Genomic DNA, 123,909 nt, shown 5'->3' with positions numbered 1-123,909 from the left:
ACATGAGCTTCAAGCTTGACCTCAATTGTGGTGTTGGACAGAGATCCAAGAAGGGCCATACTCAGTATTCAGTGTGTCAACACCTACCAACTGAAAAAACTCTAGATGTCTCTGGCCTCCCAACAGAGTCCTGAAATTGAACCCTTTACTACTCCAAGGGGGCTGGAAGTACAGAGAAGGGTAAAAGTGGCTGTGGAAGAGGAGGCTCACAGAGAGGGGCCTAGGGAACTGCAGGCACCCAGTTTTCACTGGAACATACCAGAGTTGCTCCCCTGATCAGGAGTTCCCCAGGATGATGGTCAGCGTGGTTGTGACAAAGACAGGCTGACTTGCTGGTTCCACCACTGAGCTTGGCCTGGTGATAGAGGCCTATCTCCAGGTCCTCTGTAGACAGAAACATTTGGGAATGGATCTTGTTGATTCCTGTTACAGGTGGGCCTTTTAAGGCTTCTATGCATCAATGACAGAGGAGATGGCCCATGGCAGGGCTGGTTCTCAGTAGAACAGAGGCTGTGACCTAATAAAGCTCCGAGGTAATGGATAGGCCTAAGTTTATTGCAAAGACTGGCAGAGCCAGAGGGGCACTTGAACTCCTAATGCCCAAAGGCCAGATCTCCTGCTACCAAGTTGTTTGTGGGGCCTAAGCTCCCCCAAATTGCTGGCATTTCTGTTGGTCTATGCACCCCAAAGTACTCACTGAAGTTCAACTCCTTGCCTAGTCTCTCTTTGACTGAGCTGACTTTGAGACAATGCCTGCATTGGGGGTGGGGAGCAGCAAGCATCCTTGGTTTCCCTCTGCCATCCATGCATGCAGACCAGGATCAGGCAAGGGGTGTGAAAAGAAGGACTTGGGCTGCTGGCCCTAGCAGCCTGTTTGAGCAGGGAAAGGATCAAGTCACCTTCTGCAGTCCTCTCCTTCCCTCAGTTCTGTGGGCAATCCGGTCTGCATAAAGAGCTGATACATAGGAATTGGTTCCCTCAATAGGGTTATTGCATGGCTAAGCATGTTGGCTGGTGCTCAGAGGCCTCATCTCTGGACCTTTTCCTGTTTGTCTGGTCAGCTAGAAGAAGTCAGGAGCCAGTCCAATCATCACCTAATAGGCAGGGTCAGACTGATGCAGTCATGGATTTAAATCATCTGTTTCTGTGAGTCTCTGATCAGGTGGCCAGGATTCCCACTGTTCATTGAATTTTCCTGGGAGGACATGAATATCATTTCTTTACCCCAGATAAGGCATTGGTAGTGACCAAAGAAACAACATCATCTCTCTTGCTTAGTGCATCAGTGAGTTACTGGGGTTACTCACAGGAGTGGGGGTTACTCAAAAGCAACTATATCACTGAGAACCCCATCTCAGTATGGGCCACAACTTATTAATACTGCATTCTTGAAGCTCAGTTTGCAGGCAGGTGCTGGTTTTTCCTGACAGTTTTGTCCCACTGCTGTGCCAGCCCCAAATAACACACAGAGAAGCTGTATTAGATAAAATGCTGTTGGCCTGTTACTAGTTTCTTATTGGCTAGCCCTGTCTTAAATATTAACCTATTTCTATTAATCTAAGTATTTGCACGTGGTCTTATCTTACCGGAGAGAGGGCCCAGACCTCTGTTCTCTCAAGTCTCCTTGACTTGACTCCTCCCTACTCCTTCCTCGAATCCTCCTTGTCTCCTAGTCCCGCCTATCTTGCTTTCGTATTGGCCAACAGTACTTTATTTATTAACCAATAAGAGAAACATATTTACAGAATGACATCTCCCATCATCTCCTCTTTTCTGTCTAAAATAAAAAGGGTTTAAACCTTAACACAGCAAAATATATAATTAAACAGTTATCAAATAAGAACCACAGTTAACAATATTTAGTCCATTAACATTTAGCAAGATTTAAAGAAAATATTCATCATCTTTGTGAGTCTAAAGTTCTATATGTAATTTATCTTTAATCCTAACTAAGGAAAACTATAACCTTAACTATCTGTTTTCAACTCCTTCACAAACCACAGAGGGATAGTATATAAACTCTAGAAATGACAGAGACAACTTGCCTGTTCTTCTGTAATGTTCCATCTTCAGCCTAGAGGCCATAGTGTGTCTGGTATACTCCTCAGCAAAGCAGGAATCCTGTAGCATTATCCATCTTGAATCAGCAGTCACTTTTCTGTGGGTCCTGAATGTCCAGGTTATACAGCATAAAGTCAAACAATCCAGACAAGAGCAGTATCTTGCCCAAATGGCTAGTCTTGCCATATTGAAAGCAAACTTCATAATGCGTTTTTTTCGCTGTCCATCTTCCTTTCTGATGCAGGTGTTTTGTATATAGTTTTTGTATCAAGCCTAAATCTTTTCTTTAGACTAAAAGGGAAATTGTAGTGAGATATTCACTTTGTCAGAGCCTGTGGCACAGACCACACCCATTGGGGGTGGGGACAGGGGCAGACATTACCTGGGTGAACTAAGTCTGAGGAAGGGGTCGGGAGCTCTCTTGCTTGTACAGCACAGGGGCAAGAGAACATCCAGAGGCATCCTTAGGACCAGGAACCTGCTGGTGTCCATCTGTCTATGTTGTAAGTTATTTCTCCCTGAATAAACATCTATAAGGCCTATCTGTTTCTCCTGATCCTTATTAAACCTCAATAGAGAGCCTCACTCCAGTCAGCAATTAAGTTTGTATACCTTTGGAAGGCATTTTGTGAATCCTTCTGAGGATTGTTTCAGGAGCCTCCTGAGTCCTGTGAGTTTTGTTTACTTTTGAGCCTTGTCAATTTCCTGTCCTCAAATCTTCCAGAGCTCCCTCCAAGAAGGGTTGTTTTAATTTGGAGGAAAATAGCTATGGGCACTCAATCCAGTGCTCACCATCCACAGATTGGAGATTTTTCAAAACTATGAGGAAGGCACAGTTCTGATACTGTGCTTCCTCTGGGGGCATCTTGACACTGAGATAAGAGGTTTTTTTTTTGAAGGAGTTGGTGTCTAAGCTGTGGTAGTATAAACAAGGGGTGGTTCACTTTCACTTTGTAGCTGTTTCACTTTGTAGCAGCCTAACCAGGTGTTTCCCTTTTGATGCTGAGGAAACCAAGGCTTGGGTGCCAAGTGATTGAGATGAGAACCAGGGTTGTTTCTATCTACCTGTCATCTTCTAACTCCCTGTTCAACTGCTCCCCTTTTTGGTGGCAGCCACCTCTCCATACACCTCCCTGAGCCCTTAGGAGTTTCCTATTGGTAACAGACTCTCCTTCAGCAGAGCTTCTGTTCATGGTATCTATCCTCCCTCAGAGTGTGTCTACGGTGTGTGGTCTGTCCTGTGTCTATAGCCTGAGCCACTGAGGCAGAGACAGTGTCAATATTGATCAGTTAAACAGAGTCTGTGTGACCAGGTCTTGGGCATTTTGGAAGTTTGTTGGGCTCAGGTTCCAGTCAGCTTACTTCTCTCAGAAGATAGGAGCTAGAGTCTCTCACCTTCCAAACCCCTCACTGGCTTCTTGCCAGTGATCTATTGTCTATCCTAAACCACAGTCTCTCCATCTGAATGTCTCCTTCTCTTCCTTCCCCGGATGCCTGGAGGACACAGAGGGGTCAATATGCCCAGAGGGTCTCCTTTTTTATTGATTTGGCAGCTACCAGACATTCTTTTAGGGAAGTCCTGCTTCTCTGAATTACTCAAACTATAAAAAACAGGAGAGGAAAAAGATTTTGAACTTCCCTGTGAGTTCCAGTCCAGCCTGGTCTACAGAGCTAGTTCCAGAACAGGCTACAAAGCAACACAGAGAAACTCTGTCTCAAACTCCCCCCCCCAAAAAAAAAAGAAGACTTGAACTTCTAGGCTAAGTGGGCCACTGCTCAGGTCCCCTAGGAGACTCTGGTTCCCCCTCTTGAGCTTCAGGATTTCTTGACCTGACCCAGCAACAGCCTGGGCGAAAGGCTCCTAGACAGCAACTCAGTTTCTTCTGTGCCTTGTCCTCTGCCTGGATAGTCATGACCCCATTTCCTCCCCTGGGCTGTGTCAGCAGAGCAGAAGGTAAGAACAGAAAGAAAGACACTGAGGTTTCTTTGTTTTGTATGAACTAAACCAATTTAAAGTTTTAGTTTAAAGAGGCAGAGCTCCTCTCATCATTGCAGTATATAACAACTATGTTTAAATGTCTTTTTGTGAACTGTTTGCTATTAAATTATTATCTCATTGATTTAAAATCAGGCAGCTCTGTGTTTGCTTCTAAAGTTTAAGGTGTGATGGCCACTTGTTCATTCCACTCCACTTTCTACTGATCATGCTTAAAAAAAAAAAAAAAAAAAAAACAATAACAACAACAACAAAAAACCTTACAGGTATGTTCTTCAAAATGGACTGAAAAGTGAACCATTAAACTCCAGTAGGAAGTGGGGTGAGGAGAGTGGGATTAGGGACGGGATGGGAGGGGGAATGGAAAAGGAGAGAGGGAGAAGAGAACCATCATATCTGCAAACTTTCAGAGTTTAATCCATGTCATATACAAAACTTGCAAGTCTCCCTGCTTCAGGCCTGCCCATAGCTCTACAGTGCTGGCAGATGGGCTTCAGGACCAGCTACCTCCTTCCCCAAGAAGCTCTCCATGACTTCAATATGTTTGGCTAGGTTAGGAATGAGTGCACCTTATCTGACAACCTATGAGTTAACTTCCCTGGTCTGGGGGAGGTGGTAGGTCAGCTCTAAGCTGTAATATGTGTGTGTCCCTGGAACCTGCCTGAGTCCAGGAGAAAGGAATGCAAAAGTAGATACCAGCAGGTGCTTTCAGTAGGAATGAATGAAAGAAGGGATGCCTGTTTGGTGGGCTGTTGGCTGACTCATCCAGATGATGCAGGAGGTTGGTTTGGTCAGTGAGGAAGCACAGATGGCTGCCCCTTCCAGCCATGTAACTGCTGCCCTCCCCTGAGCTTTCTGCCTCCTTAACTCTTCATCATTAGGTTTCAGTTTTAACAATGCTTGTTACTAGTTGTGTGGCCTCAGGCAAGACTTCCAGCCTCTCTGAACCACAGAGTTAACATTTGATGACTCCATAACTGCCTGGAGTAGTGGGCGTGACACAGTCTGGTAGATACTATCACTTGCATTTCTGAGAACTGGAGAGTCAGAGAGATTAGGTCACCTGGTCAAGGTTACCTGACTCCTATATGGCCTCTGGTGTCTAAAGGATCTCTGGAACAGTTAGCTAAGTGTATAAAATGCGGACTATAATGTTGTTGTGGACCTACTAGCCATAAATTCTTTCTGGAGTCTGCTTCCAGCCACAGCTCTGCGGAAATATGGACTGGAGGCCAGGTGGGTTTGCATAACTTTATAACCCTCTCTTGCTACCCTGGTAGTGGAGTTCAAAGCCAGAGTGAGTGAGGTGGATGGCTAAGGCCAGCTGAGCCCTGTGTAAAGATCAGGAATGGGGATTCAGAAATTCTGAACCTGGGAAAAGCATTGAGTGACCAAGAAGGCAGGTCCTTTCTCCTCCAGTCCAGGACTAGGCTCTCTCACTCTTCCCAGGAATAGATGCTTAGAGGCAGCCCAGAGAAGATACTCAGGAGACACACTATGTGCTCTCTGAGCTCCAGTGAATCCCTGGACCAGTCAAAACCACTGTGGTCACTACTGGGAGAGAGCACTGTCACTCCAGGCCTGTGTGACTCAGCCACCTTTGCTACCCAGTCTCCCATCATACCTTGGCCATTCCTGTCCTTGAAGCTCCAAAGTCCCACCCTGGGGTCTCTGTGAAACCCCGTCACACCCTGCCATCAACACCCTAGGGATCTGGAGCTCTGTCCTGTCTTAAGGCATACTACCTTCTCAGGAGAGTCTGTCCCTCAGTTTGATCATCTTGGTCAAATGGCAGGGAAAGGCCTGTTTCACAAAAGGCTTTCAAGAGTGGGAAATCTTTCTGACTTGATGGCCAGCTGCAGTGTCCCTGAACTTCTCTCCTGTCCACTCTGAATAGGGCATGCTATTCATAGGGGCATAAGGGGTGCATTTAGTACCTTGCTGTGATAAAATATTCTGAAAAAAAAAAAAAAAAAAAGCAACTTTAGGGAGAAAGGGTTCATTTTTGTCTCACAGTTCCAGGGTACAAGCTGTTGTGGCAGGGAAGTCAAGGCAGCAGGTTCAGTCTGCAGGTCGCAGCACATCCAGTCAGTTTGGTACAGAGGAATGAATGCTCGTGCTCAGCTCAATTCTCCCCAGGGGAATTGACAACTGAGATTAACTGTGACAGTGGGAAATTGGGGGTATTTCGGGAGGTTTGCAAATGGGGATCCTGAGGTCCATGACCTCAGCTTTTGGGCGGGACAAAAGTATGGTATAATTGGTAGGACAGTGGCATTTGGAAGAAATTCATGTGTAAATTCTTCTCTGCGACAAAACGCGTGGTCGGGCCCATCTTCTAAGAGTCTGTTACGCATTAGGAGGTGATCCAATTTTAGGGTTGTTCCTTTAGTGCTTAATTTAAACTGATCATCTTTTATAAAATTGAGAAGTGGAGAATGCGGGCATCGATCCCGCTACCTCTCACATGCTAAGCGAGCGCTCTACCATTTGAGCTAATTCCCCAACCAGAGTTAACTTCCGCCATAGGTATTGTTGTGACTCACGTCATCACCGGTTTCTCCCCCCCACCCCCCGCGGCCGTTGCCCCACTGCCTGTTGTGCTACCCCATTGGTTCCCTCGCATCTAAAGCTACACAGCCGGGATTGGTTTGGCTCATTTGTTTTAAAAAGCATTGACTACGCGGATTGGTGTTTCGAAGAGTCCGTCACACGAGGCACTGCTGTTGCTAAGGCGTAGAGGGACCCAGCCCAAGCTTCTCCCAATTTCTGACTTGTTTCTCAGACCCCGGGGTCCTAGAGGTTCCGGATCCGTCAAAATCATGGGAAAAAGAATGCACCTCTCGCGTTTGACTGACAAGAGGCGAGAGCCAATCGGAGTGGAGGAGAGGGAGCCGCTGGGAGGTCCAATAGATTGTGGGGGGCGGGAGAGGCAGGCCAATTATCTTCGGGAAGGGGGCGGTGTCTTTCCCGTGATTGGCTGCGAGGCGTCCGGAGGGAGGGCGGGGGTAACTCAAGGCCTGCTTGATACGTCCGCCATTTTGGGCGCTTCGCTGATGGTGTCGGTGAGCCCTTTTCCCGCCTGAGCGTGACTAGCTGCGGGTCGTGGGCGCCTCCAGGTAACTTGGGGGAGGGGGTGGTGGCGCGGGGTGCGCGGGCCGCGCGGATGGGCGGTCGACCGACGGGGGCGGTGGTCGGGTCCGGGCGGCGTGGGGAGGGAGCGTCCCGGCCCCTCTCCCCTCCCCCCCGGAATCGGCTGCTTTGGCGGCCCGGGAGGCGGCGTCCAGTCCTGGCTGGGACCGAATCGCCGGCTCCTGTCAGCCCTGGTCGCGCGTTGGCAGCCAGCCCAGCCGGCGGCGAACTTTGGACGCCGAGGTGACTCTCCGTGTTTGGCTAGGCGGGAGCCCGGGCGAGGCGAGGAGCGCAGCCAAGTCGGGGGTCCGGAACGAGCTCTCTTGCTCCCGCGCCAGGGCCTCCCCAGCGACTTTTCGGGTTCTCCCGGAGCTTGTCAACTCGTCGGGAGACCTTCGCGAAGGCCATTGTTGCACTCTCGTCTTCCGAGGAACAAGTTTTGTGGGTTTCTGGGCATTAGCCGCAGAGTCATCGGAATACCAGTTCCGAGTTTCCCGGGGCCATCGCGGTAACCTCAGTCTCTGCCATAGATTCTCTTAAATGCAGACCGGGGCACTCGAGACTCCTTGGTGTTTTGGAACTGGGGTGAGGGCTTATCTTTGTGGCTCCAAGTACCTGCATGTTAAAGAAGCTCGGTTCACTGCTAACTTGGAAGTTTTTTCTTTCCAGTCTCGTTGCCTTTTCTTAGAACTTGGACTTAAAGTTGTAGGTGGGACAGAATGAGTACTCCGATTAGCTCCAAGCCTGGACTTCTCTATGGCATGACCTACTGTCATTTCCCCCTACCTGATATAGTCTTTCTAGGTTGGTTCAGAGCTTTGTTTATGTTTTGCTTTCCGGGGAGGGGAGGGAGCATTTAGACGGGTTTCCTTCCATCAGAGCACTTGTTAATATGGATACTGTTTCACTTTCTTATTAAGTGAAGTTTGCTTGGTTTTTGTCCTCAAGGTCATGTTGCAGATGAGGCAGCCAGTGAGAAAGTGACTTCAGATTTCCTACCGCTAAAATGTGCCAAGGTGCAAGTCCCCTGGATAGTCAGTGGTGGTTGAACTTTCTTTTGGGTCACTTGAAAATTAAATCTTGCTTTGCCACTTTCTAGCCCTGTGACCTTGGGCAAATTACTTATCTTTGCTGCCCCTGTGACCCGGGAAAACAACTCTGTTCCATAAATTTGTCCCAACAAATGTACATGTTAGACCTGTAACTGAGTATATATGTAAATAAGTTAACACAAAGCACGTAGAACCATGCTTGGCACATGGAATCAGTTCAGTGTTGACCATAATTACCAAATTCAACTTGATCTTTTTAGTTATTTTTGAGGTAGGTCTCACCTTGTGGCCAGAGCTTCTGCCTTATAGAATTAAAGTCATGCACCACTATACCTGACTCATTACTTATTTATTGTTTGTTTGAGATGATAGGGTCTCCTGTAGCTTAAGAAATTCTTGACCTTTCTATTCAGCTAAGATGGCCTTAAATTCTTGATCTTCCTGCATCTTTCTCACAAGCACAATGAGTAGAGGTATGTATTGCCACACCTATTTTAAAATTAAAATGTTTAGGTACAAATAGGAAGGCCATGTGTTTAAGAATCAGGTGGGCTGGAAAAAAAGATGAACTGGAAATGAGGTTGAAAATTCACTAAATTACCTACATGTACTAGAACAATGAGTCATGACACTTAAGAGTGTTTTGTCTAATTTGGTCATTTCTTGGGTTTGTCTTGCTTGTTACTGCCATTGAAAGACTGCAGTCTTGAGAGTTTCAGCAAAGGTGTGGGTTAAACTTACTTAACATTTAAACAATGTGAAACCTGATGGCTTTTCAGCATCAAACTTACAGTTTGTGTAGCAGTTTGCTTTAGGGATGCAAAGCTGGTAAAGTTTGTGTCAACACTCCAAAATCCGAAACTGAAATTGTAGTCCCAATCACTGTTGTGTGTGGGTGCTTTGGGACCTATTCTGCACCTTACTGTTTGGCCAGAGAGTCTAGAATATTTAACAAAGTGTCTTTCACTCTCGGTCAGTCAGTCATACATGAAATCAGCCTTTCAATGTGCCCTTCTCCATGGTACTTGAAAGTAGGCTTGTCTTCTTGGTGGTATTTGCTTGTGACTTGGATTGGCTTATGCAGTGGGGAAGAGTGCTTTGATAAACTCCATCTTAAGTAGACTTGAGTACACAGCTTGCTTTAAAATGCTTAAGCTTTTGTGTATAGTATATTGATCCCCTCCCCAACTGCACTTACTAAAAAGCAACCAGCTATAACCCACATAAACAAAAGGAGTTTACTAGTTTTCATTAACTTAAGAGTAGTCTATAGTTGTTCAGAAAATGGATGGCACTGAAAGGAGGACTTCAGGTGGGGATTGCTTAGCTGCTTTAGGATGAATCTTTGTCAGTTTCCTCTAGAAAAATGTGCTGTTACAAACAAGCATGTCACTGGGTGTTGGTGGCGCATGCCTTTAGTTCCAGCATTCGGAAGGCAGAGGCAAGTGGATCTCTGAGTTCCAGGCAAGCCTGGTCTACAGAGCAAATTCCAGGACAAACTCTGAAGCAATACTGAGAAACCCTGTCTCAAAAAACAAACAAACAAACAAACAAACAAACAAGCATGCCTTCCTTAGAACAGTTTTTGCCAGGGCTGATACTCAGTTTGCCTCTCTGATTCACTTGGATCTTGTAGTTTGTAGTATAGATAAGAAATCTCAGATGTTACTGGTTAGTGTTGATCTATATTTTTGCAGTTTACTATACTTCAGAAGAGCAAATTATAAGAAGTCCTTCCAACTGTCTGTTCAGGGATTCTGGTCTGGGTCCTGTGCCTCAAAATCTGAGCTGCAGTAGAGGCTGAGAAGCTGTTTTTCTTAGAATGTGCTTCAAAATACCAACCAGGCCTCTTGACCTTTCAGCAGCTTTGTGTTCACTCTCAAGATTTCAATTGACTTTCTTTATAGATAGATGCTGGATTGGTGAAATCAGGGTAATTGAAGCATATTTCTTTGCCTCAAAGATTGCCTTGGAGAGTCTAGCTCTGTAAGGCACTTGCCTAGGATGCATGAGGCTTTGGCATCTATCCATAGTACCACAAAAGAGATGAATAATTAATAAAGCTGGACATGGTAGCACATACCTATAATCCAGCAGTTGGGAGGCAGAGGCAGGAGGAGCTGGAGCTCAGGGCCATTGTTCTGACTATAATGAGACCCTATTTCAATGAAACAATTCTCCTTCACAAAGAGAAAAATTGGTAAAGTGGTTTTTTGTTTTTGTTATTTTTTTTTTCCTTCTAGTTGCTTGTGGTACTGGGAATTGGACCTGTAGCCTCACTTATTTTAGGCAAGTAGTTTGCACTTAGTTTCATCCCCTACCTGGTTTTAAAATTTATTCTAGGTGAGGGTCTTTCAACTATTTATCCTCTTAGGAAGCATTCCTTTTGTTACACCTCCAGTATGTTGTAGAGGTCAAAGCTCCTGTTAAGCTTCCTATGGGGCACAGATTGTAAACTGTTCCCCTACTACCACCATTCAGCTCTAAATATCAGTGGTGCTGACATGATAGATTAACGTACATAATAATCATTTTGGATATTTTAAAACCATGGATGTTGGACTTCACCACTGGAAATTTGTGGTGGAATTAAGACTAATTTCTTATTTGAATTTTGTTTTTTCAAGACAGAGTTTCTCTGTGTAGCTGTGGCTGTCCTGGAACTGGCTCTGTAGACTAGGCTGGCCTCAAATTCACAGAGATCTGCCTGCCTCTGCTTCCCAGGTACTATAATTAAAGATGTACACCATCACTGCTGGTATGAGACTGATTTTTCAAAAATTTTGTTGTGTATCAGTGAGCTCTCGTGTATAATTGTAGCTGTACATGTACTGCAGCACACATACAGGTGCCAGAGGCCAGCTTATGCAAGCCAGTTCTTTCCTTCCATCATGCAGGTCCCAGGGATCAAACTCAGGCCATCAGGCTTTTGGCAAGTACCCTTAACCACTGAGCCATCTTGCAAGCTCAAGAATGTATTGTCAATAAACGTTTCTAGACAGTACTGGAGTGCCACTGTTTTTTAGAACCTACACTGTTTTAGAGTGCAGATTCAAGGGCTAAGTTCCAGGACCTTTGTGGGCTGGGAGCTGTGTCTACAGTATATGATCCTGCCTTGGAGGTTATATAGTGGCAGGAAGACAAGGTGTGTATGTATCATGTCAGAAGCCTGGATTTAGCCTTAAAATAATAATATATTTTGCAAATGCAACTTTGAAACTTTCCTCCTTTACCTCATGAAAATACATTGTCATATTGAGCTTGAAATTCAGCCAGTTAGGATTTGCCCCAATGCCAAATAACATACCATTTTGAGTTTTATTATCATTAAAAAAAAAAATCTTTTGCCATCATCTTATTAACTGTCAGTTTTTAGATCTCCACCCCCCTTCCTCTATTTAAAACAAAAACCTTTCCCCAGAGAGTTAGCCCTGGATCAGTTTGAGGGTAAAGTGGAGGGAGCATATGGTATGCTGCTTTTAGTGCCCATGCTCAGTTGGAAAGGAGTTGTCTATGTCCTAGACTCTGATGCAGGCAGAGGAATGTCTTTCTTCCTAGAAAGATGTGTTATGGTAATAGAGGTAGGAACAGAGGTCCTTGCCTGTACTTAAAGTTGGTGTGATGTGAGTGATTAAATTGAGGAATGTTAGGAAAACTATTAATTCAGCACTAAATGGCATTGTCTGCATACATTATAAGACAGGAGTCATGGAGATGCTTTCTGACTTCTGTCCTGAACCTTACCCCTTACCCTGTGTTTGTGCTGAGGACTGCAGTCACCCTACCCACATCACTAACAACCATTATATTGTTCCCATCATCTATTACTACCACCCCCCCCACCCCTCCCCAGGTTTAGAAACAGGCTCTTGCCATGTAGCCCAGGCTAGCATTGAACATACCATTCTCCCTGTTTCTACCTTCCAAGTGCTGAGATTATAGTCAGGAGCCACCATGCCCACCTCCATCTACTTCTGATCTTCCTAAATAATTTTTGGGTTCATTTTCTGCATGAATGTTTGCCAGCATGTATGTGTACCATGTACATGCTATGCCCACAGAAGCCATTGGATCCCTTAGAACTGCAGTTACAGACATTTGTGAGCAACTATATAAGTGTTGGGAACTAAACCCAGGTCATCTACAAGAGTAGCAAGTGCTCTTAACCATTGAGCCATTTCTCTAACCCCCAAGTCTTCATGATCAGCATGCTGTACTAATTGAAACTGTTCTTTGTCAGAAATGTATTAGGGATTCATTGATGAACAGCCCTTAAGGACTTGAAATCTAGAGTTGGCAATTACAAAGTCAGTTAACAAAGCGTGTTAGTATTACATACTCAGCCCTCTATATCCTTGGGCTCCACATCTGTGGATTCACACAGCATGGATTAAATGTATTAAATTCCAGAAAGTTCATGGGTTGGGCAGTGGTGGCACATGCCTTTAATCCCAGCACTTGGGAGGCAGAGGCGGGTGGATCTCTGTGAGTCCGAGGCCAGCAGTTCTAGGACAGTTAGGGCTGTTTCACAAAGAAACCATGTCTTGAAAAACCAATAATAATAATAATAATAATAATAATAATAATAATAATAATTCCAGAAATTTCTAAAAAGCCAAATTTGAATTTGCCACACATATGCAGCACTTCACTGAGTTCCTGTAATAAATATGAATGTAGACAGGCCCTGCTGTGGCCAGTTTACTGCTTGAAACCTCCACCCCACCCCCTGCTTCCAGGCTCATCAAGTCTTCCCCTAGATTCTGTATGTTTTTTCCCTTTCTGTCTTTTATTTCTCTGTTCTTAAACTCACCTGCACCCCAATTTTGATACAGGGTCTTGTGCTGTGGCCCAGATTAGCCCTTAAGTTGAGATAAAGTTAAAGGCTCCTTCCTCAGCTTGCCAAATTCCTGTAGGTTCTTGCTAAACACTTAGAGCATGGTCCTTGTAATGAGTAGTGCTACAAGTGTGGGGACCTAGACTGACACCTTAGGGATCCTGTTAGGTGGCTCTGTAAAAGCACTTCCTGACAAGCCTCACCCTGAGTTTACTCTTCAGGACTCACATAGTGGAAGGACAACTCTTATCTCTAAACATATTCCTTGGCACTGTGGTTGTCTCTCTCCCTTACACAACAAAGAAATAAATGTAATATGAGGTTTTGTTTTGTTTTTTAAATACTTTTTGGGGGTGGATTAGGGAGACTGGATTTCTCTGTGTAGCTTTGGCTGTTCTGAAACTCATTCTGTACAGTTTAAAATACTTTCATTGATCTAAAATAATTGCCCAAAACTAGGTGAAGGAACAACTTTACTTAAGCTTGATACGCTTTTTAACTCTAGCACAAATGCCAGATAGTTCACCACTATACAATTGGTACTCATGAACCTAGCCACATCTTCGAATTTTGCCTCTTCTTAACTTTTCCCTATTTACTGTGGGATTTTTGTTCATTTTCTTTTTTCCTAGGTTTAAGTCCCCTATTTTTAGCAATCTGGTAGGTAATGGCTGTCTTTTTATATTTTGATTGTTGAGATCCTTTTCTTCAGCATTGTTCTCAGTTTTTTGCCTTTTATTTCCTTATAGTATTAGTGCAGCTCATCAGAATCAGATTAACAGCAGGAGCAGAAGTTTGTGAAACAGTCTTTGGCTAGGTTTTAGTTATTTTTGCTTTTGGATCCAGTTCTTTGTTTACAGCAACTTCCTTGACTATGAGTTGTGATAGATTTCAGAGGACAGTTTTTGCAAGTGTCAGGTTGATCCACAACTGATAGATTGTTCATATTTCTGTAGGTAACAAGCCTTTCAATGACAAGATGTCCACTTACAGGGACTCTCCTGGCTTTCAAAATCAAATAAAAACTAATATTGAAGCAGTAGTTCAAGTAGAGATTTTACTTAGTCATCAGTTATCAGTTTCCTTTTCGAAGATTGAATGATCTCTTTCTCCACAACTGTTACAACGGCTCTAACATATCCTTTACTTCTGTCAACTTGACTTTCAGGTCTTATGTCAGCTCCAAGAGCTCTAGTAATTCTTTTCTCAACATTTTTAGCTTCTCTTTCACCAAGACTTTAGTCAAGTCTTTTATGACCTAAGTCTCAGTTTCATTTACCTGGGGCACCAGTTTTACAAAGGCTTCCATCCACGTAACTCCAAAATAATTATCTTGCAGGATTTGGGCCACATGCTGCTGAATTACCTCTTTTCTCTTCAACTTTGCTGACTCTGATGGCCTCAGGATCTGGAGCCATAGTCTGGAAATATGGAATGCTCCAAAGGGGCCAGAATGGTTACTGTATTGTTCCAGTTTTGGTATGTGTGCTGCCAAAGCAAGCACCTTTGGTTAGTTTTTAAGAAAGTTCTTTTCCCCTTTACTGGAACAGTGATCAGTTTATTTCAGGTTTTGAAAGCTCGGAGACTGATATCTGGATACCAGTTGAAATGGCAATTAAGAGGGCAATTGGTGCTGGGTGGTGGAGGTGCACACCTTTGATCCCAGCACTCAGGAGACAGAGGCAGGCTGTGAGTTCAAGACCAGCCTGGTCTACAAGAGCTAGTTCCAGAACAGCCTCTAAAGCCACAGAGACACCCTGTCTGCAAAAATAAAAAACAAACAAACAACCCAAAAAATAAAAGAAAAACAAAACAAAACAAACAAAAAAAAAAACAACAAAAAAAAGGAGGCAATTGGTTAAACTTAAGCTTGTAGAGGCTTCTTTCTTCTTTTATCTGTACATCATGAGCTTGGTAGAGCTGAATTTGCCCCAGTGGGGGCTTTTGATTACTTATACCTTACAGTTACCTGATGCTGACTTTGTTTTAGAGTGCTTAATGCACTTGGTCTTGGCCAGAAGGTCAAGTAGCAATTAAATGTTTTCTTGAAGATAACATATTCTGGACTAAAATACTTTTTATTTATTTAGGCAGGATCTTGCTATGAAGCTCATGCTGGCCTCGAACTTATAACACTCTTGCCTTAGCCTCCTAAGTAGCTGAGTTATAGTTCTTTCTGATTAATGTAACTTTCGGGTGGGTTCAGCACCTATGCATTTGGCACCTGCTATGTGTTATAATACTTGGTTTCTCATGCAGGGCTTGACATTTGTCCTCAGTTCAGAATGTATTGTGGTCAAGGATGCATAAACCTTGTGTTCTGGCATGTGCAGTTTTCCAGCTGTGAATCTAGTACTGGTCTTTTTCTCTGCTCTTTTGTCCCCTACCTGTGAGTGAATAGTGTTGGCTTCAGTACAGTGCCTGCCTGAGTATAGTCATACTTGCCATTCTGGTCACTCTTCTTTGTTCTGACAGTAGAACTGTGTACAGAAGCAGCTTGTCAAGGCCATCGTGACCCCTGAAGGAACATGTGTGCTCTTGTCTACCAGAGACTCTGCAGAAATTCTGACTGGTGGGGATTTTGTTGAGGGAAATTTTGGAGTATTTATTTGTAAGTTTTTTTCCCTTTAAACTATGATTACATTACATGTTTTTTTACATGTAGATAAACATACATATAAATGTAATATCCTTTCTCTAGCTTAAGTAGAGAGCATAAATTTGAGGGTTTGAAGTATGATTTCTTTCCCCCATACTCCTTAGGGTTTTTCTGTGTAGCCTTGGCTGTAGATTAAGCAGGGCCTCTTATAGAGATCTGCCTGCCTCTGCCTCCCAAGTACTGGGATTAAAGGTGTGAACCACCACCACCTGACTTGAAGTATGATTTCTAAAACATTTATCTTTAAAATCTATTTCGGGTCTGGAGGGATGGCTCATAGTCAAGGGCATGTACTGTTCTTCCAGAGGACTGGAATTCTATTTCCAGCACCTGTAAGCAGGCAGCTCACTCCCAATTCCAGGAGATTGTGACACCTGCTTCTGATCTCTGTAGGCACTTTACTCATATGCATACACTACACACTGACACACACAAATAAATAAAATTGAAAATCTCTTTCTTGTCAGGCAGTCGTGGCGCATACCTTTAATCCCAGCCAAGGTAGGTGGATCTCTGTGAGTTCGAGATCAGCCTGGGCTACAAGAGCTAGTTCCAGGACAGGCTCTAAAGCTACACAGAAAAACCCTGTCTCAAAAAACAAACAAAAGGAAGGAAGGAAGAAAGAAAATCTCTTTCTTACTGGCTCTCAGAACCATATAAATAAATACAGCTCTATATGTTTTTCTTTTTCTTTTTTTCTAAGATAGGGTTTCTCTGTGTAGCCCTGGCTGTTCTGGAACTTGCTCTGTAGACCAGGCTGGCCTCGAACTAAGAGATCTGCCTGTGAGCTACCACCGCCTGGCTGAGCTATATGCTTTTCAACATGCTGTGGATAAGCACATGTGCCTTGAAGGATTAGTCCATGTTGGGAGGTGATGGATGCAGTCTTTGGTTTTTCTTCAACATACAAGCTTGTCCATAGAGTCTTGCTTCCTAGAATTTTTGGATTTGTAGGAAAAGTTGACTCTAACATGAGGATGTGTACATTTTTTATTTTTCTCAAAATTATTCCTCCAAAGCCTCTATACAGGAGCAAACTAGTTATACATTCATCAAGCAGTCTTTGGTTTTTACACTCATTTTCACAAATTTTACATTATGATTTCATAGTTCTATTAAGATAGGTCAATATTTTCTATAAAGGGTCATTTGGCAAGTTATTTTAGTCTCTACAGCTCCTCAGCTATTGTGTGTGAAAATAGCCACAGTCAGAATGTGGCTAGCAAAGGTGGTTGTGTGCCTTCAGAGTTTTGCTTTGAAAGTAAGTGGTGGGCTGGGATCACTTTCGTGCTGTAGCCTGCAATACCCATTCACATCTAGTTTTTAAGTCTAAGGAGTTCTTATAGAAAGTATGTATCGTGATGGTACAAATAAGAAAAATTAGAACTGAAAGTAAAACTGTTAGTAGCCAGTTTCAGAAATCCTGTAAGAACTACCTGACCACTTTCTTCTCTCTGACCTCAAGGCATTTTATTCCTTTACTTATATGTTAAAATCTGTGAATCTCCTTAAACAATGTGATTTAATTTTTGCTTGTCACTAAATTGTATAAATTGAATCTTTATTCTGTGACATCTCTCTTTTAATATTGTTCTCAATATCTATTTTGTTTTCCAAATGCTTAGTAATGAGCAGAGCACAATTTTAGTGTCAGGAAGGCAGTTACAGATAGTAAACTGCATAGTAGCCATCTGGATACTGATAAGAGCTAGCAGAAGAGAAAGTGGTGGGTTGTTTTTGAACTGAAAGACAGTATTCAGATGAGGCCTACCTGAGAAGGGCTCTTTACCTAGAAGATGAAAGAAAGGTCAAGGCAAGAGGCCATGGGTATGTGGGGGCATCATTGTATATAGGTAGAGAGTCGAGCATGCATGAGGTGCTATCAAGTAGGATATGCCTGTTGTGTTTTGAGGGAAGAGCTGTAGGGGCAGTGGTAAGATAGGTCTTTTTGAGCCAGAAATATAATATGATTTGGTTTCTCAAAGGTCCTATGCAGATAAGTTAAGAATAGTTGCCCCTGTGCAGCTGGCAGGAGGTGTTTAGAAGTCTATGACAGTGATCCAGCAAAGTAGTCATGGCAGCTTGGGCTAAAGGGAACCAGGAGTGGTATTGAGAAGTGGTTGGACTCTGGATCTTTCTTAGAGTGAAGCAGACAAGGCTAGCTGGATATGGATGTAAGAGAGGTAAAGGATGAAAGTAGGTACTTTTGCTTGCTACAGGAAGAGGAAGACTGCAGAAGCAGGTTGTAAAGGCCACAACAGGAGGTGGATTTGGGCTTGTTGAGTCAGGACACTTTAAGAGAGCACACAGCATTTAGAATTTAGAGAAGAGAAAACCTGGGCTTCATATCAGTGTGAGTCCTCTGTGTTTAGATGGCATTGAGGGCATGTTGAGCAAGTGCACTGATGGAAGGAGGGAGGAACCAGGCAAGGGTGGTGACTGAAGGCAAGGGAAAGTGCTGTGAGAACCTTCCTTGAATGCTGTGGCTTTTTGATGGGAGATGTCATTCTGTAAACGTGTTTCTCGTATTGGTTAATGAATAAAGCACTGTTGGCCAATAGGAAAGCAAGATAGGTGGGACTAGGAGACTAGGAGGAGAGAGGAAGAAGTACAAACAATGCAAAATACATTATCTAAAGTATATAATATTGATATATTATAGAATTGCGTAATAATCACCAGTCTAAATTAAGAGTATTTTCATTATCTACTATGTGGTCTGGACATTTATGTGAGTAGTTGTACATAATCTTTTGTGACTGGCTTCTTCATTTAGCATATTTCAAGGTTTTCCCATGTTTTAGTATGTATCAGAACCAATACTCTGTGTGTGTGGTGTGTGTGTGTGTGTGTGTGTGTGTGTGTGTGTGTGTGTGTGTGTGTAGGTCAAAGGTTGGCTTTGGATGTCTTCCTTAATTGCTTCCCCACCTTATATTGTGAGACAATCTTTCCACTGAATCTGTACTGACTGGCCCAGCAATCCCAGGCATCTTCCTACTTCTTCCTCTCTAGCTGTGGGATAATAGGCATTTGCTGGGTATTTGAACTTGGTTCCTAGTGCTTGTTTGGTAAACAGTTCATTATTTGAGCCATCTCCCAGTCCTGTATTTCCTTTGATCTTTTATCGAGTCTGTTGTATGGGGCTGTTGTTAGGACTACTACTTCTACTGGTCAGTGGAACTTGACTTTTTGTGATTGAGACAGGTCTCCTTGTATAGTTTAAAATAGACTAAAGCTGGATCCTCCTTCCTCAGCCTTCCCAGTAATGGAATTGCAGGCTCCTGCCAAAACTGCTGTTCACCCTATACCAACATGTTCAGTTTTCCATGCTCTCTCATATTTTCTGTGTTTTTATCTGTGTCATCATTTGGTTATTTTTTTCATTCAGTTCTATCTTTGTTCTTAATGATCCAACTTTGTACATTCTGAATTTCATTCATTGTCTGACTTTAATTTCTTTCTGTCTTTTTCTTTTTCTTTTTAATTTTCCTAGACAGGGTTTCTATGTGTAGCCCTGGCTGACCTGGGGCTCGTCTGTAGGCCAGGCTGAGCTGTAACTCAGAGATGTACCTGCCTCTGCCTCCTGAGTGCTGGGAGTAAAGGCATGCAACACCATGCCCTGCAAAACTTTATTTTTGGGACTGACTTGAGATTTTCTACCCCTCCTGCCCCCTGTACTGGAGAATAATAGCATGGGTCCTCACACACTAAGTGGGCACTCTCTAGAACTGAGCTGTCTCCCCAACTTTCATCATGGTTTTTAATAAGTACTGTTCTTTTCAAGTCTGCGGATTCTTTATTGGGAATCTTCTTCCCCTAAGTGTAGTTCTGTAATATGTTTCAGCAGTGTCTTCATGTGCCACATATTTGGGTCTTTACTGGACTCTCAGCACTACCACTGAGTGGCTGTAGGCAAGCAAGCCTGAAGGGCATTTCCTTCCTTTTTTCTTGAGACATGATTTTTTTTTGGCTTGGATCTTGCCAAGTAGGCTAAACTGGCTAGCCAGTGACCCACAGAGATCCCTGTCTCCACTTTAGTTTATAGGTACATGCCACCACATCGAGCTCTTATGATACGTAAATTTTGGATGTCAAACTCAGCCTCATGCTTTATGTAGCAAGCACTTTACCAGCAGATTGGTTTTTTAAATTAAGTTTTGTGATTGCTATACAAAATCATATTTATTTCTTTCCATTAAAAGATCTTTTTCCCTCTCCCTCCTTGACTAACATTTTAAAAAGATGATCTGGAACAAGAGTGGTACCAGAGACAGTGATGTGATGGAGTTTATATATGACATTGCAGTGGCAGGTTCTATGAATTCTAGAGCTGGCGGCCTCTTTCCACCACTACTTTTCCAGGCTTTCATACTAGCAGGAGCAGTGCTGTGACTCACAGATGGCAGGAGGAGTAACCACTTGATCCTGTCCTGGTCATTTTCTTATCCTTCTGTCTTCACTTAACAGAATGCGAGGAGGTGTGCAGTACCTTGCCTAGCTGGTGTTTCTTTTAAGTGTTTTTGTTTTTTGAGACATGGTTTCTCTGTGTAGTCCTGGACAGAGATCCACCTGCCTCTGCTTCTTGAGTGCTGGGATTAAAGGTGTGTGCCACCACTGCTGGCTCTTTTTAGTTTTCAGAGTTTCTTTTCTCCTGCTGACATTTCTTTCTGCTCATGGATGCTGTCTATCATTTTCTACTAAATACCTGAAATTAATCATGGACTTAACATTTTTCTGGTCTTATAATTTCTTCATTCTTTCATGTTTTACTCTATTTCTGAGGCATGTTCAGTCCTGTGGATTTTTTCTTTCTTTCTTCGTAGTGTGCTCTGTGATTGTTTTTTGTTGAAAGGTAGAGAGAGAGAGAATGTGATGATGTGCAGGGTAAAGGAAGCTTGATGAATGAATCTTGGGCTGTATTAGTGTAAATTATAGGGACTGAACCTCAATATATAGTCCTTGGGACTAGGTCTTAAGTTTATTGGTTAGTCTGTACCCCTAAAAATACATTTCAGATGGCTCTCATCACAGGGACCCTCCTGGAGTTTTTAATCCTCACAGTTGTGCATTCCAGGCCCTCATAGTTTATATAGTGTTCATACTTGTTTACCTTTCTCTGCTGGTTAGTTGTGATCCTTTGTATCTGCTTTACTGCCTTCCCACTTTTCTGGGGAGCAGCAGTTGGCTCTGTGACCTAAGTTTTCTTATAGATGTAGGAGGAATTGTTTTCAGTTTCTTCAGCTCTTCACTTACTGCTAAGAGGTGTTTGCAACCATCAACACCATACAGCTCCATAAGTGTCACCTTTCCAGTGTGAAGCTCAGTGTTTATTGGGCTGCCTATTTTCTCCACTGCCGCTGGCAGCAGCTGTGAATGCCACATGTTAGTGCAATACAGTCGTGCTTTGTGACTGGCTTGAAGCCTCATGTCATCATGGTTCATTTACAGTGTAGCTTATCTCAAAATTGATTTCCTTTTAAAGTCTGTTATATCCTATTATATGTTTCTATACCACATTTGTTCATCCACTTATCCCTAATGAACAACACTTCATGAGTGAGTGTCCTGTTCAGATCTTCAGAACATTAGTAGGTTTCTGTGTGGCTGGTTTCCACTGAGTGGTTGTGAAAGCTTAGGAATGATCCTCTGAGGCAAGTGAGATGGCTCAGTAGATAACCCCATGCACTATGCCTGACAACTTGAGTCTTATCATTAGATAGGAGAGAGCAAGCACCTGCAGGTTATCCTCTGAACTCTTTGTGCGTATACATACACACCCCAAAATATAAAATAAATGAATGTTTACAGAGATGCTCTAAGTTTGCTGGCCAGCTTGCTGTGAAAGTATCCCTTGTTTTTGTCTGTGTTTTATTCTGACTCCTCTGTTGTATTTTATTCTTCTCCCATTCTTTTGCTAAGAACACATTATAACCAGACCCCCAAAACAAATCCTGTGTCATACACATTTATTACACTGTTGAGGTTGAGTTAGTTCATTTCTTACAGTGTTGTCTTCAACTATAAATGATTCATGGAAAATATTAATAAATGAGGTTTATTCCTTAAGTCAAGGGTCAGGCATGAGAAAGTATAAGAGCTGCTTGCACATACCAGGTCCTGTAGTGTTTAAAACAGTAGCTGCCATGGTAGCTTCTCATGGAGTGTAAGCTTTGGTTCTGATGAGCTGGAAAGCAGCAGCATGCATGAAGGCAGTGGCATTCTGAATGCTGGCCTAGTGGCTTCCTAACTGTAACACTGGGTTAGTTAGTACTGTGTGAAAATTGAAAAACATAACTAGATTGTTGTGAAGCCCAAATGAAAATGTTTGGGTATGTTTGATAAATAAAGCATGGTAAATGCCAGGTGTGGAGGCACATGGTTTTAATTCCATTACTCTGGGCAGATCTCTGTGAGTTCCAGGCCAGTCAAGGCTTCGCAGTGAAACCTTGTCTCAACAAACAAGAGCATGTGCAGATGATAAATCTCTTCAAAGCAGTGCTGGCAGATACAGACTTAGACTTATGTAAAGCATGTTCTTTTCAGTTTGAGTGCATTCATGGAGTTGAGCATCTATGGTACACCTATAAAATCTTATGTTCTGAAGCACCCCTTCCCCCGTCTTGATGCAACCATTGATAGCTGTGTCATATAATAGTTTATTTTTTAAATTTATTTTTGTGTGCTTACGTGCTTGTGCACATGGGCATCTTCATTGTGTGGGTACTGTCAGTGATGAGGAGATATTGATTTACTGGAATTAGATTTACAGATAGTTGTTTGTCACCCTTTATGGGTATTAGGAATTGAACTCAGTCTCAGGTCCTGTGGAAGAGAAGCAACTGCTCTCAACCACTGATCCATCATCTCTTTAGCCCCATAAGGAAGTTTAAATTGCACAAGTGAGGTCAAGCCTTTTTTGAGTGTGAACACTTGGAGGCCAGAGGAAAACTTTAGGTATCATTTCTGCAGACAGTATCTACTCCTCCCTTGCCCTCCCCCCCCCCCCCCCCCCCGTTTTTGTTTGTTTGTTTTGAGGCAGTCTTTCTCTTTGTAACAGCCCTGGCTGTCTTGAAACTCACTTTGTAGACCAGACTAGAAAGATCTGCCTCTGCCTCCCATGCCTGGGATTAAAGGCATGGGCCGCCACTGTCCAGCTATTTTCTTATTTCTTAAAAATATAGGAATTAATTGTTAGATTGAGAAGTAATGATTTAGTTTCAAGACCTCCCATTTTGTGAGTAAGACAAATACAAAGAGAAGAAATGATTTGTTCAGAACTGAGTATGTGTGTCACCTTAGGTTCAGATCTGCCTGTTGGGCTTTAAAGGAATGGGCTTTGATTACACTGCTTCTGCTCTAATAAGGAATATCAATTTATGAACTGCATTAGTGCATTTAAATGGGACATATTGGTGCATGCCTGTAATCCCAGCACTTGGGAAGGCAGAGGCAGGAGGATGGCAGCAAATTGGAGGCCAGACTGATACATGTAATGAGTTCAGGTTAATCTGGGCTACAAAGTGTGAGACTATCTTAAAAAAGAAAAGAAAGAAATTTGCTCTCCTACAGTTTTAATACTTGGTTGCTCATATGCTGTATAAAAAGTTTTGGTGACATTGAGGAAGAATCAGCTTGAGAGTACCTTGGTTGGGTTGGTGAGGTGTAGCCTGACCATTGTGTTGTATAGTAATTACTTAACCTACTGTGGCTGTAACAGGCATAGGTGCTCATCTGGTCTTTGGATGGTAGTTTACTAATTTATCACTTGTCTATATTTTCATAGTAGGTTAGACTGAACTGACGTGATGTGAGTGCTGCTAGTGAGCATAGCCAGACAGTGATGTAATCCAGTCAGATGCCAAGGTCTTTGCTTAAACTGCATCACCTGCTGACATGGCCTTTCTAAGATGGTAGGGAGAGCTTACTGTGGGTGGCCTGTACTTTATAGGGTAGTCTTATATTCTTGGTGTGGTGATTTTGGTTAATGGCTTTGAAGTGTTTGTATCCTTTGCTGGGCTTAGTGGTGTTTTTGAAGTTACCTGATAGAATTACAGGTAGGTATATATTGTTGGGAGATATTTCTGAAGATGTAGAGGTTTTAAGTTTTATGTTTCTCCCAATTATTGATGTTCTTGTTGTGCAGCTTAAGTTGACATAAACTTATTGTGTAGCCATGTAGCCAAGACTGGCTTTGAGCTTCTGTTTCAGCCTCTTTAGTGCTGGAATTGTATGTGTGTCAGCACAGTGTTTATGATGTTTCAAAACTTAATAAATGAGTTTACAGTGCCTGACATTGATGGCAAAGTGATAACAAGCCTTTGTGTAGATTGATAATCTCATTGTTTTCAGTCCACTCTAATTTGAATGTTTTGAAGTATGCACAGTAGGATCATTGAACTACATTAAAATGGTCAAGGTGGTGGCCTGAGGATTTTTTTGATGTAGCAGGAGGTGGAGTCTTGCTTTGTGTGTGTAGACACTAGGCTATCACTTGTCTGTAGTGTGGGCATAGTTTTGTTTTACCCAATACTGTACACAAAGACAGTATTTACTTGGATGTTATGGAATGGCTTTCTCCTGTGACTTGGCATCAGTAGGGTATAGTCTGCATTTATTTGAGTACAGACTGCAAGTAAATAATTTTGATTTCCATAGTTTTTGATGTTCATAAAAAGGCAGATTAGGATGATCCCTTTCCTATTCTCTTTAAGATAAGGGGTTGTGCTGGGCAGTGGTGGTGCATGCCTTTAATCCCAGCACTTGGGAGGCCGAGGCAGGAGGATCTCTCTGAATTCGAGGTCAACCTGGTCTATAGAGCGAGCTCCAGGGCAGGATCCAAAGCTACAGAGAAACCCTGTCTCAAACAAACAAAAAGATAAGTTGTGAGTGGTGAGGGCTCATCCTATTTCCTTAGACTTTGTGGTTAAGGAGATACATTTAGGTGCTGTTCAGTTGAGAGATTCTGTTATGTCTTAGGCTAAATCAGTCTTCTATGGGGTGTAAGGTGTCTTTGAGATTTAACCTAAGACTTTTAATTCTAAGCATGCTAATCATGCACATCTATTTCTGAACTATATCTGCAGCACTTTAGCTGACCTTTTTTTTTTGTTTGTTTGTTTTTCAAGTAAGTAGTGTCCATTGCTTCTCATGAATGGAAAAATGGAGAATTAGCTCTTTCTAGCCCCCTTGTTGAATCTCGATTTTTCCATCCAGTGTTCCTCATTCTTCCAGTGTAGACCCTTATTTTGTTTTTTGTTTTTGACCCCCTTATTTTGTTGTTAAATCAGTGTTTAGCATTGTCATTGTGCTGTTCTTGACATAAGCTAGAGTTATCTGGGAAGAAGGAACATCAGTTGAAAAATTGCCATCACACTGACCTGTAAGCAATCTGAATGACATTTTTTGGGCAGTACCATATTTGGTCATGTGGCCTTGGGTGGTATAAGAAAGCAGGCTGAGCTGAGCCGTGGCAGCTCCACACCCTCTGCTTCAGTTCTAGCCTCCAGGTTCATGATAGACTGTACGATAAAATACACCCTTCTTCCCCAAGTTGCTTTTGGTCATGGTGTTTATCACAGCAGTAGAAACCTAAGTAGGACAATTGTTATTGCTGTCATATTATTTATAATTGTTAAGTGGTATATTATGTACTTTTCCCTCTTAAATGACCATTACAAATTCCATGGAAATGGGTCTTTTTAATGCATGTGTCAGTGATTTGGCATTAGATTCTGTTGTGGGCTCAGGTTCCCCTCCATCTGTCTTTCTGAGGAATTTCTCATCCTGTAGTTTAGACAGACCTCTTTTCCTTGCTTGTGCACTGAGGTCTTGCTGTTGCTCTTCTCCCCTAACCTAGAAGATTTTTTTGGGGGGGGGTCTTTCATGGGTGGCTATGTCTCTGGAGTCTGTGTTGTCTCTTGTTGCTCCCTCTCCTTTTGAGAAGCAATTTGCAGCTGTTTTTCTGAAAGCAAGCAAACCTTTTGAAATTTTATTTATCTAGCTATTTATTTATTTATTTTGCTATGTACTCTCTCCCCTCCTCCCCCCAATGGTCCAGTTCAGTCTGGAGTATTATAGATGCCTCTGGCTGAATTCTCCCTCATAGCTTACAATGAAACCCTTATCCTGAGCCATACCTAGGAGTGGCCATGTTCTCATTTTTATTCAAAGATATGCTTCTAGGCCCTGCTTCATTATCTTTTTCCCCCCTTAAAATATAGTAAAGTGCATATAACAAAAAATACCATCTACTGCTCCCACATCCCCCTTTAAGATAGGATGTCACTATAGCCATAGCTGCCCTGGAACTCAGACTAGGCTGGCATTAAATTCAAAAGAGTTTACATCTCCACAGCTGGCTGTCTTAGCCTGTTTATAAGTGTACTATTGATTGCATTCATAATGTGCGACTATCATTGCTGGCCATCTGTGGCCAAGTTCTAAGATTAAGGCGTGTACCACCATGCCCCCCCCCCATTTAGTTTTATGTGTGTGGTTGTTTTTTTCTGCATGAATATCTGTATACCAGGTGCACTCCTGGTGCCAGTAGAATCCAGAAGAGGGCATGCGATTCTCTGGAACTGGAGTTACAGACAATTGGAAGCTGCAACTTAGGTGCTTGGCACTGAGCCTGGGTCCTCTGGAAGAGCAGCCAGTGCTCTTAACTGCTGAACCATATCTCTAGCCCCTTTCTATTCTTTTGCAGCTGAATGTGTGTGTGTGTGTGTGTGTGTGTGTGTGTGTGTGTGTGTGTGTGTGTGTGTGTGTATGTATATATGTATGTATTTGATTGTTGGTGGGCACTTCATTTGCACTACATGTTAGCTGTTGGGGATAACATGGCTGTGAACCTGGCTATACAGATGTACCATTGAGACTGTGTCAGAGCTCCCTTTTTCTTTTATTTTTATGTGTGGGTATTTTTCTAGCCTGTACATCCCGTGTACCATGTACAGGCTGATGCTTCAGAATGTCAGAAGAGGGCATTATATCCTTTGGTACTGAGTTACATACAGATGGTTTTGAGCTACTGAGGGTATTCTGAGTTCTTTGGAAGAACAGTTAAGTGTTCTTGACTGATGGACCATCTCTCTAGCCCCTCCTTTTTGATTTTTGTTTTTTTTTTGCTTGTTTGTTTTGCTTTTTTTTTTTTTTTTTTAAGTAGAGGCACTCATTAAACTAGGCTGGCCTCCTGTGTAGCTGAGGATGGTCAGCAACTTTTCTCTTAAGTGATGATATTGCAGGAAGGCATCAACACTGTTTATGCAATACTAGAGATCAACTAAGGGCATTGTGGTGTTAGGCAAGCACTCTGTTAACTGAGTTAATCCCCAGCCCTGTCTTAGCATTCTTTTGTATAGAACCTGAAGTGGCAGTGCTGGGACATCTTTGAATTCTCTTCTTGTGTGGTTTTTAAGTCTTTTTGTTTTGTTTTGTTTTGTTTTTTGAGACATGGTTTCTCTCTGTAGTCTTGGCTGTCCAGGCTGGCCTTGAACTCAACAGAGATCAGGTGCTCTCACCCCCCCCCCATTAAAGGTGTGTGTCATCACTGCCCATCTTATGAGTCTATTTTTAATTACTTTGAGGAACCAGCAGACTTTTCCGAAATCCCTATAGTGTTTTCCATTTCTCTCTGCAGTGCATGAAGGTTTGAATTTCTCCACATCTTCAGACTCTTTTTTAAACTGTACCTATCCTAATGTGTCTGGGGTGAGTATTTTGGGGGCTGCTTTGGATTGAATAGAGGTACCTAACAAGTGCTTCTCACTAAGCTCACTCCCTCTCCTCCTTCACCCAACTTCTCACAGTTCTTTAGCTTTCTAGTATGACTTTGAGAAACGCAAAGCTTCTTATCTTTTTGACTTTTTGTGAAAGCCCCAGGCTACCCTTTCTGGCTGGTTTATGAACTTTCAGTGACACTTCTTATGCAAGTCTCCTTCAGGAACTCTCTAGTTTCTTTCCTTGTTTTCTGTTCTTTTTATCTTAAAACGTTTCTATTCAGTTTTTAATTTTTGCTCTTGAGTATTTAAATGTTTAAGGTCTCCCCCCACCTTTTCAGTGGTACTTGGTGTTTAGTGACATTATCTTGATCTTTCTGGAAGTAGCAATGACTTTTTAAATGAGTATTGCATATTTGTACTGTCTTTCAGTTTTCTTTTGCACTTTACTGTTTACTGTCTTCATGCTAGGCCTTCTGTAGAAGTCTGGTAATCTTTGGCTTTGCTCATGTGTAAAAGTGGAGAGTTATTCCTAGGAACTGCCATTCTTTGTAAGTTTCTACACTGAAAGAGCAGAGGGAGTGACACCATCTATTATCTGTGAACTTCTTAACTTTTCACTTCCAAATATCTTCCACTTATCAGAATCAGGGCTTCTTAGAGAAATGTCAGATTCTAAAGTTGGAGCAGTAAAGGAATTATATGAACCAGGAACATGCTGTGATAGGAATTAAAGTGCTTAGAAAACACAATAAAATCTCGGACAGCTCACATGGTCAAATGTAGGGCATTGTGAAGATGGTGCGAACAAGAGTCTATGAGTTCATACTAATAATGGATTTGGGAAAGAGTGAGCTGGGAGACAGGAACATACATACCCTACTGAAATTAGAAAGTCAGCTAGTGTTGTAGTATCGCACCTGGGAAGCACAACTGAAGTGGGAAGATCACGAGTTCAACATCATCCTCTGCTGTATAGTGAATTTGAGACCAGCCTGGACTATGTGAGACACTGTTCCAAATAAAAATACATGTAAGTATCATAGTGTCACTTTCTAGTGAGTAATAAAACTCTCAAGTGAACGTTCTTAGATCATCATTTATATATGCCTTCTTGCAGATCACTTACTGATGAGTCACCAAAGAAAATGATTACAGTGAAAAAAATCTGTTACTGTCATCTTAACTGTAGTTGACCTCGTTTCTTTATCATTATTACTTCCAGAAGTCTATACCTAGCATTTAAAAGTAAAAAGAAAGACAAATGCTAATTTTAAATTTTAAAAATGTATTTAGGTGATGTGAAATAAAGGAGACCTGGTTTCAGTTGTGTGACCCTGATTTGAAGCATCACCATTGAGGTGTGCTATTGAGCAGCTATGGTTCAGCAGTTCCTCACCTGGGTGTGTTCAGTGTTGTGCAAGAGAATAAATGTAGCAGTTTCTGAAGGAGTTAAGGAGAGTCTGGACGGTCACCTCTGGTAGAAATTGTGTGTGAAATGCTTGAGGCCTGGGTTTCATCTTCAGAAGCATACCTGAATACATGTGTAGGGAACTAATTCATTGTTTCTAAGTTTCTTTAACTGCTTAAATGGAACTTATTACTAAAAATTTTATTTTACATTTGCTTACATATGTGTGTGGGAGTATTTAGGTATGTGCCCATGAGTGTAAGTGCCCTTAGAGGACAGAAGTAGTTGTCAGATCATCTGGAGCTAGAGTTAAAGGCAGTTGGGAGCTAATTAACATGGATATTGGGAACCAATAACCTTGAGGACCCCACCCCTGGAGCACCAAACCCTGAACTTTTAATGTTAACAGGTGAGAGTGGCTGATGGGCAGCTCTATTGTTAGGCAAGGCTTATTGGCTTGGGCATTATAGCAGGTCACTAACTCCAGTTAGTGAACTGCAGTGAAATTTCAAGTTGGGTTATCCCCCCACCTCATTCCTCCCCCCAAAAAATTAAGGTCATTCACCTCACTTATAAGAGAATTTCACTTTTCAGTCTGAAATGTAAAGGTCTTGCTTGCTGGCCAGGAAAGGAAGAACCAAAGAAGGGATCCTAGTTAGGGTGGGATATGACCTTGCATTGTTTCTGTAGCTCTTTTAATTTTCAGTGTGGCTGGGGTGGGCTGCCCCAGTTCAAAGAGCTGTCTTTTAGCTCTTGGGCATCTGCTAGTATTTCAGGAACAGGTGAGATTTAGGATCTAAGCATACCATCATTTGACCAATATTCTGTTTCTTTCTAGCACTCCTGTGTTTGCTTGTAGATTGTACTTTGGGGAGTAGACATGAACAAAAACAAAAGCATTGTTTTACTGTTGTTTTGTAGATCTATTTTCAGTGCATATTGGTTGTTCTCTTTGTACAGCAGTCTCAGTATTTACTGTACTGAGTTCTGTACACAGTTCTGTTTTTCTGGATCTGATTTCCTACTATTCTAACATTTTAAAATATACATATTTTCTTGGTATTAAACTCACATCCAGAGTTTCCCTTAATCAGTCTGTGATGGTCTATGTAAACTATCATCTAGACAGGATCTAGAGTCACCTGGGAAACAGGCCTCTGGGTATGCCTGTGGAGCAGGAGGAAGGGGGAAAATACCCACCTACTGTGGGTGGCACCATTCCCTGGCTGGGGTCCTGGACTGTGTAAGTGGAGAGAGCAGAGGCAGCAGCATTCATCACTCTCTGCTTCCTGATTGAGGATCCCATGTGACCAGCTGCTTCAAGCTCCTGTTGTCTTGACTCTCAGTGTTGGACTGTGTGCTTGATCTGTGTGCTGTAGTAAGCCCTTTCTCCTCTGAGTTGCTTTGTTCAGGGTTTTGTATTTTTTAAATCACAGCAACAGGAAATGAAACAAAGACACTGTCTAAGTGAAAATCCATAGGCCCTTGAACAAAAGTTCTTTCTCTAAAGGGTAGGTGGATGATACCCTAGCACCCTTAGACAGTTTAGCTCAGTCTGAACTCACAATGTGTAGACCCAACTGACAACAGTTGTTTGCTTTTGGCATTTAAATAGGACTACAGGCACTGTGTTGATGATGTTGGTGGGAGACTGTAAGAGTGGATTGAACCTGGTATTTTGCTTGGCAATGGGCAGAATAAGTGGCTATTGGTGGTATTTAGACTTGAATGCAGATCCCTTGAGGGACCTGGAACTATACAAATTTAATGCTAATGTGTGTATGTCTTCACTTAGATTATGTTTGAGACAGCATCTCAGGTATCTTGAACTCAACATTTAGACTAGACTGGCCATAAAGTCACTCAGCTCTATTTGCCTCTGCCTTCAGAGTACTGGGATTAAAGGGGTATGCCACTACACCCAGCAAAGGGCTATCTGGAACCTTAAACAAGAATGATGGCTGGAACTGGACTTAACCTTTAGTAATGATAAGTCCCATGGCTGTGTATGTAAGTGTACACACTCACAGTGCTGGAGATTGATCCTAGGGTATTTCATATATGCTAGGCAAGAATTGTACTGAGCTACACCTCAAGCAGTAATGCAATTTTTATACTACCATGTTAAGTTTGGCCTGAGGACTCTAGCAGTGCATAGTCACACATAAGAAATCAAATGATCAGTAATAATTATTCTGAGTGTGTGTTCAAAAGGCATTTAAATAGTGAAATGCTTTGTTTTTAGCATTACCCCCCCCCCCCAATAGGGTTTTTCTGTGTTGCTTTGAAGCCTGTCTTGGCAACATGCTCAATAAACCAGGCTGGCCTCAAACTCGTGAGTACTGGGACTATAAAGGCATACGCCACTACCTCCCAACCCTTTTCATTTTTTTTTTTTTTTTTTAAAACTTGGGTTTGTTAATATTTTTGTCAATTCATTTTGTTTTAAAACACATTCAGCATAATTTCCATTTGTCTTGAAAAGGAAATATTGCTCACAATGTGGTGTGAGGTTAACTGAAGTAAGGCACTAGGCGAGGAACATTTTTTTGTAAAAGCCTTATAGACTGTATTCTGAGAGCTTCCTAATAAGTATAGTGTCCCCAGGATGAATCTTTTTCTGCAGTATTAGGTAACAAGTTGTATAGTTGATGTTCATTTTTTTGTAGTTTGGTTAGTTGACAGAGACTGTGGCTTGGCAGACACATCAGTGATAATGCTCTACACAGAATCCTGATGATTCCTCATTTAAACATTACCAAGGGCATGTGAAGGAGACTCTTCTAACTTGTGCTTAGTATCTTTTACATACACAGACACATGCATACACACACTTTTATGTGTATGAGTATTTGTCAGTATGTATACACCGTGTGTGGTGTCTGAAAAGTCCAAAAGAGGTCAGCAGATCCCCTAGAATCGGAGTTACAGTCCGATGTGTCACCATGTGGGTGTTGGGGATTGAACCTGGGTCCTCTGTAAGAGCAGTCAGTGCTCTAAACCACTGAGCCATCTTCCTAGCCCTTTGCTTAGTATCTTAAAGTGCAGTGCTTTTGTAGTTAGCCTTCTGTTGATGAGAATGCCAGTTCATAGATAATAAGGACATGGTTCTTTACTCACAGTGCTATTGTGGCATCTCTGTTTATTTCCTGGTTATTCTTTAGTGTGGAATAAAAACTGGAGCTTTTTAATTCTTGTAGGTGTAGTTCTGTGGGAATCAAGACCCCAAGCCAGTATTTTAAATGGCAGCTGTCATCAGACCAAAACACAACATGTGTGATTATCTGTTTTGTTTTTGTTTTTACAGGAACACTTCTGTTTCATACAATATCGTCTCTTATTCCTGCTAATCTGCTAATGCAGTAATTTGGAAGATAGCTGTCACCAGGATAACCTGTAATGGGCAAGGAGCCACAGAGAAGAAAACATTTCTTTTAGTTTTAAACCTTGGTTTGAAAGGTAAGACTGTTAAGATCACCAAGTGTTTCCTTCCTGTAATTCTTGCACATGGGAAAGTAGTTATATATTCTCTCTTGACTACAGTAGAGCCAGGGAAGCAGGTCTGGGCAACCCATCTGTACTGGAGACTGCAGTACTGTGGTGTCTTTTTGGAAGTTAAACAGTGCTCCTGGCTATGGTTTATCTAGGAATCTACAGAACTCAGTGGGTTCCCTGTTCCCAGTGGGAATTGAGCTGGCCACCAAGGAGCATCCAGGCCTTGCAAGCTGGAGTGGTATTCAGAGGAAGAACATGAGACCTTAAGCCCACACTGTCTGACTGGGGGGAGGGGTGAGAGTGTGTACATTTTGTACCAGTGACTTTTAGCCAGACACCTTGAAGTTTGTGCCATAACTCTTTACTGGACCCTTTGATTGAAGGTCAAAGGTTGACTTTGTATGCGTGACTTTGGCTCAGTTGGCATTTAATAGGAAATTCCACAGGGAACCATTGTATCTCAGTGAAACTGACCTGCTCATCTACATTTCTGATTTTCTGCTGGCTCTAGGATTAACTATTCTTTGATGGCATCTTCTGATTGGCATTGTCTCCTGGGCCTTTTAACTTTTGGTACTTACTATTGCCCCATTCATCTCTATTATAGCTGTGGAGCTGTAATGCCCTTTGATTCTGATTGCCAGCTGATTGATCCCAAACATATAGACTGATGCTTTACCTATGGCCTGCCCAAACCCCCAAGAAAGATGTGGCCCCTACACTTCCATGTGATGATTTTTTTCTCAGCCATATATCACTGTGATTTTCTCTAATTGTGTCTATATGTCACTGTCCTGTGATTCTGTGTGGGCACTTCCTCCATGGATTCCTTGATCCTCTCTCCTCTCTTTGTTTTGTTTTTGTTTTTTGAGACAGGGTTCTCTGTGTAGCTTTGGAGCCTGCCCTGGAACTAGCTCGTTTAGACCAGGCTGGTTGGTCTTGAACTCAGAGATCCGCCTGCCTCTGCCTCCTGAGTGCTGTGATTAAAGGCTTGTGCCACTACTGCCCAGCACCTCTCTCTTCTCTCTCTTCTCTTTACCTAATGCACTTTTCTTTTTCTTTTTCTTTTTTGAGACAAGGTCTCCCTCTGTGGTGCAGGTCTCAAATTCGTAGCTATCATCCTGCTTCAGTCTCCCATGTGCTGGGACTCTGCTCACTGCTTTGTGAATTCTTAAGAGTATTTCATTACATTAGTGTAATAATGTTTGCTTGTTTTTTAAAACTGGATTTTAAGTATTTTCTGAGTAAGGAGTTGTAAATTCTGTTTTATATGGTTTGTACTTCTTAAAAATTATTTTAAAAATATGCATGTTTTGCAAGCATGTGTGTCTGTGAACTATATGTGTACATGGTGTTGTAGAAGATCAAAAGAAGGCATTGGATCAACTGGAAATTTACAGATGATTGTGAACTGGGAACTGAACCTGGATCCCCTGGAAGAGCAGACAGTACTCTTAATCACTGAGCCATCTCTCCAGCCCCTACTTAGTACTTTTTGACTAATAAAATTCATTAATATTTTGTGCTAGGCTCTAATATTTCAGAAGTATTTCTGAGATTATTTCTGATAATTCTTTCATTGTCTTCTGTTTTTCTTTGTTGACAGAGGGCCTTAGCTTTTGCAGTAAGTACATAGAATGATCTCTTTCCTTTTGTTCGTCTTCTTTATCATTTCTGCTCACCAGCTTGCTGTCCTTTACTAGGATGAGGAAACATAAGGAAAGCAGGGCAAGCTCCAAAGCAATACAAAGAAACCCTGTCTCAAAAGACAAAGAAACAAAAGATGTTGATCAGTGACAACATTATAGATTTATCTTTGAAATGCATGTGTGTGCATATGCACATGATGTAGTGTCAGGGATAATAGAACAGATTTAGATTTAGGAAGCTAGTTTGTGTCCTTCCACCTATGGGTCCTGGAGATAGAACTCAGCTATTAGCTTGGTGGTAAGTGCCGTCAGCATCTCATGGCCTCAGAGTGTCCTTTTACATGGACAAGTGCTGCTGCAGCCGACTTCAGTTGAGTGTGCTAAGGATTTGGTTGGTGTGTGTTGAGTTTTGTTAAATCTTTTTTGACGCTGTCAAGTTGTTACATAGTAAATTCCCATCTGAAGGCTAAAGTGAGAGCTTCTCACCTTAACAGTCAAATGGCTTTTCAAAAGTGAATGAAAGTTTTCTTTGCCCTTGTGGTGGGTTCTAAAAATCACTACTTCATTGTGATTTGAGCTTAGAAAATTAATCTATTGTGTTTTTGTGTGGCAAACACATTTCCCATGTAATTTGTGATATCACAGGAAGGGCTAGAACAGTTTAACTTTCCCTGTGATCAAAGTAGCTGTGTGAATGACTGTAGTTCTAGGTGCTTGGGTTGCTTTCTATGCAGTTGTGGGTTGAATACAGCAGGGAACACATCACCATGTCACCAGCAGCTGTCATAATTTCCATAGCCATTTATTGTTCAATAACTGCACAAGAACTATTCTTGTTCAGAAAAATTCAGTCTTGCCCTAAGCTTAAAATTCAAAATAAAACCTTATTACCAGTAAGTCATTAAGCTACTTTGTGGCAGAACAAGTCATGAACTAATGACATATGCCTACAAGAAATGCATACAAGAGGAATCTCACTGTGAAAACATTTTATGTCATGGTGTGACAGCTTAAACATTTCCCAGTGCCTGCTGATGAATAGTAGGAGAATGGTTTACATTAACTTACAGTGTTAGAAGCTGGATAATTTTGTCCTGCTAAACCTCTTCTAGATCTCAGTTATCATTTTGTCTTGTGTTTTTGTTAATTTGTTTGTTTTTTGTTTTGTTTTTTGAGGTAGGGTTTTGTTGTTTTCCTGGGCTGTCCTAGAACTAGCTCTGTAGACTCACAGAGATCCTCCTGCCTCCCTCTGCCTTCTTGAGTGCTGGTATCAAAGGCATGCTCTACCACTGACCGGCCTTATTTTGTATTTTAAGCTGTAGATACAACTCTACCATGTTGAGTTGTTGCATGTTACAGCAGATTCTGTTTTAGATTGTCTTAGCTGATTTGAAAATTTTTGCCTGTGGCTGTTTCACGAAGACTGTTCTCAGAGAGGCCAAATCCTCAAAGAGTTGGATTTGTAGCAAAAATAGTAGAAGTCTTTTTTTCACTTTTCTCATTCCCTGCAGACTTTGACCTGCTTAGTGCTTCTGTGTACATATTTTCTAGTCTATTCCACTTTGGCTATGAAGAGAGGTTGGATCTGTTGTATGCATAACTCCTTCCCCCTTCTTCATCTAACAGTTAAACCACACCTTTAAACTGAGATCAGTATTAAATGTAGGTATACTTTGGGTAATTATTCCTTAAAGCTCTGACCTATTTTGTCATAGTCAGATACATTCAGCAACATGTTTGCCCTTCTCATTGGGGTAAATACTGTCTGGAACCCCATGCCTCTTGCCCTCATCTGGATGTGTTCCTCTTGACCTTTTCCATAGCTGCTGTGCCTTACTTTTGCTAGGCATCTTGGCTTCTGGTTTACTATGTGTTTGTCTTGCTTTGTGAAACACAGTTTGAGGGGCTGCTTGAAAAAGGGTAGGAATCTGCAGAACTTCTCTTTTTAAAGTGTCCTTTACTAGATGAGGCTGGTGTCATTTTATTTTCTTGTTCTGTGTTGCTTCTGTGGGTTTCTCTCCACTAGACAGATTTCAAGACTATCTTTGCAGATATGGAATTTCATGAACATCCAAGAGATTTTGTTTCACCAATGTTTGGGGTGGCCTGTGCAGGTAGGTTTCTAAAGACAGCTCTATTTGATTAATTCTGGAAAATACCATTTTACTTTTTGTGTTCACCATCAAGGTAGTAGATTATAGTGTGGTTGTGACAGTGCACACCTATCAGCTAAGTGCTGTGGATTTCAAGTTTGAGCCAAACCTTGCCTACATGGTGAGTTTTAAAATGTAGGACCATTGACTGGAGAGGTAGTTTAACAGTTATGAACCCTGCTGCGCTTGCAAATGACCCATGGTCACTTTCAAGGTCTCAGCTTCAGTGTGTTCACTCCCATTCATGAGTGTTTCTGGAAGTCAGAAAAGTACTTTGTGTGGTCCCTACTGTCAGTGATGAGATGTCTGTTTTTCTCAGTTAAAATTTATTGATCTCTGGTTCTGCAGCAAACCTGATGGTGATGTGCATTCATGTTAAGCCTTACAAGGTCTGGCCTGGCATTGCCCTTTCCCTTTTGACCTTCTGGTTCTGGTAGCCTTCTTTCCTGCTGTGAGGTTGCAGAAGTCTGGTGAGTCTCCTACTTTTGCTTAGATCTGGAGCACCTCCACTAGATACTCACTATCCTCTTTCCTCCCTTTCCTTTCTTCTTCCTGAGGCAGAGTCTCATCTGTATTCTAGGTTGTCCTTGAACTTGAACCTTGACCTCCTGAGTGTGGGGTTATAGGCCTGTATCACCATGCTTGGCCCCACTCCTTTGAGACTTATAATGGAGTCCAGTGACAGGCTGTCCTCCACAGACTGCTCTTGCTGTGGAGCAAATGTGGAGGCTTTGTTTCCTTTTTCTGTTAAGGCTTTCTCTGTGTCTTGTATTTTCAAGCAGTTGGCAACATTTGTATTATTCCTGCATTATTGACGCAATGCAAATTAGCATTAAAATGTTTCATGGGGGGGGGGGTTGGGAGTGGAGCATGCTTTTAATCCCAGTACTTGGAAGGCAGAGGCAGGTGGATCTCTGTGAGTTCAAGGCCATCCTGGTCTACAAAGTGAGTTCCAGGAGGTCTGTTACATACACGGAGGAACCCTGTCTTGGGGTGGGGTGGGGGTGTTTCATGGATTTAGTTCCTTTATTCCTTTTTCAAAGAAAAGTAGGATTATCAACAATGTTCTGGGATACCTGGATATGACAAAGCTGCTTTTTTCTTTTGTCTTTTTTTTTTTTGACAAGTCTGAAGAAACCATGTTGGGGCCAGTAAAAGCAATAGGCTTTGAGTTTGCTCTGCTTTCTCCAAGGAATTGCCTTCTGCCACTTCCCTGTAATCTGGGCACTCAGTAGGTGAAAGTAGGCCAGTGTAGAGTAGAGTTTGAAGTTAGACTCCCTATGTCTCCATAGACTCTGTAGGTCTCACAAACAAACAGAACACCATTGTGTTGGAGTGGGAGAGGTGGCGCTAGTATCATGTAGCTGAGATTGCTAATCCCACTGTCTCTATCTTCTAGTGCTGGGATTACAGATGTGCCTTACTGTGCCTTGCCTCCATTTTCCTTTATGTTGGAAAAAGTTGTTAATGACTAACTTTGGCTGTGCAAAGATTGTAGGGACTATTTCAGTACTACAAAAGGATTTTTGGTTAGTCACTGTAACACCCTTTTTTGTTTGTTTATTTTTTAGTGTTTTGAGACAGGGTTTCACTGTGTTGTGTATGCAGACCAGGCTGCCCTTAAAACTGAGAGATCCTCCTATCTCTGCCTCCTGAGTGTTGGGATTAAAGGTGTGCACCACCACCTCCCAGCAACTGCAACAATTTTAAATGAGGAAGGGCCTCATTGTTGCATACTATAGCAGGATAGGTGAGACATAAGAACTTCAAATTGAGTAGCCCACATTTTATGTACTGTAGGTGTAAAATATACATTGGATTTCCATAGGCTTTTCACTTGATTGATTTGTGTATATGCATATGTGTGTTTGTATGAGGACAACTTGTATGTCATTCCCCAGGAACCACTTGTTTTGAGACAGGATCTCTTGCTGCTCTGATTCTAATGGATTGTGCTAGGTTGGCTAGCTGGCCCATGGATTCACCTTTCCTGGCCTCTCAGTGCTGGGATTGTAAGAATGTACCACTGGGCTCTTTTATTTGGGTTCTGTGGAGCCAACTCAGGTTTTCATGCTTGTATAACAAGCAAACTATTGATTGAACTGTCCCCTCAGCCCTCTCTTACCTTTCTGATGTGCTACTGAAAAATTTTTACTTTGATATAGCTCACATGGTGTTTACATTAAGTAGGTGTCACTTGGAATCTAGGAGCCTCCTGGGAGGGTTGAAAGGAGGCTTGGGATATATAGGAATGAGTTTGAAATTGGGGCAGTGTGTGCTTCCATGCTTTTGAATACATATGCAAGAGTATAATTAATTAGTGGTTTAAAAATATTTCCTTAAAACAAAACAAAATAGACCTAGTTTCAACTCTTGGCCAGTTGTGTTTTATGTAAACTTTCACTCATTCCCTGCTCATATGAATTAGAAGAAATCCCGGACATCCTGTTGTTTTCCGCATCAGCATTTCAGTTTGTGTTCCTAAGAGAAATAAATCTATATTTAAAATGTAGTACTTGGATGTCACCATGATACATAAAAACAAATAAAATTACTCAGTATGAAAAAAATTTCTTTTATAACACTCTTTAAATAATATTAAAAGTTTCAGACACATTTTGTCCATGTGTTACTTGGACAGAAGCAGCTGCTCCTATTTCTGTTCTGTTTGTTGTGCTCCACATGTTTAGGTAACTACAACCACTGATGTGGGAGTTGTCTTGGCAATATTTACTGCAAGCCTGGTTTTTTGCTCTCATGTTCCCTTTGAACTTAGAATTGTGTGGGGCTAGTTCTGAAATGATACAGATTTGACTGGGCTAGCATAGTACTGTGTTGTAGGCAGAGTTTTCCTATCCTGTCAGCACTCCCAGAAACTTAATATTAATTGTAAATGCTCAGCAGATAGCTCAGGCTTATCACTAGGTCTTGTAACTTAAATTAACCCATTTCTATGGCATTTACCTCTCCAGCATGTCTTGCTTATCTGGCTGGCTGCTGACTCCTCTGGATCTCCTCCCTTCTTCCCAGAATTCTCCTAGTCTGATTCTCCTGCCCAATCTTTTCTGCCCAACTAGAGGCTAGTCAGCTGTTTATTAACCAAAGAGAGTGAGACATATTTACAGTATACAAAGATTGTTCCTCAGCACTGTGTACTATCACAGTACCTTGTGCCTCAGGGCTTCCTTTAATGTTCCACTGTTGGTAGTCTGAAATCCCTTACCATCTTGAGTTATTTTTGGAGTCTGAGCATTTTCTTTTCTTTTCTTTTCTTTTCTTTTTTTTTTTTTTTTTTTTTTTTTTTTGTCTTGCACCCAACCAGTCTTGGGTATAGTTGTCAAACAGGGCATGGTATGGACTGAACCCACTTCTTTCTGCAGAGAGGAGTTAGTTGAAACAGAGCTCTTTGAATGATGGTGTGGTTCTGAATTTGATGCTGTTATGGCTCTTGTTATTCCTGCAGTGCACAGTTCATTCTAGGGCAACCATCAGCAGTTTCTCTTTTCAGAGAAACCAGTAGCTCCTGGTATTTACGTCTTTTTTAGCATTTGTTGTCATTGTTCAGGGAGTCATATGGTATGTTGCTCTTGTGTCCTCTTGGGACTGAGAACACAGTCTTATGTTTACATTAGTATACTTTTCATTGTTATATAATCAAACGGATTTACTACAGTTTTTGAAAATATAGGCTAAATGAATCCTTAGTTGTTCCCTTGAATAACAATTAATTAGCACTAGCTTATACTTTCGGTGTCATGTAGATAATGTAGAGCCTTGGACTGGAGCAGTTCTCTCCTGAATCAGAAATCAGGATGCATTTTAACAAGACTCCCAGGTGACTCCTTGCCCATGAAAGCTTGAGGAACACTGCTCTAAGCTCACAGGTGTCATTTTGGCATGTTACTGAATAGTAGCTTCGGTTTGCAGTAGGTTGCAGCTGCTCAACTCCCACCCCACCCCCAAATCAGTTAATGTTGTGAGCTGCTAAGGCTTAAAGTGCTGAGATGAGGTCTCAGGACTGCAAGCTCCAGCAGTCCTGCAGCTGGCAATAGAATCCGGGGCTCTTTGGATACTTAGTTGCACTGGAGAGATTCCAAAAATATTTTAGTTAGGAATACTGCTTCTGTGACAAAACACTATGACCAAAAAGCATGGAGGAAAGGGTTTATTTGGTTTACACTTCATATCCCTATTCACTATCAAAGGAAATCGGCAGGAACCTGGAGTCAGGAACTGATGCTGACTGCTTATGGAATCTAGGATCACCAGCCCAGGGACGACATCACCCACAATGGGTTGCATTCCCCTCTTCCCCCCATCAACCACCAATTAAAATTCCTTACAGCTATGGGACATTTTCTCAGTTGAGGTTCCCTCCTTTCACATAAATCTAGTTTGTGTATCAGGTTGACATAAAACTTGCTAGCACAAGGGGTAATGTTGTTACTTGATGGAAACAAGTACATTATGCATGCTTAAGTTCCTTGGGTGTACTGGTCTTCTGTGAACAGGACTTTTTGATAGGTTCTACAGACTAGTGAGTGTTCTTATCACACCTCTTGCAGATAGTTCCTCACACCTGTCTAAAGCAAAGGAGCATCCTTCTTGCAGACACAGTCAGTGCTGACACACTTTGAAATAAAGGGCTCATGTCCAATATTGCCTTCCAGGGTCAACTTGATAGTATCAAATTAAAAAATAATCCTAATGGATCTGTAGTTGAAGCCTTCGTAGGAGGTAAATATATTCCAGAGATGATAGGTCCTTTGGCCGTATTTTGTGTAATAGATGACAGTTTTCACTGTAGGATGATGAAGACCAGCAGAAACCATCTATTGTGAGGTCAGGTGATTCCCTAATGACCTACTTGCTTAAAATGTCTGTTACTTTCATGGGGAAAAACATCTTCAAACTTCTTAGTTCAATTTGTAAAAGAATCCCAGGATCTTGATAAAGGGAGGGAGGTATCCTGGTTTCTCACCAAATCTGTCATATTGCTGGCCAGCTTCTTAGGGGATATTGAATTCCTGCTTATCCACAAGTTAAGTGTCACTTGGCTGAAATGTGGATTTTAAATATATTTATGTCTACTGCAAATCATTTTATAATAAATGCTAAAAAAATTTTTCCCCAGTGTTAAAGTTCATATTTAAAATAGCTTACGTTTTAGATAAATACTTCAAAACACAGGTCTGGGTTAAGAGATTAGAAAACCTGGGCTGTAGTTATTGTTTTTAAGCCTTAACTCTTTGGAGGCCTGTCACCCAACTCCCAAATAAATACATGGGATCTTTTTTTATATTTTTTTAAAAAAATTATTTATTGTTTTTGTTTAAAAAATTTTAAAATTTTACATATTGTTCCCAATTTCCTCTCCCTCCCCCCCAACATCTCCCCATGCCATTCCTCATCCACTCCCCAGGGATTCAAGTCATTTGGGGTAGGGCTTAGGCCCTCCCTCATGTCTTTAGGCTAAGAGAGTATCCCTCCATGGGGAATGTGCTCCCAAAGTCCTTTCCTGCACCTAGTTCCACTGTTAGAGGTCCCATAGACTGCCCAGGGCTTCTAACTGAAACCTATGTTTTATGGGGTCTGGGTCGGTCCTATGCTGGTTACCCAGCTATCAGTCAGGGGGCCATGAGCTTCCCCTTGTTCAGGTCAGCTGTCTCTGTGGGTTTCTGTAGCCTGGCTTTGACCCCTTTGCTCATCACTTCTCCCTCTCTGTAACTGGATTCCATTCTTACTTATGAATGTCTGGCCTTCACTTGGCTTGTTTCTAGCCAGCTTTTCTTAAATTGCCTTTTGCCTCTGGGCTTTTACTACCTTTCTCTATTTCTGTATATCTTTTCTTCTTTCATGTCTGGCTGTATAGCTGGCCCCCAGCATCCTCCTCTGAAGGCAGAGTTTCTGTCCCATCAGGTCCCACAGCTCTTTACTCCCAAATAAATACACAGAAGCTTATATTAATTATGAACTGTTTAGCTGATGGCTTAGGCTTCTTACTGGCTAGCTCTCTCTTAATTATTAACTCATAACTGTGGAAATGTGTATTTCCACATGGTCTTATCTTACCAGAGAATGCCCGGGTATCCTACCTTCCCAGTAGTTACATGGTCCGGGTCTCTCTCCCACTCCCTCTCCCTCTCCCTCTCCCTCCCCTCCCCCTCCCCCACCCTCCCTCTCCCTCTCCCTCTTCCCAGCATTCCTAGTCTGCTTGCCCCATCTATACTTCCTGCCTGAGTACTGACCAATCAACATTTATTCATCAACCAATAAGAAAAACATACATTCATAGCATACAGAAGTCCTCACCTCTATTTCTTGCTCTTCCCTCTTCTCTTTTTTCTCCTATTTATTCTCTCTGCCTGGCAGCCTCTCCTAACCCTCTGCTGCCTAGGTTATTTGCCATTCGCTCTTTATTAGACCAATCAGGTGTTTTAGGCAGGCAGAGTAACATAGCTCCACAATGTTAAACAAATGCAACATAAAAGAATGCAACACATCTTTGCATCATTAAACAAATATTCCACAGCATAAACTAATGTAACATTTTCAACTAATAGTTTGCAACACTTGGCCAATAGGAAGGCCATTCTGCTATACACATATACCTGATGGACACTATCACTGGGTATATTGTTTTGAGTGGATTGTAACAATCTTGGCAAGGCATAGGTCTCTAGGTAGCTTCCTTGTGTCAATTTGAAACTCAAAATTTTTTTCTTAACACTTCCATCATCTTTTAGGGCTGTTTTGGTGGTTAGCAACTAGCTAAATGTAACAGGGGCAGAATGTAGGTTTTGTGATCAATTGCACAATATAGCAAAGTTTCTCATCTACCCAATACCTACCTGTGTATACAGCTGGATGCCATTCCATGCATAGGGTGTACCTAGGAAGGCAGAGCAAGCTAACTGCACATCTGCAGGGCAGCTTGCAGCCTTTGTAGACAATGCCTGGATGAATTCAGGAGGTAAGAGAAGACAACTCCAGGAGGAACTTCTTGTAGGTCAAAAGACACTGTGCTTTCTGTGAATGGCCAGATAGTAAATAGTTTAGATTTTGTGGGCTACAGATAAACTCTGTCACATCCCTTCCTCCAACTCAAACTTAACCCCATAAAAAAATAAAAACCATTCTTACCAGGCAGATGGTTGGGTTGGGTTGGGTGTGTTTGCCAACCCTTGTTCTTGTTTCATCGTGACTAATCGGTCTTTTTGCAAATCCTGTATTTGATAGATTTCCTGCATAAAAATAAGATTTGGGTAGTTTCACTTGGAGTGGGTAAATCACTTGATTCATAATTGAGAGCTGTAACTGCAGTTTGTAGGCATCTTGGGCAGCCCCATAGGACCTTGATTCTTTCCATAACTCTGGAGTAGTGAGGCTGTAAAAAATAACAGTTTTAAAAAAGTTTGTGATTTTTAAAGATTTTACAAATAAATGAGCAGCCACTACTTTAGTAGAAGTTTGTAGATAACACTGATGGTGTGACTTTATGCCCCTAAACAAGAGACAGCCTTTCCCCTTTGTCTTCGGGAATTTAAAAAGAAAAATTGCTCTTGTTTCCTTTACTTTTTTTTGACATTATCTTCTGGTACTGTTTGTGCTTGTCAGCTGATTAGGATAAAATGACATGGGTTTTGTTTTGTTATTGGCCGTTTTCCCCCAATCTGAAAACCAAAGCAATGTGTATGTCTTAATCAAGGTTTCCTTCTACTGACTTTTCTGGACTGGTTTTCTGTTGCTTTTTTGCCATCTTTGCCTTGACTTCCTAATCAGAACTTGCTCAGCATTGTATTTAAATCAAGCAGCTGCTTTAATACCTTTAGCTTACTACCAGGGGGCTTCTATAAGTATCTTTTTTCCTCTCATCATAGATGAAAAAGGTTACTTATTTGTGTGACTGTTTTAGGAGTTGCATTTCTCTAGCTTGTCTTATTCATATTGTGTACATAGGAAAAGGCTGTGCTGCACTGGAAACCTCTGCCTTAGTTTTTTTTTTTTTTTTTTTTTTTTTTTTTTAAAGTGGAGCCATATCGTTGGTCTGTCTGTCTGTGTGTGTGTCATCCCCGACCCCTACCCCTCTCAAGTGAGGTGTGTGAATTTGGGTCATGTACACTGAACAGCTGTTTGTCCTTCCTTGGCTCTCAGTCTTCTTGCTGCTCAAGATTGTGAACAGATTGTCATGTGTCCTTGAGAGCATGTAAAGGCATTATAAACTGAGGCAATGACTTTGATAACACTTGATACTTGATAGCATTGCTTTCTGAAATGTGTTCCCTAAAAATTCTTGATCTTTCTTAATGAGGTTGCATGCTGAGCAGTCAGGCTCAGTGCTGAGCAGTACTGAGCATCTGATCTGTTATGGGAAATGGAAACTCCTCTGAAGAACCTACTATGCCCAGCATGCTTTTTAGCTTCTTATTCTTGGATCAGTCACTTTGACTAAGAGTGTGAGTAAAGTTTGTCTCTATAATTTCTCTATTTTTATTTTATTATTTGATTTTGGTTTTTCTAGACAAGATTTCTCTATGTGGTTCTGGTTGCCCTAGAACTCACTTTGTAGACCAGGCTGGCCTCAAACTTAGAGGTCTGCCTGCCTCTGTCTCCTGAGTGCTAGGATTAAAGACATGTGTTACCATGCCTAGCTAAGTTTTCTACTTTTAAAGAAGTAATTTTGAGGTAAATGTTCAGGAGAGCTTTGGATATGGGTGAATTTAACAAAACACCTAACTAAAAAAGTAAATCTGCTTTACATAAATAGGACCTTCTTTCCCTTTCCTGTTTGTTGGTAAGAACATAGAGATATTGGTGAGCTTTTCTGGTGGTAACCTTAAGAGGATGCACTTAGCTGAGTGGGTATCAAAGCTATAGGTGGTCAATAGCTTTTGTTTGAGAACATTCAACCTTGTGCCTCACCACTCCCAAGGAAGTTTCTGCCAGCCTTCTGAGGCTAGCAGACTTTGAGTGATTCTGTTGCTGCTGACAAATAAATGTGCTGAATGACTGTATCTTGTTATTACCTACTGACTAGAAGTGGCCTTTGAGACCTCTGTCACATTCCATGTCTAACAAATGCCTTTGGCTTTGTGACTTAAAGAAGAAGCATTTCATGGTTGTGGGCATGAAGACCAAGTTGAAGAAAGACTGAAAGTGAAATGTTGTGGGAGGTCGACTGTCCGTTGTTTCCCATAGTGACTTAGGATAGTAAGATTGTCTAATCTTCAATAATTAAGTTCTAAAGTTTAGTTCTTTCTTGCATTATATGACCTTAGACTTTTAGCTATTAATGAACTCACTGGCTGCTTTACAGCAGGTTTTCACTCCTTCACTAGAAGAATTATGGCTAGGCTTCATTAATTGTTATTTGTTGCTGAAGATGGTGGTTCTATGGAGATTATGGTCTTCATTTTCAAAAGAGTTGCTTTCTGCCATTTCCAGGTTTTTGTTCTTGTTTTTTTTTTTTTTTTTTTTTTTTTTTTGAGATAGTTTTGCTAGTCAAGATTGGTTACAAGCATGCAGTAATCTTATTGCCTCAACTTGCCAAGTGCTATTTTTAGGAATGAAATTTTTTTGCTTAAAAAGTTTTAAAAATTAATGGGTAGCATACTTATGGAGGTCAGAAGATAACTTAAGCTGGTTCTTTCCACCCTGTGAATCTTGGGGGATCAAACTCTGGTCTTTAGGCTTATCAGCAAAAACCTTTACCTGCTGTGCCACCTTGCATTGTGTTTGTTTGTTTTTCTGAGACAGGGTTTTTCTGTGTAGACTTGGTTGTCCTGGAACTCACTTGTTTTGTATTTAGGTAGGGCCTCTTTATGTAATCCTGGTGATAGCTGTGTAGACTAGGCTAGTCTTGAACACACTGTGCCTCTGCCTCTGGAGTGATGGGATCAAAGGTGCAGGCCACCATACCCAGCCAACATTAAATTCTCAAAGCGTGAATGAATTACTTCCTGCCTCACTAGAATTATGGGTTCTTGCCAGCCAGCCTGGCTTGGATGAGTTATTTTTGCAGGTTAAATATCATTTTTAGTTTTTTCATTTAGCAGTTTTAGCATTTTAACCAGCTAAAAATATTTTCTGTGATGGACAGGGAGCTCACAGGTTAAGAGTTAATTTTGAATTCCAGTTCCTACTTGATGACTCACACATAACCCATATCTCTAGTACTAAAGTATCTAACCCCCTCTTTTGGCTTCCATGGATAATCCATGAAGGTCATGCACATATAAAATAAAAATAAGTACATTTTTTAAAAAAAAAGTCAGTAGAAAGTCTAAAATGAAAGCTAATAAATTTGTAAAAAAAAAAAAAAATTCTGAGAAGGGGAACAAAAATCTTCTTGGTGTTACTAAGAAATCACTTTGTGCTGGGCAGTACTAGTGCACTTCTTTAATCCCAGATCTTGGGAGGCAGAGAGGCAGGTGAGTTCAAAGTCCACCTGATCTACAAAGCAAGTTCTAGCACAGCCGGGGCTTGTTACAGAGGGAAATCCTGGCTGGAAAAAAAATATCAAAAAGAAAAATCATTTTGTAAACTGTGCTAGTAGTGGCACACAATTTTAATCTCAGCACTTGGGAGTCAGAGGGAGAAAGATCTTTGTGAGTTCAATGATAGTATTGGTTGGTTTACAGAACTAGTTCGAGGACAGCCAAAGTTACACAAAGATACCATGTCTCAAAACAAGAAATCATTTTGTAGGTTCATCATGAAACTGCTTTAATTTTATGTTAATGCCAATGTGGCATTGTAGACCAAAACTGAACAAACCGAACTGAAATTTGTTTTACAGAAAATTAATAAATAAAGCTGAAATTTTATGAACTACTTTCTGTTTCATTTAGACCAGCATGTTTTGGAAATTTGATCTTCACTCATCATCCCACATAGACACACTTCTAGAGAGAGAAGATGTAACACTGAAGGAGCTAATGGATGAGGAGGACGTCTTACAAGAGTGTAAAGCACAGAACCGCAAGCTCATAGAGTTTCTTTTAAAAGCAGAATGTCTCGAAGACTTAGTCTCATTCATTATAGAAGAGCCACCTCAAGACATGGATGAGAAGATCAGATACAAGTAAGAAAATAGCATCTTTGCCTTAGGCTGGAGTAGAAAATGATTACTCTTGTTGTCTAAGAATTCCCTAGAGCCACTGTGGCCATTCAGGTTAACATGGTCAAGAGCTACAGGTTTAATAGGACACACAATCCATTCTAGAGCCAACTCCAGTGAATCACAGGCATGTCATTTATTCTCAGCCAGAGTACAACATGCTTTATAAGTGACAAGCCAACTTCTCATATTAGTAAGACATTCAAGTAAGTATTTTCTTCACTTTCCAGATAGGAAGTCAGAAGTCTCTTACTAACCAGGGTTACTAGGGGCCTAGTAAGAACTTGGGTTTCAAGAGTGCTACTTTTATAGTAAGGTCAGCCTTTCATTGCCTGAGCATTAAGTGTGGATCTTGGTGAATAGCAGTGAAGCTGTATTTAATCAGGGAGTGCCCTAATAAATTAAATAGAGGGCATGTATCTACTCATGGCTAGTTTAATTGAATCTGTATAAACAGCACAGTAAATGAGATCCTTTATTGCTGCCATTTGTAACACTTCTTTACACACCTCTGGGAACATCTTCATGGGCATTTTAGTATTAGAGTTGCAGTTATTTCTCAATATCCAACATTGTTGAAGTAGTCAGCATCTCCCACACTAAAGATGAGTCCCTTCAGAAGTAAATGTATGTAGTGATTCATTGAACAGACATTAGCCTTCCTGCCTCGGATGATTTTCTTTAGATATCTTTTTCTTCTGAGAGAAAATTAAGCTGTCAGCAAAATAATACTTGATACCTTTAAAGTTATTGGTGGTTTGTGTTCTCAAGGAGGCCCTTTTTTCTGCCAGCCTTTAAGATTGACACTTAGCTATCAGTGAAGACCACAGCCTTCAGTGGAGACTGGTTTCTTAAAGAGGAAGAAAAGTATGTACAGCATAAAAATACTAGTGTATTTCTGTTCCCAAACACCTTGCTGCTAACATGTTAGTTAGATGGCACTTATCCAGATCAGAGGTGGAGGTGATGTGGTAATAGGTCCAGGATAATAGGCCTTCAATCAAGCCATTTGGAGTGGTGTGACCCTCTGTTATTGGAAGCTGTAAGTACACAAGCAGTTTTCCTTCTTAGGTCTGTCCTCATATTCAGATGAAGTTATTCGTTCTAATGCCATAATCTTTATGAATTGCTTACTTACTGAAAGGAAAGTCCCCATGCAGTCTCTGCTGCTTAGATATGAAAGCTTGGCAGTGATGCTGCTTATTTGTGTTGCTATGCTGCCTTTGAAGATCTAAGAGCAGGCAGCCTCTCACACACAGCCTCCTACATGTACTAGATGGTGCCATTTGGAGGATGAGGAGTTGAGTTAGGTGGGAGCAGTACTCTTATCTACTGTGCCTCTGGCCCAAAGCCACCGTTAGTGTAAAATGTACCTTAGGAGACTTGAACACCTGTATTAGCATGGAGAGCCTTTTGGAAGGAATCTGAAACTTGTTTCAGGAATAAGATTGATTGTTATGGTCAGGGAAAGCCAGAGTAAGAAGTGAAACCATAGCTTGTCAGAGAAGTCCTTTGGAGAAGAAAGCAGGCTAGGACAGAATAGCTGATGGTAGAGGGATTCTAAAGGCAGCTTTGTTTGGAGCCAAGCAGAACTGAAGACATTGTCATTGCAAGTGCTTGACAAGGTTCAGCTAGACTTAAAAGTCTTGAAACCTAATGTGCGTGGATGTTTGGTGTACCTTAAGAACAAGGCAGCCTCATGAATGGAGGTGAGTAGAAAGAGAGAAGGCCTGGGGTGAGTTCAGAGCACCCTCCAAAACAAGCTACCAAAGGTTTTGAGCAGTGAGTGATAGGTGTTGCCTGACAGTTGTCTTGGCCTGCTAGTACTGCCCACTCTGGGGCTCTGGGCACTAGGGTACTGGAATAGAAAGGTAAGGTCAGTTAAGCTAGTAGCAATCAGCAGTGAAAGATCTCAGTAGCCTTTTGGGGGAGCTTGGTTTATAATTTAGACATATAAAATGAAGTTAGAACTAGAAAAGCCTCCTTGGTGTGAGGTGGAGAGGGAAGGATTAGGAAGGAAGGAGTATTAACAGTATTACCCCAGGTAGGCAATAGTGGAATACTATAACATTGAAGGTAGATGTCAAGGGAAGATCAGTCATTGACTTCAGCCTTGTCAAGTTTGAGGTGCCTGGCTGGTATGGAGTAGAAACAGAATCGCAGCAGGTGGATGGGTGCCATATGATGGCATGAAGCTGGCTGAAGTCACCTGTGGAGCTGATGGGAGGCAGACTCAGAAACTGATGAAGGAGGCTATTAACTGGACTGAGGAGTAGCCAGGGCAAGAAGAAAACAGGTAGAGGCTGCCACCTGGAAAGCTGCTGAAGACTGGCTTAAAGGAGGAAAGAGGAACCATGATCAGAGACTGCTGCTATAGAGATTCCCCAAGTTTGCAGTGTGGCAGTATCAACTCCATTGATTCAGGATCTGAGAACCTGGCTGAAATGGCTCTGAAGAAGATTGGAACATAAGCCAAGACATCTCTGTGAGGTTACTTTTTAGCAATGAGGGAGCACATGGTAGCTGAAGGCAGATCTGGAGTCGGGAGGTATAGTTGTTTTGTGCGCTTCCTAAAGAGAAGAAATAATAGAATGGTGCAGTAAAGAGGAAGCCATATCAGCCAAAGGAGTGGGCTGTCTAGTAGTGCCTTGTACTACAGCAGGTGGGAGAAATTAGTAAAGTTTCTGCAGTTTATCCTAGAATGGTGGTTCTCAGCTTGTGGGTCATGACCCCTTTGGAGGTTGAACAGGGGTTTAAGATCATTGGAAAACATAGATATTTATGTTATGTTATAGTAGCAAAGTTATAATTATGAAGTAACGACAAAAAATAATTTTATGGTTGGAGGGCTCACAGTACATGAGGAACTATATTAAAGGGTCACAGCATTAGGAAGGTTGAGAATCACTGTCCTAGAAAATACAGGGTAATGCAAGTTGCTGATACTCATTAACCACATTTTCAATGTCAGCTCCTTATCATGTTTCAAGCCTGCAGCCCATAGTCTTTCCTTCTATCAATCTCTCATATAGTCACTATGGTTGTTTTGTCTCCTGCTTGACTTGAGCAGCCTTTAAACTTGCCATTGCTGTGACTAGCTGGCATTCTCCTGACTAGCTCCTGGCTGGTTGATAGAAGAATGTGTTTCAGTAGAGAAAAGGGAACTGTGGTTAAATCTAGTGTTGTCTGATAAGTCTCTGTTAGTCTCCTGTGGCCATTGGAAAGAAGTAGCTGGCAGTTCATAGCATGAAGAACATAGGTCTACTGCCTGGTTTTCAAAGTAAGTGGTCTGTTTGTCAGAGACGAACATGGTTGAGGTTGCAGGTTTTTCTAAACCCGTGAGGAAATAAATGCAGAGCAGATACCAGCTGCTTCCTGTGGGCCTGTGGCCTACTGAGTGAGATCATAGTGAAGAATGACAGGGGGCTGTTTTCTTGCCTGTTCCTTGCTGCGTCCAACGGGGCAGTCAACGACGAACTGGGAGACACCTAGGGGAATTGAAGGGTAAGGGAGGAGAAGAAGAACAGCAAGTCCATATTCTGATGAAGCTGTCAAACTTTATTTTCTCAGGGGAGGCTTATGTAGGACCATGGGCAGGATGTGAACGGGGTTTTGCAAGTGGGCAGGGTGAAAGGGTCATAGAAGGAAGGCCCTGAACTAATCTTTAACTGGCTGTAAAACTGCAGCAGGAGGAATATCCTGAGCTATTCTTTAACTGGTTGTAAAACCGCAAGCCTGTATCTAAGAATGCTCTCCTAAACATTCTGCTTGCTTGCTTCTTAAGAGGCAATAATTTTCTATCTCAGAGTACTGAGGTATTGAGGATGGTGATGGTCCCCAACAGTTCCTAGCCTCCCAAAACTCTGGAAGATTCTTGTGGAAAGCATAGGTTTGCATAATGTTCTATACTCATCCCCCAGTACCTCAGGCTGGTGTCCTGTTTGTCCATTCAGTATATCATCATAGGTGTTTTCCTTAGATGGGCTGGAGACTGAACATTTGATAGCTTATCAGAACTTTATCATCCCACTTGTAACCCACCTGAGCTGAGCACTGACCTGCCCGTGTATCTGCAGTCATTGCCATGGCTGTGTGTAAAACAGTTTCCTTGAAACCAGCAACCCCTAACTTGTCTCTCATGAGTTTGCTTCTTTGCCCATATGGGCTCTGATAGTTGTCAGGACACTGTACCCTCACTGAGAAATTTGTATTGTTACAGTGTGACATCCTTGGCTCTTGAGTCCTATGCATGCACCATAGTTGTGATGCAACAGAAATGTATCTTATTAAAACTTGGTTTAGCTGGGCGTTAGTGGTGCAGGCCTTTAATCCCAGCACTCCAGATCTCTTGAGTTTGAGGCCAGCCTGGCCTACAGAGCTAGTTCCAGGACAGGCTCCAAAGCAATACAGAGAAACCGTCTTCGAAAGACAACAAACAAACAAAAACTTGGTTTAAAGGCATTTTTTTAGACAAATTAGAAAATTCATTTTAATTTATGAGGTTAAATGGTTTGAAGGTGTTTTAAATCCTAGTAGATGATTTTGATGTTTTCACAGATTTAGGAGACCTTTCTGATGTGTCCTGTGCTTGATGTGATAAACTGTTGCTATTAGATGATAATGCAATGTCCTATTTTCTAGGTATCCAAATATATCTTGTGAGTTGCTCACTTCTGATGTCTCCCAGATGAATGATAGACTGGGGGAAGATGAGTCCTTGCTATTGAAATTGTATAGCTTCCTCCTAAATGAGTCCCCCCTGAACCCACTACTTGCCAGTTTCTTCAGCAAGGTGCTAAGTATTCTTATCAGCAGAAAACCAGAACAGGTAAATACTGTTTTACAAAGGTAAGTATCTGAGCTGTGCATCTCTGAGGCGAGGGACTTTGCTGTAGTTTCTGCACTTGCCTGAGGTCTAGTTTCAACAAGAGGATGTCTTTTAGGTTGTCAGTAGTTTAAGCAACCCTGGTTTACACATTTTCTTTTGACATACCCTTTTAAGGATTTGTTAGTAGCTGTTAGCATACTTTGATTTCTTCTCTGGACAATTAATCAGAAGCATCTTTGTGAGGGTAGTAGGTTGAATCTGAGTATATAGCTGATGGCCCCCTAGGTTTAACAGTTGCTTTGCTTTGTTGTTCCCTGAAAATGAATCTGATCAGTGCTTTGTACACAGTGGTCATTTATTTTACTTAGATATCTGGATGCCTAGCCAGCCTATAGCATTGGGTAAAGGCACATACCTCACTTTTCGTATAGATACTTCCCCTTGACCCTTCTGGTTTTTTCCTCCCAATTCAGATGTATGTGTGGAAATGTCAGGAGTGGCTCCCCAAGTGTTGCCTTTGGGTCACTGTTCATTTGTTCCCTCCCTCCCTCCCTCCCTCCCTCCCTTGTTCTTGATTCCTACCCCTGCTTTGTAGAATTAGGTGGAATCTGACAGGGAAGGCTTTTGGCATATCATACAGTTCACACTGATGCTTGCCGGAATTGGAGGATCATTGCCGTTGTTGTGAAGGCCCAAGAGCTCTCTTCCAAGAAATAGCTAGACCCACAGATGCTGAGTGCAAGCTAACAGATTATCAGTTGCAGCAAGCAAGGGTGAATGTGGTCAAGCTGGTGAGACTTGGCATTCTTCATGGTAGACAACAGCTGATATTGCTATTAGCATATATGAAAGGACTGAAATTATTTTTGACCCACTATGTTCTGTGCTCTGCTAAGGATGGGTCCATGTTTTATTTTAGAAGGATGGAGTATTTTTGTTGTTGTTCAAATATAGTTCTTATTTGAATAGAGCAACTTTTCCAATTATGTTGGAGGAAAATCCTTTGCCTTGGGTCACAGCCCCTAAGGCATGGTCTGAATAGTGTATAGATTGTCTCCTATTTTGCCCTTTCCACATAGAAGTCAAAGTATCACTGGAAGTTGTAGATTGCAAGCTGTCACATCACCCTGGCACAGTTAGTTCAGAGATGGCTACTTAACATTATTAAGACATGCTTCATTATGTTTTTCTCCTCATGTCTGTTATTGGGACCCTGGCTGATGAGCTAGGGCTTTGGTGTTTATAAGATAAAGGTTAAAATATGTGAAAGGCTTTCTGAGACTCTACATATTGACACTAGGGCTCAGTTCTGTTATTTGTCTGGCAGTAATAGTGTGTACCAGTTGAACCCCTGGGTGAAGAGTCCCATCACCTGCTTGCTCCTTGTTTCTCCAGCTAGGATTTCTTGGATGATAATGAGGCTATAGCAACATTGCTTGTATAGCTGCCAAAAAAAAGTCACACTTGAATTATGTTTCCTGTTGCTTGATAGAGTTAAGACTAAGACACTGTAGGGATAACAAATGGTCATATTTGTGTGGCTTTACCAGAAGGAGACTCTTTAGCTTCTAGAGCAGATTGTCCAACTGTTGGCAATGTTGAATGGTTTAGCCTTCAACAACAATGTCTATAAAGTACAGGCTGTGTAGTGGTCCTTGCTGTACTGTTCTCAGCACCAGGACCAGTTTTTTTGGTCACTTGTAACTTTTATAGGATTCAGCTGTTAGTGGCATGACTGCCACTCCTTGAAGAAATGCAGTGACTCATTTTGAAATTACTTGTGGTTGTAGTCCTACCTGTTCTGGCTGTTAAGCTTCTTCATGCAGGTTAGTAGAAGGCCTGTGACTCTTTCAGCTTACAGATTTGAGTTTAAATTCCAGGGCAGCCACCTTTTAGTTCTAGGAAATACGTAATAATGTCTTTGAGCTTAGGCTTTCTCATCTAGAACAATTAATTTCCACCTTCTAGGACTTAGTAAAAAAACTGCCACTCTGTGAAACTCTCCTAGGATATGTGGTAGGGTTTTAATGGATGCTGTGGGCCCACAGACAAAAAGAAGGTAACACAGGAAGCTATAGAACAGAATCATCATTTCTATTCCTAATTCATTTTCTCTCAGCACTGCCCCCTCTTCTCAATCTCCTGTTGTTAGTCACACATGTGGCAGTGCAACCTAAATCACCTCTGGACCAAGCAAGTTAGCTAGTTGGAATCAGAAATGTTAGCTTTTAATCTCTCTCGTTAGAATAGTTTTTAATATTCTGCATTTTGATTTTAAGTTCAGTGAGGTTGCTTTATATATATAAATTATAAAGGTTTTTTTTTGGGGGGGTTGTTTTCTCTACATGCATGTGTACTGTGTGTATGCCTAGTGCCCACAGTGACCAGAAAAGGGTGTTGGATCCTTTGGAACTGGAGTCACAGGTGGCTGTGAGCTACCATGTGTGTGCTGGGAAATCCGGGTCTTTTGGAAGAGCAGCCAGTACTTTCAAGTAGTGTGTATATATGTGTGTGTGTGTATATATACATATACATATACATATACATATTTACTATTTGTCAATTTGTGGGGTTTTTAAATGCCTCTTTTGGGGGGGCAATGAACAGTGAAAATGAAGATAAGACAAAGGTTCTATTGGCTGTATTTGTAGTGAGAATGCATGCTGATTTGGGGAGGTAATTTTATTTAAGGGTTTTGAATATTGTAATTGTCAGCCAGTCTCCCCATTTGACATCTATTTGCTAATTCAGTGCCTACCTGTCCTTAAGCTAACTGGTAGGATTTGGGGGAATGTTCGTCATTCTATGTTGTATGCTTCAAGTTATGCATCTTTCAGTTTGATTTGTTTTTCTCTAGATTGTGGATTTCTTGAAAAAGAAACGTGATTTTGTGGACCTCATTATAAAGCACATAGGAACTTCTGCTATCATGGATTTGTTGCTCAGGCTCTTGACATGTATTGAGCCTCCACAGCCCAGGCAAGATGTTTTGAATGTGAGTAGAGATCTGAGCAGCTGGAGTCTGGGGTTGGGGATGCTGTTATGTAGGCCACTGGGCTGTTGTATGCTGAGGAAATCCTATAGGCTGAGGAGGCATAGAGATATGAGGCAGGGAGGGAGTTTCACAACACAAAAAGATTCTGATTTTTATCTTACTGTTTTGAGACTGGCTATCTTGGAATTCATTATATAGAACAGGCTGGCCTCAAACTCACAGAGATCAGCCTATCTCTGCCTCCTGAAGTGCTGCTGAGATTCAGATCTTACAAGTTCAGGGCTCAGGATGCAAAGATACCCCCTAGGTGTGTCAGATACAGTGTTATTTGCCCTTTAATGGTTTGTTATGTGGACGGTGAGTGTGTTGAGGATTTATTATAAAGCTGGGTCTAAATGTAAACATGACAAGGCTTTCTAAGAGTATGACAGACTTTCCTCATACAGGAGGGTCAAACAAGGAGAATGGGGGTACATGGAAAGGGCCCATTTTTAATTTAATTTAATTTAAATTCAGAAAGGTAGTAATTTTAGGATATGTGCATCTTGAGTAGTTAGATGTCTTAAGTGAAACAAACTCAAGGGAGGTTTTAATAATCTGAAAATAATGTTTTTGCTGGGCTCTTGACTATTCCTTTCCTCAATTTTCTTTGCCTCCTGGAATTGTTCCTTATGGATCCCAGTCAGGTGTGGTTGTGCATGCTTATAATGCCAGCACTCTGTAGTATGAAGCAGGGTTTTAAGTTCTAGCCTGCCTAGGCCAAAAGAAATAAATAGCTGTACCCCGTTAAAAATGAGTTTCTTTGAAAATTCTAATTTTAAAGACCTAAGGGAACAAATAGACTGAAGGGTCTGTGAAAGGAAGGTCTACCGGGGGTTGTCCATTACAGGGCGCACACTGCAAAGATGCCCAAGCATGTTTGCTTTATTTGGTAGGTGGGAGCTGGATCTGGCAAGGTGACCCAGTTGAGTATTGCAAGCAGGTTCCCAGGGACGTGGAGGACAAGGCTTCATATGAAGGCACCTTACTCCTTCTGTGTATTTCTGTAGGATCTGGGTCTTTTCTCAAAAGTGGGTCAAAATTCTAGGAAAGACTGTTAGAGCCGGGGGATAATGGTCATTTTATGTATGGCTTAGTACAGGGGGAGGTTTATCAAGTGTGGTTTGCTCTAATGGATCTATTCCTCAGGCTACTACTGAGTTGAAATTTTTAGGCCCTTTTTCCAAAGAGGTATGCTTTTGGGGAAAGTGTGTGGTCAGTAAGGGGAGAGCAGGTTAGGGGGAAATTCCTTAAAGTCTTGAAGGTCCAGAAGTGGGCTTGGAGTACAGTTACTTGTGAATAGCTATGGAGAGAACAGATGTTCAAGACTGAGTGTACATACACCAATGTCCCAGCCTTTCTTGTGGTCAGGAGCACATACTTTAGGGTATTGCTATCAGAATGTGGCTCCAGGTAATACTGTGGGAAGTTTTTTTTTTTTTTTTTTTTTTTTTTTTTTTTGTTTGTTTGTTTGTTTGTTTTTTTTAAATCACATACCTACTAATTTCTGGGAGATTTGTAAAATTAGATCTTAGATTTATGAAAATCTGAAATGTATTAAATCTTATTTGTGAAATAGATCTTAAGGGCCATCAAGATGGCTCAGTGGATAAAGGCACCTGCTGCCAAACCTGACAATTTGTGTTCTATCCCCAGAACCCATATGTTGGAGGAAGAAAACCCACTCTGACCTCCATATATGTGTAATAGCACACACATGAAACAAAATATAGCTGTTGGGCTTCTGTTATAAACCTTCCCATTAGTACTTGTTTGTATTATCCTTTGATATGTTCCCTGTGAGGAGCCAGAGACAGCAACAGGAGTTTGTCTCTGTGCTTTTAGCAAATTGTATTTAGTTTCTTGCCCTCAACCCCATTCTCTGTCATCTTCAATCTTTGGAGGTCAAGTGGCCTTTCTCAATGCTAAACCTCTTTATATTTTGTGGTATTCTGTTCCCTTAGTGTGGGTCCGTCTGTCTGTCCGTCCGTCCGTCCATCCATCCATCCATCCGTCCATCCATCCATCCATCCTTTATTTTCTGCTCTGATTCCTTCTGTAGCTTCATTCACTGAATCTTATGTAGAGGTTACAAAGAGATTGTTATGGTTCTAACAGTTCTACCTGTGAGATAGGCAAATGACCTTCTCTTTGTAGGGTGCCCCAACCAGGCCCTAGTTTTTCCTGCAGTGGGTTTGGTTTGAGTTTCTAAAAGCACCTTTTCATCCTGTAGGAAGCTTTCATGTTGGATTATCTTTGAACTGCTAGCTGCAAAAAATGGCCCAGAGACTTACTAGTTATGAAAAGCTTGGCCTTAGCTTAGGCTTTTCCCCAACTAGCTCTTACAACTTAACCCATATTTTAAAAATCTATGTTCTTCCATGTCCTGTTACCTCTTCTTAGTATGGTAACTCAGAGCAAGCATATCTGACTTGCTCTGAGTCTGCTGGTGAAATCCGAGCCTAGATTCCTTCTCCCAATTTCTCTCACTCTGCCTGGAAGTCTTGCCTATTTTATCCTGCCTAGATATTGGCCATTAACTCTTTATTAAACAAATCAGAAAGGTGCCTTAGGCAGAGATATCTTTACAGTGTAAACAAATATTCTGCAACAGTTCTCTTAACCTAGATCCTTGGCACTAAGTGTTGTTTTTCATTCATCTGAAGTTGAGAGCTGACAGTCTCTTAGAGATAGTGTGTAGCCCATTTGCTCAAGTCTCCCAGTAGCCAAAGTACAGCCATGTAAATCCTGAAAATATCTAGTTGACACCATTGGGACTTGGGACTTGGTGCTTGCAGTCACTCTTAAAATAATGTATTCACTACATTTTCCTTGGGGGACTTTTTAAATTTTCTGTAGTGTTCAAAGTCCAGAGAAACCTGTAAATTCCACTTAAAGTGTGATGGCTATTTCCAGTATGTTTATCTTCACTGGGGCTTGAGCAGGAGCCACTGGTTGCTATGATCACTTCTACAATGTGTTTTGCAGTGGCTAAATGAGGAGAGAATTATCCAGAGGCTTGTGGAAATAGTTCACCCATCGCAAGAAGAAGATGTAAGTTCTCTTATGAATTATTTTTTCATATAAAAACTGTTATTGGCCACATAATATACACATATATTTGTGAAGGGGATCAGAGGGAATGGTGTTTCCTACATTGTGAGGAGCAGGAGAGCACTATCTCCTAAGAGCTAGGGTCATGCTAAACCTACTTTGTGATAAATCTCCATCCGCACTTATTTTTCTTTTGTACCTGCTTTTAGCTTAGGTGATGGGGCCACATCTGCATCTTGAGAGGTCTGGCTAGAGCTTTGCAAGCATCACAACAAGGTCTGGGTCACCACTGAGCCTAACTGTGATTTTGTAGTCCTGGTCCTGACCTTGAAGCCTCAAATAGGCTCAATCTGAGTGTGGAGGCTAAAGATAGACATTGTGACTGTGTCTGCCCCTATCTCTTCACCATCTCCCCTGGTGCTGGAGATCAGACACAGATATGGCAGTGGTTATGAAGCTTGAATTGGTGTTAACACATTAAATCCTGTCTTGAGTGGTCAGGGTATGTTTCCCTGAGGTTTGCAGCATTAGTCCTCAAGTATCATGCTAAACTGTGTGAGATTGGTATCCAAAGTCAACCATGAACTATAGGCAGGATAGCTCTGTATAGTTTAACCTCGTGTCTATGGAAGAGTTGGATTTAGGGGGTCCAGAGTGTGTTTGAGGCCTTAAGTCCTCATCACATGCTTCTAGATTGCTGGTTAGAATGGCGAATGAGCAGCATGAATGAGCAGGGCAGAAGGAGCTGGGTTTTTAACCAGAGGTTATTTAATGATAGATTTTTCTGTAGGGGTGAATTTACCCTCTTCTCTAAATAGTCTGCTTAAAATTTTTTTTATATATCTGGAGCAGTAATACAGTGTTTCAGAGCACTTGTTGCTTTTGCTGAAAACCTGGCTTCAGTTCCTAGCACCCACATGACAACTCATAACTAACTCAGTTCCAAAGGGTCCACACCATCTTGTTTCTACAAGCACCAGGCACATAAATGGTGCACATGAAGTAAAAGTGAATCTAAAAATGTTTTTCATGCCTAGAGTATATCTAGGATGTATTCTTCACATCTCTGCCATCCCCTCTTGGGATTGTGGGGTGCATGTTCCCTTGCAGTAGTTGCTATTGTTACTAGAGTTGATAGTCTTCATGCATCCCGGGGCTTGTGTATGTCAGGTGCTAAGGAAGAACTCTGGTGCAAGATCTATCTAGAAAAAGGGCACTAATTTCTTTTTGTCTAGGTAGGAGCTCAGTAGTTCCAGAAGGTCAGTTCCCATGTTCTAGGATCATGGCCAGTTGTAGGGTGTCTTTCCATAAATAGGCTTATTCCTCACTGTATTCTTGATCAGAACTTTGTCTTACAGGGCTTTACATTTGTCTGTAGAGTCCAACAGAAACTGTAAAGGAGAAACTGGGTTCTTGAAAATTTTAATTTAATTTTTTGTGTATGGGTGTTTTGCCACCATGTTTTATTTCTTTGGAAAAACAGCCCCATTGCTACTCATTTGTTAAATACGTGTTTAGTTTTGTAAGAAACCATTCTTGGTTGCTACACTCTGGTTTTCTGCTCCAATATGCTTTACCTGAAACTTTTTTTAAAAGTAATATGTTTAGATTTATTTCTTTTTATGCTATATGTGTGATTATTTTACCTGCATGTATGTATGTGTACTGCAGGCATAACTGGTGCCCACAGAGGCCTGAAGAGTGTGTCCAACCCTCTAGAATTGGAGTTAGCAATGGTTGTGAGCTACCATGTGGATGCTGGGAATCAAACCCAGGTCCTCTGGAAGAGCAGCTAGTGCTCTTAACTATTGAGCCTTTTCTCCAGCCTATAGCATGGCTTTTTAGAAGGACAAAGCATGACTAGCTTGGTGACTCTTGCCTAGAATCCCAGCAAATGGAAGATTAAAGCAGGAGAGTTGCACAAGTTGGATGCCAGCCTGTGCTACGTCTTGAGACCTTGTCTCAAAAAACAATACACATGGGGGTGGGGGGAGGCGCCTAATAACAATTTTTAAAAGTGTTACGTTACTGATTTTAGTCTGTGGGTATGGACATATCATCTTTACAGAATGTAGTCTTCTGGAATGTTACCATTTCCCACAGAATATGAATGCTGAGGCTAGAGCTTCCCAGAAAGGTAGATGGACACTTTACCTTATGTCTTCTACAAAGCTCTATTAGTTTTGGGTTTTTTGTTGTGTTGCTTTTCCCCAATATTTGAACTAGTGTGTATCTGTCTAATAAAGGTTTTTGCGGGATAACTTTTTTCATATATTTAGCCAAAGATATTTGTCCATGTCATTCCTTACTCACACCTCTGTACACATGGTGATCTACACTGCAGTTGTGGAAGGGAAGCTCATCAGCCCAGCAGTCGAATGCTTCATCCTTTTCTTTGGGGCTACACATACATGCTCATTGAAGCTAATAGATGGTTTTAACTCAAGCAATTTCTCCCTTCACTTTTTACTATAAAATTAACTTCTAACAAGTTCTATAGCTAAAATTGTACCTTTTTCCTTTAGCGACATTCAAATGCCTCACAATCACTTTGTGAAATTGTTCGCCTGAGCAGAGACCAGATGTTACAAGTTCAGAACAGTACAGAACCAGATCCCCTGCTTGCCACTCTAGAAAAGTATGTTTACCACTTGGTTCTTACTTTCCTCATTGATGCTGTTTGATGTGTTAACATTGTGAGTGACTGGTAAGTGAAATGCTCCTTCGTGGGCATTGTGTTATGAAAACCCTATGCAAAGCAGGAAAGCCTGCTTTTCTTCTTCAACCGTTTGTGACACAGTAGAGAATGAAAGAGCAAGAAGGGGACCAGGGGCATGTGTACTTGGACTTGCAACTTCTCTATGCCCACCAGGCTGAGTTTTACAGAGCCATCCTGCCATGAAACAGTCACATCATGACTTGAAGGGTTTTTGTTTTTGGTTTTGTTTTGTTTTCTTTTCTTTTTTTAAATAGTCTTCTGTATGTATGTCTTTGACCCAAATAAATTGTTAATTTCTTCTGAGTATCTCCCTCAGGCCACTGTGTCTTTTCTGCTTACTCAGGCTGCCTGAGTAGTTACCTTGTTTAAGCTCATGTTGAGGGGAAAGTCCCTCAGGGACTGGCTGCTATTTGGATTTCCAGGATTCTCACATTTTCACAAAAAATGTGGTTGTTAGCATGGGTATGTCCTTGACTTATGTCCATACTGCTAATGTGGTATTATAGAAAAGCAGGCTCTCCTGTGGGAGGAGTATGTGGAATGAGAGCACAGGTAGCATTAGATACAGTAGTGGTCTTTGGTCTTCTGCTCTTGGCTTGTCTATCATGGTGTTTTGTGTTCTTTCGCAGTCCTGTGATGCAGAGAGGCACTTCTGCATCCTTTGCCAAAGTGTCTGTAAGATAGAAGGGCCAAACCAGAGACAAAACAGTTTGCTGTTAACTGTCTGTGAGAAAGCTGATTTGTATTCCAAGATTTGTTGCCAAAGGAGAGAATGACACACGTACACTGCCCACCCCAGTAGTAGTTCTTAGTGTTATATTGTAGTGATCATCAGACTGAGCTGTATAAAACTACCATTTGAGTAGGTTAAAAGTTCTGAGTGTTTGGCTGGGTGTGGCATCATGTGCCCTTAAAACTAGCACTTGGCCATAGGCCAATTTTTTGAGCTCCAGGGCACAGAGCTACATAGTGAGACCCTGTCTCAAACAAACAACCCCCCCAAAAAAATTCCCTTTTTATCAGCAATTTCATGTGTTTTACAATGCTGTTGGCAACACAGCAAAAGCATTACATAATTTTAATGATTTTTTAGCTATGGAGTCTTGAAACCTGGCATTTACAGTTAGAACATGTCAGAGTCAGTGAGCTATATTCTAACTGTTAGTTGGTGGCCACATGTAGTGAGTAGCCAATGCTGCAGAATAGGGCCACCAGAGCCATGTATATGTTTGCTTCTAACCTTCAAGCTGTGACTTTAGTTCTCGCTAACTTAAGTATATACTCATAATTTATATCAATACTCTTTAGAGTGAATTCCTTCAGATACATGAACCAGGTGAGATAGTGGCCTGTGGTATCACTCTGTCCTTCTAAAACCTAACATATATAATGGTGGGTTCTTTCTCCTTCTCTCCCTCTCCCATCCTCTTTCCTCTTTTCTCTCTTAAGGAATGAAGAATTTAATTTGGATAATAGTTTGAAAGTAAAGTCCATCATGGAGGCATGAAGTATGAGGTAGTTGTTATTTTACATATACCAGGAAGCAGAGGGAGACGAGTGCTGACACTCCCCCACCCCCTGTAATTTTATTCTTTAACAGTTTTGTGATGCTGGTTCTTTTATTGTTTATGGATTGAGAAAATACAGTAATAGATGACTACTGTGAGCTTAGAAATTATCCATTAACTATAGTCTCCTACTTCACATATTTGATCAATATATTTGATAACAGTATATAAAAGTATATTGTCTTAGCCAGTGTTGTAATGCTGTGAAGTGACACCATGGCCATGGCAATTCTTACAAAAGAGAGCATCTAATTGAGGCTTGCTTACAGTTTCAGAGGTTTAGTCCATTCTCCTCATGGCAGGGAACATGGGAGCATGTAGACAGATATGGTAGCTGAGAGTTCTGTATCCAGATAGACAGGCAGCAGGAAGAGAGAGTGAGCCTCTGGACCTGGCATGGGCTTCTGAAACCTCAATACCCACCCCCAGTGAAATACTCAATAAGGCTATACCTCTTAATCCCTTTCAGATAGTGCCACTCTATGAGCCGATGGGGGCCCATTTTCATTCAAACCACCACACTTTCTATATTTAATGACCAAATAGTGCAGTTACACTAATAGTGATATCAGTGAGCCAGTCTTTGGTGAAGCATACAAAAAAAGTCCTAAATGCTAAGTAACCCAGTGTTTGATATCACTGTACATGTATATCACAAGTAAAAAGTGTACAAGGATGAGTTTGAGTGGGCCTAAGTTGGGGCATCTTTGAGAGAAGTACCACCAAGAAAGAAATCCTGAGTTAAGGGGCATGAAGTTAAGGAGGAAGTTTGGGGCCTAAATTAATAGCATTCTGGCTAGTATCTCTGAAAATTTTGAAATTGAAAATGTTAGTGTTTAAAATAGTTCTATTGGGCTAGACTATATATCTTAAATATGGTTAGCAATGAACTCAGAAGTTTTGCTTAATTTGTGTTAGTTAGTTTTATGGATGTAAGTCTTTCTGTGGCCACTCATGGAAACTGCAGAGTGAGTACGAGCCTTTGTTCCAAAGATGTGGATTAATGATCTAGAAGGCTCCACATAGCATGAGTTTTACTGATGTTGGCTAAATCACTCCTGTGTTTGAAAATGGGAAAATGACTGTCAGAAAGCACCTTCTAATTTAGAGACTGAAAGGCGTCCCCTCATCCTGTGTGGCAGGTTCTGTCCTATGCCTGATGATGGTATCTGAGTGATTGATAGTTGTGTCTGGATATTGCACCAATACTGTGTTGTTAAATTACAAGTTTTTGCTGGTTATTACATTGTATTTGTCCATCAGAATTTGCCTTATGTGACAGAACACCAAGTTGATATAGCCATGAGATGTTTGGGACCTGTTTGCCATTGCCTTCGAATAGATGTCAGTGGTTCTAAAAGTAACTTTCTTGTGAAAGCCCTGCATTGTCTGTTCATGATAGAGACAGGTATCAGTGCTATTCCATCTGTGGAGCCACCATTGAAGAACATAGTTGCCAGAAGCAAAGCTCCAAACCTCTAGTGCAGAGACTGTCAACCTGATGCCTTGGGGGGTGGGGATCTAATGACACAGGGATTGCATACCAAATGCTTACATTATGATTTGTAATAGTAGCAAAATTACAGTTATGGGGTAGTAATGAAAATAATTTTATGGTTGAGGGTCACCACAACATGAGGAACTGTATTAAAGGATTGCAACATTAAGTAGGTTGAGAACCACTGCTCTAGTCTATCCTTAGGCTGCTGTGACTCCACTAATTGGTATTTCAGAGACTTTTAGTGCTGTTTCTATTAACTTACAATTTGAGAAATGTAAAATAAAAGTCATTGGTTAATGATCTGTTTTACCTGTTTGGATCTTTGGTAATCACACAGCAGCCATACCTGTGTGGAAAAACATGGGTGGGTTCTAATTTGCCATTTGGAAAACTTTCCCTTCTTTTGTGGAAGTGGTAAGTTCTAAGTCTTTCCTCTCATCACCATCGCCACCACCCTGCTTTGAGTAGATCACACCTAGCCTTGAAATATGTTTTGCTTCTCAGCAAGGTTGGCAAAGGCAAACAGGGCCTCCATTATCCTCTTGAAGGGGATACACTTCATGCATAGGAAGAATTGTTATAGTAGTGATATTTGAAGTGGAAAGCCAACATGTGTGGATCAGTGTTCAAAGGGATTGTGTTGCATTTTTTAGTTGTTACTGTTAAATGGCACTGCAATCAGTGTTTGACTATTTATTTCTCTCCCCAGGCAAGAAATTATAGAGCAGCTTCTATCAAATATTTTTCACAAGGAGAAGAATGAATCAGCCATAGTCAGTGCAATCCAGATTTTACTGACTTTACTTGAGACTCGACGGCCAACGTAAGCTTGTCTTTTATCTCACAAAGCCATTCATCTTGTTTTTATTTTAGATGTTATAAAAACTAAGAATTAAATTCTTGCCAGGTGAGCTACAGAAGCATGCCTTTGAAGATCAGGTGCTGAATCTTACTGCTGTAGAGACACTAATGTTATTTATGTGAGTGCCCCCTATTCAGAGATTTAGTTCAACAGTATGGTTTGATCAACAGGTTTTTGGCACAGCTTTGTGTTTGCTTTTGTTAATATGCCAGCCAAAATGGATGTGAGGTGAGCAAGCCCCAAACATGGACAGTGGCTCAGACAACTGTCTGCCTGTGTGCTTATGAAGATGGAGGTGGGGTGTGCTGTTTGGTAGAGGCTAATGTGGGGTGCTCTTTGATTTCCAGATTCCCTGCCTCATACTAACTTCTGTTGTTTTATTTTTTTTTCATATTTCTGAATATGTTAAGTTTTTCAATAAGCCACTGGATTAGGTGTTGTAGGAATATGCAGAGATTGCATTGTTTTGCCTGTTATTATTGGACCTATCCAGTAAAGCAGATACGTGGAGATGTGACTGGTTATCCTCAGTTAGCTGAGGCTTCTGTTTTTCCTCTTAGTGACGAAATGTAGGTCCCTGGGGTGATAGTGAAGGCTGCCTTACCAGCCCTACTTTCCAAATGTCTGGCCCCTGCCAGTGGTCTGCTTAATCTCAGTAATAATGAACGGCAGTTTGGCAGTAATGCTTTCGAGTCTGTTGTAGTTTAGGGAATCTGAAATTTGCCTTTCTCTTTCTTCCCCAGAAATGCATATTTTAAATCATGTAAGCAGCATAGTAAGGTATTTCTCAGTTGTGCCCTGCTGTCTTTCAGCTCACACCTCAGGGCCCTCTTACTTTTTCTTTGGCTTTTCTGAGTGGTACTGTGAGGTTTATAGGATGACTCTGACATGAGAAAGAAAGAAACCCGAGGAATAGTAGACATGGCATTTTTTTTTTTTTTTTTTTTTTAAAGCAGATCTAAGGAGGAAAAACAGTACCATGATGGCAGTAAGAGGAGTAACAAAGTTTCTGTGAAGGAGCTTTCATCTTTGAACATTCAGCAAGATAAATTACAGTTAGATCTTGGGTTTTCACTTGATTTTCATGACATTTCTGCATCCTGGGGGGAGGGGGGAAGGTTAAGTCTTAGAATTATCTGGCTAAGAAGAAAGCATTACCTGTGAAGAGCATCAGATTGCCAGGCAATTCATCTGTAAAGGCAGGGTCTGAGATAAAGACTTATGGGTTATGAGGGAAGAGGAAGAATGGTGCTTTACCATGTGTTGTCCTGTCACCAAGGCCCAAGAAGTACAAGTGAAGATCCATGGTGAGAAGCCTGCTGCTATGTTACAGCCAAGAAAGGGAGTGATGTGAAAATTCACATGCCTTAAACTGGAGTAGATTTCAGGTTGTTTTAATAGAGCTCAAAAAAATAAGGTGAAAGGAAGTGTACACTACAGTTCTTAAGCTATCTATCTTAGCTGCGTCTTCTCTGAGTTTCCTCATGTTGACACAGTAGTTCATTTATGTTTTTGGTGTGTGTGTGTTGCCAAATCATGCATGTGTGGAGGTCAGGGGACAACTTTAGGAGTTGCTTCTCTTCTACTATTGCGTGATCTCTCCAGCCTATAAAACCTTTTAAAAATTAAGCTCATGTAGAAGAGAAATAATGAAACTAAAGAGTAGAAATCAGTGGTATCAAGAAGAAGAAGAAAAAAAAAAAAATACAGAAAAACCAATGAAACCAAAAGCTGATTCTTTGAAATGACCAATAAAATGAATAAACCATTAGGCAGATTGTGGAAATGAAAAGTAGAAAAGATACAGATCAGAAAGGGGGTTGGTGTTGGAAAAGAAGTTAGTACTCTTTTTTGTTGACATTAAAAGAATATAGGAATGTCACAGATAACTCACTAAAAGTATTCAAGAGTTGAAGGGATTTAACTTCCTAAGGGAAAAACCTACAAAGAATTACTCAAGAAGAAATAATTCCATTTTATAAGCCATTGAAGAAACCAAGTTCATGTTAAACCCTTCAGAAAGAATATTCCTTTCCTGTAGAGTTAGGTGCAGCAGATGAATTCTGAGTTGAGATGTATCAGTGTGCAGAAGGAACACATTGCAAACCTTTGTTAAAAAGCCAGCATTATTTTGAAACTAACTGAAGTAGATGTGAGCAAACCATTACATATAACAAGAACACATGCGAGCTAGGTGAAAATGCCTTAAAATAGTAGTTGACCAAATATATCCGTTAGTCCTGGTGATGGCTTAGTGAGTGTCCTGTATCCCTAGTGGACAGAGACAAGAGATTCAGTGCAGCTTCTTGCTGGCTCCCAGCATAGCTCCAGGGCAGTGAGAGACCATGGTCTCAAGGAATGTGAATAGTGATAGAGCAGGGCACCAGACACCCTCTGTTCTCCGTGCTCATGTAGAGGCACAGAGCCACACACATGCTTGTACAATCCCCTAAAACAAAGTATGTGACACAGTGAAGTGACTGTAAGGCTCATTTATCTCTCAAAAACCACCATATAAAGAGACCAAGAAAAAAAATCATCATACCATAATTTCTTTAAAGTCCTTTACGTACATCAGCAAATCTTTGCAAGGATTATAGCCAATATAGTAAGGCAGATGAAGAAAGTGGCATCTATATAGGAAAGAGTAATATAAACTGTCAGGCTATAGGATTGTCTTTGAGCAAATCTCAAATGATACATCAAGTCTCTGTAGAGACCCTGCTTTAGGTCTGGTCTGCCTGCCTCCCAGCCTTTCCCTTCTTCCCTCCCTCTCTCCCTTCTTTCTTCTTTTTTTTTTGTTTTCCAAGACAGGGTTTCTCTGTGTAGCTCTGGCTATCTTGGAACTCACCTTGTAGACCATGCTGGCCTCAACTCACTGAGATCTGCCTGCCTCTGCCTCAGGAATGATAGGATTAAAGGGAAGGGGGACACACACATGCACACACTTACTTTAAAAAAGCAAAAAGAAACTTTGTAACTAATAAGTAAATGTAGCAAGGGTCCAGGATAAAAAAATCAGTATAATACTCAAAATTTAATGCCATTTTTATGTACTGGTATTAGAATTTGAATAAAAAGCTATTATAGAAAAGGAATTGTTTATGCATAAATCTATGAAAATACAAAGGTTTACTGACCTAAATCAATGTAAATACTTTAGTATTGTCAGTGCTCCCCAAACCAACTTATAGATGCAGACAGCACTACTCAAAATCTAAACAAAAGTTAGAATAAAAATCAAATGAATTCTAAACTTTGTGGAAATTCCAAAGCAGAGACAACAGTGAAAACATTCATTTCAAAGAAATGCAATTGAACAACTCATATTATGATTTCAGGACTTGCTACAAAACCACAGCCAACGGTATAAAAAGAGTAAGCGCCCAGATCCCTGGAACAGAGGTGTGTGTGTGTGTGTGTGTGTGTGTGTGTGTGTGTGTGTGTGTGTGTCAAGTTCTGATAGGGATGTGGATGTGGAGGCAGTGTAGTTGAGAAAGGGTAAAGTTTCAAAAGTGGGGTAGTATATGTGACATTATGCAAAAAAAAAAAAAAAAAAATTTATAGAAAAAGTTACCCAAAATATATTATGGAGCCAGAAATTAATCCTAAAACTGTTGATGTTCCAGAAGAATGTCTTTGACTCGGGCATTTTTCTTAGGCATGTCACCAAATCATAATCCTTGTGTTCTAGTTTGAATTCTGTTGCTGTAACAAATGATGTGACCAACCAACTTGGGGAGGAAAGGGTTTCTTTCATTTTACAGGTTACAGTCTTGTTATTGAGGGGAGCCAAGGCAGGAGCTCAGGCTCCCACTATTGCATACTCTGCCTTCCGAGTACTAGGATTAAAGGTATACACCACCACCATCTGGCATAAGTGTTCACTTAATGGTTTGTTTGTTTGTTTTTAATGAACCTCATCATAAACTTCAACACCAGTTTTAAAAACAAACATTCTAACATTATGTGACCTGATCATTTACTAATTTGGTATTATCATGTTGAATTTATTCTAATTAAACTGTTGTATTTGTCTAAGAGCAGGAAACTGCACAATAAAACACTGCAGCAGACAATAGCCTCAAATCTGAACCAAGGTGTGTGATGGTCCCCATTGGGAGTGGCACTTTTATGAGGTGTGGCTTTGTTGGAGGAAGTATGTCACTCTGGGGGCAGGCTTTGAAGTCTCCAAAGCTCAAGCTTTGCTTAGTGTGGGACACAGTTCTTTCTGGTACCTGTGGATCAAGATGTGGAACTCTTAGCTCCTTCTCTAGCACCATATCTGTCTGAGATTTTAATGGACTAAAGCTCTAAAACTTTAAGCTAGCCCCAATGAAATGTTTCCTTATAAGAGTTGCCATGCCGGTTGGTGGTGGCGCATGCCTTTAATCCCAGCAATCGGGAAGCAGAGGCATGTGGATCTCTGAGTTTGAGGCCCGTCCTGATCTACAGAGCAGGTCCCAGGACAGGCTCCAGAGCTACACAGAGCTGTCTCAAACAACAAAAACAAAAGTTTGCCATGGTCATGGAGTCTCTTCACAGCAATAAAAACCCAAACTAAGCCGTGGTATTTCAGTGGCCTTTATTGGCATTGTATGGTGTGATGGCATTTGCACGTGTTATATGTCTAGAGCCCAGGCAGCCAGGAAGTCACATGATGCAATACAAGTGAGTCCTGTAAGAAACACCTTAGATTTGTTGCATGTTTGATTTTGAATGTCTTTGCCTGTTGTGTACATTCAGAAGTCTTTTATTGTTGTCAAATGTTTTTCCATTCCTCCTTCCCCCATAGTCAATTATATTACCTTATATTGGGTTGCAGTCTACTGGTTCAGGAGCTGGGTACTAGAGCAACAGGTCCTCAATGCCAGATTTTGAAGATTGCAGTGCTCCATTCCCAGAGAGGCACAGGGAGATAATGGTTCCCTGCCTCTTCAGTTTCTACTGACATTTGGCAACTCTGTGACCTGTGGCCACTGTTTCATTTGCCCTCTCCTCATTCTCTCTCTCTCTCTCTCTCTCTCTCTCTCCCCCTCCCTCTCTCTCTCTCCCCCCCTCTCTCCCTCCCTCCCTCCCTCTCTCTCTCTCTCTCTCTCTCTCTCTCTCTCTCTCTCTCTCTCTCTCTCTCTCTCTGTGTGTGTGTGTGTGTGTGTGTGTGTGTTCTCTTCTTTAAGTACCCTTGTGATAGCACTGTGGGTTTATCTGCACAGTTCAGGTTAATCTTTCATCTCAAATTATACCTTCAGAGGTCTTTTCCCCAAATAGTTTCCATAGGCAGTAAGGATTAAGGTGGCATTTCTCTGGAGGAGCTAGCACTCAGTCACAGGGATCACTTTTCTCCTTTCTTCAGGAATTGGTTTTCTGAAAGCTGCCTTCAGACCTAGATGGAGCTAACTAAGCATAAGTAGTGTCCCAGAATATAAATCCTCAAGTGTTTCTTTTGTTAATGATCAGTAATTAACTGATAATTGAACAGGTCAGATTTTGGTCCATGAAATCTCACTGTAACAGTCATTATAGCACTTACAATTTGAATTTCATACCTCTATTTCGGATTGGTCTAGGTCTTCCTTGCCTTCCTGGGCCTATCCTTTCCCCCCCCACTTATGAATTACTGTCCTCTTGTAGTCACAGTGTTAGCTGAAATTGCAAATCTCACTCTATCATTCTAAACTTTTTACTGATTCTTTGTGGCTTTCACATTATGCATCCTGATCCCACTCATCTCCCAGACCCCTTTCTTCCGCCCTCTGTCCATGCAACTTACCCCCAAAAACAAACTTTAAGAGTAAAACTAAAAAAACAAAAAACAAAACTGTAGTGTGGCTCAGTGAGTCATGCAGTATACCCTTTAGTCCATTTGTATTTACTTGTAAGTATTCATTGCATTGTGTTACTGGTCTGGTTCAAGGCCTCTGACTTCTGCTATACCCTTGCTATGGAGCCCTCATTAGGACTCTTCTTGGATATCCTATTCTTGCCTTGTGTCATGGAGATCCTGTAATTTTGGATTTGTAGGTTCATCCCCTTCACATGCTCTAGCAGTTTATAGATGACGTGGGAAAGTATTGGGATGGGCTCCCTCATAGTCCTGTTTCTGGGCCTGGATAGTAGCTGGATTGGTCATCCTGCCTGTTTCCCCTTATCATCACCATCCCTACAAAGCTCTCCAGTACCGTTCCTGCTAGCTCTGCCAATGTAGCACACTGCAAGGAGCCAGGGCTAGTTCTGTTCTCACACCCTCATCACACCACCCAGAATAGCTTTACTGTTTATCCCAGAGGAAGTTCAGGACCTGATCTCTGGATAGCTCTACTCCATGAGGTTCAGAATCTGCACTTCAGTTCTCATGCCCTTGAGGTTGGCTCTCCTGCCTGTCACAGCGGCAAGGGTTAGAAGGGAGGGCATTTCCTTTACCCTTGCCATATTGTGGTATACCAGGGAGGGTCTAGGAGCAACTCTCCTGTTACACCCATGGGCTCAGCTTACCTGTGTCCCAGCCATCAGGGGTCAACTCTAGTGTGCTACCCATGTGAGATGCTGTGCCCACTCTCCATATGCTGTAGCTGGTGCGCTGCAGGGCCAGTTCTCCCACCCTTATGGCCCTGCGGCCAGTTCTCTCTTACCTGCTGCAGGTGGGAAGGAATAAAGGAAAGAGGGGTCTTTTTTCATTACCCATACTACCACATGGCTGATAAGGGATGGGCAGGGTCAGTCTTGTTCCTGTGACCCCCAGGCTTGCTCACCTGCATCCCAGCCAATAGGATCATGTCTATTGTGCTGCCCAGGAGAAATGCAGGTCCTGATCTCCTTAGTGCTGCCGCCAGTGAGTGGGGCAGTAGTGTAGTTCTCCAACTCCCATGACCTCAGGGCCAGCTCTCTCACCCACTCCACCACATCAGAGATGAAGAATGGGGCCATCCATATCTCCCACAGGCATTCTCCTTGCCCATAAAGTCAGTTCTATGGACCCAATGGCATTGTGGCCCTCAAAACCTCATACCCCCACATGTCTCCACGTGTGGACCCAGATTCTGGGTATCAGTATGGCCCTTGGAGGCCATACTCCTTAGAGCTGCTGCCAGTGAGTGTGGCAACATGGCCCCCAAAAGCAAACATTTTCCCCAGATGGCAGCCCAGAGCCTAGTATCCACTCAGCCTTCAATGGTTACAGGAGCCATGGACATTGACAGAGACCCTGGCTGTGGTATGGCTACAGGTCTCTATGGCCGTGGTATCAGCTTGACCCTCTAAGACCAACATTGCCTAGGGTAAGCCCAGTCTGCAGGCCTCTGCATATGGTAATAGGAGCCATGGACACTGTTGTGTGATATTTTGATCATGTTATGACAAATAAAGCTTGCCTGGAGTCAGAGGAGTTGGCCACTAGCCGACCAAAATTAACCACAGAGGTTTTGGAAGAGTAAAGATAGATAGGACAGAAGTAGTAAGGTGGGGCAGAGAGGGATCTGCTCTCTGTTTGGAGGAAGGAATGGAGCAAATAGGGAAGACTAATGGTTTCTTTGCTTTGAATCTTTCTGGCAAACTTTATTTGTCAGAATACAATCAAAATACAGCCTCCAGCAGCAGTCTGGGCCAGATGTCACCATGGTCCTGGGTATAAGAATCCTGGATCATGGCCCCTGTGAGTGTACATCTCTTGAACATCAGCTTGGGCACAGGTACTGGCCCAGACTCTGGGTGTCCAAAGGGTCCTCTGTGGTAAGAGTAGCCACGGATATCAACATGACACACACAGCTGTATCAGGGTCATGAAACAAGTCATAGCCCTGGGTAGCAAGCAGGAAGTCTACCTCAGCCTGTTCCCTATTGCCCTCATCTCTTTAGATCTGCCTAACCCCAGCACATGAATTGTGATCTCTCTTTCTTCTCCCCCTCTCTCTTCCTTCCCTCCCATTTTGCCACCCTATACTCACTCACCATAATGGTACCTGATTATCTATCCAGTGCCAGGGGCTCTTTGAAATTCTTGTTTTAAATCTAGAGACCTAGGCCTGCCTGCCCGCCCGCCTTCTCTTTTGCTCCTTCCCTCTCTCTTTCCCTCCCTCCCTTCCTTCGTGTGAGTTGTAATGGTTGAAGACTACATTTTACATAGAATAAATTAAACTCTTTAAATAGAAATCAGTGTTGTTTATCCAAAAATATTCTAGAGGATAAGTAGGGTCTCACTTAAGCTAGCAGGTAATGCAGTATGTTCTGTGACTTGGGGCAGTCCTCCATTTGATTCCACATTTTCTGCTCAGTTAGAGACCTGCTTTCAGTATGGTATTTACAAGAGAGAGATGGTTCAGGGGAATCTGGAGATGCAACATAGTATCTCACCCCTATACTTAACCCCTGTAGGTTCTCAGGGCATGGTTGCCAATCTCATGAGTCTTATTACCCTGTTTCTTGGCCTCTTTTTTGACTTTACCATAATATAGGCACAGATTCATGAAGTGAATGCCCGCAGAGTTGACATGGAGAACTTGAGTGGATTATTCCAAATGATAGTTGTTACCTCAATTTGTTTTCCAGATTTGAAGGCCATATTGAAATCTGCCCACCAGGCATGGGTCACTCAGCTTGTTCAGTTAACAAGAGTGTTCTAGAAGCCATCCGAGGAAGACTTGGATCTTTCCATGAACTCCTGCTTGAGCCACCTAAGGTAGGCTTGCTGTCATAAATATTTCTGGCAGCCCTGTTTGGTTTAGTCAGTCACTAGATTGTCTGAGAACCTTGGAAGTAATAAATAGACTCACCATAATTAGTATTACATAGGTGTTTTTAAAAAGTATGTGTGTGCACACACCAGTTATAGCCTTCCTTTTGACTTTATGGGTTCTGGAGATAGAACACAGAAGCTAGGAGGGAAGTGCTTCACCCACCTGCATAATATTTTTAAAGATAAACTACTAGTTTTTGCTACCTCTGAGCAAAGTGATTGGTTTGTTTTGTTTTTCTAGACACAGTCTTGCTATATATTCTAGGCTGGCCTTGAACTCACTGTCATTCTGCCTGAGCCTTATAAGTAGTGAGATTACAAACATGTACCAATGTGCCTCCTGTAAACTAGTTTTTAAATTGACTTTTATCCATATACATTGTCTAAATTAGTAAATGAGAGAGAATTCAATTAAAAATACCTAGGTAGTAAACTCAGGTTTTTGTTTTATAAATCCTTGAGTACATATCAGTAAAATAAACATTTCTTATTTGTAACATACTTTTTTTAGGCCTTTGAGGTTAAGTTAACCTTTTGTGGTCTGATTTTTGAAATTGCATTTTCATATGAGCTTGAGGACAGTATGGGCAGATAATGGTTTAGTGAAAATACAGTCTGTTAAGGTCTTAGTGTACAACCTGGAAATGACCTGGCACAGGGTGTTGCTTTCACATGAGGAACACCTGTGTACAGAACTGAACTCAGTGGAGCTTGGGGAGACCTGCCAGAGTGACACTGGGGATCACTGCTTTAGTGGTGGGTCTTCCATTGCCTTTTCTTTTGGATTTAGATCCTGTGCATTTGGATCCAGTGTCGTCTGTAGTGTATACCTTGGTATAATTCATTGAGAATTAGTATATAAATTTTCACTTCTATATGAAAAGATACCATGACCAAGGCAACTCTTATAAAAAGGAAGTGTTTAATTGGGTCTTGCTTACAGCTTTAGAGTCTTAGTCCATTATCATTATGGGGGTAAGGGCCATGGAGCTGGAGCAGAGAGGCAGAGAGGGAGAGACTGGGCCCTGGCATGTACTTTTGAAACCTCCAAGCTCATCCCCAGTGACACACTTCTTCCAACAAGGCCATACTTTCTAATCCTGGTGACCACTCGATAGGAGCCAAAAATTCAAATGTATGACTCCAAGGGGACCATTCTTGTTTACTTGACCACGTTTAATCTTTTGGGAGGCAGGACAGCAGAATACCCTAAGTCCAGATCCCAAATTTAGCTTCCAAATTTTTGTCAGATACACAATGATGTTGTGAGTGACTAGCAGTTCTCTGTGCTCAGGGTCCTGCTGGGTCCATTCTAGCCAGAGATCTGTATCTTCATTCAGGTCTTTCACCCTAGGAAACCATTTTCCGTGTTTAGCAGCTAAATAGCCAGTGGCATCCTTTTTGCCAGTCCTTGGAGTAAGAAAAAGGGTAGTCATTCCTAAGTATCATGAAGCCTTTTAGAAAGTCTTCAAGTTCCGTGGAGTAGAACTGTAAGGGTTGGGCCAGAAGAGGAGAGTGGACAAGTATAAACCTTGGTTTAGGCAGTCTGAGAAGCTTGGAAACAAGAGACTGACCCTAATTAGCATTGCATACTATGTTTTGGTGTTTTGGTTTTTTCTAGAAAAAGTTTGTATAGGTTAGAGGACAACTTGTAGTAGGAGCAGGTTATTGCCTTCCATTCTACTATGTGGGTTCTGGAGATAAGTGAGTGGGAGGGGCTTGTGTAGGACCTTCAGAGAGGGCATTTTAGTTTGTTACTCTTTCCTGTCAGAATGTGTAAAATGTTGCATTATCTACTTCTGTCTTTTGATTTCAGATTTTTGAAACTCCTTTTGTAGATAAGAACAGGCCATCTGTCATGTTTCTCAGGGCAAACACTCACCTTTTACCATATGTAGTTGTTTTTGGCCTGTAAAGATTTTTGGCTGCAAGTTTAGGTTTCTCTCAGGTGTAAATGGTATGGTGTTAGCTGACTTTCTGTGTCACCACATGGACTTTTTGTTTATTCATTTAACTGAATTTAATTTGAAAGCTTTTTCTTCCTCAGAAAAGTGTGATGAAGACTACATGGGGTATACTGGACCCTCCTGTTGGGAACACTCGGTTGAATGTGATTAGGTTGATATCCAGTCTGCTCCAAACCAATACCAGCAGTATAAATGGAGACCTGATGGAACTGAACAGCATTGGTGTCATATTGGTGAGATTCTGCCTCACAGACATTTGAAGTCTCCCCTTGATAGTTCCTAAGTCTTATAAGTTGACATAAGTGTAGTCTGAACTTACTGTCCAGTACTGTCACCCTGAAGGCTGAAACTGCTTTGAACTTAGTCTGACTTGTCCCAAGCCTGCATGTGATGTGAGGTGCTAGAGGTGTCAGCTTACTTTTGACACCTATCCACCCAGTAAAGGGAACGAGCTCATTCCCTCCACAGTCCCCTCCACACCTCTGAGAAGCAATGTTTGGGGGATACTAGGAGTCTAGAAAGTACTAGAACAAAATAAAACTGGCAGAGGCACACACATCGTGAGGCACTGGCTCCCTGCTCAGGACCACATCTGTGACAGGTTAATAATTGTCCTGTATTCTTCACACTCAGGGTCTTTGAGTAGGAAGCCCAGTTTTACGCAGGAATGAGAAATTTAACAAGTAACTATCTACAAATCGACATTCTGCTGACAGTGGAGTCCATGACGACACTGCTAGGTTACCCTAGATCTTCTTTTTTCAATAAAAGTAATGCTCTGTATCACATTTTTTCATTTAAAAATGAGCTCTAATTGTGCAATTCAAGAAAGTGCAAAGCAAAGCCCACTGCATGCTTGGTGGACTGAAGAAACAATGGTAATTTTCCCTGAAATCACAAAGTGAAGAGCATGGAAATGGACTAAACTGGATATTTGCATCACTTTACAAACTTTCTCTTTGAGGTTATACCCATCTTTTTTATTTTTATTTCTTTCCCCTAAAACTTTAATAATATTCTACGCAAATTCAAGCACTTTGACTGTGAAGTAGTGTTTTAAACCTCCCCTTTAAATATTAAACTTTGGTTCCTGTTAATGTGCATGCATACATGTCTGTGTGCATACATGCATATATAGGCATCATAAATCCCATGTTGATGTCAGACTACGTGCTTTGGAAGTCAATTCTCTCCTTTCATCATTTGAGTTCTCAGAATCAAACTCAGGGAATCAATCTTGTGCAAGCACCCTTACCTACTAAGCCAACTTGCTAGCCTTCTACCTTGTCTTTCAGACCCATTGACTCTGAAGCTCATCAATCTGTTAGGCTAGGCTGGTTGATCAGTTAGCTATGCTGGTCTTCACTTCCCCAGCACTGGATTGCAGACCATGCCCAGCTTTTAAGTAGGTGCTAGGGATCCAGAGTCAGCTTCTCCATTTACTCAGCAACTACTTTACAACCTGAGCATCTCCCCAGCCTGAAACATATTCTTCAGTTACTACTGTGTGGATGGTTAAAGTGGTGGCTTCAGCATTGAGCTAACTGAAGAGATTGCACTTTTATTTTGTAGGACATGTTCTTCAAATACACGTGGAATAACTTCTTACATACACAAGTGGAAATTTGTATTGCACTCATTCTTGCCAGTCCTTTTGAGAATGCAGAAAATGGCACCATTACTGATCAAGACTCTGCTGGTGACAATTTGTTATTGAAGCATGTAAGCATTATTTGTGGTTATTGTGTTTTCCAGAGTGTGGAATCAATTACACTTGAAGAACAGATTGAGTAGCTTCCATGTCTTAAGATTTAACTGCTACATGTTCATTGCACTTTGAACAGTGATTCTGTTTATCACATTCTGTACATAACATTTCTGGATTAACTGTAAGCCCACTTTCCTGGTAAATTATAAGAAGTTTGAACACACCTTGAGGGAGTTAAATGAACCATAGATAATTAAGTACTACTGAGAATGCTTTTATAGTGCTTTGGCACAGCAGAATTTAATTTCTGGTGCTGAATGGGCACCTAAAAGTTGGCAAAATGAGTTTTGGTCAATATTGAGTGATGTTTTTAAGGTCTGTCTTGTGAACAAGGGGCATAGGGATCTTGCTGTGTAGACCATACTGGTCTTGGACTCATGAATTTTCTGCCTCAAGCTTCCAAGAGATGGGTTACAAGCATGTCCAGTGTGATACCTGGCTGCGGGGGGTGGGGCTCTTTTCTGTAAAATATGAAGTGATTTTTTTTGGGTCAGTCTTCAGAGTTCTACATTCCTATGGTTTTATCTAATCCTCTAGTTCTTGTGCAGTTTACTCCTAGACCTGGAAGGCAGAAAGGCTGGCCTGAGTAGACAAGTGCCATTGCTCATTGAAGTTTGCAGCCCAAGGCTGCTTCTGTTTGACTGCTAGAGTTTTGATCGAACACAAGTTCTCAGTATTATACAAGTGTTAGGGTATGTTCAAGTCATGTTGCTCATATTTAAAGATGAAGTAAACAGGTGTGGTTCTGCATGCTTATAATTAGCACCTTGGAAGTTGAGACAAAAATCAGTGAGTTTAAGACCAACTCGCCCTACATGAGGTCCTGTCTTAACCCCCCCCCCCCCCCAATTCCCTAGTGAAATAAAGCAAACAAAAGAAAAATAGAGCATTGTGTAAGAGCTGTGCTAAATTTGTCAGAGCATACAATTCTTCTGGCTGGGCCCTGTGCTTCTGACCAGCTTTTTCTAGTTAACTTATCCTAGCTCTGCTTCAAGTTGCCTAGTGTAGTGCTGCTCTGTGTGGCCAGGGTCCTGATGGAACTAGTAAATGGCATCATGTTGTATTAGGGTGGACCAGTAACTAAGAATCACATGCAGTTTTATGTAAAGTTGTTTTGTTTTTAAAGACACTAGACCAGACTGGCCTTGAACTCACAAAGATCTGCCTACCTCTACCTCCAGAATGTTGAGCCACTAAGCTTGGTTTGCTTTAGTATTTTAATGCTTTAACCATTGTGTGAATAATTGGAGTAATTGGAGTGTTCTTTCTTATTTAGCTCTTCCAAAAATGTCAGTTAATAGAGCGAATCCTTGAAGCCTGGGACACAAATGAGAAGAAACAGTAAGTAACTTGTTTCTGAAAGTAGTTCAATTTGATTTATAATTTACAGGATATCTTACACCTCCTCTTTGCTAGTTAGAAGAGTGAAAATACACTTACATCATAACATACTTTTCTGACCTTTGGTCACGTCTTAGAACACTGTTGTTTTGGAAAGCTTTCTGAGAATAGTATTGAGTTGAATAGAAACAGTCAAAAGTTGACTCTTCACCTGGTGTGCAGTGATTACCATTTCAGGGCAGAACATTCCATGCACATGCTCTCAGAGTAAAACATCAATGCATATATACACCTAAAGGGGAACAATGCTGGTGGTGGCAGCAGCAATAGCAGGCACTCTTTTCGATACTCTGGGAGCTTTTACATCACCCCCAGATTCTGAGACAGTATATGTACTTTCAGGGTATGCTGCTATGTGAGGCTGAGTGTGTTTGTATGAGTGACACCTAGCTTATGTATGTCATTAGTAAGTGGTGGTTTATATTCGTGCTAGTGTAGGAAGAGGGAGTTCTGATCGTTAGCATTGTTGGTTTGTGCTGGAACCCTCATACTCTTCTTTTGATAATTTGAGGGATCTAGGTAAACATCCTGTCATGCTGTACGATGCTGGGACTTAATTACTGGGAGAGGTTGGAACTCACTGTTCATCCTATACCCTCCTCCCCTGCCAGCCTCTAGTGACCACTGTTATTCTCATTGCTTGTATGAAGTCACTGTCTTAGTTTCCATGTGAGCAAGAACATACTGTCTTCTCATTGTGGTTACCTCTCCTAATAGTGTTCTCCAGTTCTATAAATGATGCCACAAATGGCAGAATTTTGTTTTTATGTCTGACTACCCCATTTTTTTTGGGGGGGGGGAGGAGTCATATCATTTCTGAACAATCATCTCATCTGGGCCTTACGATTTTGTATTGTGTGTTCCTGTTAATTAGTGACACTGTGCATCTTTTTGTGTATCTCTGGGTCATTTGTCTGTCTTCTCTTGAGTTTTGTTATCTTTTAATGGCTCCTATAAGTGTTTTCTTTTTTTTAAGCAAATATCTCTTGAGTCTCTGCCCTCCTCTCACCAACAAAAATCTTTTATTTTGTAAGTTATGAACATTAAAAAAGATAGTCTTAATGTAAAAATGAATGTGATTGGAAAGGTAGATCTTAGCAAAAGAAAGCATTGAGAACTAAGTTCACTGGCCTTTGAGTGTTCTCCAACAAGTATAAAGGGCACTGCCTTTCTTAACTTAGCCAAGTTTTTAGATAAGCAACTATCTCAAGTTGAGAATTGTCATTAGTAGTTAAAATGTATGTCTGTTAATTAGCCAAAAAAAAAAAAAAACAAAAACAAAAAAAAACAACAACAAAAAAATCCTTGATGCCTTTTGGGGGGAGGGCAACAAAATTCTGACTTCAGTTTCTTATAATCTGATTAAAGTCTGAAACTTAGAGTTTTATAAAAATGTAAAGGAAAATTCTAGTGGCATAGGGCATTAATAAATGTTTACTTTGGATACTGCAGTGATTGTTGCTGACATTGATGATCTGTCTTGTTACTAAGCTGTCATTCCTTGTGTTAAGTTTATGTACTCTCCATTTGAGAATTTGCTAAGTGTCCTACCAGTCTGAATATTTGTTCTTTCCCCTTGTCAGGGCTGAGGGAGGACGACGGCATGGTTATATGGGACACCTTACAAGGATAGCAAATTGTATTGTGCACAGCACTGACAAAGGTCCGAACAGTTTGTTAGTACAGCAACTTATCAAAGGTAAGTCATTTAAACAATTCTCATTGTATTTATGTGGAATCAGAACAGGTAAGGAGTTACTTTATGTTTTAGAGATGTTTGCTATCTCACTGTGGCTCTTGAAAATGTTTGAATCATGTGGTTCTCAGCTTATACTGCTGCTCAAATTTCTGCTGTTCATTTGGAAACCAAGAGGCATGCTGGAGTCATTTCCTGTTACAGATCACTGTGTATAGCCTGTTTTTTTTTTTTTTTTTTTTTTTTTTTTTTTTTGTTTTTTGTTTTTTGTTTTTGTTTTTTTTTTTTAAGATTCATCTATTCGCCATCCATAATAGTACATGCCTTTAATACCAGCACTTAGGAGGCAGAGGCAGGCAGATCCCTGTGAGTTTAGGGCCTGCCAAGTCTGTGCAGTGAATTCCCAAATAGCCAGCGCTACATAGTGAGACCCTGTCTTGGGTGGGGGATTATTTATTTCATGTGTATGGGCATTTTTGCCTCTGTGTGTGTGTGTGTGTGTGTGTGTGTGTGTGTGTGTACCATGTGCATTCAATGTCTGTGGAGGTGTGAAAAGAATGTCAGATCCCTCTGGAACTGAAGTTACAGATGATTGTGAGTTGCCTAGGATAAAACCCAGATTTTCTAGAAGAATAGCCAATGCTCTTAACTCCTGAGCTGTCTCTGTAGCCTCTGACCTAGTTCTTTGTTTTTGTGTTAGAGTAGAACCACTCCAGCTGTGGTGGCTTTTGCTTTTTCTTCTGAAGCTTGCCCGCCCACCCCGAGTATATCAGTGTTTTGCCTATTTTATTTGCATGTATATACACCATGTTCATACCTGGTCAGAAGAAGGTGTTGGATTCTCTGCAACTTGCTTTATGGGTGGTTGTAAGTCACCATATGGGTTCTCTGAACAGAACCTAAGTTTCCTGGAAAAATAACAAATACTCGTAAGCACTGAGCCATCTCTCTAATGTCTGGAATCTAGCCCATCCTCCCTCCTATTGTTACCTGTGGATTAAATCCCTTACTTGAGATGCTAAAGCACTGTTAGCATTTTTTCCATGTCTCTGTTATTAAAATGAGAGACTTTAGCTCTTAGAGGATTCTTTTTATACTAGCATTTAAATTAATCAGCCCAAGGTGACTTGTGTGTCTTCTGTATAGGGCTCAGAGCACAAGTCCATTTCTGCCAGAATGAGTGTACCAAAATGCCCTGACCTGTAGGCCTCTGTCCAAGTGGTCATAGCTAGTTCTGAGACTTCCTTTAATGTGAGAAACTGATAATCTTGGTAAGAAGTGGTGCTCTGTTGAGTGTGCACTAGTTCTTACTCAGTGACAGAAAAAATGAGGCTGGTCCACCTATAAGTTTGCTTCTTGAGATATGTAAGCCTCTTCCTCAAGCCACTCCTCGAAGGCCTTTGTTCTTGTTCCTTCCTGGAAGTTCCCTGTGTACATGTGCACCTGTGTATAGTTGCTTAAACCAGAATTGTCATGTACCACCTTTTTATAAGTAGGCTTCATTTTCTCATAAAACCATTGGAAGTCATTCTTTGAAAGTTTCTCTAGAAAGTAGAATTTGGCTGTAGAACATTCCTTCGAGTTTTATTTATGAGGCAAACACGAAGGAGACAGTAACAAGTACAATCTCATCACCCCCCAGAGTTCAGTGAACTGTTCACTCATCAGCCAGGTGTCCATTGCAGGATCCCAACAAAAGACAGAAGCTGTTATATGTAGGGTTCTTAAATTTGACCACACAAACAGTTCTTACCCCACTCTTAAAGACCTGACCTCTTTCAGAAGAGTTGTTTGGAGATACAATTCCATGTTTCATTTTAGCAGAGTGTTGTTAGTAATTACTAAGCCATAGCTCTTGCCCAGATCAGACCTACATTGTTAGTGGGGTAGGACTGGTTGTTGGGGCTCAAATCTGTAAACTGGGCCTGTTGGAGATTTTTAGACTTACTCCTCTTGGACTACTGGCTGGCCCTAGTTATGACTTCAGCTGATTCAAGACTCCCCTGTATGCTATTCATGTAGCTACTTTTTGAGACTGTGCACTCTTGTCTGTGTGGATCACTGTGTGATAATGCTTTTTTCCTTTTTCACTCTGAAGATCTTCCCGATGAAGTAAGGGAGCGATGGGAGACATTCTGCACGAGCTCCTTAGGAGAGACGAACAAGAGGAACACGGTAGATCTAGTAGGTTTCACATGGTTAAATCTCTGGGTTTTGGTGCTCTCAACCATTGCCTATGTACTTGGAAAAATGTTCAAGACTGTCTATTAGTCCCAGTGAATGTGGACCAAAGATAAGCTTATGACTCTACATAAAGAGGACTGTATTTACATCATTTCTTGATTAGTCAATAACTTCCTAGTGACCTGCCTTGCATGGCAAAAAGTACTAAAAAGCCACCCATGTCCACTGTAGCCCATATCAGTGTCTTGTCTCACCTGGGTCCTGCCCCCAAGCACCTCTGGACCATTTTCTGCCTTCCTCTTGTGGCTTTGTACATTGGGCCTCATGTCATTCTGAGTTCTTAAAATCCCAAACTCCTGTAGATGTTCCCAATGTTGTGGAGTTGAGTATATTCTCATTTTAGGACAGTTTTGGAGAAGAGGGTTGTAGGTGACTTTGAAACTTCAACTTTAGAATGTTGAACTGATTGGTACTTTTGGCCAGGGAATAATGGCATTGATAATTTTTTAAAATTATATTGGACTTTGGAATGTGTTTCTGTTTTTAAACACATTAAGTTTTAAGGTAAGTATTGCTTTATTTTAGTTTTTGCAGATGAGAATGCATCTTTGTTAGCATGTGATAGCTGGTGATCAGGGTTATGGCCTGACTTAGAGTGCTGTTCAGTATACTAGCTGCTGTGGCCTTGAGTTTCTTGTAATAATACCTCAGTCACTAACTAGTTAGTTATATAGCAGGAGGCAGCCTTTCACAGATAAGAACTGCAGAGTCAGTGTGGGTCATCTTGTGTCCCTCTGCCCAAACCTTTGCCTCTCCATTGACTGGAGTAGTGAAGTAATATCTTTTTATTTCTTTATATTAAAGATACATAATTTTATGTGCATTGGTGTGAATGTGTCAGATCCCTTGGAATTGGAGTTACAGACAGTTGTGAGCTGCCATGTGGGTGCTGGGAATTGAACCCAGGTCCTCTTGAAGAGCAGCCAGTGGTCTTAACCAATGAACCATCTCTCCAGCCCCAAGTAATGGCTTTTAAAGGTGGGATTGATACAGAATCAGGAAGAACAAAAAGAAAAGAGATCACTATAGAAGGGAGCTTTGTGAAACCACGTAGTTACAGCAGGTCTGTGGGCTCCAATACGTGTGCCATTGTCTGGCAGACAAAGCCACACTCTGTTGATGGTGCTGACCAGCAGGAAGGACAGTCTTTTTATAAAAATGTTACATAGCTGGACTTCTCTGTACTAATCAGTTAAAATGATTGAGGCTGGGTTTGAAACCACAGTGGTTGGCTGGTTTGAACAGTGGTTCTGTCCTATGTATTGTTGTCAGTTAAGTTTCTACATCATTCTTACTGTAGGAATGTGGCCAGCATAATGTCCTTTGTTTTCTGTATATACAGGAATATATTGATTGGGACAATTTCTAAATTATCCACCTGTGATTGACCTTGTTTCCTATTTGAAACAGAGTCACATAATGTAGCTCTGCCTAGCCTGTGATTGATTTAAAAAAAGAAAGAAATCAGAAATGTCCACTTAAACTTTTCCTGTGGGACATAAAAGGATCAGAAGTTCAAGGCTAGTGCTAGCAGATGACTTATTATATAAAGCACTTGGTGTGGGAACATGAGGGCCTGCATTCAATCCCCAGCACCTGTGTAAGAGCTGGAATGACAGTTCATACCTATAATCCAGTGCCAGGGGAGAATTGGGGAATTCCAGAAAAATGGAAACGATGAGCTCCGGGTCATAAACCTCTGACTGCCACAGGTACCAACACATACCCACACATGCACTATACAAACAGAAACACACACCGGGGTGGGGGGGGGGAGCCACAAGTTGTTTAGGGCCAGCCTCAGCTACTTTGCAAGATTGAGGTTTAGAGGGTCTAGAGTACAAGAAACATCTCCCTCTTATTTTACTGCCCTCCCAAAAAGAAAAACAACTTTAATCTTAGTTAACTGCAGAAGATTCTTTGAGAGCAGCCTGTATTAAAGCTGCCCACACTTTCCTCAGCTCCTTTGCCTGCTATCAGTAGGCCTGCAGAGATTTTTATAAATATTGAGTCAATGGTGCAAGCAACAAGAACATTGTGCCTAGCTTCATCTTGGTGGGCATTTCATCCATTCCATATAAGGGAAAGCTGGTATGCGCATCATCTTTCACTCAAAGTAGAGTTCCATTCTCCCTGAGAGGTCGTCATACCTAGACCACTAGATATTCTACAGTAAGGTGACCTTAGGAGAAGCCTTCAAATAGTCAGGTGGCTCCTTGGTTAAATTTCCTGCTGCCAGGCTTGACTTGAGTTTGATCCCCAGAACCAACACAATAGAAGCAGAGATTGAACTCCCCACAAGTTTAACTTCTACATGTGTGTTGTGTATGTGCCCTCAAACGCACAAAATCAATCAGTCAGTCAATTAATTGAAAGGGTATCAAAGCATGCTGATGTCCAGTTGGGTTAGCTCCTCTCCCAAGAGTTTGCTGTGCTGGTGTTGGGTTGGCTTAAGGACTTTTCCATTCTTTCTTTCTTAAAGATTTTAAGGATTAGTCTAGCCACCAAAGAGGGTTACCTATTTCCTTCAGGTTATTTCCCTCTCCAAAATATATTCAGTTTATTTTGGTGGGGTTAAGGGACAGCAGGCTACCATAGAATACTGCTGTAAATATAATTTGGTAAATGCCAGGGGCCTTATTTATCCTTGAAAAAGTAACAGTGCTTAGGGACGTAGTACATGGTCTTAGTAAAAGCACATTCCCCAGTAGAATTGTCAGTTGGGTAATGGATAGAGTGCCAAGTACATGACTAGATCTGCTGCTTTTAAGTACCACACTTGTCATTTGCACCCGTCCCCACTCCCCATGTCAGCATAAGCTGTGTAGCAGCTGTGTGACTCCTGTTGCTTCTACTGCAGCCTTCTAACTTGGCTCCAAGATGGAGGACTCTCCAGTCTTTCAGCCCTTTCATTTGGAATGAAGCCTAAATAAGTGTGCAGTTGGTTCCTGCATTGCTACTGTTTTGTGAGGGAGCTGGAATATTAAACTTAGGTGCTTTGGGCTGGGTTGTTGGGTTGGTTTTGTTTTTTTTTTTTTTAGTATCTCACTTCATAGCCTAGGCTAGCCTTAATTACACTCTGATTCTTCTGCTTCAGCCTCTCAAATGTTTGGATTGTAAGCATGCCCTACCACACCCAACTCTAAGATTTGGTGTTTTACTTAAATACAAAGAGCTCTGAATTTTGACTCAATCTCCAAACTAAAAATTGACAAGGACTTAAATGGAAACTAGAAAATGTTTTATTCTAACTTTGAAAAGTTGAACTCGTCTCAGTCTTTGCTTATCCCTCCATTGAAGAGAGTATTTTAGAAGCACTGCTATTTGTTTCCCAGCATTGACAGAAAGGATCTAGAGATAGTATGGAGTGATAGGCACACACTTGTGGGAATTTCTTGTCCATGTAGCTAGCTAGAGTGAAGAAAGTAGGGATGTCCCCAGCCCTGGAGGTAGCAGGTACTTCGAGTCCCCAGTAAGGAGCTGCAGTCTCCTTGAGCTTAGGGTGTTCTTTTGGAGTATCAGTGAACTGGTCACTCCATTATTTGTTCTCTTAACACATTAGCAGTGCTGACTGGTATTATGGAAGAGTATGCTACCTTGGTAGGTGCCTTTTGCCTGCATCTAATGTAATCTCACATGCCCCACCTTGGCAAGAGTGGTATCATTTGGTGACTTGCTAGTGTTGGTTATTGAGCAGACATTCAAGTGCCTGCAATGGCAGTCATAGAGGATGGTAGTACTTACCAAGCAGGGGAGAAACAGAAGCTTGCTAAGCAGGGCTTTGTCAAATAGCCTGTTCTGTGTGATAATCCTGAGGAGATAGCGTCAGGGAGCAAGTTGGGAAGTTCTGGATATAGGTTGTCAAAGGCCTCGTGAGATGGCTCAGCAAGCAAGCAAGCAAGCAAGCAAGCCTGGAGACCTGAGTTCCATCTCTAGAACCCATGTAAATAGGGAAGGACAGAATTAACTAAATAGTTGTTCTCTGGCCTCTATACATGTGTTCTGGCACTTGTACCACATGTTGTGTGTGTGTATTATGTATGTATGTATATTTAAATAACTTATTCTTTTAAAAAATTATTCTTATTGTATATACATTGGTGTTTTGCCTACATATATGTCTGTCTATTTAAGGGGGTCAGATCTTGGAGTTACAGACAGTAGTGAGCTTCCATGTAGGTGCTGGGAATTGAACCTGGGTCCTCTGGAAGAGCAGTCAGTGCTTTTAACTGCTGAGCCATCTCTCCAGCCTCCCCCATCCCCAATAATTTTTTAAACACTGATCAAGGAAAACTTCATTACAGATATGGTAGTATAGCCAAAGAGAGGGAAGTAAAGTGCAAAGACCTCAGAGGAGGGGCTGCAAATGTGTGCAGTGGGTGGGTACAGAGTCTTCTGTGGCTATTGTGTCAGAGCAAATAAGGGTGGAAGTGAAGACAGAGGCAGACATAGAGGCTTTAGCTTTGTATTTGAGATTTGGAACCACTAAGTTTAGAAGTAAAAAGTGACTTAATGCCATCTACACTGTTGGAAGATCTCTGTGGCTTCTGGGTTGAACACAGACTGCAGGGTAAGGTGCCTCACTGTTATTATTCATTAGCCCACTCACTAGCTGGTGGCAGGTTTGGTGAGGAGTAGTAGGGTTTCTTTATATTGTGAAGGTGGCCAGGCAGCTGTGAACAAGATAGAAAACAGCTAAGGTTTTAACTGAAGAAGAGCAAAGGTGGGATTTCTGAGCTTCTGATGCCTTAGAAGGACTGTGTGATGAATGCTTTGGGATTCCGATCCCCTGTTAGGCAATGAAATCCTCTCTTTAGCTTGCTTCATTCATTCTTTCAGATTCTTATGGTATGGCTGTCCTAAGTCACAGCCTCCAGTAACACACAGCTGAAGGTCTGCCTGCATTGTGCTGTTAGTAATCATAATTAGCCAAAACTATCTTTAGAGAAAACATTGTAAATTGAGTGTGGTAACAAACCCCAATAGTGTTAGTCAAGGCAGAAGAATCCTGAGTTCAAGGCCTGCCTAGCCTACATAATGAGATCCCAACTCCAAAGTGGGGACATTATAAACACTCTCCTGGAGGGAGAGTATGATTAACTCTGGTTTTTATGAGGGGAAAAGCCTATGCCAGTGGTTTCTAGTCTTTCTAATATTGTCACCCTTTAATATAATCCCCCTTGTTTGGGGGGTGAGCCCCAACCATAAAATTATTTGTTGCTACCTCATAATTGTAAATTTACTACTGTTATTGTAATGTAAATAAATATCTATGGCCTCAAAGGGGTTGCAAACTTAGAGTTGAGAACCACTGGCCTTTGATCTCTTTGTACTCTAGGAGCAGCCAGGTTTCTTCCGTCTTCATTCATGCCAACTAATTTTTGGTTTTGGATTTTGTTGTTGTTTTTGATTTTATTTTTTGAGACAGGGTTTCTGTGTGTAACAGCCCTGACTGTCTGGTAACTCACTGTGTATACCTGACTGGCCTCAAACTTACAGAGATCTGCCTACCTCTGACTCCTGAGTGCTGGGATTAAAGGCATGTGACACCATTGCCCAGCTCAGGCCGCTAGCTTTAAATTGTCCTGTTTCTGTGCCCTGTACTCTGGTTGTACTCCAAATATACATTGGCTTAGCTTGATGTGAACTGGTTTGCTAATGCCAGGCTATGAAGCATAGCAATTGGCAGAGGAACACATACGTCTTACCTCCACCCAAAACACTTGTACTTAAAAGCATAGAAGAGCAGGCTTGGGACATATGTCTGTAATTGCAGCCATTGGAATCCTGAGTAAGACTGGTAGATCTGATCCTTAAGCAGGCCTAAGCTTCATAGCAAACTGATATTAAGAATTGTAAAAAGTTCATTATAAGTGACTTTCAGAAATATAACACTTCTCAAATAATTTCACTGACTGTTCATTGTCATAGGTGCTAACAGTGAGGGCTGTCCTAGATCAGTGCTTACATTGACCTCTGTCAATACATTTCTGATTACCAAGCATCACTTGGCCATGAATGGTGAGCAGTTCATGTTCGTGTTCTTTCTTAGTTACTGAAAGTTGACCTACTCTGTGGGGTAGGGAGGTCCCATTTTTAGAGACTTTTATTGGTCAGGGGACTGTCAAGACTAAAGTGAAATGGTTATCTGCAAGACTGACCTTTATGGTAGCTCATGAGTGATGCCCAGGGTGTTGTTTTACCCCACAGGCCTGACACACACATGCTATTTTTGTTCATCTACACTGCACTATTACTTCTGCCTTCCCCTTTGAATGGAGTAATTCATACTTCCTGTGTGATTCCTGGGGATGATAGTCCTGAGAAGTAGAACCATCAGCCAGCTGGGTGTATAGCCAGAGAGTGGACTCTACATTGACTGGGTGTACTTGACAACCTGACTGTTATTTCTGGGGATTTTTGGGGTTTAGTACATTGAAACAAAAACTGAATGTGATATTTTTTTTTTCATTAAATGATGCTGATACAAATGTCCACTACTTTTCTATATTAAATAGTTTTTTACATTTTTATGCATATAGGTTACAACCTGCCATATTCATTCATCCAGTGATGATGAAATTGACTTTAAAGACACGGGTTTCTCACAGGATTCCTCTTTGCAGCAAGTGAGTCACACCTAAAGCTTTGCTATTTATTTTTATCTTCAATGCATAATTTAGCTGCTCTTGGGAATCAGCATCTATCACTTTGTGAGAATGTGGTTTGGGATCAATACCAATTAGGCAAAAATGATTGAAACAGAGAGAACTGGGGAGTTGCCAGGTGGGCTTATACCGTTGTGTTTCTGGGTAACAACGAGGAATGATAGATATACTTGACCACTGCATTAGAACAAGTAGTCAGCAGGTTACCTCACATGCTCATTTTGCAGACCTTAATGGCAGTGCATTGTTACTTAGATTCATGGTAGAGACCTTTGTTAAGAATGCCAGAAATAAGAATTAAACATCTGAGTAAACTTTGTGCAGTGCCTCTGAACCACATGGTCTATCTGGATAATCCTTCCTCGGTGTGGTTTAATTATGTTGTATGGTATCTAAATGAAGTTTTAGTTGGAATCATTCTTGCCACTCCTGCCCCCAACTGGTCTTCATGTGGAAACTGCATTTAATTTTTTTTCTGGCCAAAACAGATCGATATTAATACGGACTAACTTATACTTTGATCATTCTTAGAAAACTTGACAGTTGATTTTATGTTTCTACTGAGGATTGAGTTTGAGAGTTTAGAATAGAAGCAGATGGCCAACTGTTCATGGGGGAAAGCTGTCCTCAGCTATTCTGGTCTAGGCATCGGTGTGACAGTAAGATTAAGGAAACACTGCCGCACTCACTATACTGGGTGGTGCTTGGCCTTTTTCTCCATCTCAGTAACATTTTTTATTGGGGTCAGTGTGGAGCTTCTGATTCTCTTGCATGGCTGTCTTTTGCTTTCAAGTTGCATGCCCATCACACTCCAGTATCATAACTGAGCAGTTGCTTCCCTTTGATGCTGAGGAAGTTTAGCCTTTCCCAGATAGATCTGAGGTGAAATTTTAGTACTTGCTAGTCTCCCTATGTTTCTTGACACTAGCTCCTGTTGGCAGCCATTCCCTTAACTTTAGGAAGCACTGTGGAGCAGCAGTATCTTCTTGGAGAGCACACATCTTACTTTCAAGAAGCACTGATTGCCTAGGCAGCCCAGCACAGCAACCTGTGCTACAAGCAGCCCTGTGTTGTTGTCAGTGTTGTCTATTGTCCCTCTTACACCATACAATATTCAGACATCTTAACTAGGAGTGAATCCAAATGCATTGCTATAATCCCAGAGCAAAGCTTAGTGGATTGAATGTGAACTGTCAAGGCCATTCGTGCCTGTTAAAATGTAGTATTAAGAAAATGATGCCTGGGCCAATGAGGTGGCTTAGCCATTGAGATGCTGCTGAGCCTGATTCCCTTAACCCATGTGGTGAAAGGAAAGAACTGAATTGACTTCCTCAAATAGAGGGCTTTGACCTCCACACACACTAAATAAATTAATTTAAAAAAATGTATAAAGAGAAAAAGGATGACTTTAATATCTTCCTGCGTTGGTAAACATTGTGGCACATGCCCTCCTCTCTCTGCTGTAAATCAAACTGACGACTTCTATATATGCCTAAACTTACAGCTACTAGACAATTTTTTTAGGTATCTAGATAATGGGTTGCCTCATACCTGGTTCTAGAGCCATGTCTGCTTTTGGGTATTTTCTCATATTTAGTTCAGTCACAAAACTGGTTTCCTGATATAGCCAGGACCCTTAGCTTAGGGCCTCCATCCTCTGCCTGTAACCTCTATATGTAGGGAATAATTACTAGTCATTCTGATCCACATGTTTGCTCTTTATTGCACACTTACACTATGAACCAATCATGCTCTGTTACGAAATGAATCTGATCCAGAACATGTATCTGGAGAAAGATGATCTAGGGTAACCTAGCAGTGTCGTCATGGACTCCACTGTCAGCAGAATGTCGATTTGTAGATAGTTACTTGTTAAATTTCTCATTCCTGCGTAAAACTGGGCTTCCTACTCAAAGACCCTGAGTGTGAAGAATACAGGACAATTATTAACCTGTCACAGATGTGGTCCTGAGCAGGGAGCCAGTGCCTCACGATGTGTGTGCCTCTGCCAGTTTTATTTTGTTCTAGTACTTTCTAGACTCCTAGTATCCCCCAAACATTGCTTCTCAGAGGTGTGGAGGGGACTGTGGAGGGAATGAGCTCGTTCCCTTTACTGGGTGGATAGGTGTCAAAAGTAAGCTGACACCTCTAGCACCTCACATCAGATGCAGGCTTGGGACAAGTCAGACTAAGTTCAAAGCAGTTTCAGTCTTCAGGGTGACAGTAATGGCAGAGCTCCTTAATGTTACTACAGCCATGTGTGTTGCTTTCTAGGTGAATTTTCAGCTCCCTTGCATATAGAGTGTGACAGCTCTTTACTTTGGCTGTGTTAGTTTCTGTAGCAGTAGTGTAGAAAGCCCATGCAAACCAGAAGTCCTTTCATTTTCCCAGAAGTTGTGCTAGACCAAGAACAGTGGAGGACTCTCTGATCCCAGTTTCTGTCAATTGCTGTAGCTCTGTCTGTGTACATAGGGCCAGCAAATAAAAGTACATGTGGGTATATGTGAATATATCTGTATGTACTTGTATATATGCATACATTGCAGTGTATGTATTGGTGAAGTATTGAACTTCAAGAAATGTTTCTTCCCATTTATATCCAAAAGAATTTTATTACAAGCAGCATGAAAAGTATGAACTAAGCATTTGGGATGGACCCTTGCCTTGCTCTGAGATTCTAGTCTAGATAAGTGTGTAGTCTATCTTATGTTACTTGCTCAATAGATGACCTCATTGGTCCTTTACATACCTGGGAAGTATTGAGTATCCTCTTTGCTTCGTAAGCAATAAGACTCCAGGTCAGAGGACCTGATCTTTTTTTTTTTTTTTTTTTTTTTTTTTTTTGAAGTGGCTCTGAAGGCTGCTTTTTCCATTTTCCTTTTGTTCCCCAGAGCACTAGAACTTTTTCCTTTTCTTCTGCTCTAATCAACTTCCCATGACTGCTTCAGTTGCACACTAGACCTTACCCAGTATGGTCCTGCCACACCACCTCTTTGGGTACCCTGTGAATGCCTGTCCCACAGCCAACTGCCCACTGTCCCCATACACCCATAAACTCATGTCATGCCATCTCTGTGAGCCTGATGAGGGAGGGTGTTGTATTTCTTGAGACGAAAATGAGGCTTTGGTTGGTTTGGTTCCTTGTTTTTATTTTGTTTTCACACCTAAGCAAAATATAATTTCCAAAGCCAAACATGAACTTTATTTTTAAATTACATACAGTTTGGATTATCCATGCCATAATTCCCTCCTATGAGAGTTAGTGTGGTCAAGATGAATGACAGAGGTATTTCTGCAGTGCAGGGCAGGGGTTATGGCTCTGCTGAAGTAAGGACCAAGGAGAAATCTATCTGCTTAATTATTGCTGCCTCCTTTGCAACCAGTGGCCTCAAAAGCCCTCATTAGCAAGTGTTGTTGCATCTGTCCCACTGCTGTTCTGTCCTTGACCACATGTAGTGCTCACAGGGTGGTCCTGTGGTCCTGTATTCATCAGGGGGAGAGTGAGGAGGTAGGCTGGCACTTGGTTCTCTCTTTGTAGTGAGGGCATGATTCCTGATGGCATAAGTAAACTGTCAGCACTTGGGTGGGGTCCAGTGTGACCATTTTCAAACTGGGAAGACTCACCTGAGCCTGATGTAATTTGAATTGGCTCCTCTGTAGACCTTGCAGTGTTCCAGGGTTTTCTGAACAATTTCTGATGAGGTTAAAGCTTCCAGGTCTGTCCTCAGGTAGGTTGCGTATAGAAATGTTCCTTATCTCAGAGTTTTCCCAGCCTCCAAGTCTTAGGCCAGCATTTCTTTTGTAGGACCATGATTACATTCATCTGTCTTTCTTTCTCTGATGTTATTTTTGCTATGCTGGATGGGAGTGGGGATATGGTGGGGGCCAGCAGAGGGTGGGAAGTTGGGTTTGGTGTGTTATAGTTTAGGATGCTGTTGGTTGTGTCTGGAGATAATGGTGCTTTTGATAATTTCAGACTTCTGTGTCTCTCACCTCTTCACGCTAAGGGTAACCCAGTTTTCTGTCCAAAGTCTATTTATAGTTATCACTTTTTAGTGCAATCCCTTAAGTATTTCTTAATGATGAATCCTGGAGCAATTTGTGTATCACATTTTAAAAATTCCCCCTTTTGGGGTATAATGTGTCTGAAATTATTTGATTTTTCTTTTTTTAAAGAAAAAACACACCAACTTTTAAAGCCACATGGCTGTTTGAATTAAAGTGGTTTCTGGAACACAAATGGGCAAATAATGTATAGAATGTCATTAGAATCATGATGTCACTGTCACTGGTCCTGGGATTGCCAGGCCTTTTCTGATTATCAGATGCAACAAATGACGTCCAATTTTATTGACCAGTTTGGCTTCAACGATGAGAAGTTTGCAGATCAAGACGACATTGGAAAGTGAGTATATATTCCTGTTTCCTTAATGACCTTTCACACATGCTTTTTTTGAACCTTAATTCTCCTGGCTTCTTGGAGTCTATAACATCCCTGAGTTGGGCGATGCACCTATCATTTACTTGCAGTGTCTAACCTTGAGCCTGTATAATTAGGACAACAGCTAAGAGCAACACTGTTGGGGCTGGGGGGTGGGAAGGTGATCTTTGTTTTTGAGCTAAGTCTCACTGTTGGTGTTGAAGTTGTGAGCTCAGGCATCCTCCTGCCTCAGCTTCCTAAGCATCTGGTACCATATGCACCTGCCCTTCCCCTTAACTTACCCTTTTTATAAAGACCCCAGCCACCATTCTGCCCTTTTCAGTATATGTAATGCATTACTGTAAGCAGTTCAGTAATTCCTTCCCTTGTTTGTTACCTTGTCAGAGGTCAGACTGTATAGCATGTTGTTGTGCTGTATTCCTGCAGATGACCAGGGCAGTTAAGACCAACCCTGCTTTCTGCTGTGGGGAAGTCCCTGTGAGGATGTTTTGCAAGAGCCAAGTATTCTCACCATTGGTCTGCAGGCAGGTTCAAAGGCATAGAGGGAATTCAGGACTATGGTAGAGCAGTGAAAGGAAATATATAGGAGCTTGGCAGAACTGAGAGCCAGCATCTAGCATCCTGCCTGGAAAGAACACATGCCATCATGAGGATCATAGATTATTGAGAACAGGGGTGAAAGGAAAATTTAAGCCACTGTGATTAGATTTCGTGTGGTGATTCTCACTGAGTCCACTGTGGCACCATAACAGTAGTTTGCAATAATTGTTGGACTTCAGCCAATACAGGCTATTTTATTATACATTTGAGTTTGCATTCTGGGAAGAAAAGTCTTTTTATAGCACATTGAATGAATGTCCTATGCTGGCACTGTGGAGCAGAAGCTCTACTGCAAACAGCAGGCACTGAGTGGCCAGATGCCCTGCATATTGGCCCATTTCTGTCAAGAAAGAACAAGAACACTGTACAAGGCATAAATGTGTTTGCAATGTTAGCAACCTATGAAGAATCAGAACAAACACATGTAGTTAGAAGTTTTTTTGTTTGTTTGTTTTGTTTTCTGTCTTGTCTGGTCCTACTTGACCAGTTTCTTTCACACCCACTGGGTCCTTGCAGTCACTTATGAGATACTCACTCAGGAGTTAAATGAAATTATAATTGTTTGGCCAGTGGCTCAGGCTTATTACTGACTAGCTCTCTCTTATAAATTAACCCATTTCTGTTTATATATTGCCATAAGTCTATGTCTTACTTATAATGCTCTAACATGTTACACTTTCAATGGGTACATGGAATCTCCCTGACTCTGCCTTCTTCCTCCCCGTAATTCTGTTTGGATTTCTTGCCTAACTATATTTTGCCTGGCCACTGGTCAAAACGGCTTTATTTACCAACCAATAAAAGCAACACATATTTGCAGAATATAGAAGGACATCCCATATCACACACAAAATATCACCACCATTTGACATCTTGGATTTTTCCATCTGGATTCTTTTAAGTGTTACTAGTTCAGAATTAGCATTCTCTTAGAACACAGTGCTTGGGTTAGTGACTGGTTAGAACTGAGCTTTGAAGATTGATGACATTGTCCCACCAACAACAATCATGTAGCTCATCGTGAGTGCATTTATTCTTCACTGTCATGGTAGCAGATGGCTATCTTGTCCTCTGTTTCATGTTTGAGGTGGTCCTAGTACCTGGTAGTCCTCTTGTGCTTTTTCCTGTTTGGGCTTGGTTGTTAGAAATTCTTTTTCTTGGGCTGGAGAGATGGCTCAGCCATTAAAGGCTAGGCTCACCAAACCCAAAAAAAAAAAAAAAAAACTTTTCTTGATTTTTTTTTTTTTTTTTTTTTTTTTTTTTTTTTTTCTTGGTGTGGTCCCTGAAACCATAGTTGGCACAGAAGTTAGAAATGTATTGTAGAAAGACTGTTAGGGGCCTCACAGCCTCGTCTTCACAGGCTCCCATCCTAGCTGACCTGTATCCATTTATTTAGTACCAGGGAAAGCACCATTGAATACAGAAAGGTGGGTGTGTATATTACTGATGGGAAAGTACAATAATAAGTACTTTGAATTTTGAGAATTTCACAGCACTGCTTATAGTCACCTATGGATGATTAATAATTCTTATGCTTTCTTTACAGTGTTTCTTTTGATCGTGTGTCAGACATCAACTTTACTCTCAATACAAATGAAAGTGTAAGTATAAAATAATGCCTATTTTAAGTGATGTGCCACTGGAGAAGTGGAGAACTGAAGGGTTTTGCTGGAAGCTGCATGTGGTTGCCCTATGCCCAGGGCCCCTTTGCATCCTGGGATCCCACATCCCGGGTGTGTTAATAAGTGTCAACTGGTCATGATGTCTGCCTGGACCTGGAAGCAGGAGTTTGCAACCTGTGACTAGGCTAATAGGACCATGGTCACTTGGTGATTGCAACACAAACATTTGGCCTTGGTTTTTTATCTCTGTGGCAGGAAAAGAACATAGATTGAATCAGTATCAGCCTCTCTGCCAGGCTTCTTTATAATATAAGCAAGAAACTTGTGGCATTTTAATGGTGCTGTATTGATTTTAGGTTGAATATCATGAGAAATTACTTTTATTTGCTATGAAACAACTCCTAAGGTTTATAGCAGCTCCTCCTGGCTTCTTGGGTTGGTATCAGCAGGCAGGATCCAGGCCTTTTCCTTGTTGGTCATATTGAAGACTTATCTCTAGAACAAAGAGGAAGCTTAGAATGAAATGAATGGTCCTGAGAGGTATAAGAGAGCTCATGAGGAGAATATATTCAGGCCTTTTACATTCTGGTTTAAAGTCCAATCTTTCTTGGGGATTTTTTTTTGTTATTTACATATATGCTAACATTTTATGTTTGTGCTTATTTGGGTATATGTGATGGGCACCATTTTTTAAAAAGCAAATAGAAAAAATAATTTCACTGGTAATTTGGGAGAGAAAATAGTTCTAACTTATTTGTGTTTCCTTTTTTGCTCACTTTTTTTCCTGTAGGGAAATATTGCCCTATTTGAAGCATGTTGTAAAGAACGGATACAGCAGTTTGACGATGGCGGCTCTGATGAGGAGGATATTTGGGAGGAGAAGCACATTGCCTTTACTCCAGAATCTCAGAGGAGGTCCAGGTGAGCCATAGCTTCTCATAGCATGAGACTTACACATAGCACCACCAGTGTAGGCAGAACCCAAGGCCAGTTCTTTGTATTGTCAGGACGAATGCTCTTAAGAATGGACAGAGGACTAGAGAGATGACCCAGTGGTTAGAGCACAGAAGACTTCAGATTCATTCCCAGTACCCACATGACAGCTCATAGCCATCTGTAACTCCAGTTTCAAAGAACCCATTGCCTTCTGTGACCTCTGTGGGCACAGAAGTGATACACAGACATACATGCAGGCAAAACACCCATACACATTAAGTAAATAGACAGAAAAAAATAGTAAGAGGGAATGGGCCAGCCTCCTCTGTTTTTCTCACAACATGGCAGGTAAAGCCATCCTAAAACTCTTTACATAGGAATATGAACCTGTGCTTCTCCTCCTCTTTTTTTTTTTTTTTTTTTTTTTTCTCTCTTTTAATCTGGTTCTCCTTTGCAGGTAACTTAGTGAAGAAATTTTGTTATTTATTTAGGTTGTACATGTGTGTGTTTGCACATGCATTCCTTAGCACATGCATGTGTGCAAGTCAGAGGCATCTTGCAAGAATCACTTTTTTCCCTTCGAGCATGTGGGTCCTGGGATCAAATTCAGTTCATCAGGCTTGACATGAAGCACGTTTACCCACTGACCCATCTCTGTTTAGCATGTAATGTCTAGCTAACTAGCAGTCTCCTCCAGGTTCAGTGAGAAACTTCTTTTTTAAAAATTAAAGCCAACTGAGACCCCCCCCCACTTCTGCTCTCTGCACATATGAATGCTTGCTCTCTAGCACATGTGTGCATGCACATTCTCTCACTAAGAAGGAGATGAGTTCATTAAAAGGACATAACAGGTTTAAACTACTTTTTACCTAATGGCACAGCTTCAAATTCAGCAGACAAAAAAGAATAGAATTGCAAAGTATGGTAAGAAAATTGAGTTACAGGCAGATCATTCAGCACCCCTCTTGGTAATTAATGAAATAAACAGAATTCATATGGCTACTAAGTAGACTGCTTGAACCACACCATCTTCCAGCATATACTACTTACACATTTATAAACTGGGCATTCTATCTAGCAAAAAACCACATTCAAGCCATAAATCAAGTCTGAGAAAATTCTGAACACTTCTGTTAATCTTCTGATAGAAGAGTTAAATTGGGAATCAGTAACAGGTCTCTGGGAAATGGGTGTGGAAGCACACATCTCAGCACTTGGGAGCTAGTGATTTATTGTGAGTGAGCTCTTAGCTACATAGTGAAACTGTGGGATAAGGAGGAAATGGAACTTCAAGGTTTTTCAAATTGAAGGAAATAAAATGCCAGTATAGCAGAATGTGGGCAATAACTAGCTATATTAGATTTAAAGCACCTCATACCAGTGACCTTGGCTTACACATTAAGAAAATAGATGAGCAAATTAAAGCCAAAATGTAAAGATTAGAATAGGATCTGGAATAGAGTACAAAAACCCCAGAGGAAACTAGTGAAATAGAAGTTGCTCTACGAGAAGATCGTTGTAGTAAGCTTCCAGATGAGCAAGAAAACGTATAAGCTAATGGTAGGAATGAGTGTTGATGTCACTAGAGGTTGGACAAACAGTAAAATGATTGAAAGTGGTAAGATATAATGAACAGCCTATATGTTAATGGCAACCTATATAATCTTTGATTGATACGAAGAACCGTAATTAAGAAAAAGGTTTTGGGGGTGTAGGCATGAACAGTGCTGTATCTATTAGACTTGAGTTTCTGTTCTAAAACTTCTCATCAGGCAGACCTATTAACATTTACCTGTAAGATCAATGCTTGGGAAGACACACAAGATGAGAAATCTAGAATCTGGAACTTCACTGATGTGCCAAAGCATTTCAGAAAGAAATGGCAAGTCCTAGGATACTGAAAAGAAAGGCTGTTATCCCTCTAATTCTAAGACCACATAACTATTTCTGACTACAAAAATTTGACTTGTTCGTATTATACACAAGAAAACTGGGTTGTAGCTGTCATAAACAGAAATCCCTTTAAAAGTTGTAGCCTGTCAGCTGTGGTGTCAGATACCTGTGGTTTAGTTAGTGCCCAGCCTGAGGCAGGGGGATACAAATTTTGAGACCAGTCTGAGCTACATAATGAGACCCTGGCCTAAAATCTATTTTAAAGGCAGATCAAATACAGTGACACAGAAGAGGAACTAAGAGTTTATTCCAAGACTTCAGAATTGCTTGAACCTCTTTCAAGTGTCCACATCCATTCTTAAATTTAAACTGTCTCCATACAATAAAAGTAGAAAGAAATTTTTTCACCTTTACTAAATGTATTGATGAAATTATAGAGTTGAATAACTTCCCTTGGAGATTGGGAGCTCACAAGTGTGTTTGATGAGTAGCTTCTGCTCATCATTATGCCAGACTGCTAGATATTTCATTTAGAAAAGATTCAAAGATGGCAGATCATAAGGAAGAAATTGAACATTTCTTAGACAGCATCATTAATGTAGAAAGTTTGCTTGGGTATAGGAAAGCACTGTAGGATAAATCAAACGCATTTAACAAAATTTCATAGTGCATGATCAGTATAATTATATCTTTCCCGATTGGAACTGTTGAAATTACTAAACTATGCTATTCATAATACTATAAAAAGTAAGGAACAGCTCTATAGGCTGATGCACTGAACTCTAAAACTCATGAGTGTTGATGAACTGGAGGTAACCATTAGCTTGAGTTCCACACAACATCCAACAAAATCCTAAGAGATGTTTTTTTCATAATTGCTTACAAGTTGTTCTTCAATCCATACAGACAAAAAAAAAAAAAAAACACTTCCCAGAAGATTTTGACTCAGTTATGCTTGTCTTTTCATCTCAGCTGCATCTGGATCTGTATTGATTGTCCCAACAAAGCAAAGGTTTCACTTTAATGGTTCTGGTCTTTTGTTAATCGTAGCCAATTCTTCAGCCCCAGTTGACCAAAACCACTGATTTCTAATACCAAATACTAAATGCCCCTGATCCAGTCTTTACTTCCTTCTCAGACTTCACAAGCCAGGCCTCCATTCTGAATTACTCTCAACATTCTCTCAGACTCACACTCAGTAGCCCATTAAACCCAAGCACTCAGCGGCTTTTCCGACTCAATGTTCTAAAATCCTTGTGTATTTCTCCTAAAAATATGGTATCACAGCAATAGTCCCTGGTACAATTTATGTTTTAGTTGGGTTTCTGTTGCAGTGATAAATAACATGTCCAAAAGCAGCTTCTTGCCTCAGCTTCACATATGCTGGGAGAGAATGTGTGCATGCCACAGCTGGTAGGGTTCATACACTGCAGATCAGAAGTGGTATCAGGAACGTGTGCACAGCCTTTAGAAGTCTCTTTTCAATTACAAAAAAAAAAAAATTTCAACATCATAAGATGGTATATAGAGGGTAAGGAGAAGAAAAGATCCCAGTACTCAGGAGGCAGAGGCAGGTGGATCTCTTAAGTTTGAGGCCAGCCTGGTCTACAGAGCAAGTCCCAGGACAGCCAGGACTATACAAAGAAACCCTAACTCAAAACAAACAAAAGAACAAAACAGAAAGTCTGGAAAGATTCTTAATAGTTCCCTTGGGACATGCAGAGCCTTCTTTGTGAAATGATGTAGGCAGTCAAGGTTTAGCTCAAGTGCAGTGCTTGTTTTTTCACACTGTAGGTGTAAATTTTTGTGGATCTGGCTGGTCACTGATTATGCAGCTTAAATATTGCAGTGTTGTTTTGTAGCTCTGGCAGTACGGACAGTGAAGAAAGTACAGACTCAGAAGAAGAAGATGGGACCAAACAGGACCTGTTTGAGTCCAGCAGTGCAAACACAGAGGACAAGATGGAGGTAGACCTGAATGAACGTGAGTCATTCTGTTCTTAGGAGTTAGTTCTAGTACTTGAAATTGCCTGTTTTTATCTCTGTAAGTTCAAGGCCAGCCTGGTCTACAGAGTAAGTTCTGGGACAGTCAAAGCTACAGAGAAATCCTGTCTCAAAAAACCAAACCAAAAAAAAAAAAAAAAAAAAAAAAAGAAAGAAAGAAAGAGAAAAATAGCCTGCTTTTTTGGAAATTGGCAAAAGAATGGCTTGTGGCATTTGAGATGGCCTCTGAGGCACAGTTGAGGTAAAAGTATCGTTCCCACCATCTAACTTCTTGCATGCATGCCTTTCCAGAATCTTTCCTAAGGAGGGACAAGTTAAATATACTTGGAGAAGACAGATTCGATTTGAACATTGTCTTTACAAGTCCAGCTAGAGAACATACCTCCCTTCCCACCATCTACCTCCAGTTCCAGGAGCTGATACTCTAACAGCAGTGGAAAAGCCATAGACTGGTGCTGGAGAGGTGTCTCAGTGCTTATCTATGAACACATGCTGCCATTGCCAAGGGCCTGAGTTCAGTTTGCAGCAACTTGGTCAGGTCATTCACAGCCGCCTCAAGCTCCATGAGATCTGAATATCTTCTGCCTGCTATGGGTGCCTGCACATATATAATTAAAAGTATATTATTTTTAAAAGAACACAAACAGGCTACAGAAATGAAATAATTTTGTCTATGGAATCATGAATGGGGTGTGCCAGAATTTTGCATATGGTGAGCAGGAACCGTAATTGTGAGGTGAAATTTTTATCTTTGTATAATAATTCTATTGGAAAAGATTCCTAGGAATCAAATTGCTAGATGAAAACCCATAAAACTCACCTAACATTCCAGTGATTATCCCAGCCCCACCCTCAAGTAGCACCATGTTAACTTTTCTCCCATAGTAACTACTTTCTTCTTATCTGCTAACCTGGTTTTGAAAAATAATTTTCATTTTGAGGGTCCCCAAGGTCTGCCTGGACTTGAACAATTCTAGCTCAGTTTCCCAAGTGTCTGAAATGACAGGCACACTCCACTACACTCAGCATCAGAAAGATGATCTCTTGTTAAACTCAAGGAATGACTTCTCCAAATGATAATCCTACCTTCATTTCAGCACCTACTTGGTCAGCCAACTTTGACGTCCCAATGGAAACCACCCATGGCGCACCCTTAGACTCAGTGGGATCTGATGTCTGGAGCACAGAGGAGCCCATGCCAACTAAAGAGACGGGCTGGGCTTCTTTTTCAGAGTTCACATCCTCTCTGAGGTGAGCAAGCCTGTGCTGTTTTGAACCTTTTTCAAAGTGAAGCAGGTGGTGTACATTTGATGTGAGCATATATTCTACACCTTGTTTTACCTCTGAGTTAAATGTGGTGCCTCAAACAGAATTAAGAGTAAGCATATGATTTGGGCAGACTGTCATAGCTGTGCACTACAGCAAAACAGAGAGGTTTTTCATCAGATACCCTGGGAAGGTCAGCTCCAGGGTGTTAAGCAGATGGCACTTCCAGAGCTGTGGAGCTTCACATGTTCTCCAGGTGGACCGAGGGCAGTAAGAGCCGGTCCCTGACAAAGTGTGGATTTCATGTTTCATTTTGTGTAACTGAGGTCTGTTCCTACTGCTGATATCTGAATTTTTTTCTTTTCTGAAAGCACAAAGGAGTCTTTAAGGAGTAATTCTCCTGTGGAAATGGAAACCAGCACTGAGCCTATGGATCCCTTGACACCTGGTGCAGCTGCCTTGGTCACTCAGCCAGAGGGTGAGTGCAGTGAGCCAGTATGCTCACAGCAAATAGAAGAAACCAGACCAGGCTTGGGCTCAGACTGAAAGGAGACAGGAAAATATGATAGTGTGGCTCTGATGTCCATAGATCATGATAGGAGAAGAAACTGTATTGTGACAGAACCACAAAACGGGGAATCTAGAGTTGGGTTCCAATGGTTAATAATGTCATTAAGGGTAGGTATCTAAAGCCAGAGAGATGAGGAAGTGTAATACCCAGAGTGGAGAAGACCAGATAAGATACCATGCCTCCATCCTGTTCCTGAAGACCCCTAGGGTTTTGCTGAGGTACATGGGGGTGTGAACTTGGTCTAGGCTGTAGGGCTGGTTTTTCTTTCCCATACAAACAGATGTCTCATTGCTCAGAATGTTTGTTCACCTGTGTTTCTTGCATGATTCTGAACTGTTTGCAAAATAATGAAGAGCCATTTGAGAGAGTGATACCAACAGCATGTGGTAGGGAGTGTGTGTATGGGGGCAAGAGCCTCAGGAAGGAACGAAGCAATGAGTTTCTGGGAAAAGAAAGAGGCAGTAAGCAGAGGCCTTAAAGCCAGAGCCAGAAGAGGTAGCTGGGGGGAGGGGACATTCTCACTACTAATAATTGAGCCCACAAAAATTCTGTCAGAACTTCATTGTCGTGGTATTCAAGTTTCTTTTTTGTTGCTATGATAAAATATCTGATGGGGGGGGGTTGGGAAAGAGATCATAGCAAAGGAAAAGCTTTATTTGACTTAACAATTTGAGGTTATAGTCCATCAATTGGGAACTCGAGCAGCTAGCCACATTGAATACACCGGCAGGAGCAAAGAGCATAAACACCACCTAGCTGCTATCATCCTCAACCAGCTTTCTTGTCGACAGTTGAGAGCCTGGCCCACAGTTGGATATGTCCACCTATGATAGTTAATGTCCATGTGACCCCTGCAGACCTATCTGATAAAGAGGGCTACTCAGTTGAGATGTTGTTTCTAAAACTGTGGCAACTTAACATTTAAAATACCATTGTAGCTGGTTTGATGGGTAAGTCTCCTCTTAGACTTAGAATAGTCTCCTCTATTTGGGGTTGCACAAATTAAAAGTGGGGCAAGTCTAAGCTCATGGCCAACATAACATGTGGCCAACATAACATGTAGAACAAAGGAAAGATCCCTAGGCACATTCCCCTGTGTTGTAGGCCTATGAGCAATGGGGTCTGCTAGAAGGAAACTGACCATGTGGACACAGAGCTGGGAAGGCTCTTTGTAACTTGCTAGTCCTTCAATGAGGAAAACCTGTGAGAGAGCCAACCCAGTGGGCATTTAGAAGCGCTGGTGCCCATCAAGAATTTAGTCAGGTGGAGCTGCCACTCTTAACATGTTAAGCAGTAGGTGGGACTAAGGCACAGGAGTCTTCAGAGAAAAGGGCATTAGCTCCACAGTAGGTTTAGTGGATGTGACTGTCCACTGTGTGCACTTTCAGCACCAGGAGGCAGCGTGGCCATGGAAGCCAGCTCAGATGGGGAAGAGGATGCCGAGAGTACAGACAAGGTAACTGAGACCGTGATGAATGGCGGCATGAAGGAAACACTCAGCCTCACTGTAGACGCCAAGACAGAGACTGCCGTCTTCAAAAGGTAACCAGAGCCTGGGGCTCCTACGGTGACAGCTTGTCGGGAGGAAGGAGGGAAGAAACCAGACACAAACAATTTTAGGTTCAAATGAGTATTCAAAGGCTAGCTTTCTAACATCTCCATTAATGTTAACCAAGAGATGGAGAATTTTAGGCCCCTAAAGTGCGTTTTTCCTCGTGTGTGTGTGTCTTCAGAGTCTAGCAGATTGACAAGTATTCAGCTTTGCTAAATTGTCACGGACATCTGCTTTCAGAGCCCACCTGTCCGCGCAAGGCACAGTGGCATGCAGATATATTGTGTTCTGTAGTTGTAATGTAATCATTGTAATTCAGCAGCAAGAGGTTAGTGCTAACAACACCAGACTTGATTAGAAAATAGCAGACTCATTTCTACAATTCATGGGATAGAAAAGCAATCATGGAAATTTAAATCTGGAAACTACAGGGTAACAGAAACACTTCCATCAAGCCTGCAGCTAAGGCGGTGCTTAGAGCCTTTCTCTATGCCTAATGAGGTCACCACATGACAGAACCACAAATGAGAGAGAAATAAATTGTAAGGATGCCATGTGTGGCATATGCAGTCAACACTCTTCCATTAAAAGCTTGTAAACGAGGGGATGGAGAGGCAGCTCAGTTGGTAAAGGGAGTGCCTTGCAAGAGTGAGTACTGAGTTTAATCCTCAGTACTCACATAAAAAGTTGGGCATGGTACCATGCACTTAGGGAGGCAAAAATCGGAGGAACCCTCGGACTCACTGGCCAGCCAGCCTCAACAACTCGTTGAACACCAAGTCCCAGTTTGAGGGACTAAAAAAAAGTGAATGGCTCCTAAGGCATGACACCAGGGTTGAGCTCTGGTTTCCATATGTATGCACACACAAGTGCATGCAGACAGGTACATACTTACACACACACACACAATGGCTTAACAGGTAAAAGTATTTGCTATGCAAGCCTGGAGCTCCTGAGCAACCCCTAAAAGTTATTCTCTAAGACACAGATACACCTTACGTATATACATATAATAATAAATAAAATCAATTTTAAAAATAGCAAACAAAATACAGCCAATTTATTTTTCCAATTTTATTTTATGTGTATAGGTGTTTTGCCTGCATATATGTCTAAATACATGTAGGCACATGTATTTAGTGCCCACAAAGACCAGAAGGTGTCAGGTCCCCTAAGACTGAAGCTATAGGTGGTTATAAGCCACCTCTGGAAGAGCAGAGCTATCTCTCCAGCCCCCTCTGCAGTGTATTCAAATTATAAAACTGTAACGTTGGCATGAGGTCACATTGGAGTGTTGTGTAATTACTAGTGATAGTGGAATATTACAAACAAGAGCCAGCGCCACCTAGTGTCTGCTTTTCCTCAGCACTGTGTCTGTATCTTAGTGCAGTATGAAAATGAAAGCTGTAAAGATGTGAGGTAGATAAAATAGCCATTGTTTATAGACTGACTTTCTGTATAGAACATTCTGATTAAATCTATAGATAAAATTGGAATTAATTTTTTGGAATACATAAGAAAACTAATTTTGTCCTGTAAACCAGGTGATTGAGTTCTGTGTATTAATAAAATATGAGACCTCATGAACAAGAATATAAATTTTATGGGAAAAGAATTTAAAACCTTATTGGAACCTATAAAAGCTCTGCAATAAATACAAAGAGATGTGCCAGGTTTATTAATGGAAAGATACCCTTGACATTTCTCAACAAAAATGATGTTTAAAATCAATCAAATCCACATCATCCACAGACAGTTTGACAGAAGCTGTGCTATTTCTGAAGAAGAGCAGAAAAGATGGAGTTAGGGCTTCACCATAGGTAAATTCTAAAGACTGTTTTAATAAAGTGATGATGACCAAATACTAACTAACACACAGCCCCCCCCCCCCAGCCTGAACTTGATAAGTTAGAATGACATACACTCCAGTGAGGAAAACTGCATACTAATAAAAAATGATTGCCCCTTGAGAGAAAACAAAATCAGACTTCTGGCCTCAATGTGAATAGAATGCAGCTTCAAACAGAAAATGTCTTGACTATTTGAGGGTGAAATGTTTTTTAACCAAAAAGACAAGCCACAACCAGGAAAGAACAGGTAGAATATAGAAAGAGTTTGGTGTCACCAAGAGAGAGAACTCACATTTAAAGGTGAATAAGGATATACTGAAGTTTGAATCTCTGGGGATAAACAAGCAAAGTGCACAGGGATGCCTGCCTGCTGGCTAATATCGACCGTGGTGCTGCTCAGGCGTACGATCGCCAGCTTAAGTTACAGAAAGTAGAAAAATGCCAAACCCCTCACCCAGATCATTTCCAAAACCACAAAATAGAGTACTTACTTCCAAACAAAGTACAGAAGTCTGGTGGATGATATTTACTGACAATGCAAGGTTTTTAATATCAGGTTTTATAGTTAATATATGGTTAATACTCTGAACCACCATAACAGAAGGGTGAATCCCATTAACTTTTCTAAGAATTAAAAGAAGTATCAGTATTGGGTTCATCCACTTTGGGATCTAGAGGACAGAAGGAAGCTGTTAATGGTCACTGCTTCCATAGGCTGTCCTGGAAACAAAGGCTGGAGAGCTCATGAGGAAAGTAGTGAAAGCTGCTGGTTTGCAGACTTGGCAGTGAGCCAGCCCAGTCAGTAACAAACAGAAGTCAGAAAAAAAAAATGTTCAAGACCATTTTTTTTAAAATGAGTAATCTTAAGCTAGGGGTGTTGGTACATACCTTTCAAAAAACGTATCAATATGTCCATTTAGAAATTTTTTATTAAAAAAATTATGCAGTGTATTATAACCATGCACCCTCACTCCTCCTAGATCCCCTCTTTACATCCCTACCCACCCAAACTTCATTTTTCTCCAAAACCAAACCAAAAAATGCAAATCAAACAAACACTACTGTAAGATAAAAAAAATACAACAAAACTAAGCACAAACACACAACTCTGAAGTTCATTTTCATTTAGGAATTATTATAATGAAGATTTCTGTAGAGAAATTTGAAATGACCTAGGTAAGTAGAGACATTACACACCATCGTGGGACAGCTTAGTGCTACATAATCTGCCAAGTCAAATTAGTCTTCAGGTTCAGTAAGAGTTCCTAGAAGGAATTTGTTCCAAATACCCTTAAAATATAGCTAGAAATTCTCCAGCTCCAGAAGATTTGACACCTTCTGGCCTCTGTAGAAACCAGCCATACACATGGTGCACATTACATGCAGGCAAAATACTCATACACAAAATAAAAATTTAAGAGCAAAACCAGAAACTAATGCACAAAGAATTGAGAGATCAACATTGATGTTAAAAATCTCCGTCAATGATTAGGAAGAGCAGAAAGCGATTGGGAAAGAAATGTGTAGTGCCTAAACAAGAGAGTGGAATTTAGTATTCAAGGGGTCCCTCTGTGCTGATGAAAACAAGAAAAGCCACAGGGCATGGTGATCCCAGTAATCAAAAGTGCCAGTCAGGGACTTTGGACAGCCCAGGCCTGTCTGGGATACATAGAAAGACTGTTTTGTTTAAGACAGAATTCCATACAGCCTAGACTGTTCTGAACTCACTAGGATGATAATCTTGAATCTGTAATCTTCCTGAATCCACCTCTCAGTTCCTGAGGAGGTAACCTTGGGCTTGGTGCATGCTAAGTGAGCACTCTTCCAACTGAGCCACGTCTAGTCATTTTGAGACTAGTCTGGACTACATGGTGAGAACTGTCTCATAGAGAAACCCACTCCGAATATGAGCAAAAGACAACAATTTACAGGCAGGTAAACCAAAGACTCAAAAAATAAAGAAGCACTCTGAGTCACTGTAAAGATGAGAGCAGGCACACAACCCATTCTCATGGAGTTTTTAGGAAATTAGAAAGAGACTTGGGCTGGGAACAGGCCTTGATAGCGAGGAAGGCATGTTTGTAAGAGAGGGTTTTTTGCTGATCAAAAGATGGCTTACAATTTTCTTTTCCTGGGTGTACCACCCTAAGAAACGCTGGTGCTGGTGGTTATGGTTCCCGGCAGCCTGAGACCTAGAGGTAGAGTGGGGTTTGGTTGCTTGTGGCTGTAGGGAACCACAGAGAGGTGGATGCTTACTGTAGGCATAGTGCTGTTGCTTTAGAGCACATGGTCCAGAATTCAGAATAAACACATAGTGATAGATAAGTGCAGTAGAGTAGTTGCCTTAGAGGGAAAGGAGTAGAAGAGGATGAGAAAGGTGAGTTGACAAAGAAGTTATGAGGGATTGGGATATAGCTTGGTGGTATAGTACCATTAGCCTGCGATGCCCTGCCTCTACCCCCAGCACTGTGGAATGCCTGGGAATCAGGCCTGCACCAGATCTATAGGTTGCAATTAGTTTCCTGAACGGCCTGGTCAGCTGCCCTAAAGTGAGGGATTTCGTATGCAAGTCTAACTCAAGGCTTAGATCTGAGGAGGACCAGCCTTCCTTTTGGAATCCCTTTGAATTAGGCGAAGTGTGAATCCAGGTAGAACAGGATGCAGCTAAGCTTCCAAATCAGTCAGGAATGTGCCTGCTGTCTTCTCCATCAAGAGCTGCCTATGGGCAACTCTGGCTCTTGTTCACTGCTTGCTTTGGCTCTTGGCTCCCTGTTCCTTCCTAGTCTGTTCTAGGCATGCGCTGTTGGAGGGCAGCAGAAGGCTTTCCACCTGGCTTAGCGGAGGGTACCTCTTGTCTGAGGCAAGGCTGCAAGCCAGGAGCATGTGCGAGTGGTGGGTGTAGCCTTGAGTGCACGGTGGGACTAAAGGCTCCTGTTCCTTCAAACAGGTTCTCTTCACACCTCCACCGAATCTGCGGGGTGCCATGTGCAGTCGTGGACATGTTTCCCCAATTCCTCATTTCTAGGAGTGTTCTGAAACTCTTGTACATTTCTTTTTCTGTTTTGCACACTTGGCCTCAGAGTGTTGAAGTCCTACCGGTATGTACGGTGACACGGACCGATCTTTCTCAGACACCAGCCACATTACATTGTCCTTCTCAGTTCCCACTTGCGTGTGGCCCTTTCCTCTCGTGGTTCCCCAGTCACTGTCTGCATTTCTGTGATCCTTCCTCCCTGAGCATGCTCAGCCCCAGGGCTTGCCTCCATGGCAGTCATGACTTCAGAGCCATTTGCATGTGACCTCATCCTCTGGCCCTGGACATCATGCCTGGTATGTGATGCACCTGTCTTCCTCTCTCCTGTAGTGAGGAAGAAAAACTGTCTACCTCTCAAGATGCTGCTTGCAAAGATGTAGAAGAGAGCCCCGAACCAGCAGAGGCCAAGTGCGCAGCTTCCCGGACCCCCAGCAGTAGTCCTGAGCAAAGGTAACCACTCCACCTGCCTGTACCCTCTGAAGGTTCCACCTTGCCTCTGCTTGACATCTCCTAGAAAGTAGATGGGACTCAAGACTTGAGGGTGGGGGCTTGAAGGGTCTTTGCAGCTATACCCAAGCCTTTAGCAGTGTGCCAGGCACAGTGGCATTTTCAGGTCTGAAGTAGTCTGGTTCCCCAGCCAAGTGCTAAGAAACAGTATTTATATCTTGGCTCAAGCCTGGTTGATGTGCTGCCTGTTTAGGAAGGTCCTGGGGAAGAATGATTGATTGCTCAGGCAATCCTAACTCAAGTCTTTTGAGGCTATGCTATGAATAGTGTTGAGCCCTTTAGGAATGGAGTCCTCAGCGATCCTGTTAGGGGAACAGACCTAGTTCCTCATTTCCCACAGCTACACTTGTGACACTGGGGACTTATCTGAGGCCCTTTGCCATGTACTGCTAAATACTTTAATCCCTAGAAGGGGGAGACCCCGAGAGCTCAGTCCCTGGAGGGTTGACACCTGTGGGTGGGCTTGTCTTAAGCAGAGCAGAGCCACTGCCAGAGCCATGTGATTTGGATGTGGTGTTTTCTTTCTAGTCACCTTTTGCTTAGACTGAGCCAGTGGTCTGAAGGGATAGGCCAAGCCAAAGCCTCAGCTGGAGAGGGCCCACGCCCATACACTCGGCCTCGCAGGTAGAGCCAGGTGGTCACGGATTCGCAGGAGCCTACGTCAGAAGATGAATGAGGATGTGCCCTGGACAGCAAGAAACTTGGTTCAGCACCTCTCAGAGCTCACTTTTCTGATAAAATATATTTATATATATATAAGATGTGTATTCCTTCTGGAAGGAATAAAGTGACCTTTAAAGCAATTGAAGAGGCGTTGTATTTTCCCCTGGCCAGACTCTCCACTAGGCTGCACTCAGCTGAACCAGTGGACAAGAACCAGCAGGGGGCGCTCACTACTCCTGGTCTAGAAGCCCTCCCCCCCAATTCATGGCAACACTCCGCCTTGTTTGTTTACTCATAGAAATTCTAGGCAAAATGACGTATGGATTGTGATTTTTAAAAATTTCTTTTTGCCTAATAAATTAATTGTAATTACTATGTGAGCAGGTTGCTCTTGGGAAGGCTTAGGAAGAAAAGACACCAGCTAGGCTTTAGCTATTTGGGAAAATCCCCTTTTTCCTAGGGTTTGCAGGTATCTTTAATTGGTTAGATTAGCTTCTGACTTCTGCCTGTTGGTTTCCTGGGTTGAGGCTGTTGAACAGGCAGGCCAGAGACTGCAGATTGCTTTGACACTACATTAGTGACTTATTTACCAAAGGGCACCCATTTAGGTTCCTCTCTAGTTGTTTCTTTTTTTGTTTGGTTGTTTTTTTTTGTTTTGTTTTGTTTTTGGTGATTTTTGAAGATACAGTTTCTCTGTGTTAATAGTCCTGTCTGTCCTGGAACTAGCTCTGTAGACCAGGCAGGCCTGAAATTTACAGAGATCTGCCTGCCTCTGCTTCCTGAGTACTGGGATTAAAGGTGTGCGCCACCATCTCCTGGCTCTCTGTAGCTATTTATATGGCATGAACAGCCCTGCCCTTCAGTCTGTAGGATGAGCTGTAAAGTGTTAAGGCAAACCAGTAGCAGACCTGGCACTGCTTGTATCTACATCAACATTTGCTCTTCTCACCCAGTCCTGGTCAGAACAGGACTCGATGGTGAAGCCACATACACAAGTGAATCTCAGCCCAAAGAATATGTTTGAGGGAAGACTACAGGGTTGCATCCAGGAAGTGGGGGTACTGGGGTTGGTCTCTGAGCAGTGGCATTGAGCTGGTTCCAGCGGAGCGGATGCACTGTCAGCACTCCTGTTGCAGGCAGCCAGTAGGGTGGGGAAGAGTGCAGATGGCAGCCTCCCCAGTGCTTCTTGCACTGCTCTGGGTCCTGGGCTTGCCAGAACTGTTCTTTGCTTCAGCCCGAAGTATTGCATTGCCACCGTGTCTAGCTTCACCAGTCTTGTCCCACCTTCTGTTTTCACAACTTGTATACTAGTGTTTTGCACACCTACAAAGCCCTGGGATGGACATTATTATTATTGTCCTCTTTCTGCCGAGGAGTAAACAGGACTGAGAGATTAAGGAACATGTTTTTAAAACACAGAGCTTGTGAACTGTGAAGATGCAGTCATTCCTAGTTCTGCTGATCTCCAGACTTCTCAGTCTCTAAGAATTCTACACTAGGGCCCATCATGTGTAATTAGAGTATAATATTGGGGATCACCTGCTGGTTCCTGTTACAGCTGGCAGGCCTCTAGCAAGGAAGGCAGTCCAGTTAAAAAGCATGTGGGTGTGGGTGGGTGTGGGTGTGTTTTTCTAGCTACAGCCTAGCTGAGCCTGTCTGAATGCCTCAGGTTGTGGTTTTGACAGAAGACCCAATTTCTGCTTTCATCAGCCACTCTGTGTCTCTGCTGCCTCTGCTCTGTGGGAGCCAGTGTCCGGCTGTGCCCCTTTGTTCTCAATAGTTGACCTTTTCACACACCTTTTTTCCTTTTTCCCTTTTTCCATTTCTTAGTAGCAGAGCTTTGCTTTCCAGGTGGAAGTCAGTTTGCACTCCCTGTAGGACAGAGCAAAGTTTCCAAAACCAGCATTGTGGAAGCTGAATGGCTGTGTGCACACATATCTGCCTGCAGTTCTGAGCAGCTGAGTCAGGAGCTTCCACACACCTGCTGCTCCATCACCATTGGCAGCCACGTGCCCTGTGGAGGGTGGGCAGAGCTGACCTGCTCAGCTTCAAGTGCCTCAGGTGTCTGTCTCCTTCTCTGTAGGACTGACCAGCCAAGCATGCCAAGCGACACGTCAGTTAATGGCCCTGTATGATGAATGACGTCTGCTGCTGCTGACTGAGGACTGCAGGCCACCACCACCCAGGGGTTCTGGAGGGTTACCCAGAGCTACCAAGCCGCCACTGCTGCACTCTGCAAGGGATCAGGACCAGCAACCTTTATATACTAGATTCTAAGACATTGTACAGAGAAATTCAGAAGTGTAAAAATATTGCACATTGAGAAATACCAAGAATTTTTGCGTATGTTTATATTGTATTGATCTAAATAATGGGTAGCCTGTGACATCAGATCTTGCCACCCATGTAATGATAGTAGTGATACATAGTTCAGATGGTTGTAAGAATAGTTTTATAAAGTGACTACACAGATCTATTGTATTTGAAACATAACTATTTGACAATTATTAGTGTGACCAAAGTATTAGGCAGTTTTCATACATTTTCCACCTTGTACAAAATCCTGAATTCATTTTTCTTCCAGGTTGGCACAGAGCTGTCAATTGAAAAGCCCTTTGCGTATTATTTTGGTTGTTCTGACTTAACAAAGTGATTTTGAATAATACTCGGTGTTCTTTTATAACCCACTTTTGATTGGTAACTGTTTTCTGTATTGTTGCAGGCGGATCAAATGCGTGAGTCTTGGTGGAGATTAAGTATTTATTGCTACAACTTAGTTGATGAATTGCTGTTCTTGTAAAGCCATATGTTCTGTTAGGTCTTGTTTGCTCAGAGCGTTTCTTTTCTACAGGTGAAACACTAGAATATTGAGTGTACATGACTGTGGTTGGGTTGTTTTTGTTTGTTTTGGGTTTTTTTTTTTTTTTTTTTTTTGGTTTTTGTTTTGTTTTGGTAGTTCATCCGCCTTTTAACCCATTCACCAAAACATCCCTTGTCAGCAAGCATCACTGGTGGCCATTCAGAGTGGTCTGTATCTGCACTGCTCCAAGTCACAGAGGTGAGTCCCTAGAAATGCTCTTGCTGGTGACGGAGTAGAATGCGTCCATCCTGTGGGATGGCTTTAACAGAATCACAACCTGGCATCCAAGCATGTTTCTTGTTTTATTGTACCTTGTGAGGTTTTCACTCGTAAACCAGTGGATTTTAGAACTGGTTTGTGTGTATATAGTGATTATGGATACTAATTCGATGTAATTTATAATTTTCTATGTCAGCATAAACACATCCTGGCCTCCTCCCGCAGCTGAAGCAATGGCCTGTGCACTGCCATGGCATCTGGTGAAAGGGCTCTGTCACCTCACCTCTTGCACTTTTAGATGCAGATCAGCTTTTCATTTCTTTAATAGAAAATGATTCACATATTTTTACATCATTTGTTTTTCCTGACCAGTATTTCAAACCAAAAGGATCTTCTGAAAAAAATGGCCAACAAGTTTTTTAGAACCAGCATCCCAAGCAGCGTGCCTACTGACATCACGTATGGAAAGAGTCAAGTGTTCGATGCCTTACTCCTTACTTGCTTCTCACTGTAGACAGTGCAGGGACTGCCTCAGGTGCCCGAGGCAGGTCTGGTCACCAGGCTCAGTGGGCAGCAGGAGGCCCTGGGACTGGTGGTGAGGGACTTGGTGGCCTGTGCATACCCACCCAGGACCCTTCAGTCACAGCTCCTTCAGGAGAGACTGCTCTCCTTTGGAACCTGGTGCCACCAGAGGACAGGGCTCCTTCTGCTCGTCTCAGGGATGGTTGACCTGCGTGGCCCAGGACCTCACATTGCTGGCAGATGGCATTCTCCTGTCTCTCCTGGTGATGAATCCTTGCTTGCCACAGCCAGGGTTTGGCCCTTTGTCAGCCCACACTGCCTCCTTGCTGTGGATTGAACTGGCTTTTCCATCCCAATGCCCACTGGGGAAGAAGCACTTGGGTGTTGTCTTTGGGGAAGAACTTAGGTTTGCTTGTCTTGGGGAAAGGCTGTGAGGGGAAAAGAGACAGGTGTGTTGGGTTGGAGGGTGCCAGCCAGGGCTTGAGATGAGTTCCTGCTCCTTTCATTTCTGTGTATTGGCCGTATGAATCGCAAGACTAACAGATGTCTGCAGTACAATACCTGTATTAAAAGTAATAACAAAATAAAGCCTGATGCTTTGTTTCTAGAGAGTTCCTCTTGTGCCTTTTTTGGGTTCTAGTAGCCACATGGTTTGGGGCTGTGCCCAGAGTCCTCCTCCTTTCTCCTGTCTTTGGCTCTTGGGCATGCCAAGCTTCTGGAGAAAGCTCTCAGCCACCTCCATGACCAACACACACCTGTAGCCATCAATGCCTGACACATGGGTCAGCAGTACATTTTTGCTAAGAGGGAACAGCCACCAGCTGTCATTTTGATACCCAAGTCTCCAGCTTGTCAGATTTCCCAGTGTCTCACGCCCTGCCCTGGTTGCTCTGATTGCCAGCAGATAGCATTGGTGACAGTTACACAGATTTCTATTGCTGTCTTAAATTGTGTTCCCAGCTGAGCAATCTACAGTCAGTCTCCGAAATCCACATGGTTACAGGAGAGAGAACTCTTGGGGGTTTTGTTTTTTTTGGGAGACCCTGTCTCTATATAGTCCTCACTATCCTGGAACTTGACATCAACCAGGCTGGCTTTGAACTCCTTCTGCCTCTGCCTTTAGTCTGCTGGGACTAATGGAGTCTCTCACCATGCCAGGCTAAAGGGAGAAAGCTCTTCAGCTGTCCTCTGATTTCCACATGCACATCATGACACTTGTATGCCAGTCAGCTCACACATACTCAAAATGCATGGTGGTAGTTTTGTCTGCTTTGTTTTTAAAAAAAATACTGAACTGACTGAAGCATGCCTATGATCCCAGCACCTAGGAGGCTGAGGCAGAAGGATTGCCAGTTCATAGTCGCTATGGGCTACCTACAGCTGAGGCTGCTCTTAAAGAGAACCCAGGTTCAGTTCTAGCCTCCATGTCAGACTACTCAACTGCCTATGTGTAACTCCAGTTCCAGAGACTCCAACACCCTTTTCTGACCTGTGGGCACTGCACACATGTGCACATACATGCAGACAAGACATTGAGGCACATAAAAGGGGTGTTTATGTAGAAAGTGTTTTCTTGCCACAAAAGCTACCTAATGATGGATGTCAGCTCTAAATATAATGAAGCTCATACAAGGAAGAAATAGAAAATGGAATACTCAACTTTGTAGTGGGCAAAGACTCAGATGGCAAGTCCACATGAGAGGATACCCAGCGGATGTTAATTATACTTGTCATAACTTCGTGGCAAGAAGCAGCTCCAGGGGCTGAAGAGATGGTTCAGTGGTTAAGAGGACTGTTTTCCAGAAGAACTGAGTTCAATTCCCAGCAACCACACCCTACAACCCACTGTAATGCTAATCCCAGGAGATTCAACACCCTCTTCACCTCAGTGGGTACCAGACACACATTTAGTATACTATACATTTAGTATACTATATACGTGGAGGCAAAATATCCACACAAAATAATGAAATACCTTTGTTTTATAAAACGGCTCAGTGGAAGAGGGAGTTATGGCCTTGGATCTGAACAGGTTTATTCCATTATTATGGAGAAGACAACTGAGTTGGTGCACATGGGAGATTGCAGCTGTGTGTTCCCATTCTGGTGGTGGAAAGCAGGACATTGGCAGGGACAGTGGCAATATAAGACCCACCAGCAACACTTCACACCACCCAGATAGTCACACCATCTAAGATTCCACAATCTCCCCAAACAGCATCTCCATCCAAGAATCAAGGGTTCAAACACAGCCTGTAGATGACATTCCACACAAGTAATTCTCACCCAGCTAAAGGCCTACTGTGGGGGCTTACTGTCTCAGATCTCTAAGTCCAGGCCAGCCAGGACTGCAGAATGAGACCCTATCTCAAAAGGAAAAAGGCTGGAGAGATGGCTCAGCAGTTATGAATGCTTGATGATCTTCTGAGGGACCCAGGTTCCATTCCCAGCAATCATGGCAGGCCATAAAGCTTACAAACCATCTGCATCCCATGTTCTAGCAGATCCAACACCCTTTCCTGATCTTCATGAGGCAGACATTCATATAAACAAACTGTAGTTGGACTTTCTTTGGACTGCCAGCTCCCAAATAATGATGGAGACCTATTAATTATAAAAGTTTGGCCTTAGCTTAGGCTTGTTCCCAACTAGCTCTTAAAACTTAAATCAACCCACTTATATTAATTGACATTCTGCTATGTGGTTCATTACCTCTCCTTAGTACTTCTCCATGTCTGGCTGACAAATATCCCACCTCAAATTCTTTGTAGACAGGTGCATCTGTGCACCCTGGATCTCCATTCACATGACACTTTGAGTTCAGGTACACTGTAGCACATAGTAATAGTGTCTTCTAACAATGCTACCTGAAGAGAGAGAGAACTCAGGAAGTGGGTAGTGTTTAGAGACCCTTGCATGTTATAAGGTAGGACAGGTGTGAGGAGAGAAGGCAGTAACAGGTGACCCAATGGTTAACTTCTCTAATTTGCATATAAGAAATTCAGCTGTGGCCAGAGTTTGCAGACAAGGTGCCCATCCTTTAATAGTATGGTCTAGTTGTTTGATAAATATGGAGTAGTCACAAAGAAAGGTCCCATGGTTGGTGAATCAGGATACTGAGGGGATATCTTTTCTGTAACAGAGAGAAGGGATGAGTTAATTCCAGAAGATGTAGGGCTGGAGTCTATTGAAGCTTACAAAAGGGCTTAGTAATGAGCACAAGGAGGGGTTCATGTGAGGGCCATCTCATATAAGGAGCAGGCAAGAGGAGAGAAAAAAATGAATTCAGGAGCATCAGAAGCCAGTCCTTCCTAGGAGGGTAGAATTCAGTCCTTAGTGATAGGGAAAGATACTGGATCAGATATTGCTATCTAGGACAATGACCTTGTGAGTTGTAGTGATAGCTAATTCCAGATAAGTTACCTGAGGAGTGGACAGCAGGACCTTAGAGGGAGAGACCCTATATCCCCCACTGGACAGAAAGTTCAATAAGGTAGCCATGTCTCTCTGGCTAATTTACAGGGACAGACTACAAAGGAGAAGAACACATTGTATCAGCTTGAATTTAGGAAGAAACTAAGAAAATAAGTTAGAGGCCAGAGACTGGCCAAATAGATGTGAGCTGTCCCAGAACCTCTGGGGTAAGACTGTCCAAGTAAGTTGGGTAGAAAGGTGTGTGTCTGATTCAGTTCAAGTAATGACAGTTATTTTGTGCTGGGGGGTCCAGAGCAATAGAAAAGAAGGCATTCTTGAGGTCTAGAACAGAAAACAGGAAGGTCTCTAAGGGCATGGTGGAAAAAGTACAGGGGTTGTGTACTATGGGGTGGAAGGGGGTGATATATTATTTATGATTTATTAAAGCTTGCCTGAGTATTAGAAAACAAAGTCAGCCACAAGCCATAGAAACCAGGGACACATCTTTAATCCCAGGAGCCAAAAGCTAGGAGGTGGTAGTTGGAATGAGAGGGTATGGAAGACATGTTCCCATGGGTGAGAGAAGGAAAATGTCACTGCAGGCATTCCCAGGACTCAGGGAGGACTGAACAAGGACCAAGACATTCAGTGAGTTGTTACCACACTCAATGGGAAAGACGCAGAGACTGGCACCAGGGCTTTCATGGCAGCCAGAAGACAAGGGCATAGGAGATAATTGTAGGTAGGCAGCTTCTAAGTTATGTAGATTTGACTATGAAATGAAAGATTTCCTTAGCTGTGTGAAAACTTCCATACCGGGACCCCACGGTTATCCATTTACCAGTACAAGAGGGAGTTGTGTCCAGTAATTGACTAATACACTGCTGGGGGTCTGGGGGATGAATCCCACTATGGAAAAAGGGGAGCACTATGGTTTCACAAGGGCTTTACAGGGATGACTGTTCAAAAGGCGGGTATTCCCAAAGCATTGCAAATGGAGTTTCTTTCCAGCAGAATACGTTGATGGTGATTCTGGTGGGTTGGCCTGGAATCCTACTGTATGATCATGTGAACAGCAGCAGACCATGGCTGGATGGACCTCTGCCTTCAAGTCTGAAAGGGTGCTGGACACTCAACGGTCACTTACTTAGACTCAGGGAAACACTTACACTGACCAAAGGGGACACTTACCTAATTGCCACTGGTGGTGGGGTGTCGAGTGATTGGTGAGCCAGAAGGTGAGTCTGGTTGGTGGCCAGGAGGTGGGTAGGGTTCCTCCCGCCCTGAAGGGGAACTGAGGCACCAGGAGAGAGCCTGTCCAAATGCAAATAGGAAAGGCTTCCTGGCAGTCAGGAACCAAAAAATAGTGCAATGCCACACCACACAACACACTTCACACGGATTTATTGGGTGGGAAAAACCCAGGAGGGTGGCTGCCTGTGTGCTAAGGCAAGAAGACACAGAGAAGTTAACAGAAGACAGGATTTACCAGAGTTTTTGGGGGGAGCATAGCTTTCCAGGGTGGAGATTCCCAAGGTGTGGATTGGTGGGATTTCAAGTCTAAAGCTTGGGTTTTTTACTCTGTAGGTCCAGGTAGTAAGGCAGTTAGAGTGTTCTGTGGATGAAACCTCGTGGTTCGAGGTCCTCAGAGGAGGGGCCTGGCCATGTGTGTGCCTGGCCATGTGTGTGCCTCCTGGAGGCCTACACTTTTGGTAGTGTTGGAAGACTTAGCTGCCAGCTCAAAGGACCAGTGGCAGCCACAGCAGTTGATTTGACAGGCCAAGCTGTAAACGCTTACAGAGGAAGATCTGGATGTCAGGAAACCAGTGAATGAAGCACTTGCCACACAAGTAAGAGGAGCAGAGTTTAGGTCCTCAAAAGTCACATAAATGCCAGACCCGAGTGACAGCTTGCTTGTAATTCCAGCCTTAGAAGTCAAAGTCTCCCCAGAGCAAGCTGAAAGGGTCAAATCAGTGAGTTCTGCATTTAAGTGAGGCCTAGCTTTAACGAATAAGGTGGGAGAGTGACAGAACAAGGCTCTGGGCATCAACCTCAAACCAACCATGTGCACATATGCCCACATACCTCCACACCATCTGTCCCCACACAGGCTAACACACACCACATACACTAGTTCTGTATGGTCTGGGAATGGTCTGTGATAGTCATATTTTTGGTTTTGAATGGGGAAGTTTTAAGTAAGTATATAGACAGCCAAAGAGAGAATGAAGAGAAAATAAAACATCAGATCAGGCTATCAAAGCATCCAGGAGAGACCAGTCATGGGGTTGTATGAAGGCAGTTAGCCTAGTAAATTACCTATCTGCAGAACTCTAGACATTCCACACAAAGCTACTAGAACTAAGAGGTGAATTTAGTATCAGGATACAAAAGATAACACCCACACAGGGATAGAGTTGGTTCAATAGTTAAGGGCACTTGATGCTCTTGTAGAGAACCCAGGTTCAATTCCTAGCACCCACACACATGAAGGCTCACAACTATCCCTAACTCCAGTTCCAGGGGATTTGGCACCATATTCTGACCTGCAGGCATGCATGCAATACACATACATACATGCAAGTAAGTCTTTAATACATAAACATAAAATAATTAGCCAGGCCGGGATAGGTTATGCTGTTAATCCCAGCACTGGAGAGGCAGAGGCAGGTGGATTTTGGTGAGTTTGAGGCCAGCCTGGTCTGCAAAGTGAGACCCAGGACAGCCAGAGCTGAAACACAGAGAAACCCTGTCTGGAAAACAAAACAAAACAAAACTCTTTTTGAATCAGAGATATGTGTCACTGGAAATTAAATCCAGGGCCTTTTACATAAGTGCTCTACTATTAAGCTACATTCTGTATTTTGTCCATTTCTTACCATTTCTCAGTGTCCAGGGGCTGAGTCTGTGGGGTCTGAAGCCTTTTACAGATGTCCAGGGCTGACCGGCTAGAAAACGTTGGCCCAAAAGCAAGGCTGCATTACAAGCATCTCAAGTTACTTCTTGTACCTTGGTGGAAGGGAGTATCAGCTCCAGGCTGGGTTTTTTTTTTTTTTTTTAAAGCCTCAGCCAGCATGTGGAGAGATGGTAGAGGCTTCTTTCCTTCCTTGAGTGACTTTCAATGAGGTAAGGGGTTTTTCTGTGCCATCATTTCTCCCCGTGGTAAGGCTTCCTACCATCCGGTGTCTGTGGCTCCTGCTGTTCTGACCCCACACAGTGGGCTTCTGGCCTGTGTGAATTAGTGCTGTGGGCAAACACTCACTACGACTTTGAGGCTAGGCTGTCTCCATGCTTGCTGGCTTCCTCTCGTATACTCTGCACCCCCATCCACCAGCATATAGAAAGCAGGGGCAGGCCTTTCCTTTCCACAGAAGACCACGCCATTAACTGCTGAAAGTCACTGGGAAATTGGGAGGTAAACTGGAGATACTTCCTTGTCTTGCTGGAGCTCCTCACTTTTGAAAAGGGGCACACACTCTAGTTGCTCCATGGGCCCAGGCGCTCCCTTTAAGGGCCTGCCACAGGCATAGGAGCCAACTGGTAGAGTCTACACTCCTCTGCTCAGGGCTGGGCTCCCTTTGGGCTTTTTGCTTTCTTTTGTTTTCGGTGTTGTGCTTTTGTGAAGCCCCTTTCCCTGTGAGGGTCATGAAGGTCTATGTATAAGGCTGTGGGCATGTCCCTCGATTCTCACAAAGTAAGGGACATGAGGGAGGGACAGTGGTTCAGTTTCAGCTCTCATCTTTTGGCCATATTTCCCTGGCTTGTCCTGAAGACCGAGGGTGTTCCAGTTAAATATTAGCCTGCTTCTTTAGATTCTTAGGATCAAATTGTCAAATTTGCTCCAATTTTGTGAAAACTTGTTACTGTTTTAAATTATGTGTATGGGGGGGGCCGCGCTGTACAAATGACTTTAGTGCTGAGTCCAGAAGGTTTCCCCGAAGCTGAAGCTATGAATCACTCTTCATGAGCAGCAGCTCTTTACCATGGAGCCATCTCTACAGGCCCTGGATTTATTTCTCCTCTCTCTCTCTCTCTTTCTGTGTGTGTGTGTGTGACATGCACGAATGCATTTGAAGGCCAGAAGTGATACTGAGTATCTTCACCATTCTCCACCTTGTTTGTTATTGTTGTTGTTGGGTTTTTTTTTTTTTTTTTTAGAGGTTTTTACAGGGTTTCTCTGTGTAGCTTTGGAGCCTGTCCTGGAACTTGCTCTGTAGACAAGGCTGGCCTCGAACTCCCAGAGATCTGCCTGCCTCTGCCTCCCAAGTGCTGGGATTAAAGGTGTGTGCCACTGACGCCCAGCTTTGTTGATTTTTGAGACAGGGTTTCATCGTGTAGCTCTAGCTGTTCTGGAACTCCCTCTGTTGCTGTGGGATAATCTTTCTTCCATTGGTTAATAATAAAAGCTGTTTGCCTATGGCAAGGCAGGATAAGGTTAGGAGGAACAATCAAACTGAGGAGGGGCAGAGTAAGGGGAGGTTTGAACCTGCCACCCAAGGAGCAAGATGCAAACAGACTGGTAAAGCCACAACCATGTGACAATAAATAGATTAATAGAAATGGGTTAATTTGAATGTAAAAGCTAGTTGATAATAAGCCTGAGCTAATAGGGCAAACGTTCTATAATTAATATTAAACCTATGAGTGATTATTTAGAAATGGCTGTGGGACAGGGTGGGACCAAGAAACCTGGGTTTATTCTCTGTACACCAGGCTGGCCTCAAACTTGGAGATCTGCCTGCCTTTGCCTCCCCAGTGTTGGGATTAAAGGTGTATACCACCACTGCCCAGCTTCTCCACCTTATTTTTTGAGACACAATCTCATTGAACCCAGCCCGTGCTGATTAAGCTAGACTGGCTGGTTGGTGAGCTCTGAGGAGCCCCGTCTCTGCAGGCCCCTCCCTGTATCAGAACGTGCAACAGCACCCGGCTTTCTTATGCGGGAGGTGAGATTGGATTCAGGTCTTCATGCTTCAGAGGCAGGCACCAACGGAGGTGTCTCCAAGGCCCCGTATCTTTCTTTAGTTCTTTTTTGTCTACTCTGTAAACTTTTGGTCACAAAAACTGAGCTTTGCCTCCAGTCTCTGACTTTGTCAAAGACAGCACTCTAAACTGTTCCCAAAGATTGGTAGAATGCTGACCAAAAGTAGCTCAGGAAGAAAAGTTTGCTGCAGCTTACACTTCGGGTGACAAGCCCATCACAGCTACTTGTTAACACCAGGTTCCAGGGTTTTGACGCCCTCTGCTGGCGTCTACAGGTACCTGCATGTTTATGGTGCACATGCAGGCAGGCCAGCATGCACAGAGACACATAAATAGAAATAAAACCAACATTAGGGAGCAGAAGAAAACGCCCCTTGCACTTTTTATGTGGTAGTTCAAATTGAACAAGGGAGGACATTTGTATGATAGGAAAGCCACCTGCTCAAGTTAGGGAGGCTCTTCATGGAATCTCCAGTCTTTGAAATAGCAAATGAGCCAATTACCTTGAGTCTGTCATCTGTCAGCTGGCTGCAGCTTGCCAACCATAGAGCAGAACTTCAGACAAAGGACACTGATGTCATTTTAAGTTCTTTTACTGTGACCATTATTTATTTAGATCAAAGTGTTGTGCAGTTTGCCTAAAATTAAAGTGCATTTACACTTTTAAAAAATGCAGCTAAAATGTACTTCTATGGTTATGGAGAGTTAGAATGTTGCAAGTCAAAGACAGATTATCTTGGACTATCTTTAGTTTCTGTCCTAGCTGTTTTCTGTTGCTGTGATAAAATATCCTGACAAGAAATGACTTTAAGAGAGAAGTAGGAGTTGCCAGCTCTGCGATTCCAAGTCCCAGCCTGTCCTTGTGGGGAAGTCAGGGTGGCAGGAACTTGAAGCAGCAGGCCACATCCACCATCAAGAACAGAGAAGGAAATGCATGCAGTCCAGCACTCAGCCCCTCTACACTTATACAGTTCAGGGTTCCCGCCCTAGGGAATGGTGCCACCCACAGCAGGTGGATCATCCCACATCAGTCATCAATCAAGGCTGTTTCCCACAGACAGGCCACAGGCCGGCATGACTAGAAAACCCCTTACTGAGACTTTCCCTAGGGCAAATCCTTCTGCCAAGACAAATACTGAGGATGGCATTAATGTCCAGGCCCTTAACGGCCATCTGCCCGTTTCGCTGAAAACACACCTACTTGATACACTCCTATGTACTTACAAGTGTGTTCATCTATGACTTTCTTTGTTGCTATCACTATTGTGGCCATGTTAGAATATGCTTTTTGGGACAACCTGAAGCTAGTTCCCAGGCATGGCCACTCACATTTGCTTAGACAGGAGGAATAGTTATTCCCTTAATGAGATGTCACACATATATCCAGGATCCATCTCTCAACATAGCTTCTTACAGATCCACAATCTCTCTCTCTCTCTCTCTCTCTCTCTCTCTCTCTCTGTCCCTCCTTCCCTTCCTCCCTCCCTCCCTCCTTTTCCCTCTCCCTCTCCCTCTCTCCCAGTCTCTGTCCCAAGCACAGTTCTCAGATTTCCAATACTGGGTCTGCCAACTGTCTCCTAATTTAAAAATTGGCCTTCCCTCCATTCCACAGTTCTGGAGCATTCTAGCTTGCCTTTCCAGTTGTTTCCCTCT

At 42.0% G+C, this 123,909-nt stretch overlaps 1 protein-coding gene and 1 pseudogene across 7 annotated transcripts; one reads left to right on the top strand and one right to left on the bottom strand.

Annotated features, from left to right (window-relative positions):
* The first annotated feature begins 7,030 nt into the window (after window positions 1-7,030).
* Window positions 7,031-114,466, top strand: Ppp6r3 (protein phosphatase 6 regulatory subunit 3). Of its 7 annotated transcripts, XM_051193515.1 has the most exons (25): window positions 7,031-7,176; window positions 32,173-32,324; window positions 47,013-47,245; window positions 51,923-52,109; window positions 54,967-55,104; window positions 58,132-58,197; window positions 60,723-60,835; window positions 64,695-64,808; window positions 73,389-73,518; window positions 75,623-75,775; window positions 77,115-77,264; window positions 78,587-78,651; window positions 80,295-80,410; window positions 82,506-82,591; window positions 89,194-89,280; window positions 93,627-93,724; window positions 95,907-95,961; window positions 96,773-96,903; window positions 100,674-100,795; window positions 101,913-102,066; window positions 102,453-102,559; window positions 104,041-104,194; window positions 109,135-109,152; window positions 109,419-109,538; window positions 112,342-114,466. In XM_051193515.1, the coding sequence occupies exons 3-25, from the start codon at window positions 47,019-47,021 to the stop codon at window positions 112,391-112,393; spliced, it is 2,643 nt and encodes an 880-aa protein (XP_051049472.1). In that variant the 5' UTR covers window positions 7,031-7,176; window positions 32,173-32,324; window positions 47,013-47,018; the 3' UTR covers window positions 112,394-114,466. The 7 variants fall into 7 exon arrangements, with proteins under 7 accessions (XP_051049472.1, XP_051049468.1, XP_051049467.1 ...); XM_051193511.1 differs by lacking the exons at window positions 104,041-104,194; window positions 109,135-109,152; window positions 109,419-109,538; window positions 112,342-114,466 and having other exon boundaries at window positions 93,678-93,724; window positions 102,453-102,642; XM_051193510.1 differs by lacking the exons at window positions 104,041-104,194; window positions 109,135-109,152; window positions 109,419-109,538; window positions 112,342-114,466 and having other exon boundaries at window positions 93,645-93,724; window positions 102,453-102,642.
* On the bottom strand, window positions 13,552-15,588 carry LOC127227820 (something about silencing protein 10-like; annotated as a pseudogene).
* Window positions 114,467-123,909: the final 9,443 nt, after the last annotated feature.

The sequence above is a fragment of the Phodopus roborovskii genome, unplaced genomic scaffold (genome assembly GCF_943737965.1).
Source record: "Phodopus roborovskii unplaced genomic scaffold, PHOROB, whole genome shotgun sequence".
Taxonomy (NCBI): domain Eukaryota; kingdom Metazoa; phylum Chordata; class Mammalia; order Rodentia; family Cricetidae; genus Phodopus; species Phodopus roborovskii.
Note: the sequence above shows the minus strand (reverse complement) of the source record. Positions and strands in the feature narration are given on the sequence as shown.

Excerpts from the sequence above, each read along its gene's own strand:
- Ppp6r3 (XM_051193515.1), top strand. The coding sequence starts at position 47,019 with ATGTTTTGGAAATTTGATCTTCACTCATCATCCCACATAGACACACTT. Across the intron at positions 58,198-60,722 it reads ACCCATCGCAAGAAGAAGAT|CGACATTCAAATGCCTCACA; the intron begins GTAAGTTCTCTT and ends TTTTTCCTTTAG. Across the intron at positions 82,592-89,193 it reads AGAGGAACACGGTAGATCTA|GTTACAACCTGCCATATTCA; the intron begins GTAGGTTTCACA and ends TTATGCATATAG.